At 35.2% G+C, this 121,896-nt stretch overlaps 3 protein-coding genes across 7 annotated transcripts; 2 read left to right on the top strand and 1 right to left on the bottom strand.

Annotated features, from left to right (window-relative positions):
• Positions 1-4,379: 4,379 nt before the first annotated feature.
• Positions 4,380-28,084, top strand: LOC100245059 (membrane-bound O-acyltransferase gup1). Of its 4 annotated transcripts, none has more exons than XM_059738071.1 (20): positions 4,380-4,509; positions 8,522-8,749; positions 8,822-8,877; positions 9,853-10,034; positions 10,119-10,167; positions 10,295-10,398; positions 10,501-10,565; positions 15,660-15,730; positions 19,405-19,464; positions 19,575-19,688; positions 20,931-21,055; positions 21,146-21,197; positions 22,104-22,166; positions 22,349-22,458; positions 22,624-22,716; positions 22,829-22,910; positions 25,328-25,405; positions 27,367-27,442; positions 27,528-27,577; positions 27,655-28,084. In XM_059738071.1, exons 2-20 carry the CDS (start codon positions 8,650-8,652, stop codon positions 27,700-27,702), a joined length of 1,578 nt encoding a protein of 525 aa, XP_059594054.1. In that variant the 5' UTR covers positions 4,380-4,509; positions 8,522-8,649; the 3' UTR covers positions 27,703-28,084. The 4 variants fall into 4 exon arrangements, with proteins under 4 accessions (XP_059594054.1, XP_059594055.1, XP_059594058.1 ...); XM_059738072.1 differs by having other exon boundaries at positions 4,382-4,509; positions 8,620-8,749; XM_059738075.1 differs by lacking the exons at positions 8,522-8,749; positions 10,119-10,167 and having other exon boundaries at positions 4,384-4,509.
• An 8,435-nt stretch (positions 28,085-36,519) lies between these two features.
• LOC100854130 (membrane-bound O-acyltransferase gup1) lies at positions 36,520-84,969 on the top strand. Of its 2 annotated transcripts, XM_059738069.1 has the most exons (21): positions 36,520-37,254; positions 42,431-42,658; positions 42,731-42,786; positions 50,381-50,563; positions 50,648-50,696; positions 50,824-50,927; positions 51,031-51,095; positions 52,287-52,357; positions 69,529-69,588; positions 69,671-69,784; positions 78,522-78,646; positions 78,737-78,788; positions 79,694-79,756; positions 79,938-80,047; positions 80,212-80,304; positions 80,419-80,500; positions 83,225-83,302; positions 84,225-84,300; positions 84,386-84,435; positions 84,513-84,619; positions 84,770-84,969. In XM_059738069.1, the coding sequence occupies exons 2-20, from the start codon at positions 42,605-42,607 to the stop codon at positions 84,558-84,560; spliced, it is 1,533 nt and encodes a 510-aa protein (XP_059594052.1). In that variant the 5' UTR covers positions 36,520-37,254; positions 42,431-42,604; the 3' UTR covers positions 84,561-84,619; positions 84,770-84,969. The 2 variants fall into 2 exon arrangements, with proteins under 2 accessions (XP_059594052.1, XP_059594053.1); XM_059738070.1 differs by lacking the exons at positions 50,648-50,696; positions 50,824-50,927.
• Positions 84,970-118,848: 33,879 nt separating this feature from the next.
• On the bottom strand, positions 118,849-120,410 carry LOC100259312 (uncharacterized). The gene has a single exon (XM_002265346.5). It carries the CDS (start codon positions 120,163-120,165, stop codon positions 118,969-118,971), a length of 1,197 nt encoding a protein of 398 aa, XP_002265382.3. The 5' UTR covers positions 120,166-120,410; the 3' UTR covers positions 118,849-118,968.
• Between the last annotated feature and the right edge of the window lie 1,486 nt (positions 120,411-121,896).

Raw genomic sequence — 121,896 nt, 5'->3', positions numbered from 1 at the left:
GTTTGACTAAGAGATCCCTTTGAGTGCTTGAATTGTTATAGGTTTCCACAAAATGAGTGACATGTTGTCTTGGGTTCGCTTTACCATCAAATTGTTGAAAATTTGATGGTTGAAAGCCTATAAGAATTCTTAATTGCTCAGTTCTCTAGGAATAAGGCTTAGTGTAAGTATGAGAAGATAAAACACTACCTTCATCTTTTCTCTTAAGAGCTTCAAAGATGAGTTATGTTAATTGATTAGCAAAAATTGATCTTTCTGGAAAAACTTGAAGATTTGCAAAGGGTTCTTGTGCTTTAGAATGCTCTGCACCATGAGAAGTATTTTCTTTTGATGGTTCAACAATCATTTGGCTTGATTCTTTCATACTTTTGATTTTGCCCATGAGGAGAGCAATTTGAGCATTTTTTTAGTTTGTGGTTTTTGTAAGGATATCAATTTGTTTGATCATTTGAGCAATCCACTCTTCTAGTTGAATTGAATTTTCCTTCATGACTAACATGTTGGAATAAAAAGAAGTAACATAATGAACTATTTAAAGTTTTATGTGGATATGCTGGTGTAGATCAACTGCTAGACTCATTGTCTTTTTTAACATAAGAAAGCTTTAGAGTTGCCTCCTAAGACTTTGCTAGGTGTGATTCCACTTGTTCAACCATGTTTTTCTTTCCCCTCAAGAGTTATAAGGAGAATCTTATATTGTTGAGAGAAGTTGCTTCAAAAACCATAATTGTCTTAGGAAATGAAATAGCTTTTACTCTACTCCAAGTCATGGGACCAAAACTTACTTTAGAAACAACAGTTTGTCTCTCCACCCTAACAAATAAAAAAAAAAAAAAATGAAATACCTTTTGCAAGGAATATCTTTATACTATAAAAGTTGGAATTTGGTTTTGTTGTAAGTTTTTTATTTTTGTTTTTTTTTAATATCTACTAGAGTGCCATTACTTTCCTATTATAGGTTGGAAAATGGTAAATATAATAAAATGAAAGCTTGAATAATTCTTAGGATGACCACATGGCAAATTGTTGCCATTATACCACTTGTCCTAGTCTTGCCCCAACCTTGCTTTCATCTCTGTTATTTAGCCCAAACTCCGAGTATCCACATTTCCTAGACAACAAATTCTCCTTACTTCTCTCAACAGAACTTGTCAATCTACCATTTTTCTTCACCCAAAAAGCAAGAATAACAACCCACAATTTTTTTTTTTTTTTTTTTTTTAAGGATTAACACTTCAAATCACAAAAATCTCTCTTATATCAACGACAAATCTAAGAAAATTTTCAAAAAAAAAAAAAAGAAAGAGGAATCAAACCGGAGAAATACTCCTTCGTAAAGGGTAAACACTAGAAAAAAAAAACCTTACTACTTCAAAACACAAAAATCTCTCTCATATCAATAACAAATGTAAAAAAAAAAAAAATTCAAAAACAAGAAAGGAGAAAAAAGACTCATTACAATAAATAGGAAAGTGTAAACATAAAAGAAGAAAAGAAGACGTAGAAATGGATATTACTTTAAGTAATAGTAATAGACGATTGCAATAATATGTAAATAAAAAATAAAAAATCTAAAACCGAAAAAACGACGGTCTTAGCATTTTAAGAGTTTTATTCACGTCATATGAAATTAAGGAAGATGAAAAAATTGTACTAATGAAAAATTTTATTTTAATAGTTAAAATCAAAATAAAGAGAAGCAAAATTAATGACATAAATAGAATATTTTATAATACTTTATGCATTTAGAGTGATCGTCTTAGTACTAGAATTAACACAAAAATAATAATTTTATAATTATTATCAAAATAATTTTTATATATTTATATTAATATTTAAAACTATAATTATTAAACTAAAACAATTACTTTAACTTGATGAGGTTAGTTTAAAATTTGAATTATTAAATCAATAAAAAATTAAATTTGAATTATTGGAATAAAAATGAAAGGACTAATACATAATAAATTAAATCTTTTTATAATATAAATGTAAAATTATAAAAGTATTTTTTTATATATTTACAAAAATAAAATTTAAAGATGTAAAAATGAAGATTTTGGTTTTTTTAAATAAAATGATATAAATTAGATACGATTTTGAAAATGAGATGAATGTAATTAAATAATATTTCTTTTTTAGTAAAAATGTATTAAATATGGGTAAAATATCTAGAATAGCCTGAAACTTGTAGACACAAATTTTGGAAAATTTGGCAAAATAAACAAAATTATAGGAAAAATATGTAAACAAATTTTTTTTTATATTAAAATAATCATATGGTACAATCCTTGTGATAATATTTTTTATTTCCTTCAATTTAGTCATTTTGATTACAATTTAAAGGACATAAAAGTGTTTTTTTGGAGTTGAAGATCAATTGAAGGCTTAGAATGACTTGTTTCCAAATGAATTTGTTGAATGATGAAGAATGTATATATAATACTTCTGATATTTTTTTTTTATAGGAAGTTGTTGTTTTCCTAATCCTCTCCATTAAAGGAAGTCACATTATTTATAAATGAAGTTAGAGAATTTCATTTTGGAATTCTTAAGATTTGATTATTTAATTCAAAGAATATGGTTTTTCACTTTGAGTAGCTTATCTTTTTCATTTAAAAAATTGATCAACAAGAGAGTATTTATCTCTTTTGACTTCATTTAGGAGACCTTTTTCCTTTATTTAGGAAATTTATCTAGAGTGACTTGTTCTTAAATGACTTTTGTTGAATGTTGAAAAATACGTGTGTAGTACTTTTGTGATTTTTTAGACTTATAGGGATATCTTATGGAATATTTTTCTCTTTGTAAAACCTTTTTCTCCATATGAAGGTTTTTTTTTTTTTTTAAATCATTTTTAGTGAAAAAAGTCATCATTATATGTAGGTGAAGTTGGAGAACTAAAAGTACGTTTGAGAGTGGTTCTAGAAAGTGTTTTTAACATTTCTAACACTTGAATGATAAAAATTTTCAAGTATTAGAAATATTAAAAATGCTTCCTAGAATCACTTGCAAACGAGATTTAAGAGTGCATTTAGTATTGATTTTAGAAAATGTTTTTAATATTTAATTTTTCTAACACTTGAATGATAAAAATTTTCAAGTATTAGAAGTACTTTCTAAAATTACTACCAATCAGACTCTAAATTTGATTGTTGAATTCAAAGAATTTGGTTTCTTAATTTTAACAATTTATCTCTTTTTATTTAAAAAATTTGCCAACAAGAAAATATTTATTTTTAATTCTCTTTTAACTTCAATTAAAAAATTTATTTCCTTCGTTTATGAAATTTTCCAACACGACAAATTTTCTTTTGACTTTAATTATTTAATTTTGTTTGATTTCACAAGACTTGATTTTGTAACTTTCCAAATTTCATCATGAGTCATCTTTTAAATTGTATATCATATGTTCAATGTGTAAGATTTATTACTTATCAATCCCAAATTTTATTAAACAAAGAGTGATAAATTTTTATGATCAATTTAGTTGTAATTTAATCCACTAAACTTTTGATGTCTACTATACTATAAATAAAATAATATAAATTTGAGTAATAACAATCCAAATTATCTTGGGGGTATACTTAATTATAATGAATATAAGAGGTATAAATTTGGAAAAAAAATAGTTATTATTTGCCAAACTTGTGAAACCTAAACTCATTTACCAAGTTGACTTAGTTTTTCCAGAGGCTAAACAATCCAATTTGCAACATTTGATCAAGAGGTTTGTGACATGCATTGGAAATGAGCTCTTTAAATGTAAAATTGGTAGGACTGCAATTTGGGCTTATCAGTTAGGTTGATGACTAACCCAAGTTCAACTCGAATTAAAAAATAATTAACCCAAATTCTAACCTGAGATACTCAACCCAAGTCTAACCTAACCTCATTTTTCAAAACTCAGTTTGATTTCAGGTTGTTTAAGTTAAACTTAGGTTGATCGGGTTAGACTCGAGTTGTATAATTCAAAATTCATTTATGATATTATTTTAATGTATTTATATGAATATAACAAAAAAAGAATAAATATAAATTTATAATTTTTTTAAAAATAATGAAAAACATATAATATAATATAATATGATATTTTTCTTAAAAATAGAAAAAGAAGATGAATATTATTATATAGGAGAGGTTAGGCTCAAGCTAGGCTCGGGTTGTTCGAACATTAGCCCGAACCCAACCCAAATTGAGCCTGGTTTGAAAAAATCTAACCCAATTCAACCCGAGTATTGAAGATGATTGCCCAAACCTGCCCGAACGTCGGGTTGGGTTTGGGTTGGATGGAGTCAGCCCACCCAACTTGCATTCCCAACGATAGTTCGAAATGGCCCGGTCCAGGCCCAGGCCATTATCAGCTGGACTGATTGTAAGCCCACGTTGCAGAGACAGATTCAAGGTTTGCAGTTTGGTAGCAGGACAAGGAGCCCGATCTCTATCTACGCAAAATCATTCAAACGTTTCTTCTCCAAACGCAGCACGTCAATCGATTCTGAGATCAAGGTGCTGCTCCAATCTCTACTCCCAATTCAATGAATCGACCTCTAGTTTACATACAATCGTTTGAATGCTGAGAAAACAATGAGAAAATGAAACAAAATTTTGAATGTAAAATATTACAATCTAGGGGCTCCAGAATACAGAAAATGGAACTTTATCTATGATTCATATGACTCTTTGGTTTGTTTGTTTTGGATTTTTGGCCGCGAACAAAGTGTGAGAGATAACATGGGTATCAAGATTTAGTTTTCTTTTAGCTTTCTTCATTTTCTTGGTGACCAAACAGCGGGCTTGGATTTCACTCTGAACGCTTTATAAATCGGGAATGCTATTGCTGGAAGTTTTGAATTCTAAAGTTTCTCTTTGGAAACCTGTGGAACCAAGTTTGTATTACAACGAAATTTTTGTTAGACTGACCGTCGTTGCCATTTGAGAATGTTTTCTTGTATGAAGTTAGATTTAGTTTATATGCGGGGAAAATATGAGAAGTAATTAAAATTTTGAATTGTAAAATTTTCCTTCCAGAGTACAGAAAAATGTCTCTTGACATAGAATCGGATGTTTTTTTGGAAGCAAAAGATGAGATATAAGGTACAACTAAAAAATATTATTACCTTTTTTTCCTCTATTTTCTTGGAACTATTAATTTGTCATTGATAAAAATTTTGAATTGGATTTCATTTTGGACTTCAGCTGAAGCTAGAATTTTTATAAAATTAACTATGTGGGAACATCATCTTGTACAATTATATATAAAAAGGGATTTGTCTTGAATTAATGCTCACTGATTTTACCATGGAAACATAAATGGTACCCACCACTTTGCCAATGAATCCCAATGTAAATACTCTTACCTTCAAAAAAGACAAGGAAGAACTTCAAAGTGCAAATAAGTAAAATGGATTTAATTTTATCAATTGTAACTAATAAATAATAGAGAGGTGAATTTATTATGATTGTTACGATCAAATATTAAAGATTTGAGCAATGAGGGGAAGTAAGTGATAATAAGGTATTTTGGGTAGAGAAACGTCTACAAACTCTTCATACTTTTATATAGTGTATATATATGTGTGTATGTATGTGTGTGTGTGTGTGTGTGTGTTGAGATTTTCTATAGTTTGCATTAAGAAGATTTTTCTAAGCAATCTCATCTATTTTTAGATTTACTAATTTATCCCCTGATGAGGTTTTAAGTTAAAACATCAAGTTAGCCTTCTTTCGGCAATTGATTATCATAGGAACATCCTTGGTATCTCTTTACCTTTTCCATTAACCTTAGAAAAGTTCCACTATTGGGTTAGGTGTGTGTACATGAATGCACACAATGCAAGTGTGTGCTTGGCCACATGTACATGTACACATACATATCTATATATAGTTTAATTAGAAATAGGAAATGAATAAGAGCTTCCTTATTGCATGGCTAAGTGCTGAAAGAGAAGCACCCAATTCTGTCATTCCCTCTCCCTCTCCCTGTCTCTCCTCCTCTTTCTCTATCTCTCTCCAACGCATATTCGCTTGGTTATCTTTTCCTTTATGAGGACATTTTTAATCAACCAACAATGTGATTAGGGTTTTCTTTTAATATTAGGTTTCATTAACTGATGCTTTTTTGTCTTTTTAATAATATATCTCCAATTCACCTATAAGAAAATGTTAAAACTTTGGATAGTGGGCTTTGAGATTTTGTGTGGTTAGTGTTAAGAGGTGTTTTCTAACCAATTCCTTCCTTTTTAGATTTACTAATTTACCTTACTATCAGGTTTTAAATTGAAATGTCAAATTAGTCTTCTTCCATTATTGGGTTAAGTGTGTGCGCACACGATGCTTTCTCACACAATTGCGTGCTCACACACTTGCATGTGCATACAGATGCCCACATATGTGCATATATACTAGTGTAATCAGAAATAGGAAACCAATAAGAGCCACCCTGATGCACAACTGAGAGCTCAAAGAGAAGCTACCAATCTTCTTGCTCCATCTGTCTCCCCCTCTCTCCCTCTATATCACTCCAATGCATACTGCCTTGGTTATATTTCCTTTATCACATTATTTTTTATCAATTGATAAGGTGATTAAGGTTTTCTTTTAATGTTAGGTTTCATTGATTGGTGCCTTTTTTATATATCTTTAATTTTTCTGTGAGAGAATGTTAATTTGCCTTGAATGCATGTTTGTATCATCTTATATATTTTCTAAAGTTGATCTGTCTACTTGATTTTATTGAAGATTCAATTTTTGTTTTCTTGTTACTTCTATTCTTGCTATAAATAGAACTCGAAATAGAAGTTGTTTGTAAATTATAAATTTATCATATCTGCATGTGCACACTTATTTTATCCCTGGACAGAGAAATGACTTTTCAGGCCAGAAGGATGGAGAATAGGGTAGAAATTGGTAGGGTTAGTGGCAAGTAGTGAGCTCTATTGGTTGCGAACACCTTTTTTGCTGCTGAGAATCCTAATTGGCTGGAGGACAGCATGTTTATAAGAAATTCTCAGTAGAGCTTGTTCTGACCTCCGCAGAGCTTTGAGGATTTGATGGGATTGGAGGATGGCTTGCCTGATTCCTGGTGCTCTGTTATCTGTGTTTGTTCTGCTGTGCTTGAACTGCACTATTTTGATCCAAAATGTTGGCCTCTCAAAGTGGCTGCTTGGTCCTGAGGCTCCTCTTAGAATAAAGGCTAATTGTATAAAATGGAAGACTAATGTTTTGGGTGGGGGGCATTTTATCCTTCACCTTCCCCCTTTTATTGAGATATCATATAAATTTTGAAGGGAATCTTTCACCCTTATTTAGAGTAGTTTAGTTAGAGGTCTATCTTGTGATCCAGAGTTTTCAGCCCATTATTTCCAGTTGAGTGACAGAGTATCTCCCTCTAGATAGCAGGCAATTCAATGGATTGCATCTATGGAGCAACATTTGGGCATATTCCTTCCCCTGACTGAAGGATTAGTAAGTAACCAATTTACTGGAGAATCACATATGGAGAATCATGGGTCTTTCTTTTGTTGACGATCTTATAAGTTGTAACCAGTCATATTGAAGGTTTTCTTCTAGGAGTTGCAGTTCTTTATTAAAAACTAAAATGTATAGGAAGGAGATCTTGACACAAAAGCTTGGCACAGACTGAGAATGATGGTATTGCTTATGCGTGAGCATGTGCATGTTCCAAATACTTTTGTGTGGATTTTTTGTGATACCCATGTGGTGTTCGGTGAAAGGTGGATTGTTTGTTAGTGACATGTTGATGAACGGGATTATGATTATTGATTATTTGAAATCAAGATGGACAAGCTTGGGGATTTCTTTACCAAGTTGCAGGAAATTTAGACACATTTGAACCATGGAAACAACGTTGCAGTTTGCTTGTTTCCTATCCAAAAAGGAAAAGAAAACCATGCAGCATATTTTCAATTTTTAGCAACCTAGAAATTGATGATATGAGTGACCTAGTATGGGGAAGCATATTGTGAATTTCTTGATGAGCATAAGTAGGCAATGCATGACAACTAGGATTGGTGGTGTTTTTAGATAACATAGAGCACATATGAGTAGAGCATCTTCCAAACTTGCTAGGGTGGGATTGGTCATTGAAGCTGAGATCCTTGCTTTGGGAGAAGGCCTATGCATTGCAAGCAGATTTGTGCTTCAACAACCTCATGGTATTGGTTTTAGTGATAGCATGGGTATCTTATGGGAATTGCAGACCATGGAAATTAGATTTGTGATTGTGCAAAGTTGATTAGAGTCTTTTGTAGGGTATTTCTTCCTTCTCAAGTTTATAGCTTTTGTTTAGACAGCTTATTTCTCTTTATCCATGTTTTGTTTTGAGGTTGCTCTTCTTTCTGAAGGATTATTCATCCTTCTTATTTTATTTGAATATTTCTAAGAGTCCCAATTTTTAATGTTTATATATACAAATATAAAAAGTTTTAACATTTTCATCTTGAATTTTATTTATTTATTACTATTTTTTTTAAAAAATTCTTTCTTCTTTTCCTTCTAGCAATTCCTGAGGAAGAGGGGTTCAGATTTTGCTACGACACATTCCCAGGATTTCCACTGAAAAATCAAACTGACTCAAATCCATCATCATACTCACAGCTTTTTATTGTATAGAAAAGGGCAAAAGCCATGAAGAGTTGTTGGAAGAAACGAGAACTCACATTTCTGATTCTCTATGCTCTCCTTTTCTACATTATCATCATTCGGCGCTCCCTTCAAATTTCTCATGGTACTTTTTGGGCTGACTTCTAAGTCTTCACTTTTCAATTACAATTTCTTATATTTATATGTTGTTTTGCAGATTATTCTCACAAGGTCTTTGGTTTGCGTCCTGGGTGGGTTCCTGATCAGCTCAATGTATGTTGTCTTTGCCTTAATTTATTTGTCTATTGGGATTTATTTTATTTTGTTTTATTTTATTTATTTTTTTGGGAACTAGGTTGTTTGGTTTGTGGTTTTGATGGTAAAAAATCGTCTTCCAAAGGGGTTGTGTTTGAACCTCTTTCAGTTTTGTGTTTCAATTTCTGTTTTGATTGCGTTTTTGCTGTTTGCAAAAGGACCCATTTTCAGGAAAAGTCACCAAAAGTTGATCCATTTTCTGGAAATATGATCAAAATGACTCATTTTCAGAAAATCCTTTGGCAAAATAACTGGTTTTGAGGAAATGTTTTTAGAGCCTATAAATTTTAAAAAATAAAAATGACTTAGGGTCTATTTGGTAATTGTTTTTTAAAACAGTTTTGAAAAACAATTTTAAAAAACTGTTCTCTAATGTTTTGTAAAATAAAAGTCTATTTGAAACTTAAAATGTTTTTAACCAGTTTTTAATGTTTTAGAATTTTTTTTTTTTTTTATATCTATTGCTTTATTTTTAATCATTCTCTATGTTTGTATAATTATTTTTTAAAACAGTCTTAAGAAAATAAGTGAAAACAATTGAAAGCAATTAAAAGATATTATTTGAAAACAGTCTATTTTCCATTTTTAAGAACAAAAAACAAAAACAGTTTTCTGATTGCCAAATATGTTTTCCTTTTTTCTTTTTTTTGGAGAACGAAAAATAGTTTTTGAAAATTGTTGCCAAAAAAGACTTTATATTCTAAGGTTTTTTTCTTTTTCTTTTTTTGAGAATTTTTCTTGAAATTGTTGTATCAAATATTTATAGTCTCATTTTCATTTTTGTGTTCTAGAAAACAGAAAATAATTACTGAAAGGCCCATAAAATTTTAAATTCTAAATGGGCCTCATATGAGTGTTAGTTTATTCTAATTCAGTGCCATGACAGTATTTGCACTATTAATGGTAAGATTAAAATAGCCTTTTTGTCTGTAGGATGTCTCTGATGCTCAATGGAGAAACTTTCGGGGGAAATTGCATATTCTTACTGTTGTTTTTGGAATTTTTGCATTTGTGGCCAATATGTTGAGGGCATATTGTCAATTAAAAGCAAAGGGAATGGCGGTAGTTTGGCTTTTGATATCTTTGATTTACCTAGCATATCTACATGGAGCCTGGTATTTGATCTATTCCTGTGTTTGTTGAATTCCTTTATGGGCTGCTTTTTTTAAACTTAATGCTTTTTTTCCCCTTTTTGGTAGCATCATATTTGTCCTATCAATTGCTTCAGCTAATTTTCTTCTCGTAAAGGTGAGTCTTATGAAAGTTTTGGATGTGTCACTGTTTCTTTATCGTTGTTTTTGTTATTATATATCATTGTTGATGTTGTTATTTTGCAATTCCCTTACATTAATTTACTAGACTTATGTTTCTGCAGATATTTGCACGAACAAAGTACTTCTCATCAGCACTTTGGACTTTCAACTTATTTTTTCTTATATATAATCGTATTCATGAAGGATATTCATTCTCCACTTTTGGGTGAGCTCTCTAAGCTAGGATATAAATTATTGGTTGCTTTGAGTAGTCAGATGTTCAACCCATGCCTACTCACTTATGATTGTAAATGCTTATTTTGCATAGGCAACATTGGGCTTATTTGGACAACTTCCGGGGTGCCTTTAGATGGCATATTTGTTTCAACTTTGGTATTTCCTTTCCCTCTTTTATTTGTTGGGATTCTAGTTCATATAATATTCATAATGCTTTATCCACCACATGCACAGATGAAGTTATATCCGTCTCTCATCTTATTTTTATTTTATTTTTCTTTTTAAAGAAGAAATTATATGTATGATGTAAATTCAAAATGTGAGTAATGAAAAGGCTCATCAGCCTTCATTATTATTATTACTAGTAACTCCGCATGTGTTGTGTTTGGTGTCTAATCTTTCACACTGTCTCAAGTGTACAGAAGTGGCAAGTTATAGGTAGAGATTAGGTAACAATCTCAAAGTATAACCTCTCCTTATGACTCTGGATTCTAGAAAATTTCCCGGAACTTAATAAAAGATGGCACTAGATGGATTTGAATTGCATAAAAGAATTCATGTTATGTTGACTAGATTGTGCCATGTTTAACCTTCTGCAGTTGTTGAGTGTTGAATTCATTCTCTAAGATTAGAAGATTGATGAATCATGATGTTATGTTAATATGATTGTGCTCCATTGTTATATGTCGGCCTTCTGGGTGCTTTGACTCGTTCTAATGAGTGTTCACATGTTTGCAGTGATAACTTGATTTTGATTTATCTAATATTTGCTGGTAATACTCAAGAGTATCTTCGTTGCTATCTTCATGAACTATTTGATATTTAACTGTTACCTAGGATGCGACAAGCTTATTTTTCTTTAAGTGGTAAGAGAAATATTTCGTTAAAAAGAAAGAAAGAGACACAGGTAGCTGATGAACAAAGAAAGTTTCCCCTCAGGCTAGAGATGAGAGCAGCAAGAAACTGAATGAAAGTGTATTAGCATGATTGAATCTGTTTTAAACAGAAACGGAAAAAAATACCCGAGGATAGATTTTGTACTCTGAATCATGATTCCAATGAAATCAACTATATGCATTGCTTTGTCTTATTGCTAAAGAATTTATGATTTTTTACTTCCATCAAAATGCATTCCTGGTTTATCAGAAGAACACTACTTCTAGCTGATTTTTACTTAAGATTTGTGGAAAACTTCTGCTATTCAAATGGAAACATTTTGCTAAAGATTTCCAAATTGTAAATTGAGAGAACGGCAAATATTATTTCTCTATATGGTTGTTTTTCCAAGTCTGGTTTCAGGTTTATTTTGTATGACAGTTATTTTGCGCATGATAAGCTTTGGATATGATTTCCATTGGGCACATCAAGATTCTCATTTTGATCAGAAGATATTCTTTTTTCTGTGACTTTCTTTTTCTAAACATCTATAAGTATTTTTAGGGATTGGTTGCTCTCTACCCCCACTAAATTTTTAAAACCTTTTTATTAGTAAACTGAATTTCCAACATCTTAAGCTTCTGATAAAGGCAGGTTCATTTTACCAATTTCAATGTTTCTAAAGGACAATTTCCATCCAAATCCCCAGAATGATAGTTTTATGTTTTCCTGTAAAACCAATCTGTTTCGAACCAACACCTCTTGTATAATCCTTTTGTGCTTCCAAAAAATCACATTCGGTTGAAAGTTTTAGATGGAAGATTAGACTCTTTCACCAATCCTGTTATTTTTGTGGCTACAGTTGATAATTCATAATGCCTCTTTTTCCTGAAATCCCTATCTGTTAAGAAAAAATGATGTTAAGGTTGTAGGCTTCTGTAACAAGAAAATATCTCTTGCATAATCCTTTTGTGCTTCCAAAAAATCACATTTGGTTGAAAGTTTTAGATGGAAGATTAGACTCTTTCACCAATCCTGTTATTTTTGTGGATACAGGTGATAATTCGTAATGCCTCCTTTTCCTGAAATCCCTATCTGTTAAGAAAAAATGATGTTAAGGTTGTAGGCTTCTGTAACAAGAAAATATCTTGGTTGCATTTCCATATTCATCCAGAAAGTAGAAGTACCTTTCACCTTCTAAGGACTGCAGGCTGCTTGGGAGATTTGGGATGCCATCACTGATACTTGTTCCCAAATGGGGAACATAGCTTGAATGATTATTGCTTTGTCAGAGACTCAGAATATCAATCAATGTGGAAAATGGGATAATACATCACCTCATTTTACTCAGATAGAATTATTGCTGGAGGAGTTAGGTCACTTCCCAGTGGCTTGATTTCCTCTTTTTGTCCTAACCAGTGCTAAAGGCTGCAGAAAGATCATTGAGTAGGCTCATATCTTTGAGTTTATAGTCCTGATATCCAGAATATGGATGCCTTCAGATTCTTATTCTTGGGTAAGATCCTTCTTTTATTTCAATGGACTTATTGCAAAATTTGAAATAGGGAAATTGTCAAGAAACTTTGTCCTACCCAGTGCAAAAGGCTGCAGAAAGATCATTGAGTAGGCTCATATCTTTGAGTTTGTAGTCCCAATATCCAGAATATGGATGCCCTCAGATTCTTATTTTTGGGAAAGATCCTCCTTTTATATTTCAGTGGACTTATTGCAATATTTGAGGGAGGTAAATTGTCAAGAAACTGTTAGTGTCTCATCCTTCCCCCTTGAGGTCTTTATAGCGCACCTATACTGGCAAAGGAGGTTGAGATGGTAGTAGTGGTAGAAGAAATGGTTGTTGTAGGAAAGAACATGTGACAGCATCTAATGGGTATAACAGTACACAGGATGCAATATGATTATTCTAATTGCCTCAAGCATATATATATATACATCTGTGAATAAAGAATGTCTAGGGAAGAGGGGTACACCCAATGTATATAGGCAGTATACACAAAAAAATAGAACAAAAAATACTGAAAGGCAACTACAAAAAAATTACCTTAAAAAACCTAAACTATCCACTGTTAAGGCTATTTAAGAATTCCATCAGTAAAAAATTTCCCATTTTCAATGAAACATGGGACCGTTTCCAAAGTGATTTATTGAAGTTCTTCTTTAATCTTTGATTTGAAAGCTCTTCTCCATTAAAAATTCTGTGGTTCTGCTCTTTTCATATGCACCATAATAGACATAGGAGATCCATTTGCCAAACATGGCGTCTAACATTTGCCAAAATCCAAAAATTCTGTGATTTTTTATTATAGCTGGAAACACCCATTTCAGGCTGAAGATTGCTAAAAGAAATGTCCATAGCTGCCTTGTTCTTTCACAATGAATCAAAATGTGGTTATTTGCTTTGCACAAACCACATCTATTGACCATCATCCACTTCCTCTTCATTAACATTTCTATGGTTAAGATCTTCCCTTGATATTGCTTCCCAAGTGAAAAAAAAAGCATTGTCAAGGGAGCTTGAGAGCCCTGAATTTCTTTGGCTGGGAAATCCACTCTAGTTTTAGAGCACAAGGAACTATAATATGGCTTCACTCTAAAACTTCCTTTCCTATCCTCATTCGATACTAAGATGTTCTCCTTTATCTTGCATTCTCACTAAATAAATAAGTTCCAACAATTGGGTCACACCCTCCACTTCCTAATCTTGGAAGGGAATTTTGAATTGCTCCAATCCTTGGCCTCCATTTCCTCCTTTGCCAAAATCAGCAACTGTAGCATTCTTAGAAGAAGCTTTTTTGAACAATCAAGGAAATGCTTCTTTCAACTGATTCTCCCCACCAAAATTTTGTCCATCTACCATTTTTTACCCAAATAGCTATCCTATAGCAGAAATCTTCCCAACCTTTTCCAATATCTTTCCTCATACTCATGCCAAAAGTCTCCCTCACCTGTGCCTCAAGAATATTACAGAAACTTGTTGGGATTTGCTTCCCAAGTTTCATCCTTCTGTCATTAAGTCCGCTAAGGTTATTAGTACCAGAGGCCCAGTATCTCAAAGTATTTTTTTTTTTTTTTGATTGGAAACGACAAAGGAATATATTGATAAAAAGGAAGTACAAGAGAAGGATGAGGAATCCTCCCACCAAAGAAAAACAAGACTACAAGTATCTCAAAGTATATCAGCCATCTTTTTTGGGTGCACAAGCCAATCAATCTTCTCCGGAGGTAATATTAACATTGTAAGAGTTAGAGTATTAGGAATTTAGCCATTCTTGTACTTAGATTTTGACTGAGAGTTAGCGAATAAAGTAACAATATTGTGTGAACAACCCTTATTTTCAAATTTTACTTCATATATTTCTGGAGTTCAATGAATGTACTTTTGTGGCTAAATTTCTTTGTGAACAATGGGAGTTTGATAAAAAATGTAAAAAGTTCTTATCCATTTATAGTAACAAAGTTGTCACTTCAATTGATATGCTTCACATTGATGCATGGCTCCCTTTTCCTGTTATAATTTTGTGTTGATCTCATTATTTTGTTAAGTTCATATATACTTATTTTTAGTTACATGGCTCTGTCTGTTGAAACGTGAGAGCAATTTTTCATTTTATTTTAAATTTTTTCATCAAATGGTTGTAATCTAGACCAATACTAAGATCAATGATTGTTTTGATCATGGGGTTGAATACATGTATTAGATATTGAGATTTTATTCCTTGGATGAGAATGTTATTGATTAACAATTTTGCTCATTCTCTAAAGCTAGAATATTGACAAATAATGATGTTTTCTGCACACATTTGTGCTTCTAGGTAATATGTTTGCCTTCTGGATGGGTTGAATGTGTCTGAAATTCTGAATAGCTATCCTGCATTATCAGATATTTGCTAGTCAAAACTAAATAGCATCTTCATGGCTGCAATTTTGATTATTAGGATGTTTATCTAGGACCTATTGCTTAAAATGCTAAGCCACATAATTTGTTAAAAATTAAGGAAAGAAGCAGAGATAGCTGCTAAACAAGGAAATGATCTCCTCATTTAGATGGGCAGTGGAGCAGCAAGAAATTCTATGACAGTATGTTAGAAAGACTGAATTTGTTGAAAATCCTTATAGATTTTAGACCCTGAATCATGATTCTTATCAGATTTGACAATATGAAATACAATTTACTAGTAATAAGGTTTATGGCTTTGGACTTTCATCAATGTTTTTGCCAAAAGAACTGCACTTGTAGCTGATTCAAGCTCAAAGTTTCTGGAAAGTAGAATTATTGTCTTTGAGATGGAAGCATGATGTTAAAATTTCAACTTGTAAAATTTTCATGTTTGGTTTCTGGTTTATTTTACATGACAGTTATTTTGCGCATGATAAGCTTTGGATATGATTACCACTGGGCTCATCAAGGTTCTCATTTTGATCAGAAGGTATTCATTCTGCTGTGACTTTCATGCTCTGAATGTCTTGAGTGCATCTGAGGGATTGCTTAGATTCTGGCCAAATTAAACAACAGCTGGTTTTTGAGTTTCTGTACCTTGTGTGTTAGGAAACTGACACTGCAAATGTTTTAAGTGCAAATGTTTTAAGATAGACTTTTGGCGGTGGAAATTTTGACTTATCCACAACAATCTTTCTAGAGAACAATTTTCATCCAGATCCTCAGATTAATAGCTTCTATTTCCCTTAGAACTGAGCCATTTTGGCTAATACCTTTAAAATAATCTTTGTGCTTCCACATATCAAATTGCACATAGAAGATTAAACCTTCCTCTGATGTGTTGTGTCCTATTTCTATAAGTCATTATTTATCTTGTGTCCTTGCCTGAAACCCATTCCTGTGATAGCAAAGCCTTTGGCAGGGAGCGGTGGTAGGTAAGTATGGGAAGAGGGGAGGGTTTGCATTGAAGTAAGTTGAAGTTCCTATGGGAAGGGGCCCTGGAAAAGGATAAGGAGAGGATAGGAGGATATTTCAAAATTTATTTGCCATAGAGTTGGCTATGGCATGATGTGTGGTGTCTTTGTGAGTATTAGAAAATCTTTTCAGAGTTGGACTTATTTAGTATTGTAGGAAAGGATAATGCAAGTAGGTATGTTGATAAGAGACAGAAGGGTGTTTGAATCCAAGGTGCCTTAGGAATTTCCAAGATTGGCAAATGGATGTGGCTGATGATTTTGTGAGAACAGTTAACAGTTGGAGATACAAAGAGAGTGCAGATGACAAAGGATGGAAGTTAACGAAGAGAGTGCAGGTGGAGGGAAATGAAGGAGTCTATTTCAGGATGGGAACTGCCTGGTTTGAAACTGAGGGACATATTTCTTTTATCTTTATTTGTTTGCATACTTGAAGTTGTAGCTACTCTCCTTCAAATTTTGTGGATAGATTGAGTAGAGGATGACGGCAGGGTATTTTTTGTTTTTTATAGTGCTGCCATTTCACCATTTTTCCCTTTCCTTTTCATTGCCTGCTTCATTTTTCTGTATAACTTGTTTACTGTACTGGTATTTGGGTTATAGCCCCTTGTGATATGTCAATGTATTTTGATCTTATAATCAAAAAGGCAAAAATACTCTTTAGGGATTTTGCAATTTTTTAATGGGGAGACTTCATTAAATTTTTGCAGACATCACTAGGTTATTAATCATGGCCAAATCTTAACCTGAGGATCAAAATATCAATGGAAATGCCAATTGTTTGGATATGAGTAAATGTTGAGAAAATATCGATATCAGAACATTTTTGAAAAGATATCTTCTAGGTTTCATTTTTGGTGTATTTACTTCATTTTTGTTTGTTCTTTCTCTTTATCTTGGCCAGAATGTTAGCTCATCTTTCCTGTACTTTTTCTCACTATTAATGATTTGCTTGTTTGTTTCCCATGAAAAGTACAAACTTGATACTTTGGAATGAAACTTTAGCAAAGTTTAATTCAATTGACTACACTTATTGGAGTCTAAATATTATTGAACAAATAGGGTTGAATACATTTTACCCCCTCAACCTTTGGTGTGTTTTACGCTTTGCCCCCCTAATATTTAAAACCCAACATTTTGCCCTCTAAACTTGTTAAAGACCAACACGTTCCCCCTAATCACAAACCCTTCATAAAATTATAAAAGGGACTATTTTTTTGCACTCTAGTTTGAATACTAGTTTGAACTTGGGTAGAACTAACTTTGAATTAGCAGCCTTGAAATGGGATTTCCCAAACGTCTTCAAAATATAGTAGCTACCAATTTTTATTTTTGACTTTTGAAAAAATGTATGCATGGCTATTTGTGATTTTCGAACGCACTTGCAAAGTGTGACAACTTTGAACTTGGACAAGAGATGTTTTTCATTCCATTTCAACTTTGTTTCTTCATTTAACAAATTGTTCATTGATTTTTTAATAAGTTTGGGCGGTAAAATATTGCTCTTTAACAAATTTTGGGGGTAAATTGTTGAGTTTTGAATGTGAGGGAGCAAAATGTAAAACATGCCAAAGGTGGAGGAGGTGAAGTGTATTTAACCCGAACAAATATGTGTAAAATCAACATATTGATGGATAATTGTATAGTTTAATACTCTAGTATCATAACATATAAAGCAAGTCAATACTTATTGGTACCACATGGAGAGAAATTTGAAATTTTTGAGACAAATAATGAATCTCAAGATTTTGGATGTTTTATTTATTCATTTGATAACCGGGAATCAAACCCGAGTATGAGGTTGTTGGAAAGGAGAATATTTAGCTGAGATTTATTGTTGATCTCTAAGGATTACCTAGTTGTATTTTATGTCAACCCTATAAATTAGGAAAGTTAGTTGTATAGTTATTTTGTCCCTTTCTTAGTGTCTTATACAGCCTATAAGTAGTGTATGCGTATATCATTCTCAGTATCAATGAAATACCATTTCACTCAAACATTTCTCCCCTAGTTTCTTACAGAGATACTTATACCAAATGCCGAAACGCAAACCCATGGGCTTGCCCCTCTATCCTACACCACTTAGATAACAAGGAAGTTTGAATTCAAGACCTTAGGTTCGTCATTAGAGGGTAGTACCATTGAACTACGCCCTTGAGGGGATGTTTTTGGAAATTTTCAAAAATGTTGTAGAAACTTTTTTGAGATATCAGAGATATTTCATGAATTTCTTCCTATTATTTATCTTTTATTTTTATAAATTAGAAACAAATAATTCATATATCATTGAATTGCACAAGAACATACAAAAACAAGGATGAGTTATCCTTCCCAAAAACAAAATGTGATAGAACTGTCCATGGAAAAGGCTGTTAGGATAAAAATTATTATATTATAATGGTTTATTAGTAGTCTTTTGGGAAAAAATATTCTCTGTTAAATTTGTAGTATACTGCCAAAATTTGAAAATATAGATGATATTTTGTTATTTTTTTTAGCTTATGTGCTAATTTATTTGGAAATAAGAGAAGTAGATTTAGATAGAGAGGCAAATGACAACCCATACTACAATGCAGCTAGATAAAGTTGGTTTAGATTGTTCTGTGGCTGAAAGTAAGGTTTACCCTTTTCTAAAATGTATCACAGACCAAGCCATTTTTAGGAAGCTGACATTGAGTCTGGTGTTCAATATCTGGTGGATTATGCTTCTAATTTCTTTGAAACTTATATCCTGTCATTAGAGTATGCTTCTATTCCTTGATAGCAGACTATTTTGTAACCAAGCCATTTTTAGGAAGCTGACATTGATTCTGGTGTCCAATGTCTGGTGGATTATGCTTCTAATCTCTTTGAAGCTTATATCCTGTCATTAGAGTATGCTTTTATTCCTTGATAGCGAACTATTTTGTTTTTTTGAGTTGAGGTTTGCATGCTTGTTAACTTCAAGCTTATGTTATTTTATTTCTAGCATTATGTATACTAGGACCATATTTGCATCAATTGATAGATCTTTGCCTGTAATTTGGTCTTTTAAACATTTTTCCACCTGTAATCCTTTGGGGGTTAAGTTCATCCAAGTGCTAATCTCTTTATTGCTTTATGTTGCATATATGTCTCCCATTGTTTAGGGATTTATTATTTATTATTTAGATGCTAGGTTGCTAATATTTTGCCTTTCTGGTGATTGCAGAAGCACATTCAACGCTGTCATATTTGTAAAGCAGGGAAAGCATGTTACTTACATTTACAGGTTAGCTGTTGTTTAAGCATGAGTTTGAGCATTGCTTTAGCTGCTGTATCCTTCTTGTATGTGTGAGGAGTAATATCTGTTGTTTAAGAAGATTTTTTATGCTTCCTCAGGAGAGAAGTGTCCAGAATGACAAGTTCTCCTTTAGCATATACTTGTGCTATTTGGTGTATGCACCACTTTACATTGCTGGCCCAATTGTCAGCTTCAATGCTTTTGCTTCACAGGTCTGTGAATTTCTTTTGGAATTCTTTTCCTTTTCATTTTTGAATCATTATGTTCCATTTGAAGCATATAGCCAATAATAGTCTGCATGCAGAGGTTTTGGTATTATTCTTGTTCCTTTGTGGAGCTTCTCCACAACCGAGCACTGAGCCCAGTCCTGCTGTTTCAATGGCGACAATCCAGAGAATGATGTTAGAGATCTGTTAATTTTTAAATGAGTAAAATAGTTATACTGTTTCAATGGCTGTAGTTTGAAGGTCAAATTCAAAGTCTTCTATTAGATGTTACTGAATCCCTGCATTTCTGGGAAACAAGCATGAATGATTCAAGCTATGTTGCATGGGTTTGGTTATGAGTGTTGGCTGCGGGTATGTGTCTAGGTTTTGGATCCTTCACAACCCAAATTTTAGGATACAAGTACTCTGCTGAAAGGAATCAAAAAAATAAGGCATGGGTGCTAGGATACAGAATTATAAAGAAAAATCAATTAAAAAAAAATCGAAGTGAAGATATCCTTTTTAAAAGCTCCCATCTTTTCCCTCTAATTCCCTTTTTTCCTCTTATCCATAGATGTTCTTACAAAAATGCACTTTTGAGCGAACTCTTCTTTTTCTCTAATGTAATTATTACTAAGAAAGTTGAAAGAATGAAAGGATATTAATGAAAAAAATCAAACAGCTACACCCAAAGTAAACTAGGAGTGTCCAACAAGGATCTTATACCCACACCCATGTCATATCATGTTGACAAGGGTATGTTGGGTGAAATTGAAGGATCCAGGTATCATAGGAATCAAGTTATTGCTTTAAATGATTGTTTAAACAAACTGTAGGTTGTTATAATTTTTCCTTTGGAGTCTGTCATTGATTTTATGATGTTAAGAACTTATTATAGAAAATATGTTTAATTTCTTTAACATCGGGTAATGTTTTTCAAATGACTTGGGGATCTAGAGTCGATTATTGAAAAGTAAATATAGTTCAATATTCTCTGAGCATTTCTAAATTGAATTGCTCCCAAACAATATTCCTCTACTTGCTAAGATTGTCCAAATTACTTCTGAACTGTGGTGAATTACTCCCATTTTCCTCTGTACTGCCTTGTTTTGGTTTTCCCACATTAAAGGGAATAACTCCAGTATTCTCAATTATTAACAGACGCATTTTATGTTTAAGCTGAATGTCTCAATCTTTATGAATATGATCCTGAGGAACCTCATCAATTTACCTCTGCTGTTCTTGCAGTTAGATATGCCTCAGAATAATTATTCAGTGAGAGATGTGTCTTGGTACGGGTTACGCTGGCTCTTTAGTCTTTTCTTAATGGAACTAATGACACATCTGTTTTATTACAATGCCTTTGCAATCAGGTAAGACTGTTATAAACTCAATACTACGCCATAGCATGTGAATTTTTTATGTATTGTTCAGTGATTGAATCTCTTTATTCCACTGTTCAGTGGCTTGTGGAAACAGTTGTCTCCTATGGATGTTTTCATCATTGGTTATGGGGTAAGAGGTGATCTTTAAAATATTACATGTTTGCATTCATTAAATGTTAGTGTGTTGGTTTTATTTTCATTAGTTGAACTAAGATCGTTGAATAAATGAGATGAGTATCTATTTACTTTAGGGTAGAAATGACAAATTGTTTGCAGGAAATATATAAGGAGATTGAGTTACAACCATGAGTAAGAAGAAATTACAGAGCCTTGGGCTCTGAAAATCTGAAAATGAAACCTCTATAAATGCATAAAAGTTTCAAGAATTTATATCGTAATATGTCTATTACAGTCCTTTTAGAAGTTCTAATTCCATATAAAGACCCTCGGATTCCTCTCCTTTTAAATGAACCATATTTTATGGCTAACAACGTCTCCATAAAAGATGCCTTTTGAGGTTAAATTTCTAGTAATCTAACAGACTATGCAAACAGGTATCTTAGACATGACACATCTATTATAGAAGTGAGGACGAAACTGTACCCTATTTCAGTAGAAGAAGCAGCAATGAATTGGTGGATGATCATAAATGTTCTTTTCTGTTGAAAGATTGCTACTTATGTAAGAATGGAGAACTCCAAAATGATTGGTGATTAGAATAAAAATCTGCGAAACTTTCCAAGTAGTAAGTACCTATCTACAAAAGACATGTGAGGAATTTCTATCCACAACATGAAAACTTCGGATGTGTAAAAATGCCAAAGGGTCTAAGGAATCGGTATCAATCACTCAAATTCTACAAAAACTTGGCAACCATGCTATTCTGTGTCAGATACTCCTTTCAAGTTGGAGAAATTCCTGCCTTAATTTTTGGAAGTTGTCGGTGAAACTCCTGGCAGACGTTACTTTATCTGAAATTTGAGTTGTGGCATTGTAATAAGAATTTCCTCTTATGTATATTCTTATTTTGTTCCAGGTTTTAAACTTCATGTGGCTAAAGTTCTTTTTGATGTGGCGCTACTTTCGATTATGGTCACTGGTATGTTCATTGAAAGCGTATAATTTTCTTTTATTTTGTTTCTAATTAAATCTGTGTTGTGGATGGACTATTATTTGACCATATATATCTGAAATTTCAGTGGTAACAAACTTTTAGTTTTAGAATTGGTGTCTGAACACTCATGGGAAGAATTTTTTTCTTCTATAATTATGTGATTGTAGATTTGTGGCATTGAGGCCCCTGAGAATATGCCAAGGTGTATCAATAATTGCTACAACTTGGAAAGTTTCTGGAAGAACTGGCATGCTTCCTTCAACAAATGGCTGGTCAGGTTAGCTTTCTACTTTTTCACTTTTAGCATTTCTTGTATTCCTGTTATTTTTATTTTTACAAAATTTGTTTTTAAGTACATGTACATTCCTCTTGGGGGCTCTGAGAGAAAGCTTCTGAATATATGGGTCTATAGTTATTTCATTCTTACAAAATTTGTTTTTAGGTACATGTACATTCCTCTTGGGGGCTCTCAGAGAAAGCTTCTGAATATATGGGTTATATTCACATTTGTTGCTATATGGCACGACTTAGAGTGGTACTACTTGCTTTTTCAAGTTTTCCAATCACTTTTTCCTTGACAGTGAAAACGAAGTATGAAATTTTAAAATCCTACTCCTCATCTGACAGTGTATTGGTTTTGACCTTAGGAAGCTTCTTTCATGGGCATGGTTAACGTGTTTATTCTTTGTTCCAGAGATGATACTGAAATCATTGGCAAATGCATTTCAGGTGATGTGTATTTTCCGAGTTGCTATTTACTCTAATTTACTTCATTTTCCCTCTGATTATAAACATTTTATCTTGCTTACGAGGTTCTGATTGAACCAATTCTGTCACCATAAATTGGCAGCTAAGGAATGTCAATATTATAATTAAATCCACATAGTTGTGACTGGGGATGTACCTGGTGTGAGTTGAGTACATTGGTGGCCAACGAAGCTTGATCCCCAAATAACCTGATGCTCTCCTGTGCTTCAACCTTAACTTAGTCTAAACCAAAGGTCGTCAAGTATAATTCTTACCCTAGACCATGTCCTTTTGCATTGGATTGGCTTCTATGAGACATGGGTGTGCTTGCATTAGCATATTATGCGTTTATCAAGTGGGTAAGGAGGGAAACAAGTAAGGATATGCCACCAACTTAGGATCTTGTGCTTAAGAGCCTAAAAGCATCAGTGAGCTAAATAGGTTGTTTACCTAAATTTGTAGTCATGTAGACCTATAAGCTAGATAGGGTAGGGTTATGGATAGTACGAGGTAGAAGAAGGAGTCCGGCACTCTCGGAAAGTGAGAGAAAGATATGGGGTAGGGTTATGGAAACCTTTAGAAAGGATTGGAATCTTTGGCTAGTAGAGTTGCTTTTTTAGTTGGTAATTGGTGGAGGGTGAGATTTTGAAAGGTCCAATGGTGTGGTGATGAACCACTATGTACTACCTTCCCTTCTCCATCTATTGCTACGCCAAAGGATGCTTGGGTGGCGGATGTTTCGAAACTATAATATGAAGGGGGTTGTTGGGCCCCTCGCTTCACTAGGCTTCTAAATGATTGGGACGTAGAAATTGTGGAACACTTAATATCAAAATTGCAAGGGAGGAGAATGCGCATGGAAGAGGAAAATAAGGTGATTTGGATAGGGTTGAAGAATGGCAAATTTTTTGTTAAAGCCCTATACTCGACTTTGGAGTCGGGAAGTACAATTTCTTTTCCAACAAGTGTTATTTGAAACTCTTGGGTGCCATTGAAGGTAGGCCTTTTTGCTTGGGAGGCTAATTGGGAAAGGGTTTTAACCTTGGATCATTTAAAGAAGAGAAAGTGGTCTTTGGCAAATAGATTTTTCTTGTCATTTAGAGGAAGAATCCATTGATTACATCCTTATTCACTGTGTCAAGACTAGGGTTTTTGGTATTTGTTGTTCTCCATGTTTGGCATGTCTTAGGTGCTTCCCTCTATAGTCGGAGAGACGCTAGTAGGATGACATGACTCTTTCGTGAGTAAAAAGTGAAAAAAGGCATGGCGGGTTGTTCCCTTATGCTTGTTCTAGACAATCTGGAAGGAAAGAAACAGTGGATTATTTGAAAATGAGGACCATTCTATACAAGGGCTGAAACACTATTTTCTCTTATATCCATGAGCTTGGTCTAAGTTGTTTTTATGTTTTGGTCTTCCTTTTATGGTAGATTTTGTTGACTGGTTCGACTCTTATTGAGGGGGGTGATGTTTTTTGTTGCCTCTCTGTTTTTTTGGAGGCGTCTTTAGATTCCTGTTGTATACTTCTTGTATACTTTGGGGCACCCTGCTAACTTTTCTTGTTTATGACATCCTCTTGCTTTAGTCATAATAATAATAATCTACATAGGATTCACATAATTAATGGATAACATCAACCACTACACTATGTTTGATTCAAGGAAAGTATCAAGTAAACAAAAAAAAATGCTAAGGAAAATGATTTTTTTATATTAGATTTTATTATGAAAAATACAAAAGAAAATAAAATATAATTAAAATTAATTAAAAATGTTTGCATTTTCAAATTATTTAATCTTTATATAGATGAGCTAACATTTGTGAAATGAGTTTGAAGTAGCATATAAAAATAATATATTGACCTTAAATCTTTTTTTGATTTCCCTTCACTTTTTTTTTTTTTTTCATTTTACTTTTCCTCTCTATTTTCTTTCGTTGGCATTTTCCTTCAAATTTTACAAGAACCAAACATAGCCATAGGCTGCTCGGGCCCTTTCTCCAGCTAACCCAGCCCCTTCATCCAATCTCCCGTCAACACTTACCTACCCACTGATACCCCACTCAGACAAACTGCACATCCTTGCCCTTGAGATCCTCTGACTAAAGGTTTTATCACCAAAATATATATGACTAGAGAGAGAGAGTATTCCCTTGCTTTTTTGTGTTCTTTTGGGTTTTATAGTTCATGGTGCATGCTGCTAGTGATCATTTTAAATGTTTTCCTAGCATAGTTTTATGCATCTTCCTTTATGATAAGTTGCTATGACATGATATTTAACCATCTATGACAAGTTTGAAACAGCATGTCTTTAGTTTCTCAATCTTTTTTACATCTCCTCAACTAACACTGTGGTTCAAAATTAAAGTTCTTAGTTAATCTTTTTTTTTTTTTTTTTCAGGCTGAGAGTGCTTTTGGGGAATTTATTTTCCGTGAACTTAGTGCAGTTGCTGGTTCTGTCACAATCACTTGCCTCATGGTTTGCCCTTTTTCTTATAGTTTAAGGAGCAATAATTTTATCTTAGAAGCATTTAATTTCCTTTGAAATCTTTCATAGCATATGATGTTATGATATTTATGTTTCCTATCAAAAAGGTTCGGGGGGTGGAGAGGAAGGAAAAAAAGACCTGATGTTTCTTATGTTGGTGGCATATTTCTAGTTTCCTAGTAATATCACTGAGTATCTATACTATTGAGAATTATGATTAACCTGTGGAACCAAAAGGGTGGATTGTTAAAGACCTATTTTGACATTTGTAAAAAATCAAAAATAAAAAATAAAAATAAAAAGAAGAGCTTGATGAAGTTTATATATTCAAATTAAGATAAACAAGCTACACTATTTCCTTTTTCAACATAAATTAAGGAGAAACCTTGTTTTTGCCTTTTCTGAGTGGTGAAGTTGAAACGTGCTAGCAAGTTAATTGCAATATTCTACTTAGTAGTTCTTGGACACTTAGGTATTAAGAAACATTTTGAGTGATTGAATGCAATGAAATACATTGTCTGTGCCATTACTTTGTAAAAGCATAGACCAGAACTGGATACTCATACCAATATAAAGTAAAGGGAGGTAGATCTTCTTGCCACCTGCCCTCATCTGAATGCTGTTTCCACTATGCTGGGATAGTGTTGCCAAAAAGTATATATCTTGTTGTTTCTTCCCATTGCATTATGAGCAACATTTGAATGCATACTTAGAATGTTCATTTGACTTTTTTGACATAACAGTTTCCTTAAAATCAGATGAGGTTCTCAATCTCACTTGGAATGGTAGGTTCATAGAGTGCCACCTTGTGGAGGAAGACAATTTCAATGTTGCATTATTGTACATGTGCAAAAGAAGTTTGGTCAAACCATGTTCCCTCCAATTGTCGACCTCTTTTTTGTTTTTCCTTGATCCGACTGCCTGGATTGACATCAGTTTTAATTGAAAACTCAAAGGGTCACAGAGGAATCCCATGGCACCTCACCTTTGGAAAGCTCATTGGGGTCTTCTGAACATCAAGAAACAAGTCACCCTGTTGCCAACTTCTCTCCTCCACAATAAGGATCCCCTGGCGATGCAGGCCTTGTTATCTCACATGAAACTGAACATGGATTAGGATTCCCTGGTAATCCAAGCCTCATGTTTTGGAGGTAAAGTGAGATGAAATGAACTGTTGGATTTTGGGAGTGATCTGTCATAGTGGCATGCCATAGTGCCATTTTCACTTTTAACTCATGGAAGTGCAGACTTAAAAGGGGTGGTGAGCAGATCTAACTTTATCTCCAGTATTGCCCCATCAGAAAATGTCCCTCAGAGTTCAATCGTCATAGGTCCCCAACTTTAGCCATCAGGCTTCCTTAACAAAGAACAGAACTGCTCTGTTGTCCGTACCTAATGAGACCAAAACTACCTATCAGTTCGCTTGCAAATCTCAGCCTCAAGGACTGCTCCTTGGGAGTAGTTGATCATTAAGGACCATACTCAAGTGTGCATGCTGTCCTCATAGTTGTCTTTTTAGTTTTGAGGGCTTTCACCCCTTGGAACCAAAACAGGGAGAAAATTGAAGAACATAGAGAACAACGAAGTTATGGAGTCATCATTAATTGGAAACTTAGATTGACCTTTTTTGATGTAATGGTAACGAACAAGTAAACTAAGTGGAAGAACAGTGTGATGTTTCAATATAAATTTGAATGATTCAATTTCCATGGACTACCAAAAATTCCAAAATACCAGCTTCCACCCTCCTGTTTACCACTCAAAACAAAAACAAACACATGAAAAAAAACTAAAATGGAATGAAAGAGAAGTCCAAAACCCAGGTCCAAGTAGGAAGTCATGCACGCATTCTTGAATTTGAGTATTTTCAGTCCGGGAGTCCCCTAAGAAGTATACCTACAGCATTAGCATATATGCCTTATAATTTTTTTTTTTCATTTTTTATTCTACAGGTTGCCAATCTTGTTGGATACGTCATTGGACCATCAGGCATTAATTGGTTTATTTCTCAGTTCCTTCAGAAAGAAGGTATGCGGCATCTTTCTTATCCATTCCTCTTTCATGTTCTTAGATGCATGCAGATGCAAAGTTGATGCAATTTGAATTTTTACAGGACTTCCAATTCTGGGCGGCATGTTTATAACATTTTATGTTGGAACAAAGGTAAATCATATGACATATCCAAGCATTGGGTCTCTGGTTAGGGTTTATTGACATTGAGGGCCTTGGTTATTTCACAGCTTATGTTCCACATTGATGATGCCAAGAAAAGGAAGCACCAGCACTGAATTAAAGATTACAAATTTGGAATCCAAGTCCGATTTTGCCAATATTGCTGATTTATAGAGGCTACTAGGGAGATTTCCCTAAAACAAATAGACCCTCTATTTCATAAAAACTTAACAGGTTCAGGTGGTTCTGTTCTTCCATTTTAATACTTGCTTTCTGTGTTTCTTTCTTAATATTCAGTTTTGAGGCAGATAAGGAAGGTGCCATATAGTGACACAATACTGTCTACTCTATTGTTGTTGGGTTTCTCAAGTAGAAGGGCATGCAAAATCATCCCTTCTCCAAAATTATGTTTTGTATATGGAATTGGAATATCCACACTGGGATCAGTCGCTTACTAACTTTTTACAACAGAATTTCTATGAGAATGCATTTTGTGTATGCATGGTTTTCCAGTGTGTACTGGCATGCTTGTAACATTTTATCTGATGCATTATAACATGATTATTTAATATCATTTTAAACTATGATAGCAAAACCATTTAAGCATCCTCATTCGGAGGAGCTGACGGACAAAAAGGTGATGATCCATTTCATATGCAGTTACTTTTTGTTTCCTGATGTTGAACCTAGATCTCAGTTGGAGAATGAAATAAGCTCTTACTCTTTGTTTTCTAAAGTTGAGCCTAGATTTCACTTGGAGAGTCTGTGGAGTGAAGGATATAGCTAAGACATTTGTTACCAGGCTTCACCGTGTCATCTTTCCAAAACTGTGGACATGGGAAGGTAGCTGAAAATCCTTTCTTCTACTGCTACCGAGGTTTTTTACCTCAACATTTGGTTTCTGATTTTTGATATTTCCTAATTAATGGGGATTACTTTCATGACCATTCACCATTTTTTTTTGCAGGAACGAAAACCACCTCTGAATTGATGGGTCCGAGTTCAGTTCCTGATAGTCATTTGTCAATCATGGCTTACTTTCAGATTCTCTATAATCCAATGACCTGTTCTGTTTGCAGTCAATGCAGGCCTAAAAGCAATCAGTGCATGCAAGTAGGCAATAACTGGAAGTTTACAAACTTGGAAACCTACTGCAACCCAGCTCCACCCTAGTCAGTGTTCCATCCATGGCTTCTTTTATCAGTTTTCTTATCCATTCTATGCCATACAAGGTCCAATTCATCTGCATTCTCGAACAGCTGTCTATTTTCATGCTCCATCAATCTTCTATGAACCTAATTCTCGAACAACTGAGTCTCATCTTGGGAAGGAGAGTAACCCATAACTTGTTGAGGTGCCTACCAGTCAGATAAAAGTGCGTTTTGGCAATGATTGTAAAAAGTGTTTGTAATATTTCTAATACTTAAAAAAATAAAAATTTTCAAGTATTAGAAATGATAGAAACACTTCCTAAAATCACTACCAAATGCATTCTAAATTTAACATGCACCTGAAATGCTTAGCTCAATCATCCCTTCAAACTCAGAGCTCATATTTGTGGGCATGAAAACTTATTAAATTTGATTATGGTTCCATGATCCTCTCAAATGTTTTCAAACTTCAGTTTTCCAGCATGCTTGAGTGGAAAAATTGCAAGTACCAAGGCCTCCGATGAAGGGAAGATGAGACAATGGGATCGGAGAGTGGATCCTGTAACAAGCCTCTAGACCAAGAGCTTGAACCTGGGATGTGGGTTCTGAATCTGATGAAAGACTAGTTGAGTTGAGCCTTGAGCATGGGCATCCTTTAATATCATTTTTAGCATTGTCCACTGCCACAAAGGATCAAGACCAATGCAGGGTATTAATTCGGTGAAATTACCATAAAACAGGCAAAATTCAATCGAACTTTGGTTAGACTTTTAACAATTTGGGGCCAAAGCTATGGGCTACCTATATACATTATTATTATCCTCCTTATTGTTTAACAAATTAAATGATTATAAACTTAAACTAGCAATAAAACAAATAAAATAAAATAAATAAAACAAATAAAATTTTGTAATGTAGCATATTTTTCAAAATAAAATAAAATAAATCAAGAGAAATTTAAAACAAATAAAAATGATAAGAAATGTGAATAGAAAATTATTAATAATCTTAGAAAAAAAAGCCTTTTTTTAAAAGGTTTTTAATCCTTTCTTTGATAAAATTTGAGATTTTTTCAAACAATTATAAAATCAATTGAAAATGATGAGATCATTTACTTAAAAAGTTATTTATTATATGATAATATAAGGGTGATACCATTCTTAGAATACAAATGTCTTGCTTATTAAATTTTTAACGGAGTTATATGTAACCTTAGGTAAAAATATAAGTAGTTAATAAAAGTCTGATAGTTATTATTATCTATAGTTCAAAGTATTTTATTAAGCTTTATTGTCTTCAATGCTAAAAAACCTAAATGACAAAAAAAAAAAATGTTAGGAAAATAGGAGAGAAAGGGAAGAGAAAAGTTTGGGGAAATTTTATTGGGTTCACCATATCGTCTTCATTGAGTCTCGTTGTGGCTCTCATCATTGTCGACCTTTTCAACGGCTATCAACATCACTTTGACCACCTTCCAATGCCCTCGACAACTTATTCTCTTCAGGCACACAAGTTCCTATGGATGAAATGTGCTATTCAAATTGAGTTCCCATTGATGAAATATATTCTTCAAATCCAATGAATGTCTTCAAATCAGGTATGAATTATTAAAACTTTCATTTGTTTAGATTTGTGACCTTTGTTCGGCTTTATTTTTCATGGAGGATTTAGGGCTCACAGATAAGTTGGACTCCCTTTAGTTCTTCGCCAATATTCCTTCTTCGGGAAGTCAATACTAATGAAAAAGCCACTCAATTCTCTCTCAATCATAGTTCTAAAGCAAAGGCAATTAAACCCCGTGAGCCTTATTGATGGAATTCTAAAAAATAAAAAAATAAGCTCAATAAGAGCTTTTATATATAATTAATTACTTTTGTTAAGAACTTAAAAAAATACTTAATGTAAAAGTCACAAAAGAAAGAAAATTATAGAGGTTGTATTTTGGGTTATATAAAAAAATTTATTCAATAAAATTTTATAATACTAATATTTTCTTTTAAAAATTATGATTTTTTTTGTTCAAGTTTAAGTTTTAGCTAAAACCAAAAATATAAAATTAGACAAAATGGTTAATTTATTGTGGAAATCACATTCTTGTTCTAAATGATAGGAAACTCATTTATCGTGAATGGATTTCTTAAAAGGTTCAAGGATCCATCCCCTTTTTGTCCTTCCTCCAAGTTGGTAAATAAAGAAATAAGAGAATGAAAGAAAGTCATTCCTCCATTTTGGAGAATGGATTTCCTCAAAAAATTGTAACATCCATCCCCATTTTTCGTTGCAATGACCAAAAGTGGTCAGCTCTCAAATCAACTAGTAAATGTGAACCATGTCTAATGACTGGTTTGCAATGACAAAAAATTTAGTGTTTCATTATTTTTAATGTTCACGCTCTTCAAATTACATTACTTTTGTCATGAGATGTTTATGAAAAAAAAGTCTTAACTTTTTTTATGAGTGTTTGTTTTTGGAGAAAAAATAAATTCAAAATGATAATAATAATATCTAAAAGGAAGAAAAATATTTACGTGAAGGAATTGAATTATTTGATGATATGATAAGTAAAAGAGATATTTTAGGAAATAATTAGATGATTGATTAAAAAGTGAATGGGTATGTATTTCAATTTATTCTTAAATGGATGAATATAATACTAATTTAAAAAATTTGGGGTTCTTTTTTTTATATATTTTCATTCTAATAAATCAAAATCCGCTTTTCCCTTTTTAATATATAATTATTATTAAAAATTATAGTTTGTAGAAAAATTATTTGCTTTCAATATTTTTAATAATAAAAATAATATAATAATTTATTGTGTTTTTAAAATTAGGAAATATATTCTTATCAATTATTACTCTTCAATACTGTTTTCAAATTAACTTTATTATCTGTGTTGATGTGCGTACCCTAATATTTCTATTTTCGATAATTAGTCGGGGAATGATAATAAAGGAACATTTGAAGGTCATTTTGGGGAGAGCAGAACCTCCACACGTGTGCATCTTCTTCAACAAGATTTCTTTTTTTTTTTATAGGCAAACACACAACAAAAATATATTAGAAAAGGGCGCCTTGAGGCTGACCTAAGCATACAGGATGTATACAAGAGGCGCCAATAGACACAAAAAGAAAAAGAGATACAATACCAGCCCTCAACTAGTGCCTAACCAATAAAAAAAACTGATCAAAGGAATAGGACCATCATTTACAACCGATTTAGTCCACAGCCAAAGATTACAAACAAAAGAATTCTTCAACCTATGAATTGATAACTCTTCATTATCAAAAGCTATCCTGTTTCTTTCCTTCCAAACCGCCCAAAAAATGCACAACGGGGCTGCGTTCCACACCTTCCTACACTTCTTGCCCAACTTAAAGCCACTCCAACCACTAAGAGTATCTCTAACCGAAGAAGGGAGGACCCAAGTAACACCAAACAGAGCAAACAGTAACTCCCATAACCCTCTTGCCTTAGAGCACTGAATAAGAATATGATCAATTGACTCTTCTTCCATACCGCAAAGGAAACATCTATTAGCTAGAGACCGGCCCCTCTTTTTAAGTTGATCCAAGGTTAGCACCTTACCCCAATAAGCTTCCCAAGCAAAGAAGCTCACTTTGGTAGGCACACAAGTACTCCAAATATTACTATAAGGGAATTGAACATCTCTTCTTGAAGCTAGCGAACTATAAAGGGACTTAACTGAGAAAATCCCATCTTTAGTCTCTTTCCACAGCATTCTATCTTCCAAAAGAGGATTAAGCCTCCTACCCCGGATTGTTAGAAGTAATCTCTCCACCTCCTCCACCTCCCAGTCATTAAAGGACCTAGAGAAGCTAGGATTCCAAACCCCTTCATCTCCCGAATGATCCCATAATTCCTCTAGCCAAGCCTCTTTAAATGAAGCAAAGGCATACAAAGAGGGAAACAAATTACTGAGAGAGAAATTCCCACACCAATTATCATTCCAAAATTTCACCCTTCTACCATTCCCCACAGAAAAGACAACTTTGTTTTGCAAGAGAGCTCCTTCCTTCCTTATTTCCTTCCACAAGCCTACTCCAAACCCCTCCCTAACTTCTCTAGTATACCAGCCCCCTTGTTCTTCCCTGAACTTCCTACCAATGACTTGCCTCCAAAGAGCCTCCCTTTCATTCGCAAACCGCCAATTCCACTTGCATAAAAGGGCTCTATTAAGAGTAGTCAAACGTCTAACTCCCAAACCACCCTTCCTTATGTCCGAGCACACGGAATCCCAATTTACTAGATGAGGCTTTCTCTCCAAAGCTCCACCCCCCACAAAAAATCTCTTTGAGTTTTTTCCAATCTTAAACTAACCACTCTTGGCATTCGAAGTAAAGACATCAAGTATATGGGCATACTTGACAAAGTACTACGAATTAGGGTAATTCTACGCCTTTGGAGATATAATTCCTTTTCCACAAGGCAAGCCTTCTCCGAAATCTCTCTTCCACCCCATCCCAAACAGCCACGGACTTGTGATTTGCCCCCAAAGGGATCCCCAAGTAAGAATTTGGCAGCCTTCCCACTTTACAACCAACCTCAAGAGCCAAAGCCTCCAAATTCTCTACTCTCCCAACCGGCAAAATCTCGTTCTTATCCAAATTAATCCTCAAACCTGATATGGCTTCAAACCACATCAACAACCAGCTTAAATGAGCCATCTGATCTTGGGAAGCTTCATAAAAAACTAAAGTATCATCGACGAACAGCAAATGAGTTACCACAGCCCCGTCTCCACTTCTTCCTTTTATCCTGCAGCCCGAAAGAAAACCCCCCCTCACTGCTCTAAAGATGAGCCTACTAAAAGTCTTCATCCCGATAACAAATAGGTAGGGAGAGAGAGGATCTCCCTGACGCAAACCCCTTGAACTATTGAAAAAACCGGCTGGAGAGCCATTGATCAAAACTGAAAACGTCGCTGTGGAGATACACCAGGAGATCCAGCCAGTCCACTTCTCCCCAAACCCCATTTTTTGCAATACCAATAGTAGAAAATCCCAATTCAAGTGATCGTACGCCTTCTCTATATCTAGCTTACACAACACCCCACTCTCATTTCTCTTCTCTTCAGCAATGAGTCTATTGCCTCATTGGCAATTAGGGCAGCATCCAAAATTTGTCTTCCTTCAACAAAGGTGTTTTGAGCTGAAGACACCACCTTTCCCACCACCTTCTTGATCCTATTTGCTAGCACTTTTGCCAACAGTTTATACAATCCACCTATCAAGTTAATCGGTCTGATATCTTTAAGGTCCTCCGCATCCGGTTTTTTAGGGATAAGGACCAAGAAAGTTGAATTCAGGCTCCTCACAAATCTGTCATGCTCGTGGAACTCCTTCATAAAGCCCATAACCTCATCTTTCACAAAATCCCAGCTGAACTGCCAAAAGCTGAGAGAAAAGCCGTCTGGACCGGGAGCCTTGTCACTGTTCAGATCTGAGAGGGCGGAGAAGACCTCTGCCTCTGTAAAAACCCCTTCCAGACGAGCTGCATCCTCACCATCAATCCTATTAAAATCCAAACCTTCCATTGATGGATGCCAATCCCCAGGATCTGTTAGCAGGTTCTCGAAAGCTCCAACCACACCCCCCTTGATATCCTGCTCTTCTGTTAACCAGTTACCATTAATCTTAATCTTAGACAAACAACTTCTCCTTCTATGGGAATTGGCCATCTTATGAAAGAAGCCGGTATTTCTGTCACCCTCCCTCAGCCACACCTCTCTTGATTTTTGTCTCCAAGAAATCTCCTCCATAAGAGCCCATTTCTCAAAGTCCCCCTTAGCTTCCTTCCTGGCTTCCAACTCCTCCAAAGATAATGTACGCATCTTCTCCTGAGAATCCCAGAAATCCACTTTATCCAAAGCCAATCTCTTATTCACTCCCACCTTCCCAAAAACTAGCTTATTCCATGACTTTAAGATTGCCTTTAAAGCCTTCAATTTCTCTGCAAGGATGAAGCTAAAAGACCCGCTGAATCCTAGACCTTGCCACCACCCCTTCAACAAATCCTTAAAACCCTCCTCCTTAAGCCACATGTTTTCAAAACGGAAAGGGACAGACCCCCTCCTCACCCCTCCCCCATCCAAAAGAATGGGAAAGTGATCTGACACTGGCCTAGGAAGAGTACTCTGTACAACTCCATTAAAATGGCCCTCCCAGTCCTCCGACACCAGGAATCGATCAAGTCTTGACATGGCTTGATTGTTTAACCCTCCATTCCATGTAAAAGGACCCCCCTGAAGGGGCAGATCCCTCAAATCCAAGTCATCAATCACCTCCGAGAATCTTTGCATTGAAGGAGACAGTCTCCCTCCTTTTCTCCGCTCATTCGGAAATCTGATCATATTGAAATCTCCACCAATACACCAGGGGTCGTTCCAAAGCCCTCGGATGTCCCCTAACTCTTCCCATAAAAGCTCTCTATTTCTTTTCATTGTAGGACCGTACACTCCTGAAAAAATCCATCTGAACCCATCTTCACAGTTCTTGAAACAACAAGAGATGGAAAAAAGGCCCACCTCCATCCCTATTAACTCCAACACTCTACTGTCCCAATAAACTACCACCCCTCCCGCAGCCCCCCTGGCATTCAGGGCTCCCCACTCCAGAAATCTCCCCACACCTAGGCTTCGCACTACCCCTAAAGACATCTCAGACATTTTAGTCTCCTGCAGGCAAACTAAATCCACTTTATGGGAACTAATTAAGGCTTTAATTAGCTTCCTCTTATTTCTATCATTTAACCCTCTAACATTCCAAGATAGAATCTTAATCTTCATTTAAAACACAAGGATCTGTCCCCCTCTCTTCTGTCCGAACCTTTCTTTCTGGTCTTTCCATCGTAATTAACCGACCATTCTAACTTTTTAACTTCCCGATCAAACCTAGTCAATCCTAGCAATCCCTTTTTCTTGCCTTGATCCCTTCTGGTCTTCAGTCTTAGCAATAATTTTAGGATTTCCCCTTCCACGCCTTCTGTCGCGAACCCCAGTGCCTTACTGAACTTCAACAGGTTACTTTCATCCCACATACTACTAGGATCCTCCCTATCTTGCATTTCCTCATCAGCCTCCGGCTTATCCACAATAGACTTTTCCCCCTCTGAGTCCATCACCCACGGATTCCCATCAGATGACACTGCGCGTAATGGAACTTGGTTACTAGCGCCTTCAGCGGCGACATCCAAACCGGAAACATCCCCCACCACTAAGGCTCGGTCACACCCAGAAGAAGGAGTAGAAGAGAAGAAGTCCCGTTCCCCCCCAAAGACCGCGGAATAGGGCTCGTACCTGGATGCCTCAGCTCTCAGCACTTCGTCAATTAACGACGCTCTCGCACTCGTCGGAAAAGCCTCCGAAGCCCTCTGGTCCCCTCCAGGAAAGTAGACAACCCCCGCATCCTCACCTCTCGACGTCTCCTCTGCTTTTCCCATCTCCGCAACCTCAGAAAGGGATCGAGCCCTAACACCTTTAAATCCCTCCAACTCGGACCCAAAGCCCAAATCGGGTAAGCCATCACAGCCCGTAAAAGAGCCCTTAATGCAAAAGGGCCTCTCTTCACAGCCCATCAGCCACCCTTTTAACATAACGGGCCTTGACAACGGCCCAACCTTCTGGGCTTCCTCAATGGCTGACTTAAGACTCTCCTCCCCAAGCCCACTTCTAAACTGGGCCTCCCCAAGAACAGGCCCACCATTAAGATCTTCAGACCCATTAAAGAGACCACCCCTTTTGACTGCAGTACCAGTGGCATGACCCCTACTCCCTATGCTGTCTGCTCCATCAGTCGCCTCCAAACCAAACCCCCTTTCAGCAGAATCAGAGGAGAACCCTGTAGCGTCTTTTGATGAGCTTCCACAGGGCGGCTCGAACTGTACTCCCACCTGCTCCTTGGACTGAGCCTCCTTCTCCAACACTCTACCTCTGCACCCTCCACGTGAGCCACTCCCTGCGTCTTCCTCCTCCCCTGAGACGCTCTTCCCGTTGACACATCCCGCCGGCACCACCTGAGAGAACCAAGGTGGGGTTTCCCACCACAACTGGACTGAGAAACACCCCGACCCAACCACGATCTGGACAGATGTAGGAATGTCTCTACCTACCACCTTCACCAATAATCTAGCCCATTGCATATCTGCCATGATATCCGTTTTATCATCCACTGCAATGAAGCCACCACAGCCATCACCTATCAATTTAAAGACCTCGCGGCTCCATAGATGAAGAGGGAGACCTACTACTCTCACCCAAGCCTCCTTTGCACTGACTTTATTACAAAAACACCCCACCTCCGGGTGCCATTTCTCCAAGAATAAGGCATTGTCTTTCACCCTTCTCATCCCTCTTTCAAGAACACGCTCGGCTTCACTTAACAGTTCAAACTCAAAAAGCAAAAGACCTCTTCCCAACACAGATATGTTCAGTTTACCTCTGAGAAGCCAGACTTGACCAGCCCAAAAACCCCCACAAACACTCTCCATTCTCTCAGGTCAGTGAAGAGCAGGGTTTCGTATCTGATTTCACCGAATTTTTTTCCAATCTATTATCTTTTTCTTTTATTTATTTTCCTTTTGGTTTTCAAGACTGATTTACTGAAATGAAGGTGTTTCTTCTGGGATTGATTGGAGAATTTGGGACATTGTTGGCTTTTGTTTTTGTTAAATTTTGCGTTTTTGGATTTGAATTGGTTTATTTGCTTTAGAAAGTGTAATTAAACAAGGATGGCATATAGAAAATGATTATGGATTTTTGAAGGTTGAGATTGGATTTGATAATAAACGTTGAAAATCATAAACAATCTTTGCATATTTGCATCAAAGAAGTGTGGAATTTAGTTTTATATTAGGCACTGGGTGATGATTTGCTATACACACATATGGAGATTGATCAAAGCTTCAGGGGGCCTTGCTTTTCTTGCTATGGAAGGCATGGTGGCTATGTGAAGGGTTTCCAGGGATCTTCCCCAACTAGATTGGTGTTGAATTGAGGAAAGTGTCATTTCCGCGTATCTGGGTTCAGTTTGTGGTCATGAACTTATGTCCTCTGCTTAGAAGTTTAAGTCCTAGAATAGAGTTGTGTGATGCCCCTTTCAAAGCGAGGAGACACTCCAGGGATAAGGGTCTTTTGGACTGATACTATGCATTTTCTTGTCTAGGGTGGGCATATTGGTCTCTTTGCTGTCTGATAAATGATTGGCCATCCACTGAATCTTGTTCCTTCTTAATGGAGACCAACTTTGGGCCCTTGAGCACAATTTTCTTATATTGATCAGGGAAAATTGAGGCCTTTGATACTATAAACCAGGAAAGTTTAGGAATTTGGTGATTGCTAACTTGGAAGCAAGAGTTGAACCACAAGAATGATGGATTCTTGAGAATTGATTATTGTTGGTGTGCCATGACAGTCAAGAGGTAAATTCTGCCCCTTTGCAGGTCAGAAAACCATCTGCTGATTCTCCTTGGAAATCAAATTTGCTTCCTTATAATAAGTGGCGGACATTCAAGGCAGGCGGAGAGTTTGAGGTAAAATTTTGTTTACATGTTTCCACGTGGGGCCCACCTTTTGCGTGGAAATTAGAATCAAATGCTGGCTGGTGCAGGAGCTTGATTTTTGCTAAGCTTAACTCCTTTTCTTTTCTTTCAATTTCGGTCTGGGGAGTTTGTTCAGTAGCCCAAATCCTATTCTATTCTACTAAATGAAATATCAGTATAGAGATGCTGGATCATTTACTTGCTAACTCGATTGAGCCTCCCTCTCTTTCTCTTTCCCCTTCCCTCCCCCTCAGTCAGTCAGTCAGTCAGTCAGTCAGTCAGTTGGGTTCATGCAATTCATAAACTTAGAGAATGGGGTGAAAGGAGGAATACTCATTTGCAGATAGTACTTGCAAGCTGGAGTTTAAGCATAATAGGTCTTTGTGCTTTAGTTTTAGAATGCAACCTAGAAGGCACTTCTTGGTTTTTGAAAGGCTGAAAAGTTTGGTTATAGAGGTGCAATTCATCAAAGTTGTTTCAGGACATTAATAGGCTGTCATCTGCATCCATGCCCCTTTTGACTGCTGATTGCCATTAGATTGAAGAGGGATTGCATAAAACCAGTTAAGGGCTGGATTTAATAATCTGTATGTATGCATTAGGCAAGTGAGCGATGATCTAAAGCCCATTAGAAACCAAATAAGAGACTGCCAACTGTATTCTCCAATGGGTTGAGACTTAATGACGTTAGTGTGAGTCTTATTCTAAGCTAGCTCCAATCACAGAAATGACCAATCCAATGGTTATCCAAAAGCTATATTGCTGGATGCAACTCTGATATGATCATTGTTAATGTAATTTGTGTTGAACACTATGGGAACCTATATGCTCCAAATCTCTTTTAGGGGATTGGCTCTATTGGTTTTCAAGAAACAGGGAAAGAGAAAGTAAACAAATATAACTTTGAGTACTGTTTTTCCTAAATTGTCATGAAAAATTAAAACTATTATTTCAAGTAAGTGAAATGGTTTTATTGGTTTTAGGTATTGGAGGTTTTTTTTTTTATCAAAAATTTGGCAGCTCAAAGCCAATATTGAAGTCTCTTTTGGCCCAAAGGTATCAAAGGCAAGGTCAAATTCAAAGGGTTGCATTTCCTGGCCCAAAACCACCCCCAAAAAAAAGCTTGCTTTTGTGAGGACATATATGGGAAATTGTAGTTTAGCAAGAAAATATGGCCAAATTGACATCTTTTCCATTGCAAAATAGATATTTAGGTGAAGCATTGGTTCTGATTCCTAGAGCATCAATAGATGTTGTTTCAAGTGTATTTGGCCTAATTCTATTAGCTAAAACAAGGGCATATTGGTGAAATAGAAACATGGATCTTTGGGTTAAAGCAGGAATTTGTCAGAAAGTTGGGTCAATATATGTCCAAAGTGGTAATCTTGAATCCTAATTTGGACTAAAAAGAAGGCATTTGTCAGAGAAAGAATTTAAACTGGTTTAAGTTGATTATGGTACAAAAATACGGGCATGTTTGGTAACTATTTTTGAAAACGGTCTTCTAAAAAAACCTTTGTCTTGCTTAGAAAACACATTTGACAAATTTTTAATAAATAAAAGTTTTTTTCCAAAATTTGTTTTGAAAATAAGTTGTTTCTTAGAATAATTTTGAAACAGTTGTTTTTGATGGAGTTTTCTAAGCAACAATTGAAAAGTGGAGAATACAATACCTTCATGAAGAATAAGTCAGAAAAATAACTGTTTTTTAAGTTTGAGTTTCCAAATTCCCGAAAACAATTGAGAACTGCTTTTGGAATTGTTCAAAAAACTCTTTTTAAGAATGTTTTCAAACAAGCCCTGGGTGTTTCTGTGCTTCCCATGGGACATTTGTGTCTTCTATATCAAAATGCATGGTTTCTTGGATGCATAGATTTTTCTTTATTGTCTACCTAAGATAGTAGCATCCTGCATGTATTAGAGAACGAGTTTGTGATAGTGGGTTTCTCAAATTGCAATGGAGAGAATAGTTAAGTTGAAATTAGTCCTTGCTCTTATTGCTTTTTATTATATTTGGTTTGTTACTTAAAAGAAGCAATGGAAAATAAAGGAGGGAAGTGAAGGGAGATGAAGAGAAGTGAAATAATGTCTGATAGTGGGTTTTCTCAAGTAGCAATAGATTAGAAATTAATCCCTACTTTTATTGCTTTCCACCATATTTGGTTCATACTTAATGCCTAGAAGAAGCAAGGGAAAATAGGAGAGAGAAGTGAAGGAAAGAGAAGAAAAGCGAAAATTTTCTCTTTTTTTGTCATTCTCTATTCTTTTCAAAATTTTCTTTTCAACTCTTCCACTGGATTTTGTCTGACAATGCTATCGGTTTGAGATTTTTTTTTTTTTTTTTTAAAGTTTTTTTTTAATCCACAAATTTCTTGCTCAAATTAATTCATTTTTGTTTTTATTTTTTATTAAAAAGCTCTTATATAAAAGGAAAAAGGTATTTAAACTATGCATAAAATAATTAACACAAAAAAATTTACAAATTTAGTGTAAAAGAAATAAACAATGTGTTTAAATTAAAATTGGTAAATGTTATGGCCAAGGATCAAGGTGATATTTATTTTTTAATCTAAGAAAATTGGTTAAAAAATAATTTTATTTTGATAAAATTTGGTGCCGAAAAGTGTAATCTTATTTATATCTAATCCTAATTATTTTTTTAATTTGGTTTCATGTTTAATTCAATTATTTGATTTTGAATCTCTACTTAATTTCTATGGAAGTCTTGAAAGAATAAATTCACATGCTAATTTTTTTGTTTGACCTTTTTCATATTCTCTGACAAGCTTTGGCACATGTACACTTACTAGTTGTATAAAATGGAAGACTAATATTTTGGGTGGGGGCCATTTTATCCTTCACCTTCCCCCTTTTATTAAGAAATCATATAAATTTGAAGGAAGGGGAATATTTCACCCTTGTTTAGAGTAGTTTAGTTAGAGGTCTATCTTGTGATCCAGAGTTTTCAACCTATTATGTCCAGTTGAGTGGAGTATCTCCCTCTAGATAGCATGCAAGTCAATGGATTGCATCTATGGAGCGACATTTGGGCATATTCCTTGCCCCTCCTGATGGATTAGTAAGCAACCAATTTACTGGAAAATCACATATGGAGAATCATGGGTCTTTCTTTTGTTGATGATCTTATAAGTTGTAACCAGTCATATTAAAGGTTTTCTCCTAGCAGTTGCAGTTCTTTATTAAAAACTAAAATGAATGGGAGATCTTGACAAGAAGGTTTGGCACAGACTGAGAATGATGGTATTGCTTACGTGCAAGCATATGCATGCTCCAAATACTTTCATGTGGATTTTTTGTGATAGCCATGTGGTGTTCAGTGGAAGGTGGATTGTTTGTTAGTGACATGGTGATGAATGAGATTGGGATTATTGATTATTTGAAATCAAGATGGACAAGTTGGGGATTTCTTTACCAAGTTGCAGGAAATTTAAACACATTTAAACCATGGAAACAACCTTGCGGTTTGCTTGTTTCCTATCCAAAAAGGAAAAGAAAACCATGCAGCATATTTCCAATTTTTAGGAACCTAGAAATTGATGATATGAGTGGCCTAGTATGGGGAAGCATATTGAGAATTTCTTGATGAGCGTAAGTAGGCAATGCCTCAACTAGGATTGGTGTTGTTTTTAGATAATATAGAGCACATATGAGCAGAGCATCTTCCAAACTTGCTAGGGTGGGATTGGTCATTGAAGCTGAGATCCTTGCTTTGGGAGAAGGCCTATGCATTGCAAGCAGATTGGGCCTCATCAACCTCATGGTAGAGAGATACTTGGTTTTGGTGATAGCATGGGTATCTTATGGGAATTGCAGACCATGGAAATTAGATTTGTGATTGTGCAAAATTGTTAAGAGTCTTTTGTAGGGTATTTCTTCCTTCTCAGGTTTATAGCTTTTGTTTAGATAGCTTATTTCTCTTTATCCATGTTTTGTTTTGAGGTTGATCTTTTTTCAAAAGGATTATTCATCCTTCTTATTTTATTTGAATATTTCTAAAAACCCCAATTTTTAATATTTATATATACAAAAATAAAAAAATTTAACATTTTCATCTTGGATTCTATTTGTTTATTATTATTTTTTAAAAAAATTTCTTTCTTCTTTTCCTTCTAGCAATTCCTAAGGAGGAAGAGGGGTTCAGATTTTGCTCCAGGACATTCCCAGGATTTCCACTGAAAAATCAAACTGACCCAAATCCATCATACTCAAAGCTTTTTGTAGTACAGAAAAGGGCAAAAGCCATGAAGAGTTGTTGGAAGAAACGAGAACTCACATTTCTGATTCTCTATGCTCTCCTTTTCTACATTGTCATCATTCGGCGCTCCCTTCAAATTTCTCATGGTACTTTCTGGGTAGACTTCTAAATCTTCACTTTTCAATTACAATTTCTTATATTTATATGTTGTTTTGCAGATTATTATCGCAAGGTCTTGGGTTAGCGTCCTGGGTGGGTTGCTGATCAGCTCAATGTATGCTGTCTTTGCCTTAATTCATTTGTCTATTGGGATTTATTTTATTTTATTTATTTTGTTGGGAATTAGGTTGTTAGGTTTGTGGTTTTGATGTTAAAAAGCATAACTTCCAAAGGAGTTGTGTTTGAACCACTTTCAGTTTTGTGTTTCAATTTCTGTTTTGATTGGGTTTTTGCATGTTTGCAGAAGGGACCCATTTTCAGGAAAAGTCACCAAAAAGATGATCCATTTTCTGGAAATATGATCAAAAGGACTCATTTTCAGAAAATCCTTTGGCAAAATAACTGGTTTTTTTTTTTTTTTTTTTGATTGGAAACGATACAAATATATATTAATATAGAAAAGGAGTACAAGAAGAAGGATGAGAAATCCTCCAACCAAAGACACCTAAATTACATGAAAAAACACAAAAAACAAACGAACACCCACTAAGGACCAATCCCTATGGAGTACACACCGCTATCCAATCCAGTTGAATCACATTAAGGGGAATCCCCTTAAATGCCTTGGAACAGAAGGCCCAAAGGGAAGCAAGGAAAACTATAGAGTCCCAAAGGTACTCTGAATTCCTTGCTTTATCCTCAAAAATCCTTGCGTTTCTTTCCCACCACACAACCCGAATTAGAGCTATGCTCGCAGCTTGCCACAAAACTATCCCTCTCTTAGAATTACCGAAACCTTTAAATTTGATGGACATCATGTCATATATGCTCCTTGGGGAAACCCAATCCAACTTAGCTAACTGAAATAGCCTGTGCCACAACCCAATCGTCAAGGAACAATGAAGAAATAGATGATCTGCTGATTCCCCGTGCTTCATGCACAGGATACAAATATCAGGACTAAGGGCTTTGTAGGGTCTTCTCACTTGTAACATATCATTAGTATTCACCTTCTTGTGTGCCACTAACCAGACAAAGGACTTCACTTTGAAAGGAACTTGAGAATTCCACACGAACTTTGAAGGAAAGTTCTGAGAAGATCCAAAAGATTGAGATAATGCTAGAAAAAAGGATTTGACTGAAAAAAGCCCTGACGAGGATAAAGGCCATAATCTGGCATCTGGGACCGAAGGAGAGAGATACAAATCATCAAGAGACCGCATGAGGCCTTCTAAGTCCTCAATCTCAGAATCTGATAGGTTACGGCGGAAATTCAAATTCCACAAGAAAGGCCGAGATGGACCGAGAACTGAAGAAATAGAAATGTTTTTGTCCACGACTACTCTGAATAGTCTTGGATATTGGGTTCCCAAAGGTTGGTCCCCCCGCCACAAATCTTCCCAGAACCGAATTCTATCCCCGTTTCCTACCACATACCGAGTAATCAAAGAAAACTCCTGAAAGACTTGAGCAATAGCCTTCCAAGGACAACGATGAGACCATCTGACTACAGTGTTAGCATCCCAACCATTAGAGTGTGAACCATAAATGCTTAAAATGACCTGATGCCAAAGAGCTGAACCCTCTCTAGGATACCTCCATAACCATTTCCCTAGTAGAGCGAGGTTCCTCCAAGAAATATTCCCCAAACCCAAACCCCCTATTGTCTTTGGTCTGCACACAATATCCCACCTCACTAAATGATCCCTTTTGCCTTCCCCAACCCCTGACCATAAAAAATCCCTTTGCAACCTCTCTATTTTTGCAGCCACTGTAGCGGGCATTTTAAATAAGGATAGGAAGTAACTTGGCAAATGGGTAAGACAAGACTGGATAAGAGTTATCCTCCCCCCGAAGGATAAGTAGGCCTTTTGCCACCCATCTAATCTACTTGAGATTCTCTCAACCACTGGATCCCAAAATCCACACGCCTTAGGATTCCCGCCCAAAGGGAGGCCCAGATATAGAATAGGCCATCTAGACGCCTTACAATCAAGCATCTCAGCCAATCTTGAAAGATGAGCCTGATCAAGATTGATGCCATAAATGCTGCTCTTGTTAAGATTGACCTTGAGCCCAGAAATGTGCCCAAACACTAACAAAAGACTCTTCAGAGTCTGCAGCTCTTCCTCCCTTGAGTTAGAAAAGAATATGGTGTCATCAGCAAATTGCAAATGGGTCACCCTAGTTCTATTTCTACCCACCCTGAAACCCTCCAACATATTTCTTTCCTCAGCTCTCATGAGCATCCTGCTCAGTACATCTGCAACTAAAGTAAACAAAAAAGGGGATAAAGGGTCGCCTTGTCTTAAACCCTTAGATGCCTTAACCCACCCTTTAGCACTACCATTCACCAAGATTGCAAAAGATACTGAAGATAAACACCCACTCATCCATTTCCTCCATCTAGGGCTGAACCCTTTCTTTTCTAACACATGATCCAAAAAATCCCACTTCACGTGATCGTATGCCTTTTCAAAGTCTATTTTGAATACGACACCTTCCTCCCCTGACCTTCTTCTCTCATCCACTATCTCATTCGCTATAAGAACCGCATCCAATATTTGTCTCCCTTGAACAAAAGCGCCTTGAGTATAGTGGATGGTCTCATGTAGAACCCCTCTTAGACGCCCAGAAAGCACTTTGGCTATTATCTTGTAGAGACTAGTGATCAAACTAATGTGTCTAAAGTCTGATATTCTCTTTGATAGACTCTTTTTGGGTATTAGAACAATGAAAGAGGCATTAGTGCTTTGATTGATAATTCCGCTCCTATGAAATTCAGCGAACACTCTCACCAAATCCTCCTTAATCACATCCCAACACTCTTGGAATACGGCAATAGTAAAGCCATCTGGCCCCGGAGCCTTGTCCCTATCCAACTGAAAAATGGCCTTAGAAATCTCTTCTTCGGTGAAAGGGGATTCTAACCTTAACGCACTCTCTTCCGAAATAGGGGACCAATCTAAACCTTCAACACCCCAAGACTCTCCTGTAGGATTTGTGTAAAGCTTCTCAAAGTAATGTAAAATCTCCTCTGTGATACTCTCGGCATTCTTCAACACTAAACCCCTCTCATTCTCCAACTCCTTGATATATTTCCTATTTCGCCTGCCATTAGCCACTTTATGATAAAACTTAGAGTTACAATCCCCTTCCTTGACCCATTTCACTTTGGCTTTTTGTCTCCAATGTATTTCCTCCCTCAATATTAATTCCTCTAACTCCCCTTTTCTTGAGACTCTTTGACTTATCAAGTCAGGATTGAGACCCCCTTCTTGCTCAATGGCATCAAAGTTAGCTAAATCATTGAGGATACTTTTTTTCTTTTCTTTAAGCTCTCCAAAAGAAGACTTATTCCACTCCTTCAATTTAGCTTTAACATATTGAAGTCTCCTCATGAACTTATGACCTTCCCATCCGATTCCTTGAAACCCACTCCACCAATCTCTAAAGTTCTCCTTGAAATTAGTGTGTTGTAGCCACATATTCTCAAACCGAAAAGGAGTTGGCCCCCACATAAACGGGTTGGTATCCATAACGATTGGCCAGTGATCCGATGTCTTTCTGATTAAGGCTTCTTGAAGGCCTTGGGGAAAGAGCAACCCCCACTCATTTGAGTAGAGAAAACGATCCAATCTCTTACACACGGCAGACTCTTGCATATTTGACCAAGTGAATGAAGCATTCCGAAGAGGTGGGTCAAGTAATTCGCACTCACTAATAAAACTATCAAAGTCCCTCATGCTTGGAGTAAGGCTAGAACCCCCCATTTTTTCTGAGCTTCTCCTTATGACATTAAAATCACCGCCCACACACCATAGCGGATAAGTTAAACCATAAATGTCAAAAAGCTCCACCCAAAAATCCTTCCTAAGTGAGGGACTGTTTGGACCATAAACAGCAGAAATCCAAAGGGGTCCACAACCGTCCAAAGAGAACTTGACTGAGACCGAGAAAGATCCTATTACCACCTCTTCTCTACTCAGAATTTTTGAATCCCAGATAATCAAAATCCCACCTGAAGCCCCAGACGCCGGAAGAGCAACCCAATCCTTATTTCTGATCGTCCAGACACTACCCACGAACCTTCTATCACAGTTCTCCTTCTTTGTTTCCTGAATCATCACAACATCCGGATTCTCTGATCTAAGAAAATCTTTAATCATCCTACGCTTATTCCTTGAACCCAAACCCCTAACGTTCCAGCTGATAATTTTCATGGGAAAACACAAAGACCCTAGCCTACCGAGCCAAAACCAACATGTCTCAATGCCCTGTGGGGCCTCTGCTCTTCCTCCTAGAATACACCTTAATGTCAAGAGAGCATAAAACCTCTCGCACTTTGGCCATTTTCCGGGGGGACAGGCCATCAATAAGGAAATCACCCGAAACCTCCTTGTGTGACCTGACAATAGAATCCTTAGGGGTACAGCTCTCTGACATCTGGTTAGATAAAGCACACTGGTTCTCCTCCTCAACACGGTCGGGACTGTCACTGTGGTTTAAATAGTCAACACCACTTTTTTCAAAATTTTTTTTTGAGATGCCTTGGTTTTCCGAAGGATACTGAGGAAGAGACTGAGTTGGGAAGAATTGGGCCAGAGGGATTCTTCAAAGGAGAATCCGGACTACAGGAAGGAATAGAGGGTGACTCGGGTGGCTGAGAAAGAGAGGGCTGACATACCTCCAAGTTTTTGGCTCCCGGAATTTCACAAAACCCCTCACAGATGAGTCCTTTACCTCTGATTATTGAATTAGAAGGTGAACCCATGTCAGAATAGCCACGAGGATCAAACCCCACTTGTCCCGATAGCCCTCCTTGGACTTCCACGCGGCTCGCCGAGGTGTCCTCCTTCGAGAGCTTACCAGAAAGATGACATCTGGAGAGAGGATTCACTCTGATTCCTCGGTCCATCTGAAAGCCCATCCCAAACTCCTCTACCATGTTGCGGTCTTCACTTGACGACGACGAACCCCGAGTGAAAAAAGGCTCACTGCAACACCGATGTCCCTGTCGTCGATCTGCGCTTGGAGGGAAGAGGGTAGACCACTTCTTCTTTGAAATTGCCGTTTCTTCCTCCTGCGTAGCATCTCTCGTGTAAACCGCGGGGGCTTTCCCCTTCCTTGCTTCGATTTCTTCCCTCCGCGACCTGACTTCCATACCATAGGGCTTCAATCCTCCTAATTTTTGGCCCAACCCCGAAGGGCTTTTGAACTTACAGCCCATGATGTTGTCTGACAATGGCCTAGAGTTGGGAAAGGACTGGGCCTTTAGCTCATCGGCCCGACCTTCTTCTCCAAAGAATACCTCGACGCCGGCCCTTGCTCCGTCTTGACAGAGCGTCGCGGTCGCCTTTGTAGAAGAAGCAGCTCGCTGGGGAGAAAGGGGCGAAGCCGATGCAGACTGGTGGTCTTGAGGCTCATCTGGGCCATCTTGAAGCCCACGATGCCTCATTCCACTTTGGGCCCTAACCTGTTGGGCTTTAAAAGAAGACTCATGCTCTGGCCCAATAAAAATTGCTTCAGCTTGGCCCGATCTGCTCCATCCCCCTCCTGTCTCCCCTTTGTCCGCTAAACACGTCCTTGACTGCCGATAACGTGCCCGGGGAAGACGCCTCTTTCTGTAGCACTTAATGTCCTTAACGCTACCTCGTAGCCCTTCTGCAGCTTTTGACGACTGAGAGACGCAACCTCCCACTCTCACCCACTCGTTCCTGCTACGGTTTACCTCCGACGTGACAGCATCGACGTCTTCGTCTTCTCCGGCGACTGAAACTGCTACTGTATAGGACCATTCCCCATCTTCCACCTCAAGCAACGCTGGTAACACTACGTTTGGAAGCATCTCCACCCACAGCTTCGCCCTCGTTAGGTCCACCAGCTTCAAGGTTTCCTTTGCCACCTTCGTTACCCTCCCCCATTTCTTCAAAATGAAATTCAACTGAACTTCATCCCACAAATGGAAAGGGAGACCTCTCAATGCTAACCAGCCCCTCCTGAACTTTCCTTGAACCACCATGTTTTCCTTGGGCGACCATTTCCTTAGTAGAATCATCCTCCCTTTCACTGAAAGTCTTCCCTGATCATGAACACTTTCCGCTCTCCTTATTGTACTCACAAAGAAGCATCCTTTGAAAGCGGAAATGGCATTTATGGACACCATTCCTTTCATCCCCATCATCCTCGCAATGGCTCTTCCTACATGAGTCCAGTCATGGACTTCTTCTTGGCTTTCACATATTACAGCTCTGACCCATTTTCCAGCTGACCACGTACCTCCAGTCCTCAAACCAGCCTCTGCCACCACTTCTGCATATGACCTTCCTCCTCTGAAAGTGTCCCTATTTATCCGGATATCACCATTCTTCTCCTTCGAAGCTCCTCCGTCTCGTTCATAATACTCTTGCACTGATAGGATCGCCTTCCTGAGATCTTCCTATCCTTTCCCTTTTACGCCCTCGGGGACGACAAGAACTAGAGGTTTCCTTTTTGTAACGAATTCTGTAATTTTCATGAACCTCCCTCTGTTATTAAAGCATATCTCCATCAGGAGGGTCTTAGTCTTACCCTTGATCTTTCTTACAAAACCCCTAGAAGCCTCCACCTCCATAGCTTTCTTCAAATGCTCCATCAACCAATCCAGCTCCTCCATGTCAAATCCTATTGAAACCACGAAATCTCGGCTCCTCTCTGTTACCGATACCCAAGTTCCACCATTCAAACCTTCAAACTCTACCTAAAAATACTTTTTCTCCACAATAATACTTTTTCCCATTTTCTGTTGAACTCTGTGATCAGACTCCAAGTTGCACATACATGAAACTCACCATCTCTTCATCTCAAGTCAGAAGCAGAGATTGTGGCATGACATAAAGTAGAACAACATGAAGCTTGATTGGTAGAAAGAAAGGGAAGGGAAGGGAATTGCATTGTATTTTTTTTTCTCAACAATGTCAGTTTAAAAAACGCAAATCTAATTGTTTTGCAGATGTTGAAGAATGCTACTTCTCTGGTTTTGAGGAAATGTTTTCACAAATGACTCAAATTCAAGAGCCTATAAATTAAGAAAAAAAATGGCTTAGTGTCTGTTTGGTAACCATTTTTTAAAACATTTTTGAAAACAATTTTAAAATTTTTTTCTCCAATGTTTTGTAGAATAAAAGTCTTTTTGAGAACCTAAAATGTTTTTAACCTTTTGTTAATGTTTTAAAAATATATATTTTTATATCTGTTGCTTTATTTTTAATCATTCTCTATGTTTGTATTAATATTTTTTAAAACAGTCTTGAGAAAACAAGTAAAAACAATTGAAAAAAATTAAAATATATTATCTGAAAATACTCTATTTTTCCATTTTTAAGAACAGAAAACAAAAACAGTTTTTTGATTGCCAAAAATGTTTCCTTTCTTCTTTTTTTGGAGAACAAAAAAACTGTTTTTGAAAATAGTTGCCAAATAAGGCCTTATTTTCTAAGTTTTTTTATTTTTTATTTTTTATTTTTATATTGTTCATGAAATTGTTGTATCAAATATTTTGTGTCATTTTCATTTTTCTGTTCTAGAAAACAGAAAATAATTACTGAAAGGCCCATAAAATTTTAAATTCTAAATGGGGCCTCATGTGAGTGTTAGTTTATTGTAATTCAGTGGCATGACAGTATTTGCACTATTAATGGTAAAGATTAAAGTAGCCTTTTTGTCTGTAGGATGTCTCTGATGCTCAATGGAGAAACTTTCGGGGGAATCTTGCCTATTCTTACTGTTGTTTTTGGAATTTTTGCATTTGTGGCCAATTTGTTGAGGGCATACTGTCAATTAAAAGCAAGGGGAATGGCGGTAGTTTGGCTTTTGATATCTTTGATTTACCTAGCATATCTACATGGAGCCTGGTATATGATCTATTCCTGTGTTCATTGAATTCCTTTATGGGCTGTTTCTGTTTACTTAATGCTTTTTTTTCCCCTTTTTGGTAGCATCATATTTGTCCTATCAATTGCTTCAGCTAATTTTCTTCTCGTAAAGGTGGGTCTCATGAAAGTTTTGGATGTGTGACTATTTCTTTATTGTTGTTGTTGTTGTTATAAATCATTGTTGATGTTGTTATTTTGCAATTCCCTTACATTAATTTACCAGACTTATGTTTCTGCAGATATTTGCACGAACAAAGTACTTCTCATCAGTACTTTGGACTTTCAACTTATTTTTTCTTATGTATAATCGTATTCATGAAGGATATTCATTCTCCACTTTTGGGTGAGCTCTCTAAGCTAGGATATAAATTCTTGGTTGCTTTGAGTAGTCAGATGTTCAACCCCATGCCTACTTACTTATGATTGTAATTGCTTATTTTGCATAGGCAACATTGGGCTTATTTGGACCACTTCCGGGGTACCTTTAGATGGCATATTTGTTTCAACTTTGGTATTTCCTTTCCCTCTTTTATTTGTTGGGATTCTAGTTCATATTCATAATGCTTTATCCACCACATGCACAGATGAAGTTATATCTGTCTCTCAATTCTTCTTCTTCTTCTTCTTCTTTTTCTTTCTCTTTTTAAATAAGAAATTATATGTATGATGTAAATTCAAAATGTGAGTAATGAAAAGGCTCAACAGCCTTCATTATTATTATTATTATTACTAGGAACTCCACATGTGTTGTGTTTGGTGTCAAATCTTTCACACTGTCTCAAGCGTAGAGAAGTGGGATGTTAAAGGTAGAGATTAGGTAACAATCTCAAAGTATAACCTCTCCTTATGACTGTGGACCCTAGAAAATTTCCCAGAATTTAATGAAAGATGGCACTAGATGGATTTGAAGTGCATAAAAGAATTCATGTTATGTTGACTAGATTGTGCCATGTTTGACCTTCTGCAGTTGTTGAGTTGTGAATTCATTCTCTAAGATTAGAAGATTGATGAATCATGATGTTATGTCAATATGTTTGTGCTCCATCGTCATATGCCTGCCTTCTGGGTGCTTTGACTCATTCTAATGAGTGTTCACATGTTTGCAGTGATAACTTGATTTTGATTTATCTAATATTTGCTGGTAATACTCAAGAACATCCTCATTGCTATCTTCATGAACTATTTGATATTTCACTGTTACCTGGGATGTGACAAGCTTATTTTTCTTTAAGTGGCGAGATAAATATTTTGTTAAAAAGAAAGAAAGAGACACAGGTAGCTGATGAACAAAGAAAGTTTCTCCTCTGGCTAGAGATGCAATAGAGTGGCAAGAAACTGAATGAAAGTGTGTTAGCATGATTGAATCTGTTTTAAAGAACAACAACAGAAATGGAAAAAATGCCTGAGGATAGATTTGGTACTCTGAATCATGATTCCAATGAGATCAACTCTATGCATTGCTTTGTCTTATTGCTAAAGAATTTATGATTTTTTACTTCCATCAAAATGCATTCCTGGTTTATCAGAAGAACACTACTTCTAGCTGATTTTTACTTAAAAATTTGTGCCGGAGAACTTCTGCTATTCAAATGGAAGCATTTTGCTAAAGTTTTTCCAAATTGTAAATTTAGAGAACAAAAAATATTACTTCTCTAGACGGTTGTTTTTTCAAGCTTGGTTTCAGGTTTATTTTGTATGACAGTTATTTTGCGCATGATAAGCTTTGGATATGATTTCCATTGGGCACATGAAGATTCTCATTTTGATCAGAAGGTATTCATTTTTCTGTGACTTTCTTTCTCTAAACATCTATAAGTATTTTTAGGGATTGGTTGCTCTCTACCCCCACTAAATGCCTACTTCATTTTTTATTTTTATTTTTTTAAAACCTTTTTATTAGGAAACTAGATTTCCAACATTTTGAGCTTCTGATGAAGGCAGGCTCGTTTTACCAATTTCAATGTTTATAAAGGCAATTTCCATTCAAATCCCCATAATAATGGCTTTGTGTTTTTTAGTAAAACCAAATCTATTTCAGGCCACCACGTCTTGCATAATCCTTTTGTGCTTCCAAAAAATCACATTCAGTTGAGAGTTTTAGATTGAAGGTTAAAGTCTTTCACCAATCATGTTATTTTTGTGGCTACAGGTGATAATTCATAATGCCTCTTTTTCCTGAAATCCATATTTGTTAGGAAAAAATGATGTTAAGGTTGTAGGCTTCTGTAACAAGAAATATCTTGGTTGCATTTCCATATTCATTCAGAAAGTAGAAGTACCTTTCACCTTCTAAGTACTGCAGGCTGCTTGGGAGATTTGGGATGCCATCACTGATACTTGATCCCAAATGGGGAACATAGCTTGAATGATTCTTGCTTTGTCAGAGACTAAGAATGTCAATCAATGTGGAAAACGTGATAATACATCACCTCAATTTACTAGGATACAATTATTGCTGGAGGAGTTAGGTCACCTCCCAGTGGCTTGATTTCCTCTTTTTGTCTTACCCAGTGCAAAAGGCTCCAGAAAGATCATTGAGTAGGATCATATCTGTGAGTTTGTAGTCCCGATATCCAGAATATGGATGCCCTCATATTCTTATTCTTGGGAAAGATCCTCCTTTTATATTTCAATCGACTTATTCCAATATTTGAGGGAGGAAAAAAATTGTCAAGAAACTGTCAGTGTATCATTCTTCCCCCTTGAGATCTATATGGCACCAATGCTGGCAAAGGAGGTTGAGATGGTAGTAGTGGTAGAAGAAATAGTTGTTGTAGTAGGAAAGAACATGTGACAGCATCTTATGAGTATAACAATACACAGGAGGCAATATGATTGTTGTAGTTGCCTCAAGCATATATATATATATATACATCTATGAATAAAGAATGCCTAGGAAAAAGGGTTACACCCTATGTATATAGGCAGTATAAACATAACAATAGAACAAAAAATACCGAAAGGCATCTACAAAAAAATTACCTTAAAAAACCCAAACTATCCACTGTTAAGGCTATTTAAGAATTCCATCAGTAAAAAATTTCCCATTTTCAATGAAACATGGGGCCATTCCCAAAGTGATTTAATGAAGTTCTTCTTTAATCTTTGATTTGAAAGCTCTTCTCTATTAAAAATCCTGTGGTTCTGCTCTTTCCATCATAAAAGACATAGGGGATCCATTTGCCAAACATGGCGTCTAAACTTCCACTTGAGGAGGAGATTTTTTATTATAGCTGGAAACACCCATTTCAGGCTGAAGATTGCTAAAAGAAATGTCCATAGCTGCCTTGTCCTTTCACAATGAATCAAAATGTGGTTATTTGACTTTTCACTTGCTTTGCACTAACTACATCTATTGACCATCATCCACTCCCTCTTCATTAACATTTCTACGGTTAAGATCTTCCCTTGATATTGCTTCCCAAGTGAAAGAAAAGCATTGTCAAGGGAGCTTGAGAGCCCTGAATTTCTTTGGCTGGGAAATCCACTCTAGTTTTAGAGCACAAGGAACTATAATATGGCTTCACTCTAAAACTTCCTTTCCTATCCTCATTCCATACTAAGATGTTTTCTCCTTTATCTTGCATTCTCACTAAATAAATAAGCTCCAACAATTGGGTCACACCCTCCACTTCCTAATCTTGGAAGGGAATTTTGAATTGCTCCAATCCTTGGCCTCTGTTTCCTCCTTCGCACAAATCAGCAACTGTAGCTTTCTTAGAAGAAGCTTGCTTGAACAATAAAGGAAATGCTTCTTTCAACTGATTCTCCCCACCAAAATTTTGTCCATCTACCATTTTGACACAAATAGCTATCCTATAGCAGAAATCTTCCCAACCTTTTCTAATATCTTTCCTCATACTCATGCCAAAAGTCTCTCTAACCTGTGCCTCAAGAATATAGCAAAAACTTGTTGGGCTTTGCTTCCTAAGTTTCATCCTTCTGTTATTAAGTCCACTAAGGTTATTAGGAATTTAGCTTTTATTGTAGTTAGATTTTGACTTAAGAGTTAGTTAATAAAGTAACAACATTGTGTGAACAACCCTTATTTTCAAATTTTACTTCATTTATTTCTGGAGTTCAATGAATTTACTTTTGTTGCTAAATTTCTTTGTGAACAATGAGAGTTTGATAAAAAATGTAAAATGTTCTTATCTATTTTTAGTAACAAAGTTGTCACTTCAATTGATATGCTTCACATTGATGCATGGCCCCCTTTTCCTGTTATAATTTTGTGTTGATATCATTATTTTGTTAAGTTCATATATACTTATTGTTAGTTACATGGATTTGTCTGATGAAACATGAGAGCAATATTTCAATTTATTTTAAAATTTTTCATCAAATGGTTGTAACCTAGACCAATACTAAGATCAAGGATCGTTTTGATCATGGGGTTGAATACATGTATTAGATGTATTAGATATTGAGATCTTATTCCTTGGATGAGGGTGTTATTGATTAACAATTTTGCTCATTCTCTAAAGCTAGAATATTGATAAATAATGATGTTTTCTGCACACATTTGTGCTTTTAGGTAATATGTTTGCCTTCTGGATGGGTTGAATGTGTCTGAAATTCTAAATAGCTATCCTGCTTTATCAGATATTTGCTAGTCAAAACCCGATAGCATCTTCATGGGTTCAATTTTAATTATTGGGATGTTTATCTAGTACCTATTACTTAAAATGCTAAGCCACTTCAATGAGCGAGAGAGAGAGATCGAGAGAGTCTGCGAGTGAGGGAGCGAGAGAGATCGACAGCGATGGGAAGATGCATCGCGCGGAGAACAGGCGTAAACGGAAGACAAACAGCTTCGGAGTGGAATCTAAGGCATTCGAGTTGGAAATGGTGGAAAAGGGAGGAACAACCCTAACCATAAGGGAAAGCAAGAAAGGAGTATCGTCTTGGGTGCGTATGGGCTTGAATAGTGTAGGGATGCTCATGGAAGGCCTCCATCAGTGCATCGAGGATAGGAGGGATGGAAACTGGGAGAAGAGATGGAAGGAGAAGGGCCGAAGTTTCTCCATGGTGCGCGTATATAATAGGGCAGGCTGCTTCCTGCGGGTAGGGGTTGTTGATGAGGTATCGAAGAGATACAACATTTGTATCCCGAAGGGCAAAGGGTGTAAAGGGGGTTGGACGGCGATGGTGGAAGCGTTGTGCCAGTTGGGTGTCATCGCTGGTAGAAAGGTACTTCAGGAAGGAATGAGGATTCCGGAAGGGCCGAGCCCGGAAAAGGTGAAGGGAAGGTCGTTCGTGGACATGGTGAAAACTTGGGGGGATAAGGAACCCAGCCCCATTCGAGTGGAGGTGGGACGTGAGGAGATTAGCAGAAACCTTAGCAGGTTGGAGCACTGCTTGATTGGAACCTGGGACCCTAGCAACGAAAGAGGGGAAGATTTGGAAAATCTGGGTTGGAAAATGGCAAAGGCTTGGGGGTTGAAAGGTAAAATGGGGATTGCGAGCATGGGTAAAGGGCGAGCTCTTCTGGAATTTGAGCTCGCGGAAGAAGCAAGTAGAGTTCATCTTTCTGGTGACAAGGTGGTGGGAGGTATTCGGCTGGGGCTAGAGAGGTGGAACCCAAGATCGGGGTGTATGGAAGAGGGAGAGATAAGAAGGGAAGTGTGGGTGAGGATTTTGGGGCTTCCAGTCTCGCGTTGGGCTCCTTCGGTGTTGAGAAGGGGGTGGGAGACGCATGTGGTGGATTCTTAGATGTGGATCCAAAGACGGAGAGGATGGAGGAGCTACAATGGGCAAGGATCCTGATCAAATCGGACGGCGCGAACACACCGGGATCGCTGGTGATAGGGATTGAAGAGATTTCTTATTCCCTATCATTATGGTGGGAGACGGTGCCGGTGCTAAGGCATGAAGAGGGGTGGAATCGCGGCCTGAACGATCGTCTACGAGAGGAGGTTAGTGGTGATGTAACTCCACGCGCGGGATTGAGAGTGAAGGAGAAGGTGGGTGTGGGGATCGAGGTGCAGAGGCAGGTGGGAGATGGGACGTGCCGTCTGATGCAGAGAGAAGGTACAGCAGAAAGGGTCTCTTCGCATGTGGGCCAACTGCGGGGGACCGATTCGTGGGCTGGGTCCACGGGTCCTAGCAGTTTGATGGACCAGGCTGTTGGGCCATCTCTAAACCCAATGGGGGACCAGCTTGGGCTGCGGCAAGCCTCAAAGTTGGGGCGGGCTGTAGTTGATGGACTGGGCCATCTTCAGAAAGGAAAATCCATTCTCAATCAGGCCCACTTAGTGGACAATGGGCCTCTCTTAAAGACCTTTTCCCCTGGTCTCACCGTTAAGAACAGAAACGCCTTCATGGAGCATGAGTTCATCAATTACAGAGTATAAGAGATGGGGAGAAGACAGCAGACGGTCCCATCATGCCAGGGTACAGAGAGGATGCTGGAGGAAGAAGCTGCAAGGTATGGACTTGATGTAAATTTGGGGGGTCTCAGGGTACAAGGGGTTTCTTCCTCTAATTCCTTTTGTTTTGGTCGGTCTCCGGTAATGGAGGGTTATGACCATTCTGGGGTGCAAAGGGAGGGGGTTGTGATTGGAAGTGAGGCCCGAAATCCAAATGTAGAGGACCGAATAGAGAAAAGGAATGGCTGTTGGGATCTGGTAGAATAGAAATATGGAATTTTTTTGATAGAATAGAAATAAATTTAGAAAATAATAAAAAAGAAATAAAAGCAAAATGTAAAATTTGTAACAAACTTCTTAGTGGTGGCTCAAATGCAGGTACAAGTCATTTAAAAAGGCATCATGAAAATTGTAAAACTAAAAATAATGTAGATATTAGAAATTATATGCAATTAGGTAAAGATGAAAGTGGAAATTTAAAAATATTTTCTTATGATGAATCTTATTGTCGTGAAGAAATGATTGGTTATATAATAAGACCAGAACAACCTTTCAATTTCATGGAAACTCATGATTTTACGGGAACAATGCAACGAGCTGTTAATCCTCAGTTTCAAGGTTGCTCTGAAAATACAGTTAAAAGAATTTTTATAAAAAATTTTGAAACACAAAAAAAAAATTTAAAATTTTTTTTTGCAAATTTTGAAGGAAGAATTTGTTTAACATCTGATATTTAGACATCTTTAACTCACAGTGGTTTTTTATGTATAACTGCTCATTATATTGATAATGAATGGAAATTAAATAAAAGAATTATTTCATTTAAAATAATAAATGCTCCACATAATGGTAAAAATATAACATCTTTAATAAATAATGAAATTATAGATTTTGGCATTCGTGATAAAATATTTACAATAACATTAGATAATGCTTCTAATAATGATGCAGCAGTATCTAGATTAAAACGATATTGGCAAATAAAAGAAGATCAATGTAAAATATTTCATGTGCGTTGTTGTGCACATATTTTAAATTTAATTGTAAAAGATGGATTAAAACACGTTGATGATACATTATAAAAAATTAGAGGCATTGCTACGGGTCTTAATAGTTCTCAAGCAAAACATGAATTATGTTTTAATTGTTGCAAAATGTTAAATATGAAAAAAAGAAATATAAATTTGGATATGCCCACTAGATGGAATTTCACTTATAAACTTTTACAAACTATTATAAAATATAGAAAAGTAGTAGAACTATATGAAATACAATTAATTAACAATGATTGTGAAGCAGATATTGATGCATTAAATGATTATGATTGGCATATTGCAGATCTTTTAAGAGATCTTTTTGAAGTATTTGATACTTCAACAAAAAATTTTTGTGGTGTATATTATCCATCTACAAACCGAGTTGTCATGCAAATAACTAATATTTTTATTGTACTTCAAAAATATTTAAATTTGGATATATTTAATGATGCAATATTTGCAATGATAGAAAAATTTAGAAAATATTGGGGAAAAATACCTTTAATTTTTTATCTTGGTTTAATTGTGGACCCTAGATTGAAATTTGAAGCTTTGGGTGAATGGTTAACAATTATTTATTTTAATGACCAAATAAAAATTGAAGAAATTAAAAGTGAAATAAATTCATTATTATATAATTTATATAACTATTATAAAGAAAAATATGGTGATGATATTAGTTCTATTAAATTACCACCTACATCTACAAGTTCTTCATTTTTTTATAAAGGAGCTCTAGAAATGTTAAAAAGTCGAAAGAAGACAACAAATAGTTCTCCAAACAATACAACTGATTTAGATAGATATCTTAATATTGATTTAATTTCTTTTGAAGATGATGAAGATTTTGATATTTTAATATGGTGGAAATCACAACAACACAAATATCCTGTGCTTTCTATCATTACTCGTGATGTACTAATAGTTCCTGTGAGTACAGTTGCATTAGAAGCTGCTTTTAGTGTAGGTGGAAGAGTAGTTAGTGATAAATAATGCAGCTTAGCGTCGGATTCTATTGAAGCAAATATATGTGTGAAATACTGGGCAATAGCAGATAAAAGGATATTTGATTCTATTTAAGAAGAAAATATGCTTGTCGATATGGAAAAACTAAAATCATCAAGATCTTCATGGATTTGCGATAGTTCGCCATCACCGCCAAGAGATAATGATTAAAATATTTTACTAAATGTATGTCATATTTTTATTTTTATTTTTGTGGTTGAAAAGTACAAATGATTGACAAATAAGTAGGTGCCAATCTAGTTGGGATGTATTTATTTTGTAGTGATATAAACTTTTCCCACATTTTCAAATGTAATGTATATATTCAATGAATAAAATAGTTAGCAATGAATATTTTTATTAATGTAGCATTTTCTATTTCTTGAATATTTGTATATATATATATATATATATATATATATATATATATTTAAGTGGCGGGCCCACGGGCGGGCATATGGGCCCATGGGCGGGCCAGCCCACCGGGCCGGGCCTAAATTGGGACCCATGGCCCAGCCCATCCAGAAATGGGCTCGGGCTGGGCTTTAGCTCGCTGGGCCAGGCCGCGGGCCGCGGGCTTTTTGGAGACCCTTGGTTTCCATCAAGGAAATTGTGCTAGAAGGCTTGGGTGAGGGTGGTGGGTCTTCCTCTTCACCTGTGGAGTTGAGAGGTGTTCAAAAAAATTGGCGATGGTTGCGGTGGTTTTATTGCAGTGGATGAAGATACAACATTCTTTTTTGAGTTACAGTGGGCCAGGATTTTAGTGAAGTTGGCTAGTAAAGAGTTACCCAGTTCGTTGGAGATAGTGGTGGGGTTGGGATGTTTTTTTGTTCAGTTATGGTGGAAAATGCCACCATGGTTTGTTCAGGTGGTGCCAACGAGAGGGAGCAGTGTGTTTGGTGTTGCAGGGGGTAGGGAAGAAGAAGATGTAAGTCCATGCGCGGTGGAAGAGTAGTTAGTGATAAATAATGCAGCTTAGCGTCGGATTCTATTGAAGCAAATATATGTGTGAAATACTGGGCAATAGCAGATAAAAGGATATTTGATTCTATTTAAGAAGAAAATATGCTTGTCGATATGGAAAAACTAAAATCATCAAGATCTTCATGGATTTGCGATAGTTCGCCATCACCGCCAAGAGATAATGATTAAAATATTTTACTAAATGTATGTCATATTTTTATTTTTATTTTTGTGGTTGAAAAGTACAAATGATTGACAAATAAGTAGGTGCCAATCTAGTTGGGATGTATTTATTTTGTAGTGATATAAACTTTTCCCACATTTTCAAATGTAATGTATATATTCAATGAATAAAATAGTTAGCAATGAATATTTTTATTAATGTAGCATTTTCTATTTCTTGAATATTTGTATATATATATATATATATATATATATATATATATATTTAAGTGGCGGGCCCACGGGCGGGCATATGGGCCCATGGGCGGGCCAGCCCACCGGGCCGGGCCTAAATTGGGACCCATGGCCCAGCCCATCCAGAAATGGGCTCGGGCTGGGCTTTAGCTCGCTGGGCCAGGCCGCGGGCCGCGGGCTTTTTGGAGACCCTTGGTTTCCATCAAGGAAATTGTGCTAGAAGGCTTGGGTGAGGGTGGTGGGTCTTCCTCTTCACCTGTGGAGTTGAGAGGTGTTCAAAAAAATTGGCGATGGTTGCGGTGGTTTTATTGCAGTGGATGAAGATACAACATTCTTTTTTGAGTTACAGTGGGCCAGGATTTTAGTGAAGTTGGCTAGTAAAGAGTTACCCAGTTCGTTGGAGATAGTGGTGGGGTTGGGATGTTTTTTTGTTCAGTTATGGTGGAAAATGCCACCATGGTTTGTTCAGGTGGTGCCAACGAGAGGGAGCAGTGTGTTTGGTGTTGCAGGGGGTAGGGAAGAAGAAGATGTAAGTCCATGCGCTGCTCCCTGTGGTTTCCAAAGAGGAAGGGAGGTGCAGTCTGTGGTTCTAGGTGAAGCACAAGAGAATTGCTACCTTTTCTGCTGCTTCCTCTGCTAAGGCGTATGTTGGAGGGACTGAAAAGGGGGGCAGGGAAGTGATCCTTGAGAGTAGGGGGGAGGAGTAGGGGTTGACATGCCTTTTTCTAAGCCTCATTTTGGGTGTGTTAGTGGGTTGAGTGGTGAAAGGAGTGAGCCTACTGGGTTGGGCTAATGGAGGTGCAGATTGTCTGAAGATGGGGGGCCCAAATGGTTTTGTTGCTGGGCCCAATGCTTTAAAGAGCTCTTTAGTGGGCCGAGAGGAGTAGTTAGGAGGGGGAGACAGGCCTATTAAGGTGGGTCTAGTAGATGAGGGCCCTTTAGAATCTGTAGCTTCTCCCACTTCTGCGATTGAAGCTTGGGCTTAGACGGATCTCCAGTTTGGCAACAATGGAGGAGGAAAGCCCAGTGATGGTATCTTCGAGGGGGTCCCAATGCTAGCTTTGGACTCGTCGCTTGCCATGGCAAAGGCAAATCATGTCAGGAGTGTTAGGGCTGCAATCACCAACGAAGCACTATTGGATGAAGCTTCCAGGTACGATGATCCCCCACTTGGCTCTGTGGGTTCTCACACTCTTTTTTCTACCCTTTCATCTTTTGATTTTGGTCGGGCCTTGTTGGAGAGTAGGTCCTCGGGCCTGGGAGGGTTGGTCGTGGTGGAAGAAGAAAGATTCCAAGATCTATTGAGAATTGTGACGGTTGACGACAGTGCGTGGGAGGTTGTGAAGGGGGGATGAGGTGTTGGTTGTTGGGGGGTGGGGGATTTTGAAGAGAGGACTGTAGCTACCGGGTTAGCTAGGAAGCAGGAGGTCTATGTGATCGGTGGGAGGATGGTAGTCTGGTGAAGTTCAGCAAATTCCTAGGATTCTCCATAGAAGGGTTTGAAGTGGAAATTCTAAGCTTGCTTTAGAGGATAAAAAATAGAAGAGTATAGGGTCAAAGGAGCTGTCTTTCTTCGACTACAAGGTTCGATCGAGAATTGAAAAAGCTAGAGTGGTCGATTAATTATAATGGAGGGGCAAGAGAGAGTGAGTTGGCCAAAGGAGGAGGGGTAAAGTGTCTTGAGTTGCAAATGAAGTTAAAATTATTATCTTGGAATGTAAGAGGGGCTAAGGACAACACTAAGAGGAAAGTTATTAAGGCTTTAATTTGGGCTCAAAGGGTGGACTTGGTTTGTTTGCAAGAGACTAAAATCCAGGAAATATCCATCGGGGTGGTACGAACCCCTTGGTGTGGGGAGATTTTTGGAGTATGGGGTAGTAAATGCGAGGGAGCAGGTGATGGGGTGGTTGTTTTCTTGGATAATATAGTGTTGGAGTTGGTTGGCATGGAGGTGGGCCAGTTTTCGAGTCCTGTCGTTTTAAAAATTGTGAGGATGGTTTTAGTTGGGTCTTTACAGGGGTTTATGGCCCTACTTTGAAGAGAAGCAGAGGGTTGTTCTGGGAGGACTTAAGGGTCATTCATGGGTTGTGGAATGACCTTGGTGCATTGGAGGAGACTTTAATGTGATAAGATTTTTTAGCGAATGCAGTAGAGGTGGGAGGATGCCTACAATAGGGTGGCATGTTTACCTAGAATGGAGGGTTGAACGGACAATTTATGTCGAGATTGGATTGTTTTTTGGTTTTTGAAGATTGGGAGGGCCATTTTAGTGGGGTGGTGCAAAGCATTCTCCCTAGACCGGTGTCTAGTCACTGCCCCATTTTATTAGATGGGGGAGGGGTGAGGAGAGGCCCTACCCCTTTTCGTTTTGAGAATATGTGGTTGAAGAAGGAGGGGTTCAAGGACCTGTTGAAAGGTTGATGGCAGGGGTTTAATTTCAGTGGCTGCTCCAGTTTTATACTGGCGGTTAAGTTGAAGGCTCTAAGGAACAATTTGAAAACCTAGAATAAGGATGTGTTTGGGAAGGTGGAGGTTAAAAAGAGTTTGGCACTATAACAAGTAAATTTTTGGGATAATTTGGAGAGGTCTAGAGTATTGTCAACAGAGGAGATGGAGGCAAGAAAGGAGGCAAGGGAGGAGTACAAAACATGGGTCCTAATGGAGGAAATCTCCCGAAGACAAAAATCTAAAGAAGTGTGGCTTTGGGAAGGTGATAGGAATACGAGGTTTTTTCCATAGGATGGCTAATTGCCATAGAAGGAGGAATTGTCTGACCAAGATCAAAATTAATGGAACCTGGTTAGTTAAAGAGCATGAAATCCATGGGGGTGTAACTAGAGCTTTTCAAAACTTGTTGATGGATCCTGGGGATTGGCGCCCAAGCTTGAATGGGCTGGTGTTTGAAATAATTGAAGGGGAGAATGTTGCAAGGCTGGAGGAGGCTTTACTTGTCAAAGAGATAGTCTCTGCTCTCTCTAATTTGAGTGGTGACAAAGCTTCGGGGCCGGATGGTTACCCCTTAGCTTTTTAGCAAGCCAGTTGGGAGTTTGTGAAGGAGGAGGTAATGAGTTTTTTCCAAAAATTTTACAAGCACGGTTGGTTTGTAAGAAGCCTCAATACTACCTTCTTGGTTTTGTTCTCAAAAAAGGGAGGGGTTGAAGACCTGAGAGACGTCAAACCTATTAGTTTGGTGGGTGGGTTGTATAAGCTAGTGGCAAAGGTGTTAGCTAATAGGTTAAAGAAGGTGGTGGATAAGATGGTATCTTCGGGCCAAAATGCTTTCGTTGAGGGGAGGCAAATCTTGGATGCTACGTTGATTGCGAATGAGGCTATAGATTCTTTGTTGAAAAACAATGAGAGCGAAATATTGTGTAAATTGGATATAGAGAAGGCATATGATCACTTAAATTGGGATTTTCTACTCCAGGTAATGCAGAAAATGGGGGTTGGTGAGAAATGGATAGGTTGGATAAAGTGGTGCATTTCTATTGCCACGTTCTCGATTTTGATTAATGGCACTCTGACAGGGTTCTTTCACAACTCTTTGGGATTGAGGCAAGAGGGCTCCTTATCGCCCTATCTTTTCATGATTGAAATGGAGGCTTTAAGCTGCCTCATCAAGAGAGTAGAGATTGGGGGATTTTTTAGAGCCTGTTGGGTTAAAAGGAGGGGTGGCGAGGAGGTTCAAATCACTCGCTTGCTGTATGTCGATGATACGCTGATTTTTTGTGAAGCTACCAAGGACTAGTTGGCTTATTTGAGTTGATTGTTAATGTGGTTTGAAGCTATCTCTGGTTTGAGAATTAATTTAGACAAAAGTGAGATTCTACCAGTGGGGAGGGTGGAGAATTTGGGGAAGTTGGCCCTTGAGCTTGGGTGCAAGATGGGGGCGCTTCCTTCCTCTTATTTAGGGCTTCCTTTCGGTGCGCCACATAAATCAGTGGCTGTTTGGGATGGAGTAGAGGAGAGGTTTCAGAAGATATTAGCCTTGTGGAAGAGGCAATTTATTTGTAAAGGAGGAAGGCTCACTCTCATTCGGAGTACTTTGTCCAACATGCCTATCTACTACATGTCTCTTTTGCGTATGCCTAGAGCAGTTAGATTGAGACTTGAGCAAACTCAAAGGGATTTCCTTCGAGGAGGAGGGGCTTTGGAGTGGAAGACTCATCTTGTCAAGTGGGAGGTTGTTTGCTCAAAGAAAGTAAGGGAGGTTTGGGAGTTAGACACCTTTCAACCTTAATAGGGCCCCCTTGTGTAAATGGAGTTGGCCCTTCATGAAAGAAAGGGAGGCTCTTTGGAAGCAAGTTATTAGTAGGAAGTATGGAGTTGAAGAAGGGGATGGCATACTCGGGAGGGGAGAGAAGGGTTTGGTGTGGTTGTGGAAGGAGATTAGGAAGGAAGGTTCTTTGTGGGGCAACAACATTGTGTTCTCCATGGATAATGGTAGAAGAGTTAGATTTTGGAAAGATAAATGGTGTGCGGATGAGGCTTTGTGTGACTCTTTCCCTTCTTTGTATGCTTTGGCAGTATCCAAAGAGGAGTGGGTGGCAGAGGTGTGGGACCCTTCGGTGAAGAGAGGAAAGTCTTCGTTTTTCTAGGCCTTTCAATGATTGAGAGGTGGACTTGGTGGAATGGCTCCTCTTCACAATTCAAAGGAAAAGGGTAAGCGCAAATTTAGAGGATAAGATGGTTTGGAAACCATCAAAAGATGGGATTTTTTTTGTTAAGTCTCTATACAATGTAGTGGAGCTTGGAAATGCAGTCTTTTTTTCGAGGAGTATCATATGGAGTCCGTATGTGCATCCCAAAGTGGGTTTTTTTTTGCATGGGAAGCCAAGTTAGGGGAAGATCTTAACGTTGGATCAACTAAAGAGGAGGGGGTGGACCCTAGCTAATAGATGTTTCCTTTGTATCGCAGAGGAAGAGTTTACTAATCACATTTTAATCCATTGAATAAAGACTAGGGTTTTGTAGGAGTTATTATTTGTTCTCTTTGGGGTGACATGGGTTCTTCCATTCTCGGTTAGGGAAGCTCTACTTGGTTGGCATGGGTCCTTTGTAGACAAAAAGCGTAAAAAGGCTTGGATGATGACTCCATTATGCCTTTTTTGGGTGGCGTGGAAGGAAAGAAATAGGATTGTTTTTGACAATGAAGAGCTTTTCAATACATAGGATGAAGAATTCTTTTGTGTGCAGTTTTTGGTCTTGGACTAAGTTGTATAAAGTTGATGGACCTTTACCTTTAATTGAGTTTTGTGATTGGTTGGATTCTAGGTGATGGCAGGTGAGATTTTTTGTATCCCATCTTTTTTTATTTTTTGTTGCTTTTGCCTTTGGCGCTTGCATGCTTTGGGTTGGCCTTTGGACAACCTTTTCTCTTCATTTATAAAATTTTCTACTGCTTTTACCTATAAAAAAACAACAATCTTTTTAGAGGACAATTTTCATCCAGATCCTCAGATTAATAGCTTCTATTTCCCTTAGTACTGAGCCATTTTGGCTAATACCTTTAAAATAATCTTTTTTTGCTTCCATATATCAAATTGCACATAGAAGATCAAACATTCGTCTGATGTGTTGTGTTCTATTTCTATAAGTCATAATTTATCATATGTCCTTGCCTGAAACCCATTCCTGTGATAGCAAAGCCTTTGGCAGGGAGTGGTGGTAGGTAAGTATGGGAAGAGAGGAGGGTTTGCATTAAAGGAAATTGAAGTTCCTATGGGATAGGGCTTTGGAAAGGGATAAGGAGAGGATAGGAGGATATTTCAAAATTTACTTGCCATAGAGTTGGCTATGGCATGATGCATGGTGTTTTTGTGAGTATCAGAAAATCTTTTCAGTGTTGGACTTATTTAGCATTGTAGGAAAGGAGAATGCAAGTGGGTATGTTGATAAGAGACAGAAAGGTGTTTGAATCCAAGGTGCATTAGGAATTTCCAAGATTGGCAAATGGATATGGCTGATGATTTTGTGAGAACAGTTAACAGTTGGATATACAAAGAGAGCGCAGATGACAAAGGATGAAAGTTAAAACTGAGGGAAGAACTGCCCAGTTTGAAACTGAGGGATATATTTCTTTTGTCTCTATTTGTTTGCATACTTGACCTTGTAGCTACTCTCCTTTACATTTTGTGGATACATTGAGTTGAGGATGAGGGCAGGGTATTTTTTGTTTTTTATAGTGCTTCCATTTCACCTTTTTTCCCTTTCCTTTTCATCTCCTGCTTCATTTTTCTGTATAACTTGTTTACTGTACTGGTATTTGGGTTATAGCCCCTTGTGATGTTTTAATGCATTTTGATCTTATACTTATCAAAAAGGAAAAAGTACTCTCCAGAGATTTTTCAATTTTTTAATGGGGAGACTTCATTAATTTTTCGCAGACATCATTAAGTTATTGATCATAGCCAAATCTTAACGTGAGGATCACAATATCAATATAAATGGATATGTCAATTGTTTGGATATGAGTAAATGTTGAGAAAATATCGATACCAGAACATTTTTTAAAAGATATCTTGTAGGTTTCATTTTTGGTGTATTTACTTCATTTTTGTTTGTTCTTTCTCTTTATTTTGGCCAGAATGTTAGCTTATCTTTCCTATACTTTTTTCTGATTATTAATGATTTGCTTGTTTGTTTCCCATGAAAAATACCACCAAAACTTGATACTTTGGAATCAAACTTTAGGAACTTTAATTCAGTCAACTACACTTATTGGAGTCTAAATATCATTGAACAAATAGGGTTAAATACATTTTATCCCCTCAACCTTTAGCAAGTTTTACACTTTGCCCCCTTATATTTAAAACCCAACATTTTGCCCTCAAAACTTGTTAAAGACCAACACTTTGCCCCCAATTACAAACCCTCCATAAAATTATAAAAGGGATTACTCTTTTTTGCATTGTAGTTTGAACACTAGTTTGAACTTGGGTAGAACTAACTTTGAAATAGTAGGATTGAAATGGAATTTCCCAGAAGTCTTCAAAATATAGTAGCTACCAATTTTTATTTTTGATTTTAGAGAAATGTTTGCATGGCTATTTGTGATTTTCGAATTCAATTGTGAAGTGTGACAACTTCGAACTTGGACAATAGATGTTTTTCATTGCATTTCAATCTTTCTTCATTTAAAAAATTGTTCATCGACTTTTTAATAAGTTTGGGGGGTAAAATATTTCTCTTTAACAAATTTTGGGGGTAAATTGTTGAGTTTTGAATGTGAGGGAGCAAAATGTAAAACACGCCAAAGGTTGAGGAGGTGAAGTGTTTTTAACTTGAACAAACATATGTCAAGTCAACGTATTGATGGATAATTATATAGTTTAATACTATAATATCATAAAATATAAAGCAAGTCAATACTTTTTGGTACCGCATGGAGAGAAATTTGAAATTTTTGAGAGAAATAATGAATCTTATGATTTTGGATGTTTTATTTATTTATTTGAGAATGGGGAATCCATCCCAACAATGAGGTTGTTGGAAAGAAGAATATTCAGCTGAGATTTATTGTTGATCTATAAGGATTACCTAGTTGTATTTTATGTCAACTTTATAAATTAGGAAAGTTGTATAGTTATTATGTTCCTTTTTTAGTGTCTTTTATAACCTATAAGTAGTGTATGTATGTATCATTCTCCGTATCAATGAAATACCATTGTCACTTAAACATTTCTCTCCTAGTTTCTTACTGAGATACTTATACCAAATGTCGAGAAGCAAACCCATGGGCTTGCCCCTCTATCCTACACCACCTAAATACCAGGGAGTTTGAATTCAAGACCTTAGGTTCAGCGCTAGAGGTAGAACCGTTGAACTATTATGCCCTTGAGGGCAAGTTTTTGGAAAATTTCAAAAATATTGTAGAAACTTTTTCAAGATATCAGAGATATTTCATGAATTTCTTCCTATTATTTATCTTTTATTTTTCTAAATTAGAAACAATAAATTTATATATCATTGAATTGCACAAGAATATACAAAAACAAGGATGAGTTATCCTTCTCAAAAGCAAAATGTGATAGAACTGTCCATGTAATGTTAGGATAAAAATTATTATATTATAATGGTTTATCAGTAGTCTTTTGGGAAAAAGATATTCTCTGTTAAATTTGTAGTAGACTGCCAAAATTTGAAAATATAGATAATATTTTGTTATTATTTTTTAGCTTATCTGCTAATTCATGTAGAAGTTTTTATGAGTAGGAAATAAGGGAAGTAGATTTAGATAGAGAGACAAATGACAACCCATACTACAATATAGCTAGATAAAGTTGGTTTAGATTGTTCTGTGGCTGAAAGTCAGGATTTACCCTTCCTAAAATGTATCTGATAGGTCTCTAATGGAGATTTATTATAGAATTTCAAGAAACAAGAGACCTAACTGATACTCAGATAGCGATTTGAGAGGCTATCACTCTCCTACCATATCCACACAATATCCAGCCCCTTAATTCCCTCCTCCACCCCACCCCCCCAGCCCGTATCCAGATTGTGACCTTGCCTTAGTAAGGCTGTTACAACTAACTGCCAGGTGGCAGTACACTCTTCTTCCCTTTTCTATTTTACACATAACGTATGGGAGGCCTATCAGTATCACAGACCAAGCCATTTTTAGGAAGCTGACATTGATTCTGGTGTTCAATGTCTGGTGGATTATGCTTCTAATCTCTTTGAAGGTTATTATATCCTATCATTAGAGTATGCTCCTATTCCTTGATAGCAGACTATTTTGTAACCAAGCCATTTTTAGGAAGCTGACATTGATTCTTGTGTCCAATGTCTGGTGGATTATGCTTCTAATCTCTTTGAAGCTTATATCCTGTCATTAGATCATGCTTCTATTCTTTGATAGCAGACTATTTTGTTTTGCTGAGTTGAGGTTTGCATGCTTGTTAACTTCATGCTTATGTTATTTTATTTCTAGCATTATGTATCCTAGGACCACATTTTGCATCAATTGATAGATCTTTGCCTGTATTTTGGTCTTTTAAACATTTTTCCACCTGTGACCCTTTGGGGGTTAAGTTCATCCAAGTGCTAATCTCTTTATTGCTTTATGCTTGCATGTAGCCTCCCATTGTTCAGGGATTTATTATTTAGATGCTAGGTTGCTAATATTTTGCCTTTCTGGTGATTGCAGAAGCACATTCAACGCTGCCATATTTGTAAAGCAGGGAAAGCATGTTACTTGCATTTACAGGTTAGCTGCTGTATCCTTCTTGTAACTAGTATGTGTGAGAAGCGATATTGGCTGTTTAAGAAGTTTTTTTATGCTTCCTCAGGAGAGAAGTGTCCAGAATGACAAGTTCTCCTTTAGCATATACTTGTGCTATTTGGTGTATGCACCGCTTTACATTGCTGGCCCAATTATCAGCTTCAATGCTTTTGCTTCACAGGTCTGTGAATTTCTTTTGGAATTCTTTTCTTTTTTATTTTTGAATAATTATGTTTCATTTGAAGTGTATAGCCAATAATAGTCTGCATAAAGAGGTTTTGGTATTATTCTTGTTCCTGTGTGGAGCTTCTCCACAACCCACCACCCAGCCCATTCCTGTTGTTTTGATGGTGACAATCCAGACAATGATGTTAGAGATCTGTTAATTTTTACTTTTAGAACCAGTAAAATAGTTTTACTTTTTATTTTCCAGTTTCCTAAATGTTGGGACTGTGGCTGTAGTTTGAAGGCCAAGTTCATAGTCTTCTATTAGATGTTACTGAATCCCTGCATTTATGGGATGAAACAAGCACGAATGGTTCAAGCTATGTTGCATGGGTTCGGTTATGAGTGTTGGATGCAGGTATGTGTCTAGGTGTCAGATCCTTCACAACCCAAATTTTGGGATACTTTGCTAAAAGGAATCCAAAAAGGGGGCATGGGTGCAAGGATACAGAATTATAAAAGAAAAATCAATTAAAAAAAATGTAAGTGAAAAATCAATTAAAAAAATGTAAGTGAAGATATCCTTTTTGAAAGCTCCCATCTTTTCCCTGTAATTCCCTTTTTTCCTCTTATCTCTTAATGTTCTTACAAAAATGCACTTTTCAGTGAACTCTTCTTTCTCTCTAATGTAATTATTGCTAAGAAAGTTGAAAGAATAAAAGGATATAAATGAAAAAAATCAAACAGCTACACCCAAAGTAAAGTAGGAGTGTGCAACAAAGATCTCATACCCACACCCATGTCATGTCATGTTGACATGGGTATATTGGATGAAATTGCATGATCCAAGTATCATAGGAATCAAGTTATTGCTTTAAATGATTGTATAAAACGAACTGTAGGTTATAATTTTTCCTTTGGAGGTTGTGATTGATTTTATGATGTTTAGAACTTATTATAGAAAATGTGTTTAATTTCTTTGACATTGGGTAACGTTTGTCAAATGACTTGGGGATCTAGAGTCGATTATTGAAAAGTAAATATAGTCCAATATTCTCTGAGCATTTCTAAATTGAATTGCTCCCAAGCAATATTGTTCTAATTGCTAAGATTGTCCAAAATTACTTCTGAACTGTGGTGAATTACTCCCATTTTCTTCAGTACTACCTTGTTTTCGTTTTCCCACATTAAAGTGAATACCTCTGTGTGGATCCCACATTTCGGCTCAATGCGTTTCCCACTCGATGGCGAGCTCGATTTTTTTATTTTAAAAAATGATTTAATCGGTTAAAAAAATGACTTGGAGTCGCCACTTATTTTTGTTTTATTTTTAAAAGGTAAACAAAATAAGAAAGAAAAACCTTAAGTGTGACTCCTTGTTTTGGAAAAGGTTGGTCTATGAAAAAACCGGATCGGGTTCGAGGGTCAGGTTACTTATTGAGAAGGTACGGTACAGACCGTAGCACCCCTTTAAGTCCTTAAAGTCGGGTCTTTACTAATAAAATGAAGCTGACATGGCAATTGATGAGGAAATCAATGAATACCCGGAACTATCATGCACATATGAGAATCAAAGCATGCATATAGAAATACCAGAATGGGAATAGATATGTACCTGGGCGACGAACCGTTATGCGCTATCAAGAAGTGAGGTTAGTGCACAATTAAGGAATATTTTCGAGCATGCTATAGAGCAGAGTAGGGTAAATCAATCATGTATGATAATCAAAGCAAACAATCAATCGATCATAAGATCATGTATGTGGGGCCCCCACCAAAGCCCGATTGTTTTTGCATGGACAAATCCGTAAATTCCATTATTCAGAATTACAAAATTTGATTCTTTGCTTATTTCAAAACATTTTTAAAACAGAGGAGGCGTGAAAATGGCCTGCCAGAAAGAAAGTGGCAACCTATTGTTAGGACCTAAACCCTAAGGATGAGAGCTTAAAAAAACTAAAATCATTGAAAGGGTTTAGAGATTGGAAAGCTATTTAAAAGCTTGAATTTGAAAAAGATGTAAGAAATAGGAGTATGAGAGATTATTCATGCGTTTCGGCCGGACAGGATTTCGGATGCGAGATATCCGGAGAAGGTGGGACGTCGGCGGGACAGAATTCCGGATGTAAGACATCCGGAGAAGGTGGAATGTTGGCGGACAGAATTCCAGATGTGATACATCCGAAGAAGGTGGAATGTCGGCAGACAGAATTCCGGATGTGATACATCCGGAGAAGGTTGAACGTTGGGCGGACAGAATTCCGGATGTGAGACATCCGGAGAAGGTGGGACTTTGGGGCGGACAGAATTCCGGGTGTGAGATATCCGGAGAAGGAATGTCGACGGGGGAAGAATTCCGGATGTGAGATGTCCGAGTGGAATGGGCGATGAAGAATTCCGGATGTGAAATGTTCGGGTGGAATGGGCGATGAAGAATTCCGGATGCGAGATGTCCGGGTGGAATGTCGGCGGGGAAGAATTCCGGATGTGAGATGTCTGGGCGGAATGGCGGCGGGGAAGAATTCCGGATGTGAGATGTCCGGGTGGAATGAGCGAAACCCTAGGGGCGAGAACGTGAGGGAAACTGAAGGAAAACAGGGGAGCAAGGGAATAGAAATAGGAACAGAGCAGGGAGCATTTTAACGAATATGCTAAACCCATTTCATTATTTTATCCATGAGTTTAACAATCAATGGGTTAAGATGGAAGATGTTTGATGGAGTAAAACATTAAAAACACAACAAGTTCTTCAGATATCAAACTAACAAACATCAAAGCACAGCATCCCAACAAATAGAACAACAATCACAGAGAATGAGACATAAGAGGTATGAAAAATGAAAATGCACGGGAGAGCCACAACAACCATACCTGAAAGCCTCTTCTTCAACTACAGCAACTACCAGGCCCCTCTCACAAAGAAGAACCAGCTGATTTCTTACACTCTTCTTGGCACCTTGCCCAGAAAAATATTTCACCTATAGCAACTCCCTCTCTCAAGCAACCTCAAAAATTCCTTCTCCTCAAACCGTTCTCTCAAAAATCAGCCAAAAGCCATGCTGAAAAGATCTCCTTCTCCCTCAAAATATCTCCCTACCCAAAAAAAATGCTTCTTCCCTTTTTTTCTCTCATTTTTTTGTTTATGGTCTCCTCCCCTTTCCTCCTCAATGCTCTCTCTGGATATCCTTTTTTCTCTTTTTCTTTTCTCTCCTTTTTTTTTTTTTTTTTTTTTCTCCTTCTTGGAATCACCTTCCTTAGCAAGTCACCACGTGCCTCCTGTTCATGTATCAGCCAGTATGGCCTACCCAACTACCCTCACTGTTGCTACCCGCTTCATGCGGACGGCATCCCGCTCTCAGCTGGGGGTCCCCTACCCTCTCTAAAAAATGTAATCCCAACAGAAGACACCCTCCTCCAAAACGGTCTGCAGCTTTTTGCATATTTCCTGGACACGTGTCGCACACCCATTGGCTTCTTGAACCCATTAACTGATTCTTCAACAGCCAATGAAGAGGTAACACGTGGCCTCCTGAAGCTGCTCCACTTGGCAAAATTTGCTACAGCAATCACCTCCCAAAATGGGGGTCTACATCCACCATCTTGAAAAATCATTGCACTGATTAGCAATATATTGGTCAAACAATTCTGAGTTCCTCATCAACATTGACTCAACAGAACTACCTCATTTATCTTCCTGACTATGTAAATAATTCAGTGGTAACATTAAGTCATTGCAGGTTCCACTAGGGAAATTGAAGTCTATCTAATGATAAAAGATACAAAATATTTACCACCAACATTCCATAGAATCTCAGTCATTGCAATGCATGCTTCCAATACAAAATTTCTCATCATCAAACTCATTTAATCTGCAGGATGCAACAACCACATGGGAAATGATTCAGATACTGCCTGTTGATGCTTCACAATGGGTTTCCGAATTATTAAGCTTTGAAGGACTTAGCTCCTCGATTTCACCTCCAGTGGTGGTGCTTTTCTCTCCAGAGTATGCACTTCCAGGAACCTTGATTAGAAGCTCATCTTCCAGTATATCCTCGTGAAGTTCCAGCAACATCCTTTGAGAAAAAGCCTCAGACACTATCAATCAAAACTACTTGAAATTCTAGTAGCATTTCAAATATCATCCCGAGAAAACCAGGCCAAATGAAGTTTAACTCTTTGTCTAAATCTTCAGCATTTCCCACACTGTCATGAGCTACAATATTTCTCATGAATTTAAAAAAAGACCAAGGGGAATCTGAATACGGAGTAGACGGCCATGCCAAAGCCCTCTTCAATTCTTGGCTATAGTAGTTTGGTCTGTTATTATATTTTACCCATTGGGTCCATGAAGTGCTAATACATGGACGACTTAAAAAACAAACAGACAAAAAATTATCATAGTCTCCAATAAATTGTGATGTTCGGTAATTGGAATTATATCTAAGTATAGATGTGTAGGCAAGCAATCGAAAAGCAACACGGGAAGAATGGGTCAAAAGCAAGGGATGTCTGTGCATGATCCTGAAAACATGGTCATGAGGTAGGTCTGATTTCCTTAAAACAACAATAAGGGATCTGAAATCTTCAATTTGAGTTATTTCAAGCCCATAGCAGCGGCTGAAAATGTTTTCTAACACACTTGCAATTTCAAGTCGGATAACCTGAAGATTTTCTCCTTCATAGTCATCGCATAATCCTGTAATTTTCCCCCTTCCCTTCACCACTACTACATTATGCATGTCAAAGCCACCTTCCAGCTTTCTTAATGGCACCAAGTATTGAATGGCTTTAAGCAGGTCCCATATAATGGATATCAACTCTTGGTTAAGTCTCCCTCCAATCACAACTTGATGCTGTTGGAGCCAATCTTGTAGGCTTTGGTGGCGTTCATAAACAATTACACGTCGTCCTGGTTCTTCATAACTATCATAACCAACTAACACATGCTCCTTATCCAAACCTTCTGCCATTTCATAGGAAAGAAATTCTGTGTCATTTGGATCCACTACTTTCAAAGTCACCAACTTAAGAATGTCTCCTTCCGCTTCCGTTGTCGCTTCATATATGTTGTCTCTAATATATAGGGCCACTCTCAATCCTCTGCCACTCTCTAATATATGTTTATAGGGCCACTCTCAATCCTCTGCCACTCTCTAATATATGTTGTCTCTAATATATTAGAGACAACATATATGAAGCGACAACGGAAACGGAAGGAGACATTCTTAAGTTGGTGACTTTGAAAGTAGTGGATCCAAATGACACAGAATTTCTTTCCTATGAAATGGCAGAAGGTTTGGATAAGGAGCATGTGTTAGTTGGTTATGATAGTTATGAAGAACCAGGACGACGTGTAATTGTTTATGAACGCCACCAAAGCCTACAAGATTGGCTCCAACAGCATCAAGTTGTGATTGGAGGGAGACTTAACCAAGAGTTGATATCCATTATATGGGACCTGCTTAAAGCCATTCAATACTTGGTGCCATTAAGAAAGCTGGAAGGTGGCTTTGACATGCATAATGTAGTAGTGGTGAAGGGAAGGGGGAAAATTACAGGATTATGCGATGACTATGAAGGAGAAAATCTTCAGGTTATCCGACTTGAAATTGCAAGTGTGTTAGAAAACATTTTCAGCCGCTGCTATGGGCTTGAAATAACTCAAATTGAAGATTTCAGATCCCTTATTGTTGTTTTAAGGAAATCAGACCTACCTCATGACCATGTTTTCAGGATCATGCACAGACATCCCTTGCTTTTGACCCATTCTTCCCGTGTTGCTTTTCGATTGCTTGCCTACACATCTATACTTAGATATAATTCCAATTACCGAACATCACAATTTATTGGAGACTATGATAATTTTTTGTCTGTTTGTTTTTTAAGTCGTCCATGTATTAGCACTTCATGGACCCAATGGGTAAAATATAATAACAGACCAAACTACTATAGCCAAGAATTGAAGAGGGCTTTGGCATGGCCGTCTACTCCGTATTCAGATTCCCCTTGGTCTTTTTTTAAATTCATGAGAAATATTGTAGCTCATGACAGTGTGGGAAATGCTGAAGATTTAGACAAAGAGTTAAACTTCATTTGGCCTGGTTTTCTCGGGATGATATTTGAAATGCTACTAGAATTTCAAGTAGTTTTGATTGATAGTGTCTGAGGCTTTTTCTCAAAGGATGTTGCTGGAACTTCACGAGGATATACTGGAAGATGAGCTTCTAATCAAGGTTCCTGGAAGTGCATACTCTGGAGAGAAAAGCACCACTGCAGACCGTTTTGGAGGAGGGTGTCTTCTGTTGGGATTACATTTTTTAGAGAGGGTAGGGGACCCCCAGCTGAGAGCGGGATGCCGTCCGCATGAAGCGGGCAGCAACAGTGAGGGTAGTTGGGCAGGCCATACTGGCTGATGCATGAACATGAGGCAGGTGGTGACTTGCTAAGGAAGGTGATTCCAAGAAGGAGACCATAAAAAGGAAAAATGAGAGAGAGGAGGTTTTGAGAAAGGAAGGGGAGACAACATTGTGGGGGAACGGAGGAGTTTTTCTGAGAGTTTTGAGGAAAAGAGTATTGGTTGAACTTGAGTCGGAAGCTAAGAACAGAGGAGCGTAGAGTTGCTGGGAAGAGCCAAAGACGCCTAGCTGGAGAAGAAGCTTTCAGGTATGACTATCACTCTTTTACATCTCTTGTGAATATTTGAATACTCATTGATCTGTTTAAGGTGGATAATGAAGGCCACCAGTCTGCTTGTTGAAGTATGACCCTGCATTTGTGTTTGCCATTGTCCACTTTAACTTGCTTTGATCCTACTGTGATTAGGAAATGCTTGAGAATCATGAGGGTGGTTGCATTTGATATGGTTTACCCACCTGCTCAGAAGATTCATGGATGATTCATGAAATGGATTTTCTGAGATTTTTTTCTTTATTTATTCGTCTTCTTTCACGCTCTGTTTCTCTACTTCCCCTGTTTCTTGATATCCGTCCATGGTACGCATCCATTTTCTCATCCCTGCTCGAAAGAGATCCTAGAAAATCTGGAGTAGTTGTCATGGCAGCAAAGCTCACCTCATCAAGCATCCTCCATCACACCCATTTTCCTCTCATCCATTCTCCACCCCACTCCCTCGTGTACATGGAGTCTCACGAGTGCACGCTATCCTTCACTCCTTCACATACCCATTAAAACCACTCACCCAAGCCTCCATATCCATACAACCCATACCTATCCTTTATGCTACTCATAACCACGCTCTACCTAATCCGGATGTCTCACATCCGGAATTCTGTCCGGCCAACGTTCCACTCGGACGGAAATTCTCACTGATTCCACCTGGATATTCACAGCCGCCATTCTGTCCGGCCAACATTCCACTTTCTCCGGATGTATCACATCCTGAATTCTGCCCGGCCAACGTTCTACCTTATCTGGGTATCTCACATCCGAAATTCTTCTCCGCCGACATTCCACCCGGATATTCACAATCGTCATTCTGTCCGACCAACATTCCACCTTCTTCAGATGTATCACATCCGGAATTCTGCCCCCCCAACGTTCTACCTTATCCGGGTATCTCACATCCGGAATTCTTCTTCGTCGACATTCCACCCGGATATTCACAGCCGCCATTCTGTCCGGCCAACATTCCACCTTCTCCGGATGTCTCACAGCCGCCATTCTGCCCGGCTAACATTCTACCTTATCTGGATGTCTCACATCCGGATCTGAAGGTCAATTTCTTTCCACCTCGTGACCTTAAGCATGTCCACCTGTGCATGGCCGCCTTCCCCAAGTCCAACTGTGTAAATGTTTTCTCTAATTCAGGTTATTTCAAAATAATTTCAAATCATCAAAATTTTCTATCCTTCATCCTTAGCATTTTTCTTTAGGTTTCAAAAGTCCACTTTTCAGTATGACTTTGCTGCCATTTTTTTCTTTCTGGCAGGCAATCTTCACAATCCCATGATTTTAAAATGTTTTAAAGTAAGCAAGAATTTTAATTTTGTAATTCCAGATAATGGAATTTATGGAATTAGTTCATGCAAAATAAAACAGGGCTTTGGTGGAGGCCCTACATAAGTGACTGTATAATTGATTGATTGATCGGTTGATTTAATTGTCATGCATGATTGATGTTATTCTGCTCTATAGCATGCTCGAAAATATTCCTTAATTGTGCACTAACCTCACTTCTTGATAGCGCATAACGGTTCGTCGCCCAGGTACATATCTATTTCCATTCTGGTATTTCTATATGTATGCTTTGATTCTTATATGTGCATGATAGTTCCGGGTATTCATTGATTTCCTCATCAATTGCCATGTCAGCTTCATTTTATTAGTAGAGACCCGACTTTAGGGACTTAAAGGGGTGCTACGGTCTGTACCGTACCTTCCCGATAAGTAACCTGACCCCCGAACCCGATCCGGTTTTTTCGCAGACCAACCTTTTCCAAAACAAGGAGTCACACTTAGGGTTTTTCTTTCTTATTTTGTTTACCCTTTAAAAATAAAACAAAAATAAGTGGCGACTCCAAGTCATTTTTTTAACCGATTAAATCATTTTTCAAAATAAAAAAATCAAGCTCGCCATCGAGTGGGAAACGCATTGAGCCGAAATGCGGGGTCCACACTCTGTTATTCTAAATTATTAACAGACTTGCATTTTATGTTTATGCTGAATGTCTCAATCCTTATGAATATGATCCTTTGGAACCTCATCAATTTTACCTTTGCTGTTCTTGCAGTTAGATATGCCTCAGAATAATTATTCAGTGAGAGATGTGTCTTGGTATGGGTCACGCTGGCTCTTTAGTCTTTTCTTAATGGAACTAATGACACATCTGTTTTATTACAATGCCTTTGCTATCAGGTAAGACTTGTAAACTCCAAGAGTACACGATAGTATGTGAATATTTTTACGTATTGTTCAGTGATTGAATCTCTTTATTCCACTGTTTAGTGGCTTGTGGAAACAGTTGTCTCCTATGGATGTTTTCATCATTGGTTATGGGGTAAGAGGTGATCTTTAAAATATTATATGTTTGCATTCATTAAATGTTAGGGTGTTGGTTTTATTTTCATTAGTTGAACTAAGATTGTTGAATAAATGAGATGAGTATCTATTTACTTTAGGGTAGAAATGACAAATCATTTGCAGGAAATATATAAGGAGATTGAATAATGACCATGAGTAAGACGAAATTACAGAGCCAAGGGCTCTGAAAATCTGAAAATGAAACCTCTATAAATGTATAAAAGTTTCAATAATTTATATTGTAAGATAATTATAACAATCCTTTTAGAAGTTCTAATACCAAATAAAGACCCTCAGATTCCTCTCCTTTTAAATGAACCATATTTTGTGGCTAATAGCAACGTCTTCATAAAAGATGCCTTTTGAGGTTAAATTTCTTGTAATTTAATGGACTATGCAAACAGGTATCTTAGACATGACACATCTATTATATAAGTGAGGAAGGAACTGTACCCTATTTCAGTAGAAGCAGCAATGAATTGGTGGATGATCATAAATGTTCTTTTCTGTTAAAAGATTGCTACTTCTGTAGGAATGGAGAACTCCAAAAGGATTGGTGATAAGAATAAAAATCTGCAAAACTTCCAAGAAGTAAGGATCTATCTACAAAAGACATGTGAGGAACTTCTATCCACAACATGAAAACTCTGAATGTGTAAAAATGCCAAAGGCTCTAAGGAATCAGTCTCAATCACTCAAATTCTACAAAAACTTGGCAACCATGCTATTCTGTGTTGCATACTCCTTTCAAATTGGTGAAATTCCTGCCTTAATTTTTGGAAGTTATTGATGAAACTCCTGGCAGGCCTTACTTTATCTGAAATTTGAGTTGTGGCATTGCAATAAGAATTTCCTCTTATGTATATTTTTATTTTGTTCTAGGTTTTAAACTTCATGTGGCTAAAGTTCTTTTTGATGTGGCGCTACTTTCGATTATGGTCACTGGTATGTTCATTGAAAGTGTATAATTTTCTTTTATTTTGTTTTTAATTAAATCTGTGTTGTGGATGGACTATTATTGGATCAGATTTATCTGAAATTTCAGTGGTAACAAACTTTGAGTTTTAGATTGGTGTCTGAACACTCATGGGAAGAATTTTTTTCCTCTATAATTATGTGATTGTAGATTTGTGGCATTGAGGCCCCTGAGAATATGCCAAGGTGTATCAATAATTGCTACAATTTGGAAAGTTTCTGGAAGAACTGGCATGCTTCCTTCAACAAATGGCTTGTCAGGTACGCTTTCTACGTTTTCACATTTAGCATATCTTGTATTCCTGTCATTTTTATTTTTACAAAATTTGTTTTTAAGTACATGTACATTCCTCTTGGAGGGTCTGAGAGAAAGCTTCTGAATATATGGGTTATAGTTATTTAATTCTTGCAAAATTTGTTTTTAGGTACATGTACATTCCTCTTGGGGGCTCTCAGAGAAAGCTTCTGAACATATGGGTTATATTCACATTTGTTGCTGTATGGCATGACTTAGAGTGGTACTACTTGCTTTTTCAAGTTTTCCAATGTCACTTTTTCCTTGACAGTGAAAAAGAAGTATGAATTTTTTAAATCCTATTCCTCATCTGACAGTGTATTGGTTTTGACCTTAGGAAGCTTCTTTCATGGGCATGGTTAACGTGTTTATTCTTTGTTCCAGAGATGATACTGAAATCATTGGCAAATACATTTCAGGTGATGTGTATTTTCCGAGTTGCTATTTACTCTAATTTACGTCATTTTCCCTCTGATTATCAACATTTTATCTTGCTTACTAGGTTCTGATTGAACCAATTCTGTCACCATAAATTGGCAGCTAATGAATGTCGATATTGTAATTAAATCCACATAGTTGTGACTGGGGATGGACCTGGTGTGAGTTGAGTACATTGGTGGACAACAAAGCTTGATCCCCAAATAACCTAATGCTCTCCTGTGCTTCAACCTTAACTTAGTCTAGACCAAAGGTAATCAAGTCTAATTCTTACCCTAGACCATCTCCTTTTGCATTGGATTGGCTTCTATGAGACATGGGTGTGCTTGTGTTAGCATATTATGCATTTATCAGGTAGGGAAAGAGGGAAACAAGTAAGGATATGCCACCAACTTAGGATCTTGTGCTTAAGAGCCTAAAAGCACCAGTGAGCTAAATAGGTTGTTTACCTAAATTTGTAGTCTTGTAGACCTATAATCTGCATAGGGTAGGGTTATGGAAATTACGGGGTAAAAGGAGGGTGGCACTTTCAGGAAGTGAGAAAGATAAGGGTAGGGTTATAGAAAACCATTAGAAAGAATTGGAATCTTTGGCTAGTGGAGTTGCTTACTTGGTAATTGGCGAAGGGTGAGATTTTGGAAGGTCAAGTGGTACGGTGATGAACCACTATGTACTACCTTCCCTTCTCCATTTATTGCTATTTCAAATAAGGCTTGGGTGGTGGATGTTTGGAAACTGTCATATGAAGGGGGTTGTTGGGCCCTTTGCTTCACTAGGCTCCTAAATGATTGGGAGGTGAAAATTATGGAGCACTTCCTATTGAGATTGCAAGGGAGGAGGGTGTGCAGGGAAGAGGAAAATAAAGTTATTTGGATAGGGTTGAAGAATGGTAGGTTTTCTGTTAAAGCCCTATACTCGGCTTTAGAGTCGGGAAGTACAATTTCTTTTTTGGCAAGTGTTATTTGGAACTCTTGGGTGTCATCGAAAGTGGGCTTTTTTGCTTGGGAGGCTAATTGGAAAAGGGTTTTAATCTTGGATCATTGAAAGAAGAGTGAGTGGTTTTTGGCTACCAGATGTTTCTTTTATCATTTAGAGGAAGAATCCATTGATCACATCTTTATTCACTGTGTCAAGACTAGGGTTTTTGGCATTTATTGTTCTCCATGTTTGGCATGTCTTGGGTGCTTCCCTTTATAGTCAAAGAGATGCTAGTAGGATGGCATGTGTTGCATGACTCTTTTGTGGGTAAAAAGTGGAAAAAGGCGCAGTGGGCTACTCCCTGATGCTTATTCTAGACAATCGGGAAGGAAAGAAACAGTGAATCATTTGAAAATGAGGAGAATTCTGTACAAGGGCTGAAACACTACTTTCTATGATATCTATGAGCTTGGCCTAAGTTGTTTTTATGTTTTGGTCTTCTTATTATGCTAGATTTTGTTGATTGATTGGACTCTTATTGAGGAGGGTGATGTTTTTTGTTACCCCTTTATTTTTTTGGAGGCATCTTTAGGCGTCCGTTATATACTTCATGTGTACTTTAAGGCACCCTGCATTGATCAATTGGACTCTAATTGAGGAGGGTGATTTTTTTGTTACCCCTTTAGTTTTTTTGGAGGCATCTTTAGGTGTCCATTGTATACTTCATGTGTACTTTAAGGCACCCTACTAGTTTTCTTATTTATGGCATCCTCTTACTTTACTCATCAAAATTATGGTTGGGCTCAATAACAATAACAATAACAATAACAATAATAATTAATGAAATAAATTAATGAATAACATCAACCACTACACTATGTTTTTTATTATGAAAAATACAAAAGAAAAGAAAATATAAATTAAATTAATTAAAAATATTTGAATTTTTAAATTATTTAATCTTTATATAGAGGAGTTAATAATAATAATAATAATAATAATAATAATAATAAGAATAATCAGAGGATTCTCATAATTAATGGATAACATCAACCACTACACTATGTTTGATTCAAGGAAAGTATCAAGGAAAGAAAAAAATGTGAAAAAAAATTATTTTCTTATGTTAGATTTTAGTATGAAAAATACAACAGAAAATAAAATATAATTAAAAATAATTAAAAAAAATTTCATTTTTAAATTATTTAATTTTTATATAGAGGAGTTAACATTTGTGAAATGAGTTTGAAGTAGCATATTAAAATAATATATTGACCTTAAATCTTTTTTTGATTTTCCTTCACTCTCTTTTTTTTCCTTCTACTTTTTCTCTCTATTTTCTTTTTCTAGCATTTTCCTTCAAATTTTCCAGGAACCAAACATAGTCATAAGCTACTTGGGCCCTTTCTCCAGCTAATCTAGTCCCAGCATCCAATCTCCCATCAACAGTTACCCACCCACTGATACCCCACTTAGACAAACTGCACATCCTTGCCCTTGAGATCCTCTGACTAAAGGTTTTTATCACCAAAAGATATATGAATAGAGAGAGAGTATTCCTTTGCTTTTTTGTGTTCTTTTGGGTTTTATAGTTTATGGTGCATGCTGCTAGTGATCTTTTTAAATGTTTTCCTAGCATAGTTTTATGCAGCTTCCTTTATGATAAGTTGCTATGACATGATATTTAACTATCTGTGACAGGTTTGAAACAGCATGTCTTTAGTTTCAGAGTCTTTTTTACATCTCCTTAACTAACACTGCAGTAATCTTTTTTTATTTATTTTCAGGCTGAGAGTGCTTTTGGGGAATTTATTTTCCGTGAACTTAGTGCGGTTGCTGGTGCTATCACAATCACTTGCCTCATGGTTTGCCCTTTTTCTTATAAGCAATAATTTTATGTTAGAATTAATTATCTGCATTTAATTTCCTTTGAAATTCATAGCGTATTATGATATTTATGTTTCCTGGCAAAAAGAGGGGGAAAGGAAAAAAGACCTAATGTTTCTTATGTTGGTGGCATATTTCTAGTTTCCTAGTAATATCACTTAGTACCTGTACTATTGAGAATTATGATTAACCTGTGGAGCCAAAAGGGTGGATTCTTAAAGACCTATTTTGATGTTTGTACCTATACTATTGGGTCTTTGGATTTTGGAAGTGCGGACCTAAAAGGGTTGGTGAGCGCATCTAAACTTTATCTCCAGCATCATCCCATCAGAAACTGTCCCTCAGAGTTCAATCGTCATAGGTCCCTAACTTCAGCCATCAGGCTTTCTTAACAAAGAACAGAACTGCTCTGTTGTCCATACCTAATGAGACCAGAACTACCTATCAGTTGGCTTGCAAATCTCAGCCTCAAGGACTGCTCCTTGGGAGTAGTTGATCATTAAGGACGATACTCTAGTGTGCATGCTGCCCTTAGTTTTGAGGGTTTTCACCCCTTGGGACCAAAACAGGGAGAAAATTGAAGAACATAGAGAACAACGAAGTTATGGATTCATCATTATGTTTCCATTTAAATTTGAATGATTCAATTTCCATGGACTACCAAAAATTCCAAAATACTAGCTTCCACCCTCCTGTTTCCACTCAAAACAAAAACAAAAACACAAAAAAAAAAAAAAAATTAAAATGGAATGAAAGAGAAATCCTAAACATAGGCCCAAATAGGTATTCATGCATGCGTTCTTGAATTTGAGTATTTTCAGTCTGGGAGTCCTGTAAGAAGTATACCTCCACAATCAGCATACATACCTTATAAGGTTTTTTTCCTTTTTTGTTCTACAGGTTGCCAATCTTGTTGGCTACGTCATTGGACTATCAGGCATTAATTGGTTTATTTCTCGGTTCCTTCAGAAAGAAGGTATGCAGCATCTTTCTTACCCATTCCTCTTTTATGTTCTTAGATGCATGCAGATGCAAAGTTGAAGCAATTTGAATGTTTACAGGACTTCCAATTCTGGGTGGCATGTTTATAACATTTTATGTGGGAACAAAGGTAAATTATATGACATACCCAAGCATTGGGTCTCTAGTTGGGGTTTATTAACATTGAGGGCCTTGGTTATTTTGCAGCTTATGTTCCACATTGATGATGCCAAGAAAAGGAGGCACCAGCACTGAATTAAAGTTTACAAATTTTGAATCCAAGTCTGATTTTGCCAATATTCCTGATTATAGAGGTTATAATTTATCTCTTTGTGGCCTTGGATCTACTAGGGAGATTTCCCTAAAACAAATAGACTTTCTAATTCATAAAAACTTAACAGGTTCAAGTGGTTCTGTTTTTCCATTTTAATACTTGGTTTCTGTGTTTCTTTCTTAATATTCAGTTTTGAGGCAGACAAGGAGGTGCCACATAGTGATACAAGACTGTCTACTCTATTTTTGTTAGGTTTCTTAAGTAGAAGGGCATGCAAAATGATCCCTTCTCCAAGATTATGTTTTGTACATGGAATTGGAATACTCACATTGGGATCAGACGGTTACTAACTTCTTACAACAGAATTTCTATGAGAATGCAATTTGTGTATACATGGTTTTCCAGTGTGTACTTGCATGCTTGTAACTTTTTATCCGACACATTATAACATGATTATTTAATATCATTCTAAACTATGATAGCAAAACCATTTAAGCATCCTCTCGGAAGAGCTGATGGACAAAAAGGTGATGATCCAATTCATATGCAGTTACTTTTTGTTTCCTGATGTTGAACCTAGATCTCAGTTGGAGAATGAAATATGCTCTTACTCTTTGTTTCCTAACATTGAGCCTACATCTCACTTGGAGAATCTGTGAAGGATATATAGCTAAGACATTTTTTACCAGGCTTCACTGGGTCATCTTACCAAAACTGTGGACATGGGAAGGTAGCTGAAAATCCTTTCTTCTCCTGCTACCGAGGTTTTTACCTTAACATTTGGTTTCTGAATTTTTTATATTTCCTAATGAATGGGGATTACTTTCATGACTCTTCACCAATACTTTTTGCAGGGACCAAAGCCACCTCTGAATTGATGGGTCCGAGTTCAGTTCCTGAGAGTTATTTGTCAATCAATGGCTTACTTTCAGATCCTCTATGATCCAATGACCTGCTATGTTTGCAGTCAATGCAGGCCTAAAAGCAATCACTGCATGCAAGTTGGCAATAACTAGAAGTTTACAAACTTGGGAACCTACTGCAACCCAGCTCCAACTTAGTGTTCCCTCCTTGCGTTCTTTTATCAGTTTTCTTCTAATCCTTTCTATGCCTTAAAAGGTCCAATTCATCTGCATTCTCGACTGCCTATTTCCATGCTCCAACAAATCTTCCATGAACCTAATCCTCAAATTTCCAGAGGACTGAGTCCCATCTTGGAAGGAGAGTAACCCATAATTTGAGGTGCCTACCGGCTACCAGCCACATAAATCTAGCATGCACCTGCAATGCTTAGCTCGATCATCACTTCAATCTCAGAGCTCATATTTCTGGGCATGAAAACGTATGAAATTTGATTATGGTTCCATGAACCTTTCAAATGTTTTCAAACGCTAGTTTTCCAGCATGCTTGAGTGAAAAAATTGCAAGTACCAAGGCCTCCTATGAAGGGAAGATGAGACAATGGAGTTGGAGAGTGGATCCTGTAACAAGCCTCTAGACCTAGGGCTTGAACCTGGGTTCTGAATTCGATGAAAGACTAGTTGAGTTGAGCGTTGAGCATGGGCGGACTTTAATATCATTTTTAGCATTGTCCACTGCCACAGAAGAAACAAGATCATGCAGGTTGCAGGGTATTAATTAGGTGAAAATACCATAAAACAGGCAAAATTCAATCGAACCTTGGTAGAGTTTTAACAATTTGGGGGCCAAAGCTACGGGCTACCTATATACATTATAATAAGTTGGCGATATATTCAAAAAGTAGTTATTATTGTCCTTATCGTTTAACAAATTAAATGATTATAGAATTAAACCACTAATGTCCCAAAAACATAGAAAAAAAAAGGAAAAATTAAAAATGATAAGAAATGTGAATAGAAAATTTTTAATAATCTCATAAAAAAATCCTTTTTTTTATTTTTTAAGATTTTAATAATTTCTTCGATAAAATTTGAGATTTTTTTAAAACTAGTAAGTATAAAATCAAGGGGAATTTATGTAACCATACACCAAGAGGCAAAATTTTACCTTTTAGAAATTTTACTTTTTACTTTTCAAATTCAGTGGATTTTGTGGAAAATAAACGACCTTTCATACACTGTAATAGTGATGTTGAGGCCCTTCCAAAAATACCTTCTTATAGTTTGACATCTCTCCTAGTTGGATAAGTTGCTTGGAAAAGCCATATAAGCAAGGTCTAAATCAGTTGTCCACTTAAGCCAATGACATGGCTCATTTACATGTCACCGGCCAACTAGACACTCCACATGGATTGATTTTTTAAAAAATATTTACCTCCAAATGTCTTCTTCTTTCTTCAACCAAACCCTAACACCAAAAACCCATGTTCTTTCTTGTTCGTTCACAGGCACAACTCATCACAAGGCGAAAGGATCCATAAAAAATATGGTAGGTTCTCAAATCGCAATAATCCATCAACGCCAAATGAACCTCCAAACTTGATCTCTTATTTTGTTTCTCCTCCATCACCATAGACGACATCTTCATTTTCCCACCAAACATCAATCTGAAACACAAAAGTCCAAGTGTGAACCCCCTAACAAAGGCCAGGTAGACAAAAAAACCCATTTCCTTCTTCTCATTTTAAGACCGACAGTCATTTTTCTCCTTGTTGTACTTCCTATTTTGCTTTTACATTGAAGAAGGAGAAAGAAAGCAATTGAGAGAACGGGAGAACGAAGAATAAAAATATTGTAGTTGCATTTAGCTTTTAAAGCAAGGGTTTTTCCAGGTGATATATATGTGTTATTAAATTTTGAAATAACTTTATATTTTGATTTGTCATTTTGATTCTTTGAGATTTGAATAATGTCATGGTTATGTGGTTTGTGCAATTTTGTGATTTAAACTTGATTACATTGCATATTTCTACATGTTCAAAGTTCATTAATATTGTATCTAAATTTATATTTTAATTTATTTAGGGTTTATTTGAAATGAAATATGACTTAAAATTTGATAAATGATGGGAAAATGAGATGGTGGTAAGCTATATTGATTTTGTTTTATAGCTAAATTGTTGTGTTTGTGTTGTATGTGGTTGTTGGGAAGAATACGGAAAAGAGAAGAAAAATATGACTATTGCATGAGAAGGGAATACAATTTTTAGGAATGTTCAAACAATTTGTTGTTTAATGTTGTTTATATGAGATTCGCAATGTTTTGTTGTTTATATGGGATTCCAAAATGAGTAATTTGAGTGATTTTTTATAGTTGTTAATTGGTGAATCTAATGCATGGGAAAAGAATTCATGTTTAGTCATGAGTAGATGAGTATAAATTTTAAAAATGATTAGGATTAAAGTTTGAATAAATTTCTTAATAAAAGTTTTGAATTTGTAATGAATGAGGGTTGAATTGAAGAAGAAAATAAAACAAATTTAGTAAAGCGGACATGAATTTATGTGGGAATTAGGGAAAATAGTAGTAGAGCCTTAGGTTCAAAATTGATGGTCACAACAACAATATGAAATTTGTTTTGTTTATGTGTGTAGTAGTCATAGTAAGGGTCTACCCTTGGATGAAGGTGTAATGTCCAAGTTTTTTTTTTTAGGGGCAATTTAAGAAAATATTAATAATATTAAATTAATTAATTAATTAATTAATTAATTTAATAAAATGGAAGAGGGGTGAAAAAGTAATTTTACGAATAAATACCCTAGGTATAAATTAAGAATTATGTTCTTCCTATTCTTTTCTTAAACGCGTTCCTATTCGCAGAGAGTTCCAGAGAACGTAAGATTGGAGTCGAATTTTAGGGTTTGAAGAACAGATCTCTATAGGTAAAATTCTAACCCCTAAATTAATATTTTAGATTTATTAGTTAATTTTAAGTACATTAGATTTTTTTGGAAAACCCAAATCTAGATTAGGGTTAGTTTATTTTTTTTAATTCGTTTTTAATATCAAACTAGTGAAAATTTAAGATTTTGATTTATTGTTGGAAATTGGGAAATCTTAAGTTTTTAGATGAAAAAAAATGAGAGTAAATAAATATATTGTTATTTGTGGCTTAAGGGATTAGAAATATTTTTAAAAAATGAAGAAAAAAAAAAGAGGAAGGAACGCATGTGCACACTGGAGAAAGTTGGAGAATGGTAAAAAAAAATTATATATATATATATATAGTAATATAAATAATAAGAGAAGATGTGTACGGATGGATGGTGTTTGGTAGTTAATGTATATATATATATATATATATATAAATATTATGTTGGCAATAATGAAGAATTGTTGGGGATAAAGTTTATGTTTGAAAAAAAAAAGTGAGAGAATAGAAGTTTTAAATAAAAGAAAGTAAAGTTTTTGGTATTATAATTATACTAATGATGAGTGTAAGTTAATAAATAACATAGAAATTAATTAGTGAAATAAATTATAGTTTAATTAAATTAAGTTGTGTCCCAAAAAATAAATTAAGTTTTATATGAATTAAAAATTTATTAATTTTTTTTAATGTGAATAGATTAAATTATCTTTCATAATTAAAAACATTAATTTGAATACCTAAAATTTTAGGATTGACAAACCTATAATTTTAGATAAATAGTAATGGTTATTTCTCTTATATTTTGTTAGGTAAAGAGTAGATTTTCAGGATTATTTTTCTCCAAAGTTTTTGAGGACTTCTTTTGAGGTAAGGGAAATTAATGCAGTTATTATTTTTTTTAGAAACAAATTTTTATATACATCATTTGGGAACATTTTGAGTTATTATTCGTTTTATGCATGGATCAAATATGTTTTGCATGAAAAGTATGTTAGAACCATATTTTATTTACAACAGAGAAATGTGGAGATATTATGTTTTGCAAATTTGAATAATTGAAATAAGTGTTTAACTCTGGTTTGTTTGGCCCTTGTCAATGGAATATAATAGTTGACCTTTACATTTCTTGGTGGGGAATGTAATTGATTTGGACCCCAGACTCTAGGGGTTTGGTTAAAGGTTACTAGTATTAGTAGTGTTTGGTTCCGTCCACCTTAAAGGAACAATTTGAGGCTAGCCACCTATTTAAAAAGTTCCACCTAACTGGGCACTATTTGATGTTTGATGACCAGAGTAAATAAATGTTTTGAATGTTTTGATTGAATTTGATATGAAAATGTTTGAATCAGAATTGAAAGTGTACAGTTAAAAGTTTTGAATGTATTGGCAAAACTGACTCAAAAGGTTTATGTGAATAATTAGTTATAATGTCTCCTATTTTGCAAGTGACTTTGAAATGTTTGATCCATGGACTGCATTAATGTTCCTTATTGGGCTTTGAGCTCATTCCTATTTGTTGATAATTTTTCAGGTACCCTTAGTTCGGGCAAGGAATGATGGCTAGGTCGAGGAATGGTCATCATTAGGATTCTGCTTAGGATGTTATTTGGACATTGTTAGCTTATAAGTTTATGTTCATTTGGATTATTTGGTTTTTGGAAGCTATTTAGATATTTTTTTTGATAAATTTGAAGTTGAGATTTGGAGATTATGAAAATTTGTTAGCACTTGATTTATTTGAGTTTGCAATCTATTTGGATAATGGATTTTGGTTGATGGATGCTTAGTTTTAAAGTTAAGTTTGAAGATTTTAGAATTTTGTTCCGCTACTCTGAACATGTTTTTGGTAATTGGTTACTTCCAGTTACAATATGATTGTTTGGGTCAGGTTACACTTTAAGCCTTCGGGTTTAAGGTGTGAAATGACCATCATGCCCTTGGAGTGGCTCTTGGGGTGTGACAGAAGGGGTTGGCCGTAATTCAGTTAATGACATTTGGATGAAATTATTTTTTTCGTAAGAGGTTGCAGTAAGTGAATTAAAGGCTGACCCATTTGTTTGGAGGTAGGCCCTTAGTTGTAAATATCGTTGTGGTTTAATCTGGGTAGTGGGCAAAATAAAGGCTGACTCATTTGTTTGGAGGTCGACCCTTGGTTGTAAACATTGTTGTGGTTTAATCTGGGCAGATGAAAAAATAAAGGTTGACCCATTTGTTTGGAGGTCGGTCCTTGGTTGTAAACATTGTTGTGGTTTAATCTGGGTAGTGGGCAAAATAAAGGCTGGCCCATTTGTTTGGAGGTCGACCCTTGGTTGTAAACATTGTTGTGGTTTAATCTGAGCAGTGGACAAAATAAAGGCTGACCTAATTGTTTAGAGGTCGGCCCTTGATTGTAAACATTGTTGTGGTTTAATCTGGGTAGTGGGGAAAATAAAGGCTGACCTATTTGTTTGGAGGTCAGCCCTTGGTTGTAAACATTGTTATGGTTTAATCTAGGCAGTGGGCAAAATAAAGGTTGACCCATTGTTTGAGGGGGTGGCCCGAAAAGAGTGACATTAGCACAATTTGGTTTGAAGAGTTACCAAAACAATGGTTGCCCCATGAATTGAGAGGTTCACTCCCTAACTTATATAACATAGCAAATTACTACCAAGTAAAATAAAATAATTGCATTGCTTAATGTTAAGTATACACTATGCATGTCTATATTTACACCATTAATTTTAGACCATGAAATGTAAATGAAGCTCGTTTGTAAAGTTTCAAAGATAAACGATGTATTAATATATGATGGTCATAGGCGTGATAATCAATTTTGTTATAAGTAAGTTGGTTTAAGCAGTGTTATTAAGAAATTAGTTAATTGTTTCAGCTTGACTAAAGGCTCATGCTTCTAAACAGGGGTTGCACATGATTGAGTAGCATTTAAATGGATCCAAGTAATACAATTTATTGTTATCTGCACATTGGAGGAGAGCTAGTAAGGGATGAACATGGCAATGTGGAATATATGGGTGGGAGACGAGAAGGTCTAAGTTTAGAACGATCAATGACATATAATGATTTTGTTTCAAGGATTTATGAGAAAATGAACATCAATATAGTGGGACCAACATTTTCATATACTCTCCCATTTGATTTATATGCACTTCAACCATTGAAAAATGATGAAAATTTGACAAACATGTTTCAATTTAGTGACCGATTTGCACGTGTATATATATGTTTAGCATCAACAGTTGAAGATGATGAAACGATTGAGAATGGAGGACAAGGGTAAGTTATATCAAAAGAATATCTAATCTTAAATGATTCGGTGTAGTTATTTATTTTTTAATATTTATGTTTATTCATTAGATGTTATAATGCAGCTTGAATGAAACAATCGTAGGGTCTAACTCACCGATCCCATATTCAGCAAGAGATGTTGATATTAGAATGCAATCACGAGGATTTCATCAAAGATGTGTTGAATCACATGTTGGTCCATTAGAGTCAAGTCGTTTTGAGAGTGCAATATTGGGTAGTGGGCATACCTTCTCAACTGCAAATGACTTTCGGGATGCAATATATCTCATGTCAGTAGGAGGTCGTTTTAGATATAAGTTTAAGAGGAATTGTCTTAAGCATATGACTGTAATATGTGTTGTTGAATGATGCCCTTGGAAAATAACTGTTCATGCTATTGGGAAAACAAAAATAGTTCAAGTGCATACATTTAAAAATGAACATAACCACTCTTTAGAAGATGTGTTAGTTTTCGAACCAGTAGTTCGTTGTAATCAAGCCACAACTATGATTGATGATGTTATTCGTTCAAATCCAGATTACTTGCCCCGTCAAATATGTAAAGACTTTCGTCGACAATACGGAATGCAATTGAATTATTGTCAAGCATGGATCTTGAAAGAGAAGGCTAAAGAACAAATTCATGGTGTGTCGGAATGTTCATATAAGTTGTTACCTTGGTTATGTACAAGGCTTATTGAAACAAATCCAGGGACGATTGCAGAATATAGATGTTCGGATGATGGTCATTTTATGCAATTGTTTGTTGCCCTTTCAGTGTCAATACATGGGTTTCAAATGGGATGTCGGCCTATTATATCAATATATTCATCCCACATGAGTAGGCCATACAAGGGTGCTTTATTTTCAGCTTCTTCGTATGATGCTGACAATGGCATGTTTCCACTTGCTTATGGCTTATTTAGCTCTGAGAATTACGAGGATTAGCTTTGGTTCTTAGAGAAATTGGAGATGGTCATAAGTGAAAGAGAGGTTATAATAATATCTGATAGGCACTAAGGGATTATCCGTAGTGTTTCAGAAGTATTTGGTAGTGAAAACCATGCACATTGCTATCGTCACATTAAAGAAAACTTCAGTAGCTTTCTAACAAAGCTGAACACTAAAGGGAGGAAAGGGAAGGAAAATGCTTTGCAAATGCTTGATTCTATCACCTATGCTAGGTTAGATTGTGATTATGAGGTTGTAATGGATACTTTAAGGACATTTAATCATGATTTGGCGAAGTGGGTTGAAGAAAATAACCCTCAACATTGGGCAATCTCTAAATTTAAGAAGATGCGTTGGGATAAGATGACAAGTAATTTGGCCGAGTCTTTCAATTCTTGGTTAAGACATGAATAACACGATAACATTTGTGTTTTCTTCATCGAGCATATGGATAAGTTAGGATCTCTTTTAGTCAAGCACAAAAATGGACTTGTAAAATGGAATGGGTGTATTGGTCCTAAAACAGAAGAAAATATTGCATTGAACATTGGAAAATGTGAAAATTATATCACTTATTTACACTTGGGTAGTTCGATGAAAGTATCCAATGGAAAAACATTCTTGGAAGTGGACTTAATGGAGCAAACTTGCACATGTAAAGCATGGCAAATGTTTGGAATCCCATGTGATCACGCTTGTGTAGCTATACGACGAATAGGGTTTGAAGTATCTAATTATTTTGATGATTGGTATAAGTACAATTTGCAAGAGAAGATATACTCTAGAAGCATGGGTACTTTGGTAACGCATGACATGCCAATGATTGATGAAGATGGAACCGTTCATGATGCCTTGGGTCATACTTATCCCTTTCTTAATCTTCCAACCACAAAGCGACCTCCTGGAAGACTTAGGAAACGTAGAATCAAGTCTCAATTCATGTAAAAAAAAACGGTTCATTGCTCTCGTTGTAATCAACCTGGGCATAATCGTGCGACATGTAACAACCCATTGCTATAAGTTTTTTTATTAAACTTCATAATGTAAGACTTTATATTAGTATGAAATAGTTTGGTAATCTTCGTTGTTGTTTCCTTGATTATAAGCAATGAGTAATTTATTGGATTTGAAGTGTTTGGTGTACATATATTGTGATTGTATGTTGTTCTTCAATATTATGGGATATGTTACATGATAATGTAATTGTAATAGCAAAATTTGTACCTTGATCATGATTGTTCAAAGATGGCATTGAAGTGACATAGATTCACATAGCGTCTTTGGCAAAAAAAAAATATTGTTAAGTAGTGGGCATAATCATGGCCAACCTTTACATGTCCCTCTGTCGGTTTTTGGCTGATGACCCTTAAGCATATTATTTAGTTTTGTGTGAAATGGGCAGTAACCAAAATAAGGGTGTGTCTGTTAGATCATAGGCAACCTTATCGTTTTTCTTCTTTAAAATTGGTTTTGTGTTATGTGAGGAGTCTCTAAAAGGGAGGTTGACCCATTAACTCCATGGGAAGGCATTCGGACATTAGTTTAGTATGTTATGTGCAGAAGGCAATCTAGGGGTGCACCTTCCATTTGAAAGGCATGCCTATGTGTTAATGACATTATATAGTTATGCTACATGTAGAAGGCAAAGCAGGGGTGCACCATTCGTTGCATAGGCATGGCCATGGGTATGATAATATTATTGGGAAATTTTATATGCAGTATGCAAACTAGGGGCTCACCTTTGATTTTAGAGGCATGCCTGTTGCTAAAACCATTATATTAATAGGTTATGTGCAGTAGTCAACCTAAGATCACAACCTTGATGGAAGACGCATGAATGTGGGTGAAAAACTTCTTTTTGTTAAGCTACTTGCAGTAGGAAAAAGAAAGGCATGACTCTCTGTCAGAGTCATGCCTTTAGGATGACTAGAGTTGAGGTGTGGGTTGGGCAGTAAGGCAAATGGAGGCATGCTGATAGCTTGAAAAGTTGGCCTTTGACGTTCATATGAAATAAGCGATGGAAATGATTCCTTGTTAATTTAAAATCATAGATTTTTTTAAATATTTATCATTTTTAAAAAAATTTTAATTGTTCAATTTTTAATTTATTTTTAAATTTTAAATTTATATTATCATTTTATTTTATATTATCTTTTTATTTTTAACTACTTTTTTTATTTAGCTCATTGCTGTTATTTTACAAAAAATTACTATCACTTCATTATTAATTTTTTTTATTTATCTGTTTACTTTTGTTTAATTTCAAAATTTTGTGTTTTTAAATATTACAAATATAGTTTTGCTCAGAATTTGATACAATATAAAAAAAAATAATGAAGTCCTAATATTTTATAATTTAAAATTAATTTGATTAGATAAATTATTAATAATTTTAATTATTTAAAGAAATTAATGTTAATAGAAAAATTGTCACCACATATTTGTAATAAATTTTTAGAAATCATATCTCAAATCAAATATTTTATATAAATCAATTTAGTTTTTATTTAAAATGTAATAAAATATGTTTTAATAAAAGTATTTTTTTTAATTTTAAAATAAATCTCTTAAATATATTAAATGAATTTATGCTAATTTTTTATTATAAAAATTTAATAAATATTATATTTAATCATACTTATATCAATTACACTTACAAAATATCATTAATATATATATATTACAAATTTTGCGAATGATGTACAAAGGGTTCCAAAGTGTGTTTCGAGGTGGGGATCAACCATGAATCCCTTCTTTATGGGTTTTTAAATGAAATTATGGACCATCCATGTTGAAATGGGGGTCCCGGAAGCACTAAGATCGGATGTACCAAATTTAATGAAGGATGTACCAAGGGTCCGAAAGTGCATTCCGATGTGGGGATCGGACCCCAATCACTTCCTTATGGGTTTTTAACATAAATTATGGACCATACATATTGAAATGGGGGTCCCGGAAGCAGTCGGATCAAATGTACCATATTTAATGAAGAATGTACCAAATTTTGTGAAGAATGTACCAAGGGTTCGAAAGTCCGTTCCGAAGTGGGAATTGGCCCCAAATCACTTTGTTATGGGTTTATAAATGAAATTATGGCCTTTCAAAAGTTCAAATGGGGGTCTTGGAAGCACTAGGATCGGATGTACCAAATTTAATGAAGGATGTACCAAATTTTGTTAAGGATTTACCAAGGGTCTAAAAGTGCGTTCCGAGGTGGGGATCGGCCCCCAATCACTTCCTTATGGGTTTTTAAATAAAATTATGGACCATCCATGTTGAAATGGGGGCCCTGGAAGTTGTCGGATCGGATGTACCAAATTTAATGAATGATGTACCAAATTTATTGAAGGATGTACCAAGCGTTCCAAAGTGCGTTCCGAAGTGAGGATCAACCCCAAATCACCTTGTTTTGGGTTTATAAATGAAATTATGGCCCATCCATGCTCATATGGGGGTCCCGAAAGCACTAGAATCGATGTACCAAATTTAATGAATGATGTACCAAATTTTGTGAAGGATGTACCAAGGGTCCGAAAGTGCGTTCCGAAGTAGGGATAAGCCCCAAGTCACTTCCTTTTGGTTTTTAAATGAAATTATGGGTCATCCATGTTGAAATGGGGGTCCTGGAAGCTGTCAGATCGGATGTACCAAATTTAATGAAGGATGTACCAAATTTATTTAAGGATGTACCAAATTTTTGAAGGATGTATCAAGGGTTCAAAAGTGCATTCCGAAGTGGGAATCAGCCCCAAATCACTTTGTTATGGGTTTCTAAATGAAATTATGGCCCATCCATGCTCAGATGGGGGTCCCGGAAGCACTAGGATAGGATGTACCAAATTTAATGAAGGATGTACCAAATTTTGTGAAGGATGTACCAAGGATCTGAAAGTGCGTTCTGGGGTGGGGATCGGCCCCCAATCACTTCCTTATGGGTTTCTAAATGAAATTATGGACCATCCATGCTGAAATGGGGGTCCCAAAAGTTGTCAGATTGGATGTACAAAATTTAATGAAGGATGTACCAAATTTTGTTAAGGATGTACCAAGGGTCCGAAAGTGCGTACCGAAGTGGGGATCAGCCCCAAATCACTTTGTTATGGGTTTCTAAATGAAATTATGGCACATCCATGTTCAGATGGGGGTGCTGGAAGCATTAGGCTTGGATGTATCAAATTTAATGAAGGATGTACCAAGGGCCTGAAAGTGCGTTCCGAGGTGGGAATCAGCCCCCAATCACTTACTTATGGGTTATTAAATGAAATTATGGACCATTCATATTGAAATGGGGGTCCCGGAAGCACTAAGATTGGATGCACCAAATTTAATTAAAGATGTACCAAATTTTGTGAAAGATGTACCAAATGTCCGAAAGTGCATTCCGTGGTGGGGATCGATCCCCACCTTGGAATGCACTTTCAGACCCTTGGTACATCTTTCATTAAATTTGGTACATCCGAGCCTAGTGCTTCCGAGACCCTCATCTAAGCATGGATGGTCCATAATTTCATTTAGAAACCCATAACAAAGTGATTTGGGGCCAACCCCCACTTCGGATCGCACTTTGGAACCCTTGGTACACCCTTCACAAAATTTGATACATCCGATTCGACAGCTTTCAGGACCCACATTTCAACATGGATGGTCCATAATTTCATTTAGAAACCCATAAGGAAGTGATTGGGGGTCGATCCCCACCTCAGAACGCTCTTTCGGACCCTTGGTACATCCTTTACAAAATTTAGTACAGCTTTCATTAAATTTGGTACATCTGATCTTAGTGCTTCTGAGTCCCCCATTTGAACATGGATGATCCATAATTTCATTTAGAAACCCATAGCAAAGTGATTGGTGGTCGATCCCCACCTCGGAACACACTTTCGGACCCTTGATACATCCTTCACAAAATTTGGTACATCCTTCATTAAATTTGGTAGATCCAAGCCTAGTGCTTCCGGGACCCCTAAATCTGAGCATGGATGGGCCATAATTTCATTTAGAAACCCATAACAAAGTGATTTAGGGCCGATCCCCACTTCGGATTGCACTTTGGAACCTTTGGTACATCCTTCATTAAATTTGGTACATCCGATTTGATAGCTTCCGGGACCCCCATTTCAACATGGATGGTCCATAATTTCATTTAGAAACCCATAACAAAGTAAATTGGGGCTGATCCCCACTTCGGAACACACTTTGGAACCCTTGGTACATCCTTCACAAAATTTGGTACATCTTTCATTAAATTTGGTATATTCGATCCAACAGCTTCCGAGACCCCCATTTCAACATGGATGGTCCATAATTTCATTTAGAAACCCATAAGGAAGTGATTGGGGGCCGATCCCCACCTTGGAATGAACCTTCGAACCCTTGATACATCCTTCACAAAATTTGGTATATCCTTCATTAAATTTGGTACATCCGAGCCCAGTGCTTCAGGGACCTCCATTTGAGCATGGATGGGCTATAATTTCATTTAAAAACCCATAACAAAGTGATTTAGGGCCGATCCCCACTTCGGATCGCTACACCCTTCACAAAATTTGGTACATCCTTCAATAAATTTGGTACATCCGATCCGACAACTTCCGGGACCCCCATTTCAACACGGATGGTCCATAATTTCATTTAGTAACCCAAAAGGAAGTGATTGGTGGCCGATCCCCACCTCAGAACGCACTTTCGAACCCTTGGTACATCCTTCATTAAATTTGGTACATCTGATCTTAGTGCTTCCGGGACCCCCATTTCAATATGGATGGTCCATAATTTCATTTAAAAACCCATAAGGAAGTGATTGGGGGTCGATCCCCACCTTGGAACGCACTTTCGGACCCTTGGTACATCATTCACAAAATTTGGTACACCCTTCATTAAATTTGGTACATCCAAGCCTAGTGCTTCCGAGACCCCCATCTGAGCATGGATGGGTCATAATTTCATTTAAAACCCCATAACAAAGTGATTTGGGGTTGATCTGTACTTCGGAACGCACTTTGAAACCCTTGGTACATCCTTCATAAAATTTGGTCACAAAAATTATTTTTACTTGCTTTTATTATAAAAGAATGAATTTTTACAATTTTATTTACAAAAGTATTTCAATTTGTTTTCATTTAAGAAAAGTGACTTATACGAATTATTAAAAAAAATACAACTTTATTTGCAAAAGAATTTTTAATTAAAATTAATTTTTGGGACAACTTTATTTACAAAACAATTTTGGACAATTTTTATTAAACAAATAAATTTTTAGACAATCATTATTAAAATCAATTTTTCAAATTCTATTAAAAACAATTTTTTTGGATTTTTCTAAAAGCATTTTTCTGAATTTTATTAATAAAAAAAACTTTCTTTTATTAAGAAGAATATTTTAAAATTGTTCCTCTTATTTTAAAAAAAATTCTTATTTGTTCGATATCCAATTATGTACACAACAAATAAATATATACAAACAAATATTTACAAAAACCATTAAAATAAAAATCAAATAAAAGTAGGTAATAAAACGTGTACCCAAATAAGCTTACAACAAACTCAATATCTTCCTATAACTTTTCGAGTCTCACTTTCTTTCATGAAATTTCATACTCCACATGTCATAAATTCGTACTCAGCCAATATAATTGCATAATGGGTCCATGCAAAAACAAAAATAACTCAAATGTAAATATCCAAACATGTACAAAGTCCAAAACAAATATTTGAGCCCAAATCCAAACTTCAAATTAGTCTGATAAATTTCATCAATCAAAATGGGCCCAAATTAGCAAATATAACCCAACAAAAATATCTCACACGTCATAGGCCCTAATCTAAAATTTCCAAATTAATAGCCAAAATATAAGCTCAATTAATCAAACCTAAAATATGATAAATTAAAATAAATTTCATTAGGCCTAAATTTAATATCCCGTAATCCAAGCCTAATTTAATATATAAACCTAAATCCACAATCAAAATCAACCCAATTTATGCTAATCTCAATTTACAATCAAAATCAAACACAATTTAATAAATAAGTAACTAAATAAATTAAGCAAACTCAAAATACCCAAACCACTACTGCATAAATCAAACAATAATAAATATAATGACAGCAACAACAACAACAATAATAATAACAACAAAATAAATAAATAAATAAAATTTAACTCAATTTTTGGAGTCGGTTTGAGTATTGTGGGAAAGAAAGAAAATGGAAGAAAAGTGGGAGATAAGGGAGATGATCACTAGTGGCGACCGACCGGTGGTCCTGCCAACAGCAATAAGAGATTGATGGATTTTTGGGAAATAAAAAATGGAAAAAAATGAAAAAAAAAAAAAAAAAAAAAAAAAAAGGAAAACAAAAATGGGGGCAATTGGTGTGTGTTGGAAGTGGTCGTGGAGCGTGGGTGTTGGGTTGAAGAGAGAATAAAAATAAAATGGGAAAAAATGAAGAGTCCCCTCGGCTAGTGTGTGGGAGTTAGCATGGGGAAGAAAAAAAAAAAAGATGGGAAACCGGCCACCTTGGGAATGGGGGAAGGAGAATAAGAAAATAATAATAATAATAATAAAGAAAGTGAGGAGCATGGATATGGGTTGGACATGGGGGTATGGGCCTCTGGTATAGGGGGTAGGTGAGGGTAGGTGGAGGAAGAGAGGAGAGAAAGTGGAGAGAAGAGAGAAAAAAAAAAAATATATATATATATATATATATATAATATAATATAATAATAAATAAATAAAACAATTTACAAAATAATAAAAACTAAGAATTAAAGGGTGAGTGGGCCAAAAATATCACATGTAATCAGGATTTAAAATCTAAGAACAAAATTGGGCTCAAAATTAATCATAAAAATAAAATTAGGACAAATTTTAGGGTCTACACCTCTCTTTATATGCCAAGGTAAAGAGTGAGTTTATTTTGAAATTATTCTCACACAACGGGAAAATGGCATTTTGATAAATAAATTTAATTTTAAATAAATGAGTGTCTATGTTTTTTTTTTTTTTTTTGTCAAATTATAGTAAAAAAGCTACAATAAACAAATAATAAATATCAAGGTCATTATTAAGTGATGAAACTATTTGATATTCTCTTGCCTTTGGGTATTAATTTACTTAAGTAGCAATTTTTCACTAATATAATTAGTTTTATTATCAACTATTAAAATTAAAACAATAAATTTTTATGCAAAAGGTGTAAAAAAGAAAAATAAAATAAAACATAACAAAGAAAAATAAAAAGAAAATAATTTTATTTCTAATACATGCATAATTTGCCAATTTTAGTTTTTTTAATACAAAAATGGTGAAAAACAGGGATCACAATTTTTTTTGGAATATTTGTCCAAACTTGTCTCTAATAGAATGGATTTGGAATAAAGATAAATTAGTTAAAAGCATATTTTAGTTTTTTTTTTAAAAAAAAAAAAAGAAAACCTAAGGCGGGTTTACGATGAGTTTTAGTGTTACCTCATCTCAACCACCTTTGCTATATATATATATATATATATATATATATATATGCTTAAATTTAAAAATAATTTAATAAATTAATTAATTAATTTCTTCTTTAATATATAAAATAATAACAAATCTACTTCTCAAATAAAATAAATTATAAAAATGTAAATTATTTATTTATCTACTAAATATGTTTATTTTAAAAAACATTTAAAATATAAACAAAATATAAAAGTTTAAAAAGAGATGAAATAAGTTTAGGGAGAATTACCCAATAGGATAGGTTGGGGGTGAAAACGACCTCGAAAGGTTACCCAATTTGATAAGTCCTTTGAAGAGTAAGGAGAAATTGTACAAATTCCTCCAAAGGCCAATTTTTATTAAATTGCAAAAACAACCTTTAAAAACAAAAACAAAAAAAAAAAGAGCATTCGTGAATTGTTACTTGTGTGTACTAAGTAAGATAAAAACAAAGAGAAAAATCACTCTAATCAAGCCTTAGGTCCATAAACTTCAATTTTTGCCAAAAAAAAATGTTTTTTTTTGTATGAATCTAGCAAGAAATCTATCAAATGTAAGAAGAAATTTTTTGTTTAAATACCGATAAAACACAAAATTACCTTACCCTATGCAAGATTTTTTTTTTTTTTTTTGAAAAAAAAAATAGTTTAAAACTTGTATTAAGAAATGAAATGTCAATTACCTTAACAATATCTATATATATATATATGAGAGAGAGAGAGAGAGAGAGAGAGAGAGAGATTAGATCTAATAAATTGAAGGAGGTTTTGAGGGAAAAAAATGTTATTTTTTATGTAAAATATTATCAATTTTTTTTCTTGATTGTTTAATATGATTTTGGTAATTTTGAGTGTATTGGTTGGAGGTTTTTTTTTTCTTTTTTTGGTTGTTTGATATGATTATTATTTATTCTCATTGAAAAGGTTTTCACTTTGACTTTGTTGCTAGGATTAGCATGAAATGACATAGAAAAAAAATCATTTGTTTCATACTTGTTTGAGACCACTTTGTTTGTGAATTTATGAACATTTTGAAATTATCATTAAAAAGTGAAATCACTTTGTATGAGACTACTTTGTCTTTTATTATGAATTTGTTAAAGAGTTAGGACCATTATATTTTTATTATGAATTTGTTACCCTTTTGTACAAGTATTATATTGGTGTAATATGTTGAATGCCAACTAGTTTGAAGGTTTTGTAAAACCATTACTTTTGTTATAAAATACAGGTATAACACAAATGTATTACAATTACAATATAAAGACATTAACATTACGACACATTACAACATATCCAATTGACAAAATATTGAACTATTTTTTACTCAATTGACATTTGTGGGCTATTATGTTGTATTCCTAGTATGTTCAATGTTATAAAGCAACTTTGGAAGTCAAATGGAGTAGTAATACAAATTCACAATGATTTTATGTTTTTTTTTAAAAAAAATTAGTTAGTAATTTCAACACATGAAATTGATGATTATAATCCAATGATATATAAATAGACATCTATAAAATTAATTTTTTTATAAAAAAATACATAGGTAAAATAAAAATAAACTACACTTATAGTACAAATACAATAACATTATGAAACATTACAATAAGATATAATTTTGAAATTTCTTATGAAACTCGATAGTTATGGGTTAGTTCGGTATATCCCTAACATGTTTAATGTACTATAAATATTGTTCTTTATGATATAAGATATTTTTCAATTAATTATGATTTTTATTAATTTGTTTTCTATTTGTTGTAAAATTTACCTTGGTTGTAATATTGTGAAATAGATTGATTCGATTGTTGATGAAAGAAGACTTACTTTTCCATTTGTAACTGGACTTAGGAAATTCCATTTATGGTTACATTCATGAAGGAGGGGGGATTGCACCTAAGGAGGATAAACAAATACAAATGTGGACAACAAAAAGGCATGTACATTGGATGAAGAATGTCATATGATGATTTTGTTTCAAAAGCGCATGAATGGTTGCATATTAATCCAAATGGACGCACATTTCATAACACCCTTCAATTTGATTCATCCGCACTTCAGCAATTGGATGATGATGAGGACATGCATATGATGTTATCTCATAGTTATGATCATGCTCATAGTTATATACTAAAACAGGCTCAAAGAGTGGAAGTTAAAGGATGTACAGTCAATGTGCGAAATGGGAATTGGTAAGTTGTATATGCATTATTAGTTGTCACTCATTCCATGATGCAAGCTCTATATAATATTAATTATTTGAGTGTGCTATAAAATATAGTTATAACAGTACAAAGGAGACACACAATTCAATTGCATCATGTCAAGTAAACAATGACTCTAGTTTAGAACTTTCTCAAGGCTTCATATCCAAATATGTAGAAACTGAAGTTAGGTCACATGATTTAAGTTTTTGTCATCAACCTATTATTAGGAGTGGACATAGTTTTTCTTATGCAGATAAATTTAGAAATGCATTATATATGATATCATCAGTTAGTAAATTTCAATTAAAAATTCAAAAATAACTCTTCAAAATGAGTATTTATGTTGTTTAGTGGATGGGTGCCCTTGGAAAATAACCACTCATTTAGTAGGCTCAACCAAAATTTTGAAGGTTAACATCTTCAACAATATAAACAATAATTGTGCAAATGTTGAGTGTTCAAGTTAACCTTTAATATAGGCAAGGAGAAGGACTTGTGTCATAGAGGAAGTGATAAGAGCAACCCCTAAGTATTTGCCCCATCACTTAGATCACTTATATCACCAATTAGATGTCTAAGTTTTTTGTGGAACATCTACTATTTATCTTCACCTCTTATAAAAGTAAATAAATGAAATTATACAATGAAAATTAATATAGTAAGATTAAACAGTAATGTCAAACATTAATACAGTGAAAATAAAAGTGTACTAATTAAAAGAATATTCAAACTTGGTGGTATCACTTTATTGTTTTCCTACAATCCATGTGTCATGCAATAACTATATTATAGATTTTGAAACAAATTATCAATGCTCATCATGGGTAACTTTGTCAAAGATATATAATTTGTAAAGACTAGGTATGAAATTTAGGGCCTGTTTGATTGCTGTTTTTGAAAACTGTTCTAGAAAACAGTTTTTGAGAATAGTTTTTAAGAACAGTTTTTGGTGTTTTCAGAAACAAAATTGTGTTTGGGAATTGGATTCTAGAAAATAGTTTTTGTTCTCAAAAACAAAAACAAAAAAAAAAACATGTTTGGTTGAGTTAATAAAAAAAGTTTTTTAGAACAAGTAAAATAAAAAACATATTTAAAGGTTTTTTTTTCTTCAATTAACTTGATATCGTAAGCATATAAATAATTTTTAAATTCACATTTTATTAAAATTAAAAAAATTATTCTCAAATTTATTTACACCAATTATAATTTTTGTTACTTTTAGTAGATAAATATGAACATAGAATATGATATAGATAAATAAGGTAAAAAATAAATAAAATAAAAAATAATTCAAATATAAATATAATTTTTATACCATTTAAAAATAATTATTGATTTCCTAATGCAATTTAAAATATTATAAGATAAAAAAAATTACATGATATAATAAATTAAAAATGATTCAAATGTAAATATAATCTATTTACCATATAAATACATGTCAGTAGTTGATCAACATATAAATGTATCTTATACAAACCATGTTATTATTTATTAAATATGATATTGCATATAAATTACCAAATATTAAATTTGATGTTACATATAAATTCTAAAATTTACAAGTTTTTTTTATAATTTATAAATTATCAACTACTAAATATTACTTTACCAAATATTAAATCTGATGCTACATATAAATTACCAAATATAACTTTACCCAATATTAAATTTGATGTTGCATTATAAATTATAAAATTACAAGTTTACTAAATATGGTTCTCCCTATCCCAACAACCACCAGCAAATCCCCAAACTCAAAGCTCTCCCCCAAATCCTAATCACAGTCGACGGTCGTCAAAGCTAGAGAAGGAATCTTAAGTTCAGTCTCAGCATCGGTGATAATGAGTCACTATCCACTAGAATAGTTCTTCTTCTTCTTCTTTAATCTTCATGACAGACAAGATGGATGGTTTGAAATTGGGATTTGAGAATCTCGAAATCGGACTCGTCGTACCTGGCATCGGACTTGGCGTGGTCAGTGTCGAAACGGGAAGGACTCGACCGATATTTTGAATCCTACCACCACTGTTTTCCACCCTGCTGCCACGCACCATCACTCACGACATCTCCACCTGTGGCCTTGCTTTTCAAAGCACTGCACTCTATGGCCTTGCCTTTCAAAGCACCACACGGTCGTCGATGCCTTTCACACCCACAACCATTCACTCATGCCAAGACCACCATAGTCATCCAACATGGTTGTCATCTTCATTCTCCACAACCTTCATTTCTTGTTGCTGAAGGAGAAACCACACGTAGGGAAACACAAAAAGCAGGAGAAGAAAACACGGAGTAAAATTATTCCTTGAACAGTGAAGAAAACAACCAAAACAACTTTTTTTTGTTCTCTAAAAAGAGGCCTCTCGAGAACACAGAAAACACCAAAAACAAAAATCACCCCCTTTCCCAAACACATTTTCAGTGTTTTTTGTTTTCAAGAACAGAAAACATTTCTTGAAAACAGCAACCAAACAGGCCCTTAAATTTAGTTAGAACTTGATTTGACCTCATTCAAAATTTTCAAAAGTACAATACATAAAATATTGTTGTAATTTGTTGTACTTCTAGTGTAATTGTATTATAAATATAAGGCATTTGTGTTGTATCCTTATTTATTTTGCTACTATTAGTGATCCTTATTAGAATTCCATTCACACTGTTATAAGCATACCAAGCTAGTGTACTATTGGAGAACAAGTTTAAGGTGATTGATGGTAATCCTATGATGTACACATTGTTAATGCTCATCTTGGGCAACCTTCTCAATCATATATAATTTATATAAACTAGATATGAGATTTAAATTAAGTTGAAACTTGATTTGGCCTCATTCAAAATTTTCAAAAGTACAATACATAAAGTATTATTGTAATCTATTGTACTTCTAATATAATTATATTTTAAATGTTAGCCATTTGTGTTATACCTTCATTTATTTTTTATAGATGGTGTTAGTGATCCCTATTGGAATTCTATTCACACTACTACAAATATGCTAAGCTAGTGTACAATTGGAGAACAAGTTTAGGATGTTTGTCTCCTACTTATATACAAAATAATTCGTTAAAAGGGTGGTGACCTAGTTGAATGAGGTTAATCGAAAGGATTATTAATATTTAAGATGCAAATTTCAAATCCAATTTGAATCCACGCATCATAAATGTATGGAAGCAAGTTACCCCATGAATGCAATTAATATAAGTAATTATCTTTAGATGAAAATAGGTATACAAATTAAATTAAGTTAAAACTTAATTTGCCCTCTAATATCCATTTATGGCATAAACCTTGTTAGGTAAATGGACAGAGAGTTGAGAACATTTAATTTCATTCAAAATTTCAAAAGTACAATCATAAAGTATTGTTACAATTTGTTGTATTACTAATGTAATTATATTGTAAGTATAGGGCATTTGTGTTGTACCTTTGTTTATTTCTTACAGCCTCTAAAAGTGATCCCTATCGGAATTCCATTCACGCTATTGTAAACACACTAAGTCAATGTACTACTAGAGAACTAAGTTTAGGATGTTTGATGCATGATAATCCAATGACATATGTATTGTTAATGTTCATCATGACCAACCTTCTCAATCATATATAATTTATAAAAACTAGGTATAAAATTTAAATTAAGTTGGAACTTGATTAGCCTCATTCAAAATTTCAAAGGTACAATACATATAGTTTTGTTGTAATTTATTATACTGCTAGTGTAATTATGTTGTGTGTAAGGCATTTGTGTCGTACCCTTATTTATTTCCAATAACCATTATTAGTGATTCATATTAGAATTCCATTCACACTACTGTAAGTACACCCACCTAGTGTACTATTGGAGAATAAGGTTGATGACTTAATTGAATAAGGTTAATTAATAGAAAACTTTAAAAGAACAATATATAAGGTGTTGTAATATATTGTATTACTAGTGTACTCATGTTATAAGTGGACATTCCTATCGCACCCTTATTTATTTCTTACCTTGAAAGTTTTGGAAAAACAAACTTTTATGAGAATTATATGACCATATAATACTACAATTTCATAACATTTCTTGTTTAAAGTCTATTTGGCAAACTAAGAGCACAAGCAAAAAATGAATACATGCATAAAGATAGAAAAAAATAAATAAATAATAAATAATTAAATAAACAACAAATAGTTTTCCATTATGAGGAAAGTGAATTTATATTATTATTAGTATTATTATTATTATTATTATTATTATTATTATTATTATTATTATTATATATAAAAACATAAGAAATCGACAACAAGGGCATGTGTAAACCCAAATTGTTGAAATTAAAAGATATGACAACTTGAAACTATAATCATATGGAAAAAATGTTCAATCCACATATTAAGTGCATTCCAAGTGATGTGCACCAAATTTTATATATATATAAACACAAGAAATCAACAACAAAGGCATGTGTAAACGTAAGTTGCTAAAATTAAAAGATATAACAACTTGAAACTATAATCATATGGCAAAAACATTCAATCTACATATTAAGTGCATTCCAAGTGATGTGCACAAAATTATATATACATAAACAAGAAATCAACAACAAGGGTATATGTAAATCTAAGTTGCTAAAATTAAAAGATATGACAACTTGAAGCTATAATCATATGGAAAAAACTGTAACCCAATGTTGTAAGTTCTTTGAGGCTTCCCAATTTAATTATTTTAGGATAACAAAAAAATCGCTAAACCCTTCATTGGAACAATTTTCCTTTACTACAATTCAACTATGGAGGAAAATTATTTTGTTTAAATTATGAACGGAAAAGAAGTCATTCAAATCTGGAAAAAAAAAAAATCAACCAAACATTCTCATACCTATACACATGGAGTAAGACCCATTTTTTGGGATACATGTTAATAATAACTAATCTTACGGAGATGCATGATCATGGCAACGATGGTACCAATAAAAGCTAGCAATCGGGTATCCACCATATCCTTAGAACAACAACAACAATAAATATGGAATACCTAAGGGGCAATTGAACTTTGACTAAATAACTTTTTTAAACAATAAAAGAAAAAATAGACAAAAATAAACACAACTCATTCCAACTTAACTTATAAATGATTCACATTACTTCCCCCCCTAACTAAGGACATTTCCCAGATAAAAATTTATAACTATAATAAGTAAAATATATATTCTCTTCATGATGAGAGTCACTCAAAAGAAAGAAATAAATAAATAAATAAAAGAATTCCCCACTAGTCAAATCTCTTTTTGAAACCCTAATCTTTGATAGACCCACAAAACCCCTTCATAATTATTTCCCAAACCTCTAACGATAATTTCATCTTACCTTAGTCCAACACTGACTTAGCACTTCTGCAACCATATTTCTAAATAACTAATTTTTTTAAACATTTGAAAATTTTTGTGAACTTCATTTTTTTGGAACTTGTGTGTTTCACATTAAAGCCTTGGTTTTGAACTTCCATTGAATTTTGATATTTGACTTATATAAGTTTGAAGTTTTAAACTTATTGAACATACTAAAAAAATGTCTTTCCATGATTATTGTTGAATAATACCAACGCAACATTGACAATCATCTTATCGTAAACCGTAACATAACATAACCTTGGTGGGTCAAAACCCTAGAAATTCGAATTGATGTAAACAAGTACCAAAATAAGCCTTAGAAAGTGAAGTCATAGAAAATAGGATTTCTCATATTTAAATGGAAAAATTACAAGTATTCAATATATGATGAAAAGATGAGGTTAAAAATGTCATCGAGGACACAACGCTAACGATGAAGACACCTCGACGATGATTAGAAAAGAAAGGCTTGGGTGGAGAGGGCATCGCAATGATGGTGAAATGGAAGTGTAGAATATGACTTTTACAACAATGAAGACGACCCAACATTGAGGAGAAACAGAAAGCTTGGGTGGAGAGGGCACCGCAATGACAAAAGTGCATATGACTTTTTTCCTTCTTTTTTTCCTTCACTCTAGAGATTTATAGTCTATGTTTCACCTTTAGGCCTTTGAGCCTCTTCATCCATCTCAATCACCCTTTAGTGGTTTAACTTTGAGTTTCACCAAGGATATTTCCTCATTCATCGGGTTTCATTCAGGGCATCCTCTCATTCATCGAGTTTTATCTAGGGCATCCTCTCATTCAATCGAGTTTTATAAGGCATCCCTCCATTCATTAAGTTGCATATGAGGCATCCGCCTTATTTATTGAGTTTCATCTAGGGCATACCCTTATTCCTTGAGATCGTTAGATCGTTTTCATCCTTAGTCGCCCTTGAATGGTTTGACTTAGAGTCATGGATCGCAACCTCCCTTTTAGCAATTTTTCGATATTTGGAGCCCATAGCCTAGAGTTATTCATTGTATCTTAGTCTTAAGTTTATTGTCAACTCGGTTTCATCTAGGACACTCCCCATTCAATTGAGTTGAATCTAGGGTATACCCTCATTCCTTGAGATTATCAAATAGTTTTCATCCTTGGTCGCTCTTGCTCGGTTTAACTTGAAGTCACAGATCATGACCTCCATTTCAACAATTTTCCACCATTCAAAGCCCATAACCCAGAGTCGTTCATTGTTTATTAGCCCTAAGTTTGTCATCATTTTAATTTTGTCTAGTCTATTTAGTTGAGTTTTCATCTAGGGCATATTGCTTTTTAGTTGAGTTTTATCTAAGGTACGCCTCCTCCTTGAGATCGTTAAATCCTCTCATTTTTAGTCGCCCTTTAGTGGTTTGACTCGAAGCCATGATTCATGATCTCCCTTAGGCTTACTGATTACTACCCAAAAAAAGCATATTTTAAATAATAATTCTCATGAGTTTCACATCTTTCGAGTAATAACTATGCTTAAAACACTCAATTAACATGTTGTTGCCCTTGCAAGAGTTACTAACAAGTTTTATAAAGTTTTGAAGTCATTTCAAGGTATGATTTTGATAAAATGGTGACAAAAAAAATGAATCAAATTGAAGAGAACAAATAAAGTTGATGAAGTTTCAAATGCATAATGAAATAAGTAATGCAATTGGTTTGGACATGGATTTGGAGGTGATTGAGGTGCTTTCGAAAGAAAGAAATGAAAAAAATAACAAAAATGAGTTGAAAAATTATGTATTTCCATTTTGCATGATCATGTGAAAATTTCGCACAGTCATGCGAAATGGACCAGCAGGCATTTTTTGCTGCAAATCAAAAGGAAATCTCAAAGCTAATTTCACATGACCATGTGAAAATTTCACACAGTCATGTGAAATGCTCTAGGAAGGCGAAAATTAGTGTTGATGTTTTTTTTACTTCGCACAATCATGTGAAATCGCTGGATCTCGTGCGAAATGGCCATTTTATTACTAAGCTCCATATTTCTTGGTAAGAAGCCTTCGGAAGACCTCTTAGAGCTTTTGGACATTTCTAATTGTAGAATTCTCCATATTTCCTCTCTCTAGAGAATTCTCTACTTTTCTTCATTTTCTCGCTAGCCAAACATGTCTTATGAGACCAAATCTCCAAGCATGAGTGGCTAAATCTTGTTTTTCTCGGAGAAATGAGGATCTAAAGGCAAGATCTATGGTAAATTAGATAAATGAGCTTGAATTGCAAAGGTAATTTGATTCAATTGATTGATTAATTGAATTTTGATGATTTTTTCTCTTCAAATTGTCTTGGATGATTACTACAATGCAAACTAGGTAAATTCATCAAATTCTTAAAGCTAGATTTGATGAGATTGAATAGTTGCATTGTGTGAATCATTGGAAGATAATTTAAGATGAATTGAATATATGATTTGAATTGACCTCTTGGATTAAATGACCCAATTTGAAGAGAAATTATATATAGATCTAAAGTTAAATAAAAAATCGGTTTAAATGAAAATTTAGGTTTTCAATCTAACTTGATGAAAATTAGATCTCAACATCTATTCACCATGGAGATTGTTTTCTAGAAAATCCTAACGCCGAGAATTTCATCTCCTATTAATTTTCTTTTATTTTACATTTTATTTTTCTTCTCAATTTGAGGTCATTGTTACATTGATTTTTCACTATGAATTTTCAAATCAATTTCACTTGATTACAATCATTTCTTATCCTCTCAATCAAGCCTTAATTACCGAGAACAATCCATCCTAGTGAACGACACCTAAAAACCACTATACTATAATAGTTTGTACTAAAACCACTTTTTGATCGAGTACAAACTACTTTAGAATAGTAAATTAGGTTATAAATTTTGTTTTGATCCAATAAATGACGAAAAATCAAGCGATCACTTACATCACAACCTGAAGTTATTCATTCCATCATAGACTTAAGTCTTTTATCATTTTGGTTACCTTTAAGTGGTTTGACCCAAAATTTTGAATCGCAAATTTTGATTGATTTTGAGACATTCAAAGCCTATGAGATGTTCATTCTATCACAACCTTGAGTTGTTCATTACATCACACCCTAAGTTGCTCATTCCATCACAACCCAGAGTTGTTCATTACATCTCATTCTCATCATTTCAATTACCTTCAAGTGACTTGACCCGACGTCATGAATCGGAATATCATTTCGGTCACCCTTAAGTGGTTTGACTTGGAGTTTCAAGTCACAATCTCCCTTTTCGATCAACTTTAAGGTGTTCAAAGCCCACAACATTGATGTTCAAAGCTCACAACCCAGAGTTGTTCATTGCATTCATTATAACCTAGAGTTGTTCATTGCATTCTTTACGGCCCTAAGTTGTTCATTGCATCATAGTCTAGAATTATTCATTGCATTCATCATAGCTCAGAGTTGTTCATTGTATCCATAGCCCACAACTGGTCATTGCATCCACTTTCTCATATGGCTTCATCACCCTTATCTAGAGTTTCACCTTTCTTATTGTATGTGATGAACCATTGAGCTTATTGCGGCATGTGCTAAGACAAAATTCTTGTCTTTCTGTTTTTTAGTATAGTTCACCCATTATTTGTGCTTTCGTGCTCACTTTCCTTACATTTGTGATCTTTATCAAAGAGGGGCATATTTTCAAACCCTTTATTTTGTCCCCATAGCATAGATTTTGATCATATTTGGTGCTCCTTGGCTCATTCCCTTACATAATGCGTTCATAGGATGCTTTTTGGAATATCTTTTCTTTGCACTCCCTAGTGGTTTGCTTGTTATTTGGCTTTCACATTGACTTTTGAGCCACTCTTAGATACCTTTTAGAAGGGTTTTTTTTTACCATGGTGTGACTTTAGTAACACCCTAGGTTTTTTTCCTTTTTTTAGAGTTTCCTAAACTTAGTTTAATAGTGTTTTTATGAGTCTTAACCTTAGGTTATTGCATTTTGGAAGTTTAGGCTTGGTTTAAAAGGGTTTTAAAGAGAATTAACCTTTGGAGGAAATGAGGACAAGTATCCAAATTTCCACCATTCCTTGACCTATAAAAAGAGGTCTTGGGGTGCTCATTTAATAGAGTTTTTTTTAGCATTTTGGAATAGGAAACTCTGCTAGATTTTTAGGAAGAAAAATTTTGAAGATTGGAAGAAATGTGTGGCTTGGAGAAGAAGGGAAGCTTACTTGAAGAACAAGTTTGGTCACTTATAAGGAGAAACTTTGTAAGTATGGTTTAATTTCATTTAATTACTTTCATTCATAGTTTATTCTTCTTCTCTTTTAATTATTTGAGGATATTTATTTGTTGGGTGTGGATATTGGAGATCATGAACTTGATTGTTGGATATTTTGTTCTTCATCTATGGAACTCCTTCTTTTATTCACTTTGTTCACCTTGATTATTTAAGAAACTACTTGATCCCTTGAATAATTGGTTGTACAATGGGTTTTGATGATTTCACTTATTTGGTTTTGTTCAATTTTGAGTTATTTTACTCTTTTTCAAGTTCATTGATCAAATCATGAAATAAGGCTTTGTTGGATTTAAAATTTTTATTTTTATTTTGAGAGCTTTCTCCCCTTCATTTTAATGGCTTTGGAAGTCTTTTTGATTGATTTTAAAATCAAATTTGAGAGCCACCAACTATTTGTTTATTTACCAAAGAGATTTCCATAAAAATGACTTTTTAAAGCCTTTTTTTTTATCCTTTTGGGTTTTTTTTTTAAATCTAGTTGTACAACCTATTTACAAACACCTTCTTTGGTTGAGTTTCAAGCATATTTTAATGACTAATTTTATAGCCCAAGGTGAAGCCTCCTTCCATGATTTTTAAGATTTTTTTAAAGGTTTTTCAAACTGATTTTAAAGGATCATTTTCAACCCATTTGAACCTTCTTTCATGGTCATTTGAGGCTTAAGTTTATGGCCATTTTAAGTATAATAAATAGTGTTCATATTCTTTGGTACATAATACATGATTTCATATTAGAATATCCTCATCTATGGGTGTTTTTTTTTTTTTTTAGAATTTCAGCCCTTTTTTCATGTGTGAGTGCTAATTTAACCCCCATGTCTCTTATGAGTTCAAATTCATACTCATTTTAGTGTTGGAAATGATTGAATGCCCTGTGGATTGATCAATGGTTCTTTCCTTTGGTCTACATCACTCATTTTTTAAACTTATAATTTTCATATTTTCTTGATTTTTGAAACATGGATAAGTCTCAAAAATTTTAATTTAATGAGATCACCTTTAGTCCTCATGAACTTTCTTACCTAATCATTAGAAGGTTAGAGATGTGGATTAATCCATAGAAATTAATTTGGGCATTAATAAGACCCACCTTTTTTTATTTCAAAACTTGCTTACTTACTACTCTGTGTTTTACCCTAAAAATGTTTTTCTAAATCTAGATTTTTCGGCTTGTTATAAATTTATTTTACTTTTTTTACTTGGATGATGTTTAGACTTCTTCAATGTATTAAAGAATTTTTTTTTTTTTTTTTGTTGAAAAAGTCCTTCCTAAGCTTGTTAAATAAATTGGTTTTTCCAATTATACAAAGCCTATATTGTTTTTTTACACCGAAAACGTTTTTGCAAATCAATCCTAACTCGTGGGTTTTTATTTTTTCAGTATTTTAGAGTTCTTAAATGAGGTTTTATGTTTTGGTTTCACTCATCATCTTCCAAGATTGAGAATTAATTCCATTTTTTCTTACTTGTTGTGTTGACCTGAATCTCGTGTTGTGAAATGTTCTTCAAAATTTGGGATAATGGATGCATTTTTAGGCCTCATATAAAATTTTATTATATTATACACACTTTGAATGTGTTGTGTAATTTTTGTTTTAATTTTATCTTATATTTAAGCTTGTCAAATAATTTCATTTTGCATGACTTTTTTATTTGTCTTATTTCTAAGCAATAAGATGTTTAGTGAAATCTGGGATAATTGGTGTATGTTTGGAACCCTATGATATTTTTCATGTGTTCTAGACATTTTGAATTTGTTGTCTAATTTTTTTTTTATTTTTTTTTTTTTGTGCATTACCTCTAGGCTTGTTAAATAATTTAATTTTTGTGTGACCTATTGTTCTATCTTATTTTTTAGCAATAATATGTTTGGTTAAATTTAGGATAATATGTACATGTTTAGGTACTTTTGGTTTTAAAGACACTTTGAGCATATTTTATAATTTTTGTGTTGATTGTATCTCACCTTTAACTATTTTATTCTGATTTGTTTTGTAATCGCTTATATTCTATCTAACATCTGTATATCTTGTATAAACTTGCTAATTTAGCTTTTTTTTGCTTGCTTCTAACCTTTTTTGACTCTTGATTTTCATTTCAAACATCTTGTACATGTTAGCCAAGCTTTCCTTTGTATAAACATTTTTCCTTTAGATATTTTATATGAATATTTTATAAGTACTTGTTTACCGGTGTATTCTAATTCCTTTGCACAATTAATGTATATTAGTCCACCTTAATCCTAGTTTAGCCATTTTTTACTTTTTGATTTGATTGTATATATCTTGTATATGTTGGGTAGTTTTTTCTTTGATATTAGATTTTCTTATCTTGCTTGTGAACTAACCCTTTTTTTCTATGTAATCGCACTACCCTATTTTAGGCATTTTTTAGGTAAGCTTTTTTCCTTCCTTCTTGATTATTTGTTTCATTCAATATGCATGTCATGATTTTCTTGTCATCACCATTGTCGCTTTGTATAATATTGTTATCATTTCTTAAAATCCACGGTCCATTAGTCACTTGTCTTAATTCCTTCTACTTATTTAGTAGAAATTTATTTTGGACTTAGAAGAGTGCTACCCTATAGTACTTTCCGAATAAGTAACATGATCCCTGAGTTGGACTTAGTTTTTCATAAATATGTTTTTCCTTAAAAAATGAGTCACTTTTAAAGTTTTATTTCTTATTTTGTTTTTTGTTTCAAAAATAAGCGACAACTCCAATTTTTAAAAAAATTGTTCATAATAAAAAAACAAGTTTCACCACTGAGTGGGAACACACATGAAAAATGAGGGTCCACACAGTGGTCCTGACTCAAGCTCATATTCTTAGGTGGCCAACTTTTGAGGGTTAATTAAGTTATTTATTCACATGAGTGCATAAGAGCGTTTTGAGAAAAATGCAAGGTTGCATAAGAGCTTGTAAATATTATCTTTAGATTGAGATAATTAATTAATTAAAGTCCAATAAAACTAATTCATTAATTAGGACCTAAGTGGGCTAAATTTAAGGCACTGAAACCCAAGATGAGCTCAAATCACTTAAGCCCACTAGAAGCTTATATTAACTACATAAGTCCAATTAACTAACCATAAAATGTGGTATAAGGCAACCCAATGTGGAGGAATTTGAGTATTTCTCTAGAACTTGCTTGCTTCTTTCTCTTACCAAACCACTTGAAACATTGTTCACTCACACTGACATAGTCCAACCTTAAGGATAATGACATTATAACACACACAAAAGGTAATTATACAAGGCATTAACAAAATCCAACCTCAAAGATATTGAGTTGTCTTCTTTTACCACTTAGGCATTTACATTAATTGTACATGACAAATGAACTAATTGTATAAGAAGTGTACAAGAATAATCCATTGTGAAAGAATTTGAGTATTTTCTTAAAACTTACTTTCTTCTTTCCCTCACCAAAGTATTTGAAACATTGTTCACTCACATTGATACAACTCAACCTCAAAGGTATCCACATTATAACACATGCAAAAGACAATTATACAAGGCACACATCAATACATCTATGGTTTTTTTTTTTTTTTTTTTGAAATTTTCCTTCTTTATTTGTCATAGAAAAACACTTCAAATAGCATTCGCACACTTTCGCATACATATGCAAGTAGAATTGTCCTATTTTTTACACTTGTACAAGGTATTTACACTAGTGTATAAGTTCAATGAATTAACTGTATAAAGGGTGTACAAGGCAACCAATTTTGAAGGAATTTGAATGTTTCTTTACAATGTACTTGCTTCCTTCTCCCACTAAAGCACTTGAAACATTTTAATAATGGCGATAAAAATAAAAATAAAATAAACAAGTGTTAAATTTTGTTTTTATGAAAAAAAAAAAATCCAACAAATATATGAATAGATTTTAATTTTTTAAGATAAATAGAAGAAAAAAAAATCCTTAGAATTAAATTTTAATTTTTTTTATCTATCAATTGATTTATAAATATTTTAAAAATAAATGGGAAAATTAAAATGTTTTAATTGAATTTTAAGATAAAATTTGAAAATATAAAATAATAATAACCTTCATATAAAATATAAAACTTTTAAAGATATGCATTTAAAAGGTAATGGTTCTAAAAAAAACTATTTAAAAATATTGGGGATTTAAAAAAAGAAATTACTATCTTAAATTTTAAATTTTTTTAAAGTAAATTTTAAGGACATAAAACAAGTCTATACTTTTATATAAAAAAAAAATATTTTTTATATAAAAGTTATTATTAGTTTCTATTTTTAAAAATTAAAAATAAGAAATTTATTTGAAAGAGACCTTAGTATTTTACAATTGTAAATGTATGGTAGTGGAAAAAAATAAGATATTTTACCCTTTAAGATAATAAAATTTAAAAAAAAAAATCATCATTAAAATTTTATGAAAATATAACAGAAATGAGGGAAATTAAGAGAGTAGCTTGAAGAAAGGAACGGTGCTCCTAAACTTAAAAAGAAAATTATAAGATGTTTCATCTGAATTTAGATCTCCCAGTTCTTAAATTTTAAAATATTTTAAAAAAAAATTGTGAATATACATTTTAAGGAGAATTGCTTAATGCGTAAATTTCAAACATTTGCATCAGTTTATCAAATAGCTCAAATTTACTTAATAATATTGAGAGCCAACAACAAATGATATTCATATTGACTTTTTAAGAAATCAATAAAGGGTATTTTTGAGATTTTTGGATGATAACATGTAAAAATAACCTTGAAAACAATATTTTAACATCCTCCTCCATCCTTTCAGCTCACATATATAATAAGTTAACGGTGTTTAACAAATCAACTTAATAATTTAAAGTAATTTAATAACTTAATTTAAATTATTAAATAAATTAAATATATTAGGTAAAATAACTTAATGGTATAACTTAAAATCAAAAATAATTTTAAGTAATAAATAAAAATAATTAATTTATTTTTAAGTTTACGTCTTTATTTTATTTTTTTATCTTTATTTGTCATAATTATATTCACAATCTTTTTTTTTATTTCATAACCCCCATTGTTGCTCGATCCTTGTTATCGTAATTATAATTTATGATAATAAATATATGAATTTGATAATTTAAAATAAATTTTGAGTTAATTTTATCAAATAAACTTAATATTTAAAAGTGAAATTTAAGTAATAAGTTTAAATCAATAATTTAAATTAAAATGAATTTAAAATAATCAAGTAATAAGTCCCAAAAGCACAATTGCCAAGAAGAAAAAAATGTTTACTAAGTGGTTAATCTCGACCATGATAGTAGGCTTTCTGGAGTGCAGGTATTGTAGTTGACTATGGAGAGAAGTGGTGGCAAAGTCACCAAATGGTAACTATTTATTACAGGAGGTAAGAGAAAAATAATAAAAAGTACTTGTAATGTAGGGGTAGCAATAAGAGATTCTTCATTTAATCATGAGAAAGGATTTAAGTCCCCCTTGATAGAAGGAAGACGTGGAGAATATTCGCCACCGGAGAGTGGACTGGAGAGGAGTGAGGAGTAAGGAAAATATTTCTTGGGAGAAAATGCCAAGTAATTTTGAGCAGAAATACTAGTACACATGCGTATTTTCCAATTTGCTTTTACTCTTCTCTCGTGAGCATTGACCAAATGATCTACTCTAGCCCGCTGCTGGGTATTTTTAGGCCGTACCAATAATGTAGCGAAAACTTTGCATCCTTGCTGAACTGGATTCCTACCAGGCTACCACCACCCATCGACCCTCATTCATTCCAGGGTAAGCTTAATTATATGCTGCATGTAAACTCACATGACTTTGTTTCCTGCTTTAGACCAAATTACTACCCAAACAACCCGCTTACTCTATTTATACAATTATGGGAAAACCCCACCGTTCAAGCATCAAAAGTTTAGTAGTTGGGAGAAGAACCAAGAAATTAATATGATATAATATAATATTTACTTGCAATTTCTTAAACAAAAAAAATTAAAAAGACATATTGGCTTGCTACTACTAGCAATTGAAATGAATCTGTTTCAGCGGTGGGCTTTTCTGCCATGCCTGCTGACCTGATGCAACCATCCAATTCCCTTCAAGGCCTTGGTGAACTTCACAAGATTAGGCCTTCCCATTCCCAGATTCATCTTCCCTGCTGAGAATTTCAAAGCTTGTAAGCAACACAATTGCCTATCCATCCCTTCCTCCTCCTCCTCCTCATCTTCCTCCTCACTGTAGTAACCCACCTCCTCCCCTTTCTTCTTACTCTTTTTCCTATCATTTTTTGCCTTGATCACCTTGCTCGAATCCGTCTCGTATGTCTCCCAAAGCAAGTCCATGCCTTCGCCCCCGTCTGCATTGTTTCGCTCCTCAAAGAGCTTGCAGGCCAGCGTCCGCTTCCACTCCTTTTCCTTCCTCATTGATCCAAAGCTCCCCAGATTCTCCATATCCCTTTTAGGAGAGTAGTAGTAGTCACCTTCACTACTTTGAACACTTGCAGCCACCATCTGCGAATTGTCTGCCCCTTTTGAAGTGTAGTCTCCACCATTATCGGCAGTCACTCTAAGTGCGATTTCGCCAATTTTGCTCCCCATTCCCTCGGATGCTCCTGTGGTCAACCTTTCTTCCTGTCCATCAACTTTATCGGACTCTGCGCCAACTGCCTTGACTTTCTTGTCTTTCACTTTCTCAGATATGTTTCCATCCTCACCCACCTCCAACAACCCTTCTCCTCTCTTTTCTTCTGCAACATTCTCAGTTTTCACCACCACCGCTCCTTCAAAGGCCGGCAAGCAGTGTTTTTCCTCCGATTCCAGCTCCAAAGGTTGGCGCTCTTCATCTCTTACCTCAAAGGTAGCTGCCTCGAACACAATCTTGTACGCTTCAAGCTCCTCAAAGCATCGAAGATCTTCACATTGACCGTCCACAATTGGCCGTAACTTGTCCAGAACAGACCCGCATTTCTCAAGGAGAAACCCCAGTTTGGAGTCAGAGGATTCGGGGGAGAGGAGAAGGGTTGGAGAGACAGTGAGAAGAGCAAGGACAAGGAGGAAGGTGGTGATGAAGAGGGGGGAGAGAAAAGAGAGGAGCTTGAAGATGTAGGGAGAGAAGAAGACAAAGTACAAGAAGTAAAGAGGGTGGGAGATAATGGAGGAAAATAAGAGCATTAAGTCAGAGAGGAGAAGACTGATGGAGAAGTGAGGTTTGTTAGCATTTGAGAAAGACAATTCAGACATTTTTTTCAGGAGATGAAGAAGGGGGACTTGTTGTAGAAGGGAGAGCAAAGGGAGGTTATGGTGCAAACTGCTATGGGAGAGACAAAAGAAAAAATTGTGTGATTGAGGAAATGAAAGCGGCGTGAATAAAGGGGAGAGACTGGAGAGAGACGGGGAGAGAGATGGACAGAGATGGAGAGAGAGAGAGAGAGTAACTAACACTTGGGGGAAAGAGGAAAAGCACCTTTAGGAACAATGCTCTTTCCATAACCACCACCCCCACCACCCATTTCCCTTTTCCTTGTCTAAATGACCTAAACATCCTCCCCCTGCGTGTCATGTGTCAATATAGAAAACTAATTTACAACAATTTTTCAAATTCTATTTAGCCTCACTCTGTCAACAATCATATTATCTTATATATTTAGACCATGCTTAGAATAAGCTTTTTACATTTAGTTTTAGGCTTTTAGCTCATAATTAAAATTATAATAATATTATAAATGATTATTTATATAAATTAATATAGGATTTACATGGGATTAATAGTTTTTTTAATAGAATATTATTTTTATTAAGCTTAAAAGATGGGTTAATGATTTTTAAAGACAAATATTCCAAACACATCTTCTTCTTTTTTAAGATATAAAAATAAAATTAATTTTTTAAGGTTCTATTTGATTCTCAAAAAGTATTAAGAAAAATAAATAAATACAAAAAAAATTATTTTTCATATTTGATTACACAGTTAAAAATACTAAAAAAAATTCAAATGTGATTAAATTAAAACAAATTTCAAGTAGGATATAAAAATAATTCATTCATTTTAAATCTATTTTTATTTTTTATTTTTTTTACTTTTTCTCTCTGTTTTTTTTTCATCGTATTTTCCTTCAAACTTTTCAAGAACTAAACATAACCTAAGGAGGTATTTGTTTTTTTACTTAATTATAAATAAAAGCTTAATGTTTAATAGCATTAAATATTATGTTGTTTGTTTTTGTAGTATTTCATTTTTATTAAGTATTAAAAAGTAAAAAAAAAAAAAAAAAAACAATATGATATTTTTTTCTATTAAAAAAAAAACTGCATATTTTAGTTTTTTTCTATTTAGTAAAAAATTTATAATAAGTTATAAAAAAATAAAAAAATAACTTAAATTTTAAAAACAAATTAGTTTCAGCAAAAAAACTAAAAAAACAAACACCACCTAAATCTATTTATTAATTAACAAAAAAAATGATTAAACTTGGCATAAGTACTTAGAAGGGTTGATCCTTTTCTTTGTAGGCAGAGAAAGTATCTAAAAGCATCTTTCTAAAACTAGCAAACACACCTCCCAAAAATCATAAATGCAATTGGGGGCATCTCATTCTTTAAAATAGCTCTACCCTACATTACACTGACCAATTCCAAATTGATGAAAAGTCCCTTTTCTTTTCCTTTCTTCTTCTTCTTCTTCTTCTTTCAGGTTTTTTTTAGGGTTCTTATTAGCAAATATCCACCACTTGGACATGAGACAATGGTGGGTGTCTGAAACGTGAACCAATGTGCTACCTGATGGACTCATATGTTAAAATATAAATCTACATGTTCTCACCATCACCTGTTATATATAAGACTACAAACTATATTCTATATATAATGGTATGATGCATGCAGCACATGAATATGAATATAAAGACAAATTTGACTTATGGGCATCCTTGGCTTCATGCCAACTCAACTATTTGTTTCTTTACCCAACTATGT

This window comes from Vitis vinifera, chromosome 7 (assembly GCF_030704535.1).
Source record: "Vitis vinifera cultivar Pinot Noir 40024 chromosome 7, ASM3070453v1".
Lineage (NCBI taxonomy): Eukaryota > Viridiplantae > Streptophyta > Magnoliopsida > Vitales > Vitaceae > Vitis > Vitis vinifera.
Note: the sequence above shows the minus strand (reverse complement) of the source record. Positions and strands in the feature narration are given on the sequence as shown.

What these genes read in the sequence shown, in the direction of transcription:
- LOC100245059 (XM_059738071.1), top strand. Translation starts at nt 8,650, where the DNA reads ATGAAGAGTTGTTGGAAGAAACGAGAACTCACATTTCTGATTCTCTAT. An exon ending in GCATATTTGTTTCAACTTTG is followed by an intron (nt 10,566 to 15,659) that starts GTATTTCCTTTC and finishes TTTACATGACAG; the next exon opens with TTATTTTGCGCATGATAAGC. An exon ending in TACAATGCCTTTGCAATCAG is followed by an intron (nt 21,056 to 21,145) that starts GTAAGACTGTTA and finishes TCCACTGTTCAG; the next exon opens with TGGCTTGTGGAAACAGTTGT.
- LOC100854130 (XM_059738069.1), top strand. Translation starts at nt 42,605, where the DNA reads ATGCTCTCCTTTTCTACATTGTCATCATTCGGCGCTCCCTTCAAATTT. An exon ending in GGGTTGCTGATCAGCTCAAT is followed by an intron (nt 42,787 to 50,380) that starts GTATGCTGTCTT and finishes TTTTGTCTGTAG; the next exon opens with GATGTCTCTGATGCTCAATG. An exon ending in TACAATGCCTTTGCTATCAG is followed by an intron (nt 78,647 to 78,736) that starts GTAAGACTTGTA and finishes TCCACTGTTTAG; the next exon opens with TGGCTTGTGGAAACAGTTGT.
- LOC100259312 (XM_002265346.5), bottom strand. Translation starts at nt 120,165, where the DNA reads ATGTCTGAATTGTCTTTCTCAAATGCTAACAAACCTCACTTCTCCATC.